At 40.1% G+C, this 144,179-nt stretch overlaps 3 protein-coding genes, 1 non-coding gene and 1 pseudogene across 14 annotated transcripts; 1 reads left to right on the top strand and 4 right to left on the bottom strand.

The window, feature by feature from the left end:
• Window positions 1-2,398: 2,398 nt before the first annotated feature.
• On the bottom strand, window positions 2,399-25,573 carry CYP4V2 (cytochrome P450 family 4 subfamily V member 2). 7 transcript variants are annotated; one of them, XR_012381131.1, is made up of 13 exons: window positions 24,552-24,765; window positions 19,957-20,069; window positions 18,442-18,527; window positions 17,250-17,440; window positions 16,780-16,849; window positions 15,150-15,276; window positions 13,230-13,412; window positions 10,223-10,325; window positions 5,972-6,106; window positions 5,700-5,879; window positions 4,015-4,522; window positions 3,343-3,390; window positions 2,399-3,113 (listed from the first exon to the last, which is right to left on the bottom strand). XR_012381131.1 is itself a non-coding variant. In XM_025886144.2 (12 exons), the coding sequence occupies exons 2-12, from the start codon at window positions 24,658-24,660 to the stop codon at window positions 4,350-4,352; spliced, it is 1,470 nt and encodes a 489-aa protein (XP_025741929.1). In that variant the 5' UTR covers window positions 25,442-25,573; the 3' UTR covers window positions 2,399-4,349. The 7 variants fall into 7 exon arrangements, 3 of the variants coding, with proteins under 3 accessions (XP_025741929.1, XP_073758439.1, XP_025741928.1); XR_012381132.1 differs by having other exon boundaries at window positions 4,315-4,522; XR_003210988.2 differs by having other exon boundaries at window positions 3,343-4,522.
• On the top strand, window positions 6,499-8,017 carry LOC112834442 (protein SET-like; annotated as a pseudogene).
• Window positions 25,574-30,508: 4,935 nt separating the features above from the next.
• FAM149A (family with sequence similarity 149 member A) lies at window positions 30,509-93,350 on the bottom strand. Of its 3 annotated transcripts, none has more exons than XM_025886139.2 (14): window positions 92,238-93,340; window positions 60,787-60,897; window positions 60,183-60,321; window positions 58,095-58,237; window positions 56,218-56,343; window positions 54,981-55,151; window positions 54,207-54,397; window positions 53,041-53,195; window positions 39,687-39,790; window positions 38,977-39,189; window positions 35,774-35,894; window positions 34,484-34,612; window positions 34,319-34,397; window positions 30,509-32,097 (listed from the first exon to the last, which is right to left on the bottom strand). In XM_025886139.2, exons 1-14 carry the CDS (start codon window positions 92,876-92,878, stop codon window positions 32,024-32,026), a joined length of 2,397 nt encoding a protein of 798 aa, XP_025741924.2. In that variant the 5' UTR covers window positions 92,879-93,340; the 3' UTR covers window positions 30,509-32,023. The 3 variants fall into 3 exon arrangements, with proteins under 3 accessions (XP_025741924.2, XP_025741925.2, XP_025741927.2); XM_025886142.2 differs by lacking the exon at window positions 92,238-93,340 and adding an exon at window positions 65,029-65,209 and having other exon boundaries at window positions 30,524-32,097; XM_025886140.2 differs by lacking the exon at window positions 34,484-34,612 and having other exon boundaries at window positions 92,238-93,350.
• Window positions 90,536-90,638, bottom strand: LOC112834867 (U6 spliceosomal RNA). The gene has a single exon (XR_003211047.1). It is a non-coding gene; the product is annotated as a U6 spliceosomal RNA (small nuclear RNA).
• Window positions 93,351-104,343: 10,993 nt separating the features above from the next.
• TLR3 (toll like receptor 3) lies at window positions 104,344-121,793 on the bottom strand. 3 transcript variants are annotated; one of them, XM_073902332.1, is made up of 6 exons: window positions 121,365-121,793; window positions 114,427-114,881; window positions 112,056-112,247; window positions 107,612-109,464; window positions 107,213-107,381; window positions 104,344-105,472 (listed from the first exon to the last, which is right to left on the bottom strand). In XM_073902332.1, exons 2-6 carry the CDS (start codon window positions 114,868-114,870, stop codon window positions 105,458-105,460), a joined length of 2,673 nt encoding a protein of 890 aa, XP_073758433.1. In that variant the 5' UTR covers window positions 114,871-114,881; window positions 121,365-121,793; the 3' UTR covers window positions 104,344-105,457. The 3 variants fall into 3 exon arrangements, with proteins under 3 accessions (XP_073758433.1, XP_073758432.1, XP_073758431.1); XM_073902331.1 differs by lacking the exon at window positions 104,344-105,472 and adding an exon at window positions 105,505-107,006; XM_073902330.1 differs by lacking the exon at window positions 104,344-105,472 and having other exon boundaries at window positions 105,506-107,381.
• Window positions 121,794-144,179: the final 22,386 nt, after the last annotated feature.

Raw genomic sequence — 144,179 nt, 5'->3', positions numbered from 1 at the left:
TCTGTGGGGAGCAGATGGCCTCCTGAGGTTCCATCTAATTGCTCAGTAGGAGACACTGCAGCCCTTGGCTTTCATAAACAACACTGTTTCCGGGGATAAGGAATGAGCTTGGATACAACATCAAGCATTACTGATGGAATAACAGTGAGTGATGAAGGCACAGGAGGCCAAAAAGCCTGAAGCACAATCACATGCCTACGACGCTGTGGCCATATGAAGAACATTCAGTGTGCCCAAGTGGATTAAAAGTCTTAATTTATTCTATTTCCATAAGCATAAAACTTCAAACTGGCGATTGACTTGAGCAAGAAAGGAGGCCAAGAGTACACTATGGTGAACGAGAGGTAAGCCTCCGTCCTGGGAGTGTCCAGGAAGCAGGCCTGTGCTGACACATCCTTTACCATTCAGCTAAAACCCATATTTTTAAACTATGTATAGCGTTCAAAAATAAGTTTAAAACATTCTAGAAATAAGATAATCATGCCTACATACAGTAACGATTTTTCTTTTGAGTTAAAAGCTATCATAAGTTTTTGATATAGAAATAGGAGTTTGAGTACAGCCTTAATTTCCACAAGACCTACGTTGGCGAATACCAGAAAAGACAGGAAAGGACTCATGTGAACTGCAACCAAAAGAAAATTCTGGGGAGGAGGAGGCAGGAAGTGATGGGAAGGAAAAAGGAGGTGCCACAAGGTATCTCATGGGATCAAGACAGCAGGGGGAGGAACAGCTGCAGGCTAGGAGTAAATTTAGAAATTGAATTCAGTGTAAAAGGTCCAAAGAAATACTCCCGTTTGGTGAATGTCTGCAGAAGAAGCAGAGGAGAGAATACACAGTCCATTCGTAGTAATTACAGATGAGAGATTTGTCCCTGGAATTTGGAATACAGCTAGCCAGAATGAAAACTGGGGTGAATCTGGTTTAATTAAAGCAAGAAATAATGATGAACTAGTCTGGGGAATACATCAGGAGGGAGCTAAGAAACCAGACTCTTGTGTTAGGCTAATCCCAGTTGTATTCTAAAATTAAGCACTGGACTTTTCATTTTCCTATCATCTAGAAAAGATGGAAACCCTGTATTTCCTCAAAGGCTATTGCATTTATCCTTTCACATACACACAAACATCAAATCACGGTGTTATATACCTGAAACTAATATAATGTCAGTTAAATCTTAATTTTTAAAAATTCTATCGCATGTAAATGACTAGCAGACATATGTTATTGGCTGATATTATCCAGCCTGGGGAAGTATTGAACAGCACAAAGGAAAGAGGATGGAAATCTAAGATCATGTCCAAAGAATAGAGCAACTTCCTTCATCCCATAGCTGAGCTGACACATACTAAGTTGCTTTGGGTTAGAAATGAGGGACAATCCACCTAAGCAAAATGACAACATCCTGGCCCTTGGGCTCCAGGGTAGAGAACAACTCAACAGTGCACAGGGCAGGCATGCCGGTGAGCTTCAGCATCACCTGGAACACAGGATGTGGACCCTCCAGGATTCTCTCCATTTCTTTCCTCTGCTTCTTCTTTACCCATCACCTTCTTCCCATCTCCTAGTGGCTGCTCCAGAGGCTCAACCATCAGTTGATCTCCAGTCTCACAACTTAAAACCTCCACTGATTCCCAAGGGCAGAATCAGAGTTGGCCCCTGCTTGGGTCAATCAACTTAAGAGAACAAGATTGCCTAAGAACATGGCATCATCAACTAAAACTGCATATTTACAGTGTGCGTGTTGGGGAAGCAAAAAGGTGAGACATGGAAGAAAAAGGGGGGAGGTATTTATCATGGGATTGTTCCAAAGATAAAGAGGGTGCTGTTCCTTAAAAAAGGGGGGGAAGTTTCCAGACAGACTAAAAAATTTGTCATGTGCCTACCAGCATCTCATTACATGCTGGAAAGAAAAACATTTTTGTCTTCCAGATATATTTCAGGGTAAAAATGGACTTTTTTTTTTTTTTTTTGCACAGCACCTCTTTCACTGTGAGACAGGTCACTTGGTCCAAAAACTGACATTCTTTCGTTGTCTGTGACAATGAATAGAACATCAATCAGTTCACTGGGAAGGTTTCTAGACTATAAATGCCTGAGATCCAATGATGCTGATAGTTTTGCTGGTTCCCAGGCCTCTGTGAATTCCCAGGTGAGCAAAATGTGCTGGTATTTCTATGTCTCCTCTGGTTAATTATTCAGAGTCAGGAAAACTCAAAATCAGTCTATGACAAGGGTACAAGGAACATTTTGTTAGAAAATCTGAGTAGCACTGTTGACATCAGCTCAAACGTGCTATTTCCTTTATTACTCATTATGAATTGGTCACCCACTAATTTGCCTTTAAACCTATCTATATTTCAAACTGACATCGATTCTTAGAATAAAATGTAGCATCTATGATTAAAATGTGATTTATTTTTCTTGCGATACCTCTGTCAAGCAGTAGTAAGACAGGTAACAGGGTCACAGATACTAGATCATCCTCTTATTAAAAAAAACTAAAAGCCAGCATCTGCATTTTGATACCACAGACCATAACATAATTTCTCAATTCCACCTCTCACACGGTTAAGAGAATTTCCAATTAAAACACAAATAACAAATTATTCTGGGGCCACATGAAGACCTTAGGCCAAAAGGTAACATTAAAAAATGTTTTACTTTAATTTTACATCTAATTTAGGGTCACTAAAAAAAGAAAAGGGGGAAGAAAAGGAAAGGAAGGAAAAAATCACACAAGTTTTATATCTAAATGCATAAAATTGAGAAATAATGCTACTTTCCAAGAATAAAACTTTGGTTATCTATAGTCATCTGGGAATAAGATTTTCTGCCTATATCCACTTTTTAGATAACAAAGGTAAGCATATGATGGGACTCTTTTTCAATTGTATCATATACTTCCTTGACTTCTTCTCATCAACTTAGCAACTGGGTTGTCTGCACCAGGGTTTCTTGGGATTGTAACGTGGGTAGAGCTTCTGACCCTGCCCTAAATGACTCAGCCTGAAGTGCTTGCAAATGGCTTTGGTTCTGTAATCTCTTCCTCTGATATCCATTGAAGAATAGAAATTCCATCTTCTTAATTCGTTGCTTCTATCTGCTATTGCCTTGGGAGTATTGAAAAAACAATGTTATTAAGTTTATTAAAAGTTGGTTTTTAAAGTCACTGAGTGAGGGAGTAGAGATACTACCTATGGAATTAAAATTCAGAGAATGTATGTCAGTTAACAGCTCGATAGGTATGTTCTGGAGGATTGAATTTACTCGCCTAACCCTAAACTAAGTGAGATATTACTGGTTACTAAATATAGTAACCTAAATACTAAATATAGTTACCTAAATATAGGTGAACGGCTTCTCTTTTCCTTTAACGATGGAAAAATTCTAGAAGAAATATCCAAAATTAGAGGCAGAAAATCTGTGTTGTAATGACACATCTAGTTACACACCTGAGTTCCAATAAAGTAAAAGCAGACATAGTGAAGCCTATCGCACTGGGAGTGGAGAGAGATAGAGTACAGGCCTCTATGCCCAGCCCTATCGCCCACTAGTGGCATGACTCTGGGCAGAAACTTACCTTCTCATTGACTTCATTCCCTTCTTCTAATAAAAGGGAGTACAACTAGATACGCAATAAGGACCGTCCAGCTCCAAAAGCCATTACTCAACCCTGACACAATGTAGGGGATTGGTTATTACCAAGAGGAATCTTTCCCAACCTTATATGCTATATAAGGGTAGTTGTGATACTATGAATAATGAAGTCATGGCTATAAGGACTTAGTCAAAAGGGAAATAGGAACAGAACCTATGAGTCAACTTACAAATTATCTACTCTAGGTAATAAAATCCAAAAAGTGCTGTAATAATAATTCTTCTCATAATTGATGCCACTCATATAATTTAAAAACTTAAGCTTCTTCTGTCTAAGTACTTAATTAATCACCCTTTTCAAAGTAAATGCATAGGTGTACATGCATATATATGTTCCCCAGTCAATAAGAATACCTTAAAAAAATTCTGGAACTTTAATTAAATTATATCCTTTGGATGTGCCAATTGAAATTGAGTTGGTCAGTGGATCCCTCTGTTGAAAAACTTGTCCTATGTTTATTTGGGTGCCATCATCAGTTAACTCTACTTTTGGGATCAAAACCAAGGGTAAGATCTATGGTGGTGATGAAAATATAAAACTCTTTGGTGGACTTGACTGCAACGTAAGCAGGGACAAGAAAGAAATAGGTCTAGGGACTAAGAGTATTGAACTCTGATCTAGAAATTATAAATCCAGTTTCCTTCAAGAAAGACCTTTTACATGACAAAGGCACAGTCCAATTATATGGTTAGGATTCATCCGCATTTCTCCTCTTCAACTTGATCCAGATGCCATTAGTTGGACGAAGAATCAACTCTCCTGCTAGACCAAGCTCTTCTCTTTTCTGGTTGGATTCTACCCAAAAATGCCTCAGGATGCAGGAAAGAATGGCCTTTTCTTCCATTATGGCAAACCTTTGACCTTCAAATTAATGTAAATAGCATTACTTTAATTATACATATATCTCAAATCTGAGAAATCATAGGTCCTGTTAGAGGAAGCAAGAGATTTTATATTTTCACAGTAGGGACAATCAGAATCACTTGGGATGTTTGTTAAAAATGAAGATTCTTCAGTTCCCTTCTCTGCTCCTACCCAGTGCATCCAAATAGTTGGGGTGGGGTAGGTATCTGTGTTTGAGCAATAACCCAGAAGAATTCTGGTCATTGAAGCATGAGAATCACTACTTTAGATGGTTTTCTTATTGGGCCTTTAATTTACTACAGTAAATATGCTTCAGATTCATCCATTTAAATCTGACCTCATTTTACTAACACCTGCGTTTACATGGATGATAAAATGCTAGAGATCCTAAAGCCAAAGCGTTTATAATGCATGGTGATGTGCATTCATTTTGTTTTAAGTACTTCAGCTGTCCATATGGTAAGTCTTCTATGTTTTCAGCTTGCAAGATGCAATTCTTAAAAGCAACAAACACAGATATTAGGTTGAATACAGCTAATCACTACAAATAAGTTTTCTACTATATAAAATATATTCTACTTTGATCCAAAATCAGCATGTAACTGATTGTGCTTTATGTTATGGGCTGAACTGTGTCCCCCCATATTCATATGTTGAAGCCCTAACCCTCGTACCTCGGAATGTGACTGTTTTTGCAGATAGGATTTTTATAGAGGTTAATTAACTTAAAATGAGGTTATATGGATGGACCCTAATCCAATCTGACTGGTGGGTTTTTTTTTTTTTTTAAGAAGAAATGAGGACACGAAACACATAGGAAAGACCCCGTGGAGATACGGGGAGATGACCATCTATAAACCGAGCTTTAGAAAGGCCTCAGAAGAAACCCACCCTGCTGACCTCTCGATTTCAGACTTCCAGCTTACAGAATATGAGAAAATGATTATCTGTTGTTTAAGCCACACCAGCTGGTAGTATTTTGTAATGGCAGTCCTAGAAAATTAATCCTTATGACAGTCTTTTTTGGAATAGTAATGTGTAGTGAGGGGGAGGAGAAAGGAAACCAGTTTTTTAAGACTGTTGCCTATGAGACACTACATCTCAAAGAAATTATTCTGAAAAACCCACTACCATGTGGGCTGGAAAGGTGAAACCAATTCTGATGGATACAAACCTATACAGTTTCTGGGTCCAGCAGAGAAGGGCACATATGCGTATGGATGGCGTCCTTGCAAATTCTCAGGAAGGAACCGCTCAGGCTGGAACTCCTCAGGATTTGGGAAGTATCTTGGATCTCTATGCAGTGCATAGGGAATGATGATGGCTTGAGAGCCTTGCACAATTTTGTAACCCCCTGTCAAGAGGTAGGCAATATGTCATAAGAATGGAATAAGATGGACATTAAAAAATCCATTCTCCCTACTCTCCTGATTACAGAGTTCTTACCAACTTCACAATCTTCAGTAAGATTACGGGCAAATAAAGGAACAGAAGGAAAAAGGCGAAGGCTCTCCTTAATGACACATTCCAAGTATCTGAGTTTCTTCAGGTCCTCTAAGGCAGCAGGATGATCAGACTTCCCTGGTTAAAGGAAATACATGAGATGACAATGAAAGAACTCTATGGGCTTGGGGAATGGGACATCAAAGAGGAATTAATCAAAGCACCAAATGTTAAATACCTACAGCCAAAGTAGGATTTCTAATATTATACATGATAAAATGAGATGTGTTAAGTGAAAGAAACCAGACACAAAAGGTCATGCATAGTATGCTTCCATTCATAGGAAGTTCTCAGAACAGGTAAATCCATAGAGACAGAGAGTAAATTAGTGGTTGCTGGGGGCTGGAGGAAGAGGGAATGGGGTATGGCTGATTAACAGTACGGGGTTACCTTTCGGGGTGCTGAAAATGTTTTGGAATTAGATGGAGTAATGGTTGCACAACACTGTGAATGTACTAAATCATACACTTTAAAATGGTTAATTTGAGTTCTCAGAGCTTCCAGATGTGCATCTTCTCTTGGGTCAGATTCTTGGACTCTCCCCCCAACATGGCCCCTAAACGCTTTTCGTTCCTGTGTCAGACAAAGACACTAAGATTGCCTCCTGCCTCCAGGCCAGAGGAGACATCAACCTCTCCCTCTCTGGACGTGCCACAGGAAGGAAAAGAACAGCAAGGAGCAACTGAACATACCAATGAAGTACAAAATGAAATAGATGGACCTGAGGAAAAAGCCAGTGAAGAATTTTGAAGGGATAACAGAAATATAACAAACCACCCCAACCATGTTTTCAAAGGAGGTTGGAACTGATCACCTAAATCCCAAATTCTGGGGTCACAGCATCTGTCAGCCACCCACAAATCTGCCATTACTTGGGGAGGAAGACGAAGAGGCACTGCATTATCTGACCAGAGTCAAAGTGACCGAATTTGAAGTATTAAATGAGGTTATAGAATAGATATTCATTTTGATAAAAAAAAAAAAACCTTCCTTCAAAAATAAAGTTCTCTCCAAAGAATTTCATCTGGATGAGAATGTGATCCATCTTCAAAGCCTACTGAGATCAAATGGAAATCGAAAGGATTTGATGAGATGCTCAAGTCAAATGCAAAATAAAGCCAGCAGGAAGAGGGAGCATGAGGAACCAGAGAGCTTCTTTCTCTGGTTTACTGACCCTTCTTATGCAGGTACAGATGAGTTAGGAGAGGACATCCAAGACGGTATTTGGCCAAATCCACGACAGTAGCACTTAGCTCCTGACATGGATGATGAAGAAGGGGATGGAGGAGGAGGAGAATATACTAATGGAGAGAATGAGAATGAAGGAGAAGATGAGGAAGTAGGGGAGGGAGGAAAAGATGGTGGAGGAGATGACAAATGGAAGACTGATGGATTCCAATCTTCTTGTTTTAATTTTCTCCCGTCCCCTTGTGCTCAGTCATGCTGTTCTTGAAACCTCTCTTCTCTCCTTTACACCGTGGTTCTCAACTTATTTGGGGGCGGGGGGGAGGGTAATACCTTGAGCACAATACATTGGGAAGAGAAACTCTACCCTTTTCTATTCCAAATTCATTTTTGTCCCTTTCTGTCTCAACCAAAACTTCATATAAACAACACTCTTGTGCTCTGTGGGGGACCAAAAAAACAAAAACAAAACAAAACAAAACAAAAACAAAAAATAATGCTTCTGCTCCCTTAGCTCTGCTAGAAGCTGGTGAGTGCTGGGTCCCCGTGTGGTAGTGCACAGAATTCTAACTCTTCTCCTTTCCCTCAATATTGGGCTCAGAGATTACACTGTGTCTTTACGTGAATATGGACAGTTAGCATTTACCAATATGTATCTGTCTACTTTCTTGTACTTTTATTTATTTATTTTTAAATGGGTTTCTAGGAGATCAGGGAAGGGTGGTTTAGAGATGCTTGGGCAGGTGAAGTGGGCATCTTGACAACATGGTTTCTCCTTTGGCATGTTTAATTATGATATTTAATGGGCATCCTTGCAGTTTAGGATGACACTTTAGAAATAAAATTCTCTCCTCGTGACTTGAGCCTTACCACTCGATGGGAGACACAGCGAGCCTGTAAGACCTTATCTGGAATTGACATTCTCTATTGTAATTATTTTCCTGTTTATTTAAAAAAATTTTTTTTGTTTCAGGGGAAAAGGATGATCAGTTACAAGTTGCTTTGTTACAATACAACAAAACATACACAAATAAATGGTTAATTTTATGTGTAACAAGAGGAATTAATACTTGCAACTCAATGTCCAAAGATTAGTTGCTCATGAAATTTTAGAGCTAACACTGGGGATAGAAGAAAAAGTGAGGCACCATACCATCATTGAAAACACAAGAAGGAGCAGAATAAAGCATCTAGAATAATGGTGTTTTAATCAGGTGAGATCAAAAAGTATTTGTGAGACCAGCAATGAGCTACACATTGTAGAGGATACAAAATGTGAACGTATCCCAAAATAATGTGTGAGCTTTCCAAAGACCAAATTAACTCACCACAGGCAATATGAGAGAAATTAAAATCAATACAGAAAAAAAATAAAATGACTATAGAAACAGAGCCAGTAAGTTTAGATTGTCTCCATTCCACAAAATAAAGTCTTCCCTCTTGATATGAAATTCCAGTCCTCACACCACATGAACACTTGTCCAACCTCAACACATAAACTACTTGTCCAACCTCAGCTTTCAATACGTTCCACTATATGTTCTAAATTCTAGCTGCCCCTCACTATTTACTACTGTCCTCCAAATGTTTCCATTTCTGTGTCACTGTCCGTCTGTTCTCCTCATTCTAGAATGCCTGCCCTCTCCTTTTATCTTCATTTTTCCTTTCCTAGTTCTTTTCTCTATGCAACTGCATCAGATACGCTTTGTTGGTTGGCTGACCCAATCTTTCATTTTCTCCTCCCAGCTTTGGGAGCCACGTGATGTGTGATTAAACAAAGGATAAAAGTGATGGCACAATGTGCGGCCCCTTGTGGTCAGCTGGCAATGGCCCCTACATATCTCAAGTACTAATCCCCAGGACCTGTAAATGTTCCCTTATATGGGAAAAGGGTGTCTTTGCAGATTTGATTCAGTTAATGATCTAAAAATGGGGAGATTATCCTGGTTTATACAGGTGGGCTCTGAATGTCATCACAAATGTCTTTATAAGAGAGAGGAAGAGAGCTCTTTCTCTCTCTCACACACACACAGAGAGAGAGAGAGAGAGAGAGAGAGAGAGAAGAGAAGGTGCTGTGAATAGAGGCAGAGATTTGAGAGATGGACCATAAACCAAGGAATGCTGGCAGGCACCAGAAGTGAGAAGGAACAGATTCCTCTGAGTCTTCCAGAAGGAGAACAACCTGTCAGCACATCGATTTAGGCTCAGCAATAATGATTTTGGATTTCTGGTGTTCAGAACTGTGAAAGAATACATATCTGTTGTTTTAAGCCACCCAGCTTATAGAATTTGTTATAGAAGCCCCAGGAAACGAATACATCCTTCATTCCCCCTTCCCCTTTCCTCTTGTCTTGAAGACAAACATGAGACCTAGAACAACAATCAAGAAGACGAAAGCCACAATGGTGAAGAACAGAGAGAAAAATGAGCAAGACTGGGCCTCTGATGACATCCCTATTGGCTTCAGCCTAGGACTCCTTACCTATAGTCCTATACCTTGTATAACTAGCTCTACAAGCAGATTGTTGGTTGTATAATAGAAATTTATGTCCACTAGCAGACCCCACCTCTCCTCCCATTTGTGGCCAGATGCAATCCAGTATGGAACAGCTTTCCTGGACGCCCTCTAACTAATATCACCTGTTCCTCACTGCTCCCAAAGAGCACCTTCTCCATATCACTCAAGTGCATAGCCAGGACTCCATGCTTCATGCACAATGGCTGGCTCATCTACTAAGCAGTGAGGTCCTTGGAGATACAGCATTTATTTGTGCAACCCCAGCATCTAGCCCAATGCAGTCACATGCCAGGCAGGTAGCAAATGCCTGTAAGTGAGCAGAACAGGCCTTGCAAAGACTCCAGTACTGGAAGGGGTCCCACATGGGAGCTTTCCTGCTTATGACAGTGTCTCTACAACAGGTCCTACTGCACATCCTCGATGAGCATGAATGGCATTGGTTTCAGTGGACTTGGGACCCATGGAGCAGCTAATGATGGGGCCAAACATACCAAACACTTCTTCCAGTTCACTGTCCACCTGTTTCTGGGCTTCTGGGTAAGAACCCAATAGATATAAGGACCAGCTTATTGCTGCTGCTGTCGTATCATGGCCCTACAAATGTGAGAAGAAACATGGCTTAAGAAGCAGAGTTGTATTGAAAAGGTCAGGAATGATGACTCTGTTTTGAACTGTCTCTGGATTTGACAGCTGCAGTGTGACTCCAGAACATCACAAATTAATTGCACACAGTATCTCACCTTGGTAAGAAGCAAACATATAAAATAATCCCTTCAAGGTGGAGGTTCATGCTTAGAGAGACATTTCACCGCTACATGGAGCTTTCTACTGGGTGAGAAGTGGCTCGGCTGTGCCAATAAAGGGGCATTCCAAGGACAGCGTGCACCAGGCAGTTTTAAAGGGGGAAAAGTCCAGGGGCATCTGGGTGGCTCAGTTGTTAAGCATCTGCCTTCGGCTCAGGTTGTGATCCTGGGGTCCTGGGATCAGGCCCCGCATCGGGCTCCCTCCTCAGCTGGGAGTCTGCTTCTCCCTCTGCCTGCTGCTCCCCCTGCCCGTGCTCGTGCTCTCTTTCAAATAAATAAATAAAATCTTAAAAAAAAAAATAAAGAGGGAAAAGTCTGATTTTTGTGAGCCAGCTTGCCAGATCTGTACTTCTCCACTTTCCCCTCCTTTGCAAGGTAGGCTTTACCTGTCGATGCTGGACACCAGGGAGTTCTGAGCATTCTCCACAGCAAGAAGTTGATAAACATCTTCATTCTAATATGTGCTGAGTTCTAGGAAAAACACTAAGTACTTTGGCAGAAACTAACACAATTGTTCTTCACAAAAACGTCACGAAATACTTGATACTGTTATTCACATTTTTGAGATAAAATACTGAGGCTGAATGTCCTATTTCATTTAGTCTGCTACCCAGAGAAAGCTGGATGAAGCAAAACAAAGCACGGAATTTACAGGAGAGCACCGTGGGGCTAGGGCAGGGGCAAAAACCTGCGTATCTAGTGGCTGGCAGCCAGGCAATGAAAGGCAGGGCACATCCACCTTAGGGAGGAGGTCTCACTATTACAGTCGGGGGCATGCCTCCTATTCAATGCAAAAAAGAAAAAAACTCAGGATTTCAAAGAATGTTAAAACTGGAAGAAAGAGATCATTCATTGGTCTGGTTGTTTTCATGAGTGTGAGAGGTCACTGGTGGGAGATGGATGTGTGCGTGCCATATATATGTATGTATGTGTAGGTACAGGTGCATGGATGACAGTGTATGTGTGTGTGTCAGTGTGTGTGGATGCACGTGTGTGTGTGTGTGTGTGTGTGTGTGTGTGTGTGTATACAGGGTGGAGATGTGAGAGGGTCTCTCCCCTTCAACATTGAATAACAGCCAATATCTGCTACATACTTCCTATGTGTCAGGCACAATTCTCAGGACACTTTACTTTTTTTTTTTTTTTTTAATTTGACAGAGAGAGAGCCAGAGAGCACAAGTGAGGGAAACACTAGAGGGAGTGGGAGAAGCAGACTCCCCACTGAGCAGGGAGCCCGATGCGGGACTCGATCCCAGGACCCTGGGATCATGACCCGACTGAGCCACCCAGGTGCCCCTCTTGGGACAACTTAAAAATTATTAATCTAATCTGTGAGGCCCGTCATCTGACAATGAGGACGCTGAAGCCCAGAAAGGCTGGATAAGGTGCCCAAGGTCACACCTCCAGGACAGGGTATGGCTGGGACTTGGCCCCAGAGACCACATGCTGAACCCCTCTCCATTTTTTAGCTAAGTAGATGTCCAATTTCTGCATAACATTTCTTTTCAATAAAGTGCTCTGCTTAAAAAAGAAGTTTGAAATCACTGCTCTAGGTCATCTCTCTATTTTACTCAGGAAAGCTGTGACAGAGATCAGGGATGACTGGAAGCATCTCATATGGCCAGTATGAACCAGGAGGAGAACCCAAGTCAATGGACATTCAACACCGCCTGCTTCCCTCTCCAGCACGCAGACTGTCCTCCCTCAGGAAGATCGGACAGAGGAGCACTAGCATCACACCCAGACGGCTCTAGGCAGAGCAGTTAACACACCACTGAGCATATGCTGAACCGTCGAAAACCACTGATGCCTTTTGCTTTCCTCCACTTCCAAAATATTACCATGTGGTGCTTAAAAAAAAACATTTCTTCACTTGGCAATCCATACATTGACAGACTCACTCCTTGTAATATTTAATATAGTTAGTTAGAATTATCTCTGTAAAAACTGCATCTTTTATTATTGCTATTATTATTTGAAGACCAGAAATCTTTTCAGATTTACAAACTGGTTAAATTCTCTATGGGAGGGCTCTTGCTTTCTTCTTTAGTTAGGGCAGCTCATAGTAGTAGCTAAGTACTCATTGGTAGAGGCAGAAAGAAAACAGTCTTCTTTAAAAGAAGCTAGTGAAAAAAAGAGACTCATGGGTTTTAGAGATTAAAAGGAAGCGTGAAGCGATATAGAGACTGACAGTAATTTCTGGCTGCTCTTCTGCTTGGAAAAGCCTGACAGACCTTAGGGTTTCTTGAGGGGAAAAAAAAAAAATGTGTCTACACTGTAGCCACCATGAATCAAAGATTTTCTGAACAAGGAAATTGATCTGATACTTTATTAGGTTCTTAAATTTTATAATCTTTAATGCTTATCTAATAACTCTTCCTTAGTTATATTAAGCTACTTTAAAATTTCATTAAGGGGCGCCTGGGTGGCACAGTCAGTTAAGCGTCCGACTCTTGGTTTTGGCTCAGGTCATGATCTCAGGGCTGTGGGATCGAAAACCATACGGGGCTCCGTGCTCAGTGGGGAGTCTGCTTGGGATTCTCTCTCTCCCTCTGCCCCTCCCCTCCTCTCTAAAATAAATAAATCTTTAAAATAAATAAATAAAATTTCATTAAACTTAAAAAATAATATTAAAGATTCTAAAAAATAACTGAAATTTAGTGATATCTGAAAATAACATGATGACATAGAATACCTCAAACATGAAGGTGTCAACTTCTTCTCGAACATCTTCATAACTTAGCTTGTTCCCTTCATCATCAGTCACATTTAAAAGCAAGTCAAGAAAAGCCCTTCGTTCAGTTTTGGAGGAGGAAGAGTCCTTGTCAGCACTTCTGGGTTCTTCTCTCTTCATTTCACTGGCCCGTTCAGTGATGACCTATGATTTAAACGATGACATGCTTTTGTCTGCAATTTATTATAACCTAAAAATACACTTTCCTATGAAAAGATACTAGCTTCTTTAGCTTATTTTTTTGTAAAACTTTCCTATCCTTGCTATTGCAACAATAACTTAGGCTCTTGTAAAAGTATAGTCAAGCCTCCTGTTCAATTTTAGGGCATTATTTGATAAGACTTCTAAAAATGAATTTAATGTCAGGCAACTTCAGAATTTTCAAGTGCTATTTTTACAGTCTTTCCATGGGGTATAGCATAATCATCTCTAGAGAGCTGAATGAGCCAACAAGATAAAAGTATAGGTGCTGGAGAGAATGCAATCCTTATATAGTAGACTACACATCGCTCTAATTACATGTCATATTGGAAAAAAGAAATAGCAATTTGCCAGTCAGTTCACCTGTTTGCTTGCTGTTCCTTCTGCTGAGACTACTCCTTCCTCCTCAGGGCTGGCTCCTTCCTTTCTTTCAAGTCTCTGCTTATTGTCACACTATCGGAAAGAGCTTCCCTGATCCCTGTGATGCTAGTCTCTAGCACTATCTTCCCAAGCCTGCTTTATTTTTTCCCATTTTCCTTCTATCTGGCATGATGTTATACTTCCTATTTGGTGCCCTTCTCTTCTAATTCAAATGTATGACCCACATGGTAGCAAATTTGTCTTTGTTCATTGATATATTTCCAACCCCTAGAGCACTGCCTGGCATTTTGAGAACGCTCGTTATTTGCTGAATGAACGAAAGCATTAAAGCCCATCAACTCAACTTTTTTTTCTCCTATTAGGCAATTGACCAAACCTGCTACTAAATGGTTTGAATGAATGGACCCTAAGTTCTTTGAGTGCAAGATCTCCTGATGGAACCCCTGGTGCCTCGCATTCAGTATGCAATTTTCAACATTTATTAAATGAATAATACTGTTCATCCAGTTTGAAATTCATTAATTATTGATATTGATATTAATGCATGAAAACTGAGAAAGAACTCAATTATACCCATAAAATACAAACTGTTGGCAAGTCTCCTAAGCCAGGTGATCGCTCTAGATTCATCTTTAACACAGACTGACGTCCTATATCCAAAACAACATCACTATCTCTTTGCTATCTTTGAACTGGACATAAAATAGCAATATCCAGTTAATTTTAATTTTTTCCAAGTTGAAATACTAGCATAAAGGCCCTTTGCCTTTGAAAACTACTGTCTTTCCATACATTTTCCACAAGACCTTCATAATTCTCGTCTTGTTATTCTCTTAACACAGCACCCTGTTTGTTAATAAATATTCACAGTTCATATTGCATTTCATCATTTTTTAATAGATAACCTCCTTTGCTAAGTGAACCTTTTTAGAGTAGGGAACATAGACGTCCTACTCATTACTATATTTCTAACACTTGATAGTGCATTTGCCGCTTAACAAGTGCTTAATTAATATTTACTAAGTACATAGTTGAAATGTAATCATCTTGCCTACTTTTTTCCATCATTCAATTCAAATTTTATGAGGCACAGGCTCCATGGTCCTACACCGGGTATATTCATTCACAAAACATAAAAGTCAGGGATTTTAAAAAGTTCTGGAAATGGAGACTGGTGAGGGCTGCATAGCATTGTGAATGTATTTAATGCCACCAAGTTGGACATTTAAAATGGCTATAATGGCAAATTTTTATATTAGGTATATTTTACCACAATAAAAAAATAAACTGAGGACTTACATTATTGGTAAAATTATGTAGGATCTCTAGGCTCCTTTTGTATTCCCGTCCTTCTTTAAACATAAGAAATAAAAAATCAAGCCAGAGCCAGGGCCTCTTCATTCTCTGATGTATCATATCACTTATTCTATACAGAGGATAAAAATACATTAGCTGATACATGGGGGAAAATGTATTTCTTTAGCACCTGTTTGGTGCCTGCTCTCAACAAGGGTAATATCTGGAAATGAGGATGATTTGTCTTAGAAGCTACTAAGAGACCCGTGTTTTATACTCAACAATGAATGCATGGGCTTTTACATATCCAATGAAGCTTAAAATTGTAATGGTTTCCTTAGCAGAAGGAAGAATTCGTTATAGAACATCTTTACTAGATGGCCATCTGATGTGTGCTTCTGTTTCTTCAGAAAGAGTTCTTGACCTCCCAAGGCTGCTGTGGCTCTCGAATCACACGCTGGGATGAAATCTGCCTCCTTTTAATATCCACTCATTAGCTTGATCACTCCTCTGGAGTGACAGAATACAAGTGGTTGCCCTCTTCCAAAAAGAAGTGCTTGCCAGATACTCATTGGTCGCACAGCTGTCCCGAGTACCTCCCTTGTCATTTCCAGTGATAAAAAAGTAAGACCTCAACCGATCCCCCTCCTTTGAGACTGGCTTAGACACCAGTTCTTCAGAGATACGTATCCTGACCACCATCCATAGAACATGTCCCTCAAGCAGAGGGGCAGAGGGAGAGAGAGAATCCCAAGCAGGCTCCATGCTCAGCACAGAGCCCCACGAGGGGCTTGATCTCACAACCCTGAGATCATGACCTGAGCCTCAATGAAGAGTTGGAGACTTAATGGCCTGAGCCATCTAGGTGCCACCCCGTTTTTCTTCTCATGTCAACTTGCTCTTTTCTTTCTAAGCAATTATTAGAATTTATGTTTGCATTTATTTGTTTCCATGTGTGTCTCCCTGCTATTCTTGCTGTTTGTGTGCTGCTATAAAACTAGTCAGCACCTAGGGCCATGAATGGCAGGTGACAGATGCTCAGTAAATACTTACAAAAATAAAATGAAATGAGCAGTGAACTTAAAGATAGGAAACATTAATTCAAATCCTGGCCCTGACTCTTAATAGTTGAATACTTGCCAGCCATTTTTAAAGTAAAATTGATTATTTCAATTAAAAAATAATACATACTTGGAGCAGAAACTATGGGAAAGGAGAATGAACAACAACAACAACAAAACAGTGTAAGAAAGAGAAGCACACACACAAAACAATAATAACCATAGCTAAGATTTTGGTATAATATCTTCTAGTTTTTTCTTTCTATAAATAATTTTTTTATACCTAGTGGTAATCATACTAAAAAACTCGTTTTATCTTTATCACTTAGCATCATAATATAATCTTTCAATATATTATAGTAGAATCATTTTAAATGATGGCATAATCTGGGTGTGTCATGATTTACAAAACCATTCCGCTACTGGCCCGATACATACTTAAATGACTAGGTCCATTTTAGTATAAAGTTTCATTTTGAAACAATGAAAAAGACACCCACAAATTATTAGTTATAATTTTTTAAGCCCTAATCAGTAACCATTTTAAAGATAATTAAAAGGACTTCATTTACCTATAAACTGCACGGACATATTTGGAATCATCATTTCTTTGAGCACCAATATTCTTCCCCATAGCTGTTTCTGCAAAACACAGGCAAGAAGCAACCATTCAGTTCGAGCACATATCCTCTGTTTATTTTCCAATGGCAAACACTTAAAAAAAAAAAGATATAAGTCCTGTTTCTGTCCTCAGAGATTTTAAAATTGTTCTCTCCCCCTTTTGCTTCTTCTCCTGTATATTCTACTCCCTGTTCCTGCTCCTTCTTCCCTCTGCCTTCCTAGGCATGTTGGCTCTGTGACTGTTTTGCTCAAAGCCCTCCCAGGGGCTGCTGCTTCCTAGGGGGCTGAGCAATAAGACCACCCTGAAAAACCCAGTATCCCTTCCAGATCCCCTCAGTCACCTTCCCACTGGAATATTATTTTCTGTTTGGGCCATCCTATCTCTACACCGTAACTTTAGGAACAAATCAGTGAGACTTACCACAAATTATATCTAAGGTACAAAGAGTGATGTAAAAAAAGCAGTTAAATGCTTCTTGGTTAACATGTTTTTCAAGCTTGTTAACCAATATATTTGCTTGTTCATTCATGACATCTAAGAAATCTTCCAGAATTGTAAAATGGAAAGTGGGTGTTAACATTTTTCTCCTAGATCGCCATTTGTTTCCAGTACTAGAAACACAATACATGGTTACAAACAAGAGAAGCAACATCAGAAACAAAGTATAAATTTAGCCAAGTCAACAAAACTCTACTCATAAAGAGCTTAATCTATAGATTCTCAAATGCGTTGGTCAGAATGACGAAGATTCATAGATAGCTACAGAATGTAGATAGTTTAGATATTATTCTTTTTTTTTTAAAGATTTTGTTTATTTATTTGACAGAGAGAGATACACAGCGAGAGAGGGAACACAAGCAGGGGGAGTGGGAGAGGGAGAAGCAGGCTTCCTGCTGAGCAGGGAGCCCGATGTGGGGCTCGATCCCAGGACCCTGGGATCATGACCTGAATCGAAGGCAGATGCTTAACAACTGAGCCACCCAGGCGCCACTAGATATTATTCTATGTTACTAAAATTTAAAGGGGCACTCATAAAAATTGAAAAATTTAAGAATATTTCTAAATTTCCAAGCTCCGAGTTTCTAAAATTTATTTTTTCTCCCCTCTACTAAAACCTCAGTCCTCAGATGATCCCTATGGTCTATGATTCTACTTTGATCTCTACTATCTTCATATTCTCCACAGACCCCACGAGGGTCCTGCCTTTTTCTTGGCAGGCCCTCTCTCAGAGGATGGGGTCCTATTTCCGGACTGAGATTTTGTGCTCCATATACTTTGCTGGAGATGACTGCCTTTTTCACTCGATTTTCAAGATCTGCCTGCCCCAAGTTCTTCTTTGCTTTACTCCATTCATATACCAGGACCTGACTCTTCTTGAAACATTGGTCATCATCATTATTGAGTCCCGTGGCTGGAGATTACCATACACCCTGGACTCCTGTCTGTCAGAGTCCATTGTTCTCCAGACCTTTCCTTCCAGCTTTCTCCCCTACTTCCTGGTAGCACAGTCTTGCAGACAGGAGAACTACTTTGTGGCCATTCCTGACATAACATGTTACCTACTGAAGTAACTGTTTCTATGAGACAGCTTTACAAATCTACACTGACATACCTTGTAAGAAGTCCTAGGCCAAGCCATGGTTCCAGGAACTTGTACATATAGGATTTGTCAATTTGCCTTGAACTAGTTAAAATTACCTTGGAAAGAGAAAAAAAAATTGAGAGATATATAGACATCAAAACAATTTCAACTCTAAGTTGAATTCTACCTGGCTAGACCACTACTTTTTAAAGGAACATCTTTTAACTATTATTTCTCTGTGATTCATTTTTATTTCTGTGCCTTAAAGAAAGTCAGGTAGAGTTTTGAACATATAACTGTCATTCAGTCTTGGGACTAGATGGAGTTGAGAAAAAGGAAAATGTCCAAGATGATGCCCTGGATCCTACCGTGAACTAGGAGCCAAGTGGAGTCATTTATTGAGGGTGGGAGGGCAGGAGAGAGAAGATAAATGAATCCAAGGATGACCATGTCCAGGGAGATGGAAATCATAAGTTCATTTTGGGGCATATTGACTTGGAGACATTCAAGTTGCTATGGTCTGAAACAGGAATGATGCTCAGGATAAAGACTTGACCTAGAAGTACACATTTGAGTATCTCCAGCATGTGAGTAACACTGAAAGCCATGAATGTGATCAGATCACCTAGAATCCAAGTGGAGGAGAGGGGATGAGTATTTAGGTCTGAGCACAAAATGCTCCCCAGGCTCCTAACTCCAGTCCTGCGCTCTGGACAGATCTCTCACACACACACACCAGACCTGCTCATACCAAGTCAGCAGTGGCTGAAATCCTGCACCTGTCTCCTCACTATCTATTCTGAACCAGGCTGCTACAGTGTGGTACAGAGAAAGTCAACATCTTCACTGCAATAACTAAGAAATATCCCAGCATTATTGCCTAGGAAGTTATGTTTAATTTTGTTCCAAGAAGCTCTGTTTATCCAATTCTTACTCCCTGACCCAAATCCTTTTCTCATCAAACCACAAGATAATCTCCCTGGTGTCATAATGTTAAGTAAAAGGTATACAATCTTTTTGAGCAGTTATCTCAACAGCATGGATCAATGATATCTACCCTATCGATATCAGGGGAGCATTCTTTTTTAAGAAAATTAACTTGGAATAATAAATTTGTAACAGATCTGAAACTCTGATCACCTTGAGAAAAACACTCATACTTTATTAGTCTTACATTTTTGGACTCCTGAAACAGTGCCTGGCAGATAACATGTGTGCTCACCTTACGGAATAATCTATTTATGGTTCTACAAAACTATATCCTTATGCAGATTTTCCAAAAAAAAAAAAAGGAGAACAAATATCTTGGATCTGATAACAAATGTATACAGAGGCTGCTTTGTCCAGAGGCTGCTACCCGCCCCAGGATTTAGACAATATCTGGAAAGCATTAAATGGCACCCACATAGCCAAAAATATGTAATGAAATGCTGAATATACTGAATTCAATTAAATATAAGAACACTGTTGCTATATTTATTCTGATGAGATTCTCACACCATCAGACATGCAGTGGAATAGTGGTCATATTGACCGCACACTCACCTCTACACTTTCTGCATTATAAATGGCCACTATTGGTATGGGCCCAAGCCAGAGTTTCACTAGTGGTTGATGTCGGTATTCTTCGCTGTAACAAATGATCTGCTGAAAAAATTCTGGGAGAAAATATTTAATTTTCAATGAGTTTCTTGTGTCTTTTGAGTTGTTGTTTTGTTTTGTTTTTTATTTACTTCGGGCAAGTCACTTCATATTTCCCACATCTCTCACATCTTCAAGGTAAACTACACAGTCCCTATTTAATGACATGACTGAATGGGGAGGGTAATTTAATTATGAGTAAGATAACATCCAAGCGACATGCACCTCCAAAGGACCCAAACCCTACTCTCAAGGATCTTCTAACCATGGAAGATGGTCACTTTTGTAACACCAGAGAAAATGAAATGGTTGCTAAAAGACAAGTTCTGCTCTGAGGAGTTATTGATTCTCTTTGAGAGGGCTGAAAAAATTTCATGAAGGAGATGGCATTTGAGCATTAAAAAATGAGTTGTATTTTTATAGGCAGAAAAGGGGAAACAGGGGCTTACAGAATGTAAGCCAAGCAGCAGAAACAGCAGAGCAGAAGCACGGAGGTCTGGAAATTCCCCAAAGGTGCAGCCAAAGCATAAGATGGGGTGATACCATTGGAACAGGAGATTGGAGTGTTGGAGGGTTTGATTTTCTTTTACACACTGTAAGGAGTAATTGGAAGTTTCTGATGAGGACTAGAATGACTGGAGTCACATTTTAGGACAATAACACTAATGTGGTGAGATCACCTGGCTATACTGAAGCCACTGGGGGTGGGGAAAAGGCTGGGATTCAATGCTGCTAGGGTTAGGGGCATTGGCTGTGCAATATGGCAGGCCCTTGCTTTAGGTGTGGGGAAATGATGACAATCCCAACTGCAGCATCAAAGTAGTGTGGAAAACTGGGGAGTCAACACTTTTCATGTTGCAATCCATGAGGCCCCCCTCTGGGGAATGCAGTATGGCATTATGAGAGATCAAGCCATGACAAAACTCTCTGTGAGGAAATGCCATATTGATGAATGTCATCTGGGTAGAAACAAAGGACAGTAGCCAGTGACTAAAGAATTAATATACAGGGTCCAGACCTCAAAGAAAAGACATGGCAAAGGTTAGACATGCTTTCAGAACACAAGTCGAACAAGATGAAGTTAAGGGAGGATTTGAGTCCCAGCTGGGGAATTGATTACATGTCAGGAAATGGGGCAGAAACTGCTGGGGAAATCTAGGTAGGAAGGGGTGGGGAGGGGCAGGCTAGTTGGTAGGCATATGGGAATTCAGGGCTTCTTCTGGACAAAGGGAATGCCTGATTAACAACAGCAAGGCTAATTCCAACCCCACTGTGAGGCTACTAATACGGTACTTAAGATTTTTGACAGAGCTATTTTGACATAGATATTTGGGCACCAAGGACAAATGGACGTGGCATAAAAAATGAACCATTCAACTTTTCAGCTCTTTTTCAATGCCAATATGTGTACATGCTTAGCCCATCTCTGCTCCTCATTCATCAGTAAGCTTCACCCATCAGGGCAGGGTGCACAAAATGCAGTAGGAGAGGAGCTAAGGCTCACGGATGTCCATGACATATAATGCTAAATAAACACTAATGATTTTTTTTAAAAGTGCATATTTCGGCACATCAAAACCGGTAATAATCATCCTAAAATAGCTAACATCCATTATGTCATGTTCATTTACTGCAGCAAGTTATTATATGTCAGAGCTAGTGTTAAGGTTCTTGGGACATTGTCTTTTATGCCTCACCATAGTTAGAGGAAAGGCACTACTATTATTGTCCCATTTGAGGAAACTGTGCACAGCTAAGTAACTTGCCCAATATCACAGAGCTAGTAAATGACAGAATCTGGCTTTGTACTTAAGGCAGTTAAGATCCTACAATGTGCCATCTTAACCATTACACCCTATTGCTTCAAAATGTCTCCTGGTCCAAACAGTTGTCAAAGTTTCTATGAAAAAAGCTGGGTCAAATCAACAGTGTCAAAATACCACGCTTTGTGATAATCACCAGCTGCCTTGGTCTGATCTGACAGAGGAGACAGGAAAGTGTGAGCCCATGGTTTGACGGTATCGGGTCCAATATTAGAGAACAGTTGGAAAAGGCATGTGTTGACAATGGAGTAAAAAGCAAGAGATTGGTTTGAAAGGCTAATGAAAGGTCAACTGCAGAACTCCAGGTGAGATTATTGAAGCCAGAATTTGGACAGTGGCCACAAATCAAAAGCATAGCCTCCTGCCCAAGAGACAAGGTCACTGAGAACAGGGACTATATCTTAGAATAATCCTACATCAACCACTTTGTTTAGCTCAATGTTGGGTACAAGGCGGGGCTCCATGTTTGATTGAAAATTAAGGAACTTACTCTAACCAAGTTCTAGACAGTGATCTAGAAACACCATGCATTAAATTTACTCCTTAAAATAACTCTGTCATACAGTTACGTTTACAAGTAAAGGGTTTAAAAAAAGCCCCTCTAACTTAGCTTTCATATTTGCCTTATATATTTTGGTGCTCGTCTGTTAGGTGTATATATATTTATAAATGTTACATCTTCTTGTTGGATTGACCCCTTTATCATTATGGAATGCCCTCTTGGTTTTTTATTAATCTTTGTCTGAAAGTCTATTTTGCTTGGTAGAAGTACAGCTTCCCAGCTTTCTCTTGGTTTCCATTTGCATGAAACATCTTTTTTCTATCGCTTCATGTTTGGTCTGTGTGTGTCCTTGGGTCTAAAGTGAGTCTCTTATATGCAGCATATAGATAGGTCTTGTTTTTCTATGCATTCAGCCACACCATGTCTTTTGATTGGAGAATTCAGTCCATTTACATTTAATTATTGATACTGCCATTTTGTTCAGTGTTTTCTGGCTGTTGTTGTAGTTCTTCTCTGTTCCTTTTTCTTCTCTTGCTCTCTTCCTTTTAGAGAGTTTGAAACAACTTCTCAAATTTAAAGTGAGCAGAGCTTTGCCTGATGCCAAAATCCAGTACTTGCTGGATTAAAAAGTCCCTTTGTAAAAGCCAGTATATTGTCATTCTCTTCACCCAGAAAGTAACTCCAGGGAGAATTATTTTAAATATTCCAATCAACTCACCGTATATTTTGAAACAGGTCTCATTTACTGGAGATTTCAATTCTTAAAAAAATTTCCCAAAAGAATATGATGAGATTTTTTAAAGCATGTTATTTCTTTTTGGGGGTGGGAGATTAATACTTGTACACAATTATTTTTTAATGCTATAAGGCCTCAGGGTAGAAGGAGAGGTTAGCTCTGGTTTTAATATCAACCAAGATAATTTTTACAAACATGGTTTTCATGTATCTAAATGCATTATTGGATCACTTGTAACATTAGTCACACTGGTGTTTAGGTGATGAAAAGTTAACTTGGATTTCTTCTGCTAGAAAACATTTTCAATATTTTGATAAACACTCCCCCATGAGGCCTTGTCTATTTCTGTGAATTTGAAATGACAGCCTTTTGGGGGTGGGTGGGGGGGTCAGAGCTGAAAAAGAATGCCTCAAGCTTTGGAGCTAATGTTCAACTTGTAAAACTGTTATTTATAATTAATCTGATGTGAAACTAAAGGTTGTGGCCCTAGGCTTATTTTAGAATACTTCATTTTGGGCAAATTTTTTCAGCTCTGGGTATCCCAACGTATACACCCATTAAAATGAAGTGAAGTGCTAAGATCTAATGCACTGTCCCCAATGGGAAACTGTAAATACCAGGTACTTTTGAGAGCTTTCTAACTTAAAGTGTTGTGTTTTGTGTGTGTGTGTGTGTGTGTGTGTTTGCTTTCTCATCAACAAAGCATAAATCAATCTCTTCAAAAAGATATCGGTAGAAAACAATTCACTATTTAATAACTAAGGCCTTTAAAACATGCCGTGTAAGTTTGCCAGAAGGCCCTGCCCTCATAGTTAACTGTTATTATGTAACCTCCTTAAAAGGACTAAAATAAGAAGGTCGAAAAAGAAAGTTGTGGTCGAGTCTTGTGACGTGGGGAGGGAGAGAAGTCTCACATCAATCCCTAGCCTGATTTTCCAGAGGGCGGTGGGTGGATGGAGAATGATGGTACTGTTTTAAGCTACTTGCCCAGTTCCAGGGAAGTTTCTGCCCTTCAGGCTTTAACAGCCAAGAGACAAGACCGGCAGTGTTTCGAGACAGAAGTAGCTAGGAAGTGAGAAAGAAGAGAAAAGGCAGAACAAGAGTTTAGAAATACTGCGTTCTAGCCTATGCATAAAGAAGAAGTTCACGTGAAACAGGGTGCCCTAACAATTTGATCAGGTGTCACAGGGCAAACTGGATAGAACTGGGAATCCACTCTCCAGCGGGTGACAGGTTCTTCTTTCTCCTAACAAGCAGGACCGCAAGCAGAGGTGCTCTCGGCTGCCGAGAAGGCGGGCGCGCGGGGAGAAGGTGCAGAGCCAGCTGAGGCCCCGAGGAGGTCCCGCACCCTGGGGCTTCCTGCCAGGCGCGGCCCCGCCGGCAGGGAGCCCCACGACCGCCCGGGGGGCAGCTGGCGGGCCTGGGCGCGGCCCCTTACCTCTCCCGTCCGGCTTCATCCACAGCGAGTGTCCCACGAACGGGTAGGCGCCGGGTAACGTGGGGAGGGGCCTCATCTGCTGCCATTTCCGCGCGTAGCTAGCCAGCATCTGCAGGAGGTTCAGGATTAGGGTGGCGCCCCCCACCGAGATGGCGCTCAGCGCGCCCCACATCAGCAGCTTCGGCCCCCAGTGTACCAGCCACAGCGCCAGCATCGCGCCAGCGGTCTGCTCCGCACAGGGATCGAGACTGCCCGGAGAGCAGTGGCGGGGTGCCGGTCCGGCCCCTGGAGGTCAAGGACGCTGGTCCTGGGAGGAGTTCCGGGACTCCGCAGGGATGCCAGCGCGCCCCAAGGGGTAAGAGGTGGCGCCCGGCCCGCTCACTCCCTCCTCCTCCTCCCACCGCGGACAGGCCCAGGCCTGGCCTCCCTGAAACGGGGACCCGGAGACCCAGGCTTCCCGCTGCAGGGGCCGCCCTGGGCCTCGGGACTAGGCGGGAGCCTCGCAGGCTCCAGGAAAAGCACCGCTGGGGTCGTTACTGTGCTCGGCAAAAACCTACGTAATGCACACGGGCCTCTTTATTTGGTCAAGCAGAAACCAAAAGACCCGGGAAAACAGCTTCGGGGTTCCATGGAGTGTTGCTGAATGTAAATGGAGGCACTCAAGTGAAGTGGGAAGAGAATGAGAGTGAAATTTGAGGCAGCCGCGCGCGGCCCAGGTGGGCTGAGCTTTGGGTTTTAGGTCCATCATGATGCTGGTCACAGGAGAACTCCAGCTAGAAGACACCAACATGTGTAAAAATTGAAATAAAGAGGTATCTGGTTTGCAATTCAACCTTAGGAGCTTTTTTGTTGTTGTTGTTCCCCCCTTCCCCGCCGGCAGGGTCTCTAACCTCATGCTTCCTTGCACAACCCTGCAGCGTTCCACTCTGTTAGGACTGGCTGCCTGTCCCCGGGATTGCACCCAGCTTCTGCATCATTCAGAGCACGATCTACTCTGATCTACAGGAGTTTTAGGGACAAAACAACCGTAGAAGCACCAGTTTTCAGTTTGCCTCAGGTGCCTGATTGAGAAGGGAAAGCTGGGTTGCTGTGATCCAAATATTTTCCAAAATATTCTTGGGACCCTGAAAAGCCAGCACCTAAAAGAACAAGTCAGGGAAAAGGTCACCGCCTTTGAAAGAAGTGGAAATCAGAGAAGCTGGGAAAGGAGGTTTTGTTAAGGAGACAGTAATTATGACGTAATCCCAAAAGAGAATGAAGACCAATCACTGAGCCTGCAGAAGGAAAGGGACAGTGACAAGGATGCTGGAATTCTGCCCAAGGGTTGTGTTCCCTAACTCCCAATTTCCCTCTTTTTCTCAGACCGGGCTACCTCAATCGTGCCTTAACCTTAAAAATAAAACTGTCAGTTATTTTACCCGCAAACATGGGAAGTATACTTGGTTGTAGCAGAGAACTGCAATTTGAGGCATACGAAAGACAGCAAAACCATCGACAAGCCCAGAGAACGAAGAAGAAAAAAAAGCCCTCTTTTATAGAGGAAGGAGGGAATTGGCAGTGTGTTAGAAACAAAAAGTCCATTGGCTAATGTGGGAGTTCCAAGGGTAGTGGCTTCTCATTGGCTGAACTGTGACAGTCTTTCATTGGCTGTGCTGTTGCTAGGGGAGGAGAAAAACTTTTCTCCCTCCCTCCTGGGATAGTAAAGTAGTATCACTTGCGAGTACCTCTCTTTGTGTTGGGTCTGCAATTGAGGATGAATGGTAGGGTGCGAGAGCCCGGCTGGCCTCCCGCTCCATTTCCGATGAGGTTTCCCCCCCCTTTTTTTCATATAGAGTCTTTTTTAAATTTTTTTTATTCTGTTATGTTAATCACCATACATTACATCATTAGTGTTTGATGTAGTGTTCCATGATTCCTTGTTTGCGTATAACACCCAGTGTTCCGTGCAGTACGTGCCCTCTTTAATACCCATCACCAGGCTAACCCATCCTCCAACCCCGTCCCCTCTAGAACCCTCCGTTTGTTTAAGGGCTTGGGCTGGGAGTGCCCCTCTCCTGGTAGCAGGTCCCTAAACTATAGCAAAAGTGTCAAGGAAGCTGGCAAGTTTAGACATGCTCTGGATTCCTACTTTGCTTAATTAGATTGGTTTTACCTGCAGCTATTGTATAGGTTTCACACAGGCATTTACAGGGCCTCTTTGAAGTAGAGAGAAACACTGCCTAGGGCTTTTCTCCAACTGATTTTTTTTTTTTTAAGTCATCTGTTAAGTACCAGTGTGGAAAGAGGCCCATGAAATACTAAGTGGAAAACTAATAAACAACTTGCAGAACTGAATATATAATGCATGACATCTTTATATAACTGCAATATATATTGCAGAACTGAATATATAATGCCGTGTCATCTTTGGGAGAAAAAGTTTCTTTCTCTACAGCTAAACTAATGTCTAGAAAGAAAAATGCTGATCAATTCTATGGAGTGGGAATGGAGAAGGACTTACACTATAAGTTGTCTTTTGTCTTCTTGTCTTTTAGTCACGTCTATATTCTTGTCTTCTACTCACTTCTATATTGTTTAATCACGTTAAGACCTTAAGAAAATGTATTTATTTAATCTATTTAAGTATATCGCATTATTTTTATTTTCTTCCTCTTCTAAAGGATTGAGTCCACATCTCCCTTTAGATCCATTCCCCTGCTCACCTTTACAGAAAAATCCCTCAAAAGACTGGCCATGCCTGTTGGCTTCAATTCCTCTCCTCATAGTCTCCCCTGAACCCTCTGCAACCAGGCCTTGTCCATTTCACTAACACAGATCTTGTCAACGTCACCAGTATCTTCCCTGTGGCTAAGTCTTCAAGTAATTTCTTGGCCCTTATCAACAGCATTCAACATATTTGAGTCCTTGTCACCTCCTTGGAAAATTTTTTTCCCCCACGTGACTTTGAGCATTCCACGTTCTTTAATGTTTGTTCTCCCGCACCAGTCATTCCTTCTCAGTCGGCTTTGCTAGTTTCTCTTCACATCCTGTTGCTCTAGATGTTAAGAGGCCCAGGGCCCAGAACTCTTGTTTTCCCTGCATGTCTACACTCAGGCTCTTGGTTATTTCATCCACTTTGGCACTCAAATACCATCTAGATGTTGACAGTTGCCAAATATATCCCTCCAGTCTGTACTTCTTCTCTAAACCCCAGGTACAGTTAACCAAATGTCTCAACATCCCCACTTAGGCATCTAATAGGCATCTCTCTCTTTTTAAAAAAAAAAAAATTATTTATTTGAGAGAGAGAGAGAGAGAGAGAGAGAGAGCCTGAGCAGAGGGTGGGGCGTAGAGGGAGAAGGAGAAGCAGACTCCCCACTGAGCAGGGAGCCCGATGTGGGACTCGATCCTAGGACCCTGGGATCATGACCTGAGCCAAAGGCAGATGTTTAAATGACTGGCAGATGCTTAACCAACTGAGCCACCCAGGCGCCCCTCTTATAGGCATCTCAAACATGACATTCACAGCATGCTCCCTAGTGTTAAGCCAAAGCCTGGGAATCAGTCTTGATTCCTTTTCATCACAGTCCATATACGATGCAAAAGCAAATCCTATTGACTCAAATTTCAAAAGATATCCAAAGTCCCTTGACTCCTCACCAGCTGTACCACTATCATCTGATCCTGAACACCCTCTGGAGTCAGATTATATCACTCCTCCTGAAAACTCTCCAGGGGCTTCCTAGTTCAGATAATTTACCACTTCCAAGGTCAAAAAGGATTTTAACCCTTCGGCTCCAATTACTTCACCCATCTCATCTCCTATTATATTACCCGCTTGCTAATTCCATGCCATGTCCCACTGGCCTCTTTTCTGTTCCTCAAACCTCCAGGTATGCTCCTGTTTTAGGACTGTGTGTTTTTTCCTGTCTAGAATGCTTTTTCATATATACATGTTTCTTTTCTTATCTTCAAGTCTTTGCTCAAATATTACCTCTGCAATAAAGCCTTTCCTGACTATTTTATCTAAAGTTGCAGCTCTTTCCACTGTTACCTCACCCCTTTTTATGTTTCTTCACAGCACTATTGCTACCTGACCTTGCATTATGTTGGTATCGATTTGTTTATAATCGTTCTCCTCTGCTAGAATCAAAGTTCTATTAGGGCAAACACTTTGGACTTTGTCTTGTCCAGTCCCAGTGCTTAGAAAGAATCTGACACAAAGAAGGTGCTTGATGAATATTTGATGAAATAATAAATCCATGATTATCACACAGGAATGTCATTTCCTAGGGGGGGAAAAAAGCTTATATTGGGGTATTCATAAATGAGATAAACCCTCCCAAACATGTATGGTTATGTATTTTTAATTTACTGGGAAAAGTATGCTATGCAGTTAGAAATAAATGAGTGAATAACCCGTGTATTAGAAACTGGAGAGGTACACAAATATAAAAATTGGGAATGGAAAGAAGTTTTATAAGTGTAATGAAGTCTTGAAAATTCTTTCAATACTTTTATTAAAAATTAGAGAGCTAAAATTCCTGAATAAGATCTGTGGTCATAATGAAGCAGGGACAATAAAAATATAATACCCACATGTTTTATGACATTTTATAAAAATGTACCTCATAATTGGCATGGAAATTCCATTCTAGTTCCAGTATGGATACTTCCGTTGATATTAAATTTATAAAATTTAGCCATTTTCTGTGGTATTTTACATGTTTTATATTTTTATTTTTTTCTTAAGATTTTATTTATTTGTCAGAGAGAGAGAGAGAGAGAGAGCACAAGCAGGGGGAGCTGCAGGCAGAGGGAGAGGCAGACTCCCCACCGAGCAGGGAGCCCGATTTGGGACTCGATCCCAGGACCCTGGGATCATGACCTGAGCGGAAGGCAGACACTTAACTGACCGAGCCACCCAGGTGTCCCTGTTTTTATATTATTTTAAAATTCCTTCATTTCTTCCTGGTTTTGGATGAATTAAAAGACATTTCAGTAAATGTAGTCATTAACCTTCATTTAAAAACTGATCTCAGGAGTTACTCAACTTGTCTTTTTTAATTTTTAACAGAGAAATCCTAAGACTCATTTATCAAGGTAGATTATTATGAAAACACTGCCCCAATTTTTCCCTAATCAGTTCAAAAAGCACCATCCTTGACATAAGCATTATTTACTAACCTCTAAATCTCAGTTACCCTATAAATAAAATATTATCTTTAATACAGGTGTAAAAATATATGCTATAAACAAGTGTTTTTAAAGTCAGTGGCAGAGCCAAGTCTCCGTTATCTCTAAAATCATACTTTATCCTCTTCTTGAAAAGATTTAGAAGATGCAAATCAGGATCGCTGCACCGGGTTCTATCTTTGAAAGCATTTTTTATCAATACATATATAAATAATAGATGATCATTTACAAAACTCAGAAGCCACATAAAGTAAAGCTCCCATAAAATATATTTAGTGGTTCTGCATGAGAAAATAATTTATCTTGGATACTCTACCTTAATGTTAGTTTAGAATGAATACCATTTTCCTTCTAAGAAGTCTGCGCTGATTGGGGAAGGAGTTGCATGGTTCCTGGAAATGGGCAGAAATTAGCCTGAGTGGGTCTGTTAAGAGCAGGGTGGATAGAAAAGGTACAGTTGGCCATAATTAGGGACCAGAGAAACCAAACTAGAGGCCCTCAGGAACCGGGACTCCAGACTGCTCCCATGCCGAGTAATGCCTCATATTTGGGGGCTGCTAAGTTAAGACCAATATTTTCGGGGCACCTGGGTGGCTCAGTCATTAAGCGTCTGCCTTCGGCTCGGGTCATGATCCCAGGGTCCTGGGATCGAGCCCCGCATCGGGCTCCCTGCTCGGCGGGAAGCCTGCTTCTCCCTCTCCCACTCCCCCTGCTTGTGTTCCCTCTCTCGCTGTGTCTCTCTCTGTCAAATGAATAAATAAAATCTTAAAAAAAAAAAAAACCCGATATTTTCTCTTGAAAGTTTCTATAAGCTAATGTTGAGGGAGAGGTTAGAAAATTCTCAAAATGCTCCAGTCTGCTTTGTATGGGTAACTGAGCATTAAAAATATTACCTAGAGTTACAGAGCTTTGGCCATCCATCTACCCCCTAACATGCTCCATTACTATAAGAAATGAGTCAGGAATGTAAGGGAGAAATGATCAGTCAGAGGCATGATGACGCTAGCTAGCATCATGTTTGTTCTGTCACTCCGTGGTCAAGGACAACGCTAATTCCAGTCCCAACACACTTTTCAATTGCAGACATCTATAAATAGGCCAAGATCCTCTTTCCTTACGACGAGAAATATGTCTGAAAATAATTTATTATACATTTATATGATGATAGATGGATAAACTTTCATTTTGGATTAATAAAAAATTGATAAAATATAAGTATTGATAGAAAAAAGGAAATTATGGTGATTTGAGATCTGAGAATCTAAAAGTGAGCCTAAGGATACAAGTCTCTATAGAGGAAAAACATGGGGTGGGGGAGCAAAGAAAATGGCCCTAGAGCCCGGCCTCCAATCGTCCACTTCTCCTTGGCATTCCCTATTCCATTTTCCATATGACTAGCAGATAGGGACACATGCTCTGAAGGAAAAGAAAGCAGGGCAGAGGGACAGAGACGAGAGAACTGCTACTTTAGGCGGAGGGATCGGGAAGGCTTTATGGCAGAGGTGACACCTGAGCAAAGGTCACACTGGGATCAAATAAGGAAGAGGTCTGCTGAAGCCTTCCCTCCAGTGGATGAACACCTTCGCCTGCAAACAACGAAGAGGAAACCATATGCAATATATTTTAATTATGGTTTAAAAATCAATACGTTTGGGCTACTTTTGAATAAACTGTCTGAGTTTGAGCAAGAAAACCAGTAAAACCTAATTGGCTCGGGAGACAGCCACTGACCTTCCTCAAAGAAGCTCGTGACTAAAGTACTTTTTAAAAAAAAAGGTGTAAGAAAGTCAGTGCAACGATTAGGATCATCTGAACCTTAGTTAAAGTGGCATATTGTACCAAAGATGGCTTTGCTATTTTCTAGAGAAGGTTGTGATATCTATTAGTGACCAGGATTTTGATGGATCAATGACAGAATGAGACACAAAACACATTTCAAAATGGCATATTCCTAGATAATATCCTCTCACGTTGTAAAGTAGTGTGTGTAAACATACACTAATTACATGTGTGTCTGTGTATAATTGATAAAATGATGGATGATAAACACGGATCAGATTCTTCTGAGCAAAGCCTAAAGAATCTCTGTTGGAATGCTTCCAACGGAGAAGGTTGGTGAACTTGACTTGTATGCTCTTTGCAATGCAAGTGTTCAAAATTAAATTGTTTATTTGTTTGCATTTCTCTCACACAGGCTTACATCTCACTGTCAGACAAACAGATACATAATATAATACTTGGTTCTTCCATTTTTCAAGTGACAAATGGTGTGCTGAGGCTTTGAAGTCCAAGCTCCATCAAGATGCCACTTGGAATCTGTTTCTTGTAGCCAGAGTCATCCTCTGAAAAGACTTAGGCGGATATTGTGAACCTGAAACACCAAACCAAAAAGTAACTCTCATTAAAATGTTAATAATTCCAGCTCTCAAAAGGATTCCATGCCGATGATATTTTTAAAAAAGAAAAAAACTATTTTCATGTCACTTTTACGTAAACCAGGAAATAGACAAAACCTGTTGTTTGGGGTCCTGAGAAGAAAGAAGGGGGCTCCCCTCCACCAAAGCCTCGGTGCTGGCCCTGTGTACTCTGAGAGCCGGTGGGTTTGCTAGAACCTTCTACCCAGAGGTGGATCCCTGAGGCCCAGGAAGTTGCGTGGTTAGCTCTGGGGGTCCTACTACTTCATGGGGACTGAGGCAATGTCAGCTGCCTGAAGAGGTCCTTCCCACTGTTGGGCATACCCCACAGCTTCTCCTTTTCTCTTTTTTTTTCTGCCACAGAACAAATGTGGATAAGTTAATAGCTCCTGTTGTTTCTGACCTGGAAGCAAAGGTTAAGAAAGAGATTACACACCTGCTTCTGAGAGGAAAAGAAAATAAATGCTTGGAAATACAAGAATATCTCTCTCATGTACCCTCAGTTACTCTTACAGAAATGAAAAAGGCTTCTGACCGTCAATAACAATAGTCACAAAATTATCGATAAGAGAATATACTGACTTGGTATTGGGGGAAAATTAAGTGTGCAGATTTAAAACAAATTCAGAGCCCAGTTCCCTCTCCGAACCTCTAATCCTGTGGGCCCAACAAACTATTAGATAGCTCCAGTCAACATGCTACGGGCAACATCTCCAAAAATGAATTCATCAGAATTCCATGAGCTCTCTCCTTCAGCACCACGGTCTCCTGGCCACCCATGGAATCTCTCTCTCTCTCTCTCTCTCTCTCTCACATACCACGTGATGCCCATCCTGCAGGGCATGGCTCCTGGCTCCTCTGGGAAGCCTCTCTGTCCGTTTACCCATCTGCATATCCAGCTGGCGGTCCTGCTCACCTCCCTCGTGGTCCTTTCCCTCTTCCCTACTACACTGAGTGTTCCTTGAGGCACAGACCAAAACATCCTCGGTGTTTGAATGCTGGCCCTCAGCACAGAACTTGGCACAGAACGAGCACTTGGCACATTGTTATTTATTAATAAACACGCTTTGATGCCTACTTTCCTCCAACCATCTACAAGTCAGACCGATACTTATAACATGGCATGGCTGCCTTTTAGAGAACAAATTACCATCACTGACAGTGAGAGTGAATGATGCTAGGGAATATACAAAGAAAAGCAACAGAAAGTCACAGTAGCTTCGTGCTATTCACATAGGAGAAAAATTGTAAAGGGCTTAAGAATCTTCGACACCACTACGCTACAGAACTATAGGAGGGCTGGTGTAAACAGTGATAAAATTGCTCTGTTGTCCCAGGGCTTCCCTTTTACCAGATTTATTTTTTAAACTATAGCATTTGCCTTAAAATAGCAAATCATCCTTTACATTTCAGATTATCTAGATACAAATTATTCCTAATTTTTAAACAAGAATAGACGCCTGGAATCTAGCTAAGTCCTTTGCATACGTTTTTCCAACAATGGTTTTATCCAGCCAGCCTATTACAAAAGAGGAACCTGAGGCCCAGAGAGGCTGAGGCTCTCCTAAGACAGCCCAGCAAGTAGGATGGAAAACAGGCATTTGATTCCAGAATATCACAACTCATGACGACCCTATGTTGCCTCCTTAAACAAAAATGCTGGCAACAGTTTTGAAAACTGAAACATCAGTGGCCTGAATTCGGACTAGAAACTTTACTCTAAAAATAGCTGAAAATAAGTATTTAGCTGTACAACTCTCCATTATAAAATGGAATATTTGTATTAATTTTATGAAGCATTTTTATTATTAGGTCTTCAAAGAGAACTAAGATTAGGGTTTCATGGAAAACATGAAAACTCTATTGCAGAGAGAGACACTGACATTTCTCGTAAGACTCATGAGACAGAATTTTCCTTTTGCTGAGAGTGAGGGCTCTGATTTAATGAAGAGCGTTTGGGCACATTTCCCCCTTTATGCCGAATAGCAGAGAGGTGCTTATCTCTGCGGTTTTGCTCTTTGTAGGGACTTCTGTGTCTGGACATAGCAGAGAAACACTTGGTATTTCCTCCTACATGGTCAAAATAGTCCCGTTAAGGTAGATAATCCTCAATTTCTCTTTCCAAAACCTGAAACCTCACCTATGATATCATTTTATTTATATGTGGAGAAAACCGACCTGTGAAGAAACTCTGACTTGTCCATGTGTGGCCAGCAAATTCCATCAGGGTCAACGAACCTTTCCGGGGAGTATCTAACTGTTGGAAGAAAAATAAAATGAGGGATGAGTTTTATTGTTTCAGACATTTTTAAAAATCATATTTAGGGTTAACAGGCAACCCACCCGAAATGCATGGGTCGTGCTGGGTCTTGAAAAGTGTTCTATAGTCAGAGATCTCTCTCGAAGAGGCGATCGCTTTGAACTGTCAGGAATTGCACTTAGCACACGGTTTTGTGGCTGCCTCCCTCTGTACTGAATAAAGGATAATATGTTCTGGTTTAAGGTAAATGCAATCCTTAAAAAAGGCAAAAGAAGATCTCTATGTGCTCATTCACTTGTTAATTCAAAACTTTTATTTATATACTGTGAAGTATAAGGTCCATCACACATGAATATCAATATACATTTTAATTATGTAATTTTCTTATGTAACCTGATTCAATGGTACGGACCTCAGAAATAAACATGGATTCAAAAACTTAACCACCTAAAATTCTTACTGTTAAATTATAATAGCCATGTAATTTTGCATTTGTGAAGCATCAGACTTTTTTTTTTTTTTTGATGTTTGCCTTCTTTTATGACCTTACTCTAAGCCACAACATGCTAAGGTTACACAGCAACCCTTTGCAACTCCTGCCTCTCTAGGAATGGGTTCTATTGCAGTAGTGGAGGAGGCAAAGGAATCCAAGAGAAAACGTTTCCGTTGGGTTTTCTCTTTAGTCCTTCACGCTCCCACAACTGGGGTCCTTCTATGTTTTGCAAAACAGAGACAAGTTACCTGTATGGGAGTGAAGTGAGGAGTCATCGTACATCTGGGGGGAAATGTGGTTATGCAGACTAGGGACCCCAGACCTGCCCAGACCGTTTGCCATCATGGGGCTGCGTTGAGCATGGGTGCAGGTGTGAGAATGAGGCCTGATAAAATTGCCACAGGTGTTTTCCTGAGATCTTACTTTATTCAGGCATAATCTACCATCTATAAATTCATTTCACCCTTATAACAATTCTTTGAGGAAGGAATCACTTTGGCCCTTTTACGGGTGAGAAAATTAAGGCGCAGGGAGAATATGTCTACGAGTCATACAGAGTTTACCTGGCAGGGTTCAAACACAGATCTCCCTGTCTCCTGACCTGACTTTCATGCTCTTTGCTCCCCTCTACCATCCTATCAGATGTTCCTTGACACCTGGACTTTGTGACTTAGTTCAAATGACGTTTGTATTTCACAAAACAGTGAATTAACCCTCCCACCTCCTGTCCCTTGTCGCAAGCCAGTTACTTTCAGGAAGCAGATTATGAAACATTTGATGGCACTGAGTTCACTGTGAAGGGCCAACATTATATTCTGCTTGTCTGTTTCCCAAGAGACAATCTAAATGGTGCACTTAAACAGAATGAAATCCGTCTTACAGAAACAGGTCGAGATCCAGGAACTGCCATATTCTGCTCACCGGTCTCTGAGCCTATTGGGGGTAACCTGCTCCGGGAGGCTTGAACCAGGGGGGAGGACACACACTCCATGCCAGTTTGCCTGTAAACAAAGCAACATTTGGCTGAGCAGCCAGCCGCAGACAGCAGGGGCCAGACCCCACCCGAAGCTCCCCAACTGAACTGCTAATCACAACTGCCTTCCAAAAAGAAACGCTCACGTAAAATGAGCAGAGTGTCAGCAAGACAAACGCGGAGAGGGACTGACCACCAGCTCCAGTCACCTCCTCCTTGGTCAGCAGTGATGTTCACCTGTATTTACTGAGTGCTCGGCTGCGCCAGGCCCTTGAAGGTGCCTGAAAACATGATCATCCAGATGGAAATCAATAAGGAATCCAAGGTTTTGAATGATACACAAGAATGGAGATGGATAGTCTAGGATAAGATGCTAATTCATTTAGTCACTAATAATAAAGTTATGAAAGTTAAAATATGACCCTTTTGACCTGTGATGTTTTAAAATACATATACTATCCATAGTTTCGAGGCTGCAAGAAAAGATCCTTGTGTCCTGCCGGTGGGATTACAAATTGTGAGAACCATTCTGGGAAGAGCTTTGCAAAAATATTTCAAGAGTCTTAAAAATATCCATAACCTTTGACCTGGTAGCTTTACTTCTGGGACTGTACCACCAGGACACAATTTGAAGTCTTCCTTATTAAGATTTACATAAAATGATACTGTACACCTGAAACTAATACTCTACTGTATGTTAACTGGAATTTAATAAAAACTTAAAAAAATGATTTATATAAAAATGATGTTCAGGGACGCCTGGGTGTCTCATCAGTCAGTTAAGCCTCTGCCTTCGGCACAGGTCATTTTCCTGGGGTCCTGGGATCGACTCCCTCATCGGGCTCCTTACTCAGCGGGGAGCCTGCTTCTCCCTCTGCCACCCACTCCCCCGGCTCCTGCTCTCTCTCTCTCTCTCTGACAAATAAATAAATAAAATCTTTTAAAAAATGATGTTCACTATACATTATAATAGGGGAAAATATAGAAGGAATGCAAAGTTTCCATAATGGGAACTACTTAATAGATTATCACACACCCACATGTTATTCTCTAGTCATTTCAGAAATATTTCAGAAATATTTAACAACATGGAAAATATGAATAAAATTAAGTGAAAAAAATCATATGAGAAAGTGCTACAATAGGAGGATAATGTAGTATTAGAAAAAAGATAAGGGACAGAAGAGAAAAGAAGAAACATAACCACAGACAAAACTGGTAGTCATCTCGCCAAGTTATCATTTCTCTGTTTCTATGTGTTGGGCATACAGGGGATCTTTGATACCTACTCATATTTTTGGTATTGTTCTAATGTTCCACAGAGAACTTGTTGTACTTTGATGGTTAAAAAAAAAAAAGGTTATTTCTAATAAAAGTGAAAGACAGAGCACGAACAAAATCACGGCAGTCAGAGCACACACAGCTGGTCTGTTTGTGGGTCGGAGAGATGACAAGGCTGCCCCCAGTCAAGACGGGTGGGGAGCAGGAATGGGAAGATACAGGAAGGCAGAGTCAAAGATGGTGACATTGCCCCCGAGGGGCAAACATGAATTGGTGGTGGGACCAAAAAAAAAAAAAAAACCTTGTTCTTTTTATGCATAAAACACAGATATAAAGAACAGTACATAGACTGTACAGTATATTTGTGGCATTAAAATTCCACGGGTGGGGGAGGAATTAGGAAAAAGAGCCTAAAAGGGCTCCTTAGTATGGCAGTAATAACAAAAACGTTGAAAAACACAGGTCTACAGATAGGAAGGGGCCAGAGCGTGAAGGGAATGGACAGCTGGAGGCATCTGACTGACTTCAGTAGAAAACAGAAAAGGTTTAGGATGAAAGCCTGACGGTGGAGCCCAGGTGGGCTGGGAGGAGGAAGAGACGGCCAGCGAGGTGCTAGTGACACTGGCAGGGGGGAGGTGGCCCTGGTGGTCCCCAGTGGGAAGAGAGGAGGGGGAGAGCTCCTGAAAGAACTGCCAGAGCAAGTAGCCCCAGATCACTGGAATACCCCAAATAACGCTGGAAATACCAGTTTCAGACTGTGAAAGAAACAGTGACCCATCAAAAAACCACTCGTGGCTTGGCACTGTGGAATGCATCCTGAAAAACCTAGGGGCTGGTTAAGCCCTGGCAGCTGCTCTTGCCCCCAACCCCTGCAGGGCGGGGGGAGCCTAAGGCAACCCCTTAAACACTGGCTCCCTCGAGGCAGGAGGCAGGTGGCCCCAGGGGCCCTGCGGGCATGGTCTCCAAAGTGCAACGGCACTGTGCAGAGTCCCAGCTCTGCCTCTCTCTCCCTCGTGGGATCATCTCGGGAAAGTTATGCAACTTCTCTCAGTCTCTGTCTCTTCACCCCGGATCTGGGATACTACGAGGACCAACTCAAAAGATTTGTGGCAGGGAATAAATAATAAATGTGACTCCTTTAGCTGGTGCTGGTGACAGAATGCACCCAATAAACACTGGCCCTTATGAGTGAGAAAGCTGGATTGCTCCTTCGTAACTCTGCAGTGAAGGAGGGGACGGATTCCTTTCTAACAAGGCAATGATTTGAAGTTGATCCCTAAGGTCAAAAGCTTTTCTGAAACTCCCCACGTGGAGCGAAACATAGCCTTAGAGATAAATAAAAACCAATAGTTATGCTACTTCTGAAACCAATATCACACTGTGTTAACTAACTAGAATTTAAATAAAAATTTGAAACAAACAAAAAACTAATAGTTATATATGTCCTTTTTATTTGTATAGCATCTTATGCACATTAATTTTTTTGAACCTCATAATGAGAAAGAATTAATTACGTAATTTGAAAGCATTGGCTAACTGTTAGTTTTACAGATGAGGCCACCGAATTCCCATCCAAGATCACCTCACCATTACAGATGCATTTTATGGCACGGCTATGGGTACATTACCTGACTCTATATTCAAGTATACAGTCAACTCGACTACTGCAACACAACTCATGTGAAATACTCAAATTCATGAACTACTTGGAAAGTGGCCACATACAATCTGATAGAGGATGCTTCGTGCATACGAATCCATAAGCCCTAACTGGCAAGCGTCTCCATCTTCTGTGACAGCTGGTCTACTAGGAGAGAGACAGAACTTACAGTTTTGTTCCCCTAAGAACTTCATCATTGTACACAGTGGGGGTTTTCATCCTCTGTGAGTCTGAAGTAAGAGAAGGCAGCCTCGTGTACGCAGGTGTTTTCTTTTCAGAAGTGTGGAGTATGTGAGCATCGGAGGAGGTTCGTCCCAGGCGGTGCCGTGCCAAAGAAAGGGCACTGGGCCCTGCACCCAGTGATCTGTCCTCTTGCTCATTCCTGGGGGATGGGTGGAAGTCAAGCTGATTACTCAGATGTCAGCATCAGGACAACAGGACACATATGCATGTATCCATTACTAGGTATCGTCTAGGACAATGCCTGGCTCAAGAAGATGCTCCTAAATACTGGTTGAATGAACGGACAGGCTATCATTTCCAATTCAATTTCTATCTCAATGAAGAATCTTCCACAGGGGGAAAAATCTAAGGTTCTCACTGATTGTAATCCTACAGTATAGCCCACAAGATTAAGAATTCACAGCTCTCTTCCCCTTATTTATCTGCCCTAACCTAACGGTGATCATTTTGTGGTTGATGTTAGAATAGTGTGTCTTCATTCTCATGCGTGGCTGTCTCCTTTCCCGAATGGGCTCAGGCACACCTAGTGAATATGGGGTTAAACAGGATGCTCCTTATCCCACATCCTCTGTAGTCTTCAGTGCTCAGAGGTACCCAGCATACAGAAGAGGCGGGGTGATTATTTCTTATACTTACTGTGTTCTATCTGAGAAATAGGTAGGTCTCTGCTGCAGTGGCTTTGCTTGAATTGTCATCACACCACTCAAATCACTATAAAAATTGTTGGAGAAGCGATGAATCTGAGAAAAGGAAAAACAATACAAATTAAAAAGCACCCAGTGCTATTATGATTACTGGTGTCTCTCGGGAATCAGCAGGAAAAAAAAATGGCACACTCCAACCAGCTAATTTGAGGAAAAAATGTAACACAGATGATATTTTACAAAGATGTGGGCAGAGAAATTAACAAGGACTGGCTTTATTCCCCCAGGCAATATAACAACATAACAGCGGGGTCACATTACCACATGCAGGCCTGGAGTGGCAAATAATGAGGGAGAGGTTTTTGGAATCTGCACAGGATAGCTGCTGGGGAAATGCCACCAATAACTGTGATGTGGCAGAGAGGCCAGAAGTAAACAACGTCCTGCCATTGTCCGCCCCCCCTCCCCGCTCTGAGCTCCTAGAGCTGCAAGACAAGGGAGCCCTCCATACTGCTAGTGTGCACCAGCCTCCAGAGCACACCAGGGGGAGGAAGGTAGAGAGAGAATCTGGAGAAGCAAAGAAAGGGTACCCCAGCTCCTAACTGAGCTGTTGCCTCAGATCTCTTCTCCTACCCTATCCTTCACAGCTGGCCCCAGCTACCTGCCCTGGAGCAGCACAATAGCCTGGGAAAAAACCCAAACACCAGATCTCGAAGGCTTACATTTGAATCCCAGTTCCCACCACTCCCTCTTAGGTGGGCTTGGAAAGATTACTTTGTTCTTGGAGTCTTAATTCCCTAATCATTAAGTTGAGGATAATGACACATACTTCATATGAGAAATAAATTAGATAACAATGGTGGAAGCATGAAGTGAGGGTAAATAATCATGAATTCCCTATCTGGTCCCATGATATGGCCAGGTAGGATGGAAAACAACATTTAGATTCAGGGAAACAGGATTTCGGAAACTAGAGTCATATTCTAGTTGGAGAATAGATGTAGAAGCCACAGTCACATTTTCCCCATGTTGAATATTAAAAAAGAAATGTTAGAGGAATAAATTAAGACCTGTTGTAATTACCGCTAGGATACTTCATTTCAAAACAAGTTCTGAGGGCGGAGCAAGATGGCGGAGGAGTGGAGACCTGGATTTCGGCTGGTCTCAGGAATTCAGCTGAATAGGGATCAAACCATTCTGAACACCTACGAACTCAACAGGAGACCGAAGAGGAGAGTAGCAACAACTCTCTGAACAGAGAAGCGACCACTTACTGGAAGGTAGGATGAGCAGAGAAGTGAATCCGAGGCGATATTCGGGAGGATAGACGGCGGGGGGGGGCCTCCGTTGGCCGCTTCTGGCAAGTGCTAGAGCCGCGGAGCACAAAATCGGAACTTTTAGAAGTTGGCTCCGCGGAGGGACGTCGCTCCAGTGGCTAAGCGAGGGGTGGAACCCTCGCGGGACAGTGTGGTCTCAGGACCCTCGGGGTCACAGAAAGACCGGGGGTGCCTGAGTGCGGCAGAGCTCCCAGGGATCGGAGCGGGGAAGCCGGCTGCAGAGACGGAGCCGAGGCGCAGGCTCTCAGCTCGGGGTTGCCATAAAACTGTGATCGGTGACACAGTCAGGCCACTGCTCCTCCAGCAGGGACCCAACAAGCGGCAGAGCCGGGGAGACTCCCCTCCCTCCCCCGGGAGGAGCGGCGTAGGAGCGCACCGCAGGGATCTGCTGGGTTTGGAGACTCCACACGGGGTCGGGTGCCAGAGATAGAAACGCTCGGTCACGGGCCGGGTGAGCACGGAGTGCGGCCAGAGACCAGGGAGACGGGACTGAATGCTTTTCTCTGGGGGCGCACTGAGGAGCGGGGCCCCGAGTTCTCGGCTCCTCCGGGTGGAGATTGGGAGGCCACCATTTTCACCCTGGTCCTCCAAAGCTGTACCGAGAGCTTGCAGGGAACAAAAGCTCTGAGAGCAAACGGGAGCAGCTTCCTTAACCCGGACCGACAAGGGCGGGGCAATTCCGCCTCCGGCAAAGACATTTGGGAACCACGGCAACAGGCCCCTGCCCCAGAAGATCTGCACGAACAGCCAGCCAAGACCAAGTTTACTGATCAAGGAAAACAGGAGAACTCCAGCGCTGGGGGAATACTGCACATAGAATCCATGGCTTTTTGACCATGATTCTTTAGTCTTTCAAAGTTAATTTTTTGTAATTTTTTTCTTTTTTTTAATTTTTTCTTTTTCCCTTTTTCAACCACCATCTTATCAATCCCTTTTTTAAAAAACATTTTTATTTTTCATTTTTAGAGTCATATTCTATCCCTTCATAGCAGTTACCCTTATTTTTGGCATATATATATGTATATATATATAAGTTGTTCTCTCTTTAAAATTTTCACATACAGTTTCTTCTAACAGATCAAAATATACCGTAAATCTCTAGTGTATGGCTTTGTTCTAGTCTCCTGCCTGATCATATTCTCTCCATTTTTTTAAACCCTTTTCATTCTTTTTTCAAACAACTTATCAATTCCTTTTACAAAATTTTTTATAATTTTCATCTTTACAGTCATCTTCCATCCCTTCATCGTATCAACCCTTATTTTGTACATATATGAGTCTTTCTTTCTTTACAATTTTGGGAGGCACTTTCTCCTAACAGACCAAAATACACCCAAAATCTAGTGTGTGGCACTGATCTATGCACTAGCCTGATCATATTTGATCATATTCGGTTTTTGTTTGTTTTCTTCTGTTTTTGTTTGTTTTTATCTTTTTCTTTTTTTTTTTCTTTTTCTTTTTTCCTTCTTTCCCTTTCTTTTCCCCTGGTTTCAGGTCTTTTCTGATTTGTTTAGAGTATATTCTCTGGGGATGTTGTTACCCTGTTAGCATTTTCTTCTCTCATTCATCTATTCTCCTCTGGACAAAATGACAAGATGGTAAAAATCACCTCAACAAAAAGAACAAGAGGTAGTTCCAACTGCCAGGGACCTACTCAATACGGACATTAGTACGATGTCAGAACTAGAGTTCAGAATCATGATTTTAAAGATACTAGCTGGGCTTGAAAAAGCATGGAAGTTATTAGAGAAACCCTTTCTGAAGAAATAAAAGAACTAAAATCTAACCAAGTCAAAATCAAAAAGGCTATTAATGAGGTGCAATCAAAAATGGGGGCACTAACTGCTAGGATAAATGAGGCAGAAGAGAGAAACAGTGATATAGAAGACCAAATGATGGAAAATAAAGAAGGTGAGAAAAAGAGAGATAAACTACTAGATCACGAGGGCAGAATTCGAGAGATAAGCGATACGATAGGATGAAACATTAGCATAATTGGGATCCCAGAAGAAGAAAGAGAGAGAGGGGCAGAAGGTATATTGGACAAATTACAGCAGAGAACTTCCCTAATTTGTGGGGAAAAGAAGGCATCAAAATCCAGGAAGCACAGAGAACCCCTCTCAAAATCAATGAAAATAGGTCAACACCCCGACATCTAATAGTAAAACTTATGAGTCTCAGAGACAAAGAGAAAATCCTGAAAGCAGCTCGGGAGAAGAGCTCTGTTACCTACAATGGTAGAAACATTAGATTGGCAACAGACCTATCCACAGAGACCTGGCAGGCCAGAAAGGACTGGCATGATATATTCAGAGCACTAAACGAAAAAAATATGCAGCCAAGAATACTATATCCAGCTAGACTGTCATTAAAAATAGAAGGAGAAATAAAAAGCTTCCAGGACAAACAAAAACTAAAGGAATTTGCAAACACAAAACCAGCCCTACAAGAAATATTGAAAGGGGTCCTCTAAGCAAAGAGAGAGCCTAAAAGCAACATAGACCAGAAAGGAACAGACAATATACAGTCACAGTCAACTTACAGGCAATACAATGGCACTAAATTCATATCTTTCAATAGTTACCCTGAATGTAAATGGGTTAAATGCCCCAATCAAAGATACAGGCTATCAGATTGGATAAAAAAACAAGACCCATCGATATGCTATCTTCAGGAGACTCATTTTAGACCCAAAGACACCCCCAGATTGAAAGTGAAGGGGTGGAAAACCATTTACCATGCTATGGACACCAAAAGAAAGCTGGGGTGGCAATCCTTATATCAGACAAATTAGATTTTAAACCAAAGACCGTAATAAGAGATGAGGAAGGACACTATATCCAACTTAAAGGGTCTATCCAACAAGAAGATCTAACAATTGTAAATATCTATGCCCCTAACATGGGAGCAGCCAATTATATAAGGCAATTAATAACAAAAGCAAAGAAATACATTGACAACAATACAATAATAGTGGGGGACTTTAACACTCTCCTCACTGGAATGGACAGATCATCTAAGCAAAAGATCAACAAGGAAATAAAGACTTTAAATGACACACTGGACCAAATGGACTTCACAGACATATTCAGAACATTCCATCCCAAAGCAACTGAATACCCATTCTTCTCTAGTGCCCAGGAACATTCTCCAGAATAGATCACATCCTAGGTCACAAATCAGGTCTCAACTGGTACCAAAAGATTGGGATTATTCCCTGCATATTTTCAGACCACAGTGCTTTGAAATTAGAACTCAGTCACAAGGGGAAAGTCGGAAAGAACTCAAATACATGGAGGCTAAAGAGCATCCTACTAAAGAATGAATGGGTCAACCAGGAAATTAAAGAAGAATTTAAAAAATTCATGGAAACCAATGTAAATGAAAACTCAACTGTTCAAAAGCTCTGGGATGCAGCAAAGGCAGTCCTAAGAGGAAAATATATAGCAATACATGCCTTTCTCAAGAAACAAGAAAGGTCTCAAATACACAACCTAACCCTACACCTAAAGGAGCTGGAGAAAAAACAGCAAATAAAGCCTAAACCCAGCAGGAGAAGAGAAATACTAAAGATCAGAGCAGAAATCAATGAAATAGAAACCGAAAGAACAGTAGAAGAGATCCACGAAACTAGGAGCTGGTTCTTTGAAAGAATTAACAAGATTGATAAACCCCTGGCCAGACTTATCAAAGAGAAAAGAGAAAAGACCCAAATCAACAAAATCATGATTGAAAGAGGAGACACCACAACCAACACCAAAGAAATACAATTATAAGAACATGTTATGAGCAACTATGTGCCAGCAAATTAGATAACCTGGAAGAAATGGATGCATTCCTACAGATGTATCAACTACCAAAACTGAACCAGGGAGAAGTAGAAAACCTCAGCAGACCTATAACCACTAAGGAAATTGAAGTAGTCATCAAAAACCTCCCAACAAACAAGAACCCAGGGCCAGATGGCTTCCCAGGAGAATTCTACCAAACATTCAAAGAAGAATTAATACCTATTCTCCTGAAAGTGTTCCAAAAAATAGAAATGGAAGGAAAACTTCCAAACTCGTTTTATGAGGCCAGCATTACCTTGATCCAAAAACCAGACAAAAACCCCAACAAAAAGGAGAATTACGGACCAATATCCTTGATGAACATGGATGCAAAAGTTCTCACCAAAATACTAGCCAATAGGATCCAACAGTACTTTAAAAGGATTATTCACCACGACCAAGTGGGATTTATCTCTGGGCTGCAAGGTTGGTTCAACATCCGCAAATCAGTCAATGTGATACAATACATTAACAAAAGAAAGAACAAGAATCATATGATCATCTCAACAGATGCAGAAAAAGCCCTTGACAAAGTACAGCATCCTTTCTTGATTAAAACTCTTCAGACTATAGGGATAGAGGGTACATACCTCAATATCATAAAAGCCATCCATGAAAAACCTACAGGGAATATCACTGTCAATGGGGAAAAGCTGAGAGCTTTCCCCCTAAGGTCAGGAATGCGGCAGGGATGTCTACTATCACCACTGCTCTTCAACATAGTATTAGAAGTCCTAGCCACAGCAATCAGACAACAAAAAAAAATAAAAGGCATCCAAATCGGCAAAGAAGAAGTCAAACTCTCACTGCAGATGATATGATACTGTATGTGGAAAACCCAAAAGACTCCACCCCAAAACTGCTAGAACTCATACAGGAATTCAGTAAAGTGGCAGGATAGAATATCAATGCACAGAAATCAGTGGCATTTCTATACACCAACAACAAGACAGAAGAAAGAGAACCTAAGGAGTCGATCCCATTTACAATAGCACTCAAAACCATAAGATACCTAGGAATAAATCTAACCAAAGAGGCAAAGGATCTGTACTCAGAAAACTATAAAATACTCATGAAAGAAATTGAGGAAGACACAAAGAATTGGAAAAATGTTCCATGCTCATGGATTGGAAGAACAAATATTGTGAAGATGTCTATGCTACCCTGAGCAATCTACACATTCAATGCAATCCCCATCAAAATACCATCCACTCTTTTCAAAGAAATGGGACAAATAATCCTAAAATTTGTATGGAACCATAAGAGACCCCGAATAGCCAGAGGAACGTTGAAAAAGAAAAGCAAAGCTGGTGGCATCACAATTCCGGACTTCCAGCTCTATTACAAAGCTGTCATCATCAAGACAGTATGGTACTGGCACAAAAACAGACATATAGATCAGTGGAACAGAATAGAGAGCCCAGAAATGGACCCTCAACTCTGTGGTCAACTAATCTTTGACAAAGCAGGAAGGAGTGTCCAATGGAAAAAAGACAGTCTCTTCAACAAATGGTGTTGGGAAAATTGGACAGCCACATGCAGAAGAATGAAACTGGACCATTTCCTTACACCACACACAAAAACAGACTCCAAATGGTTGAAAGACCTAAACGTGAGACAGGAGTCCATCAAAATCCTGAAGGAGAACACAGGCAGCAACCTCTTCGACCTCAGCCGCAGCAACTTCTTCCTAGAAACATCACCAAAGGCAAGGGAAGGAAGGGCAAAAATGAACTATTGGGATTTCATCAAGATAAAAAGCTTTTGCACAGCAAAAGAAACAGTCCACAAAACCAAAAGACAACTGACAGAATGGGAGAAAATATTTGCAAATGACATATCAGATAAAGGGCTAGTATCCAAAATCTATAAAGAACTTATCAAACTCAACACCCAAAGAACAAATAATCCAATCAAGAGATGGGCAGAAGACACGAACAGACATTTTTCCAAAGAAGACATCCAAATGGCCCACAGGCACATGAAAAAGTGCTCAACATTGCTCAGCATCAGGGAAATCCAAATCAAAACCTCAATGAGATATCACCTCACACCAGTCAGAATGGCTAAAATAAACAAGTCCGGAAACGAGAGATGTTGGCGGGGATGTGGAGAAAGGGGAACCCTCCTACACTGTTGGTGGGAACGCAAGCTGGTGCAACCACTCTGGAAAACAGTATGGAGGTTCCTCAAACAGTTGAAAATAGAGCTACCACACGATCCAGCAATTGCACTACTGGGTATTTACCCCAAAGATACAAATGTAGGGATCCGAAGGGGTACATGCACCCTGATGTTTATAGCAGCAATGTCCACAACAGTCAAACTGTGGAAAGAGCCAAGATGTCCGTCAACAGATGAATGGATACAGAAGAAGCTGTATATATATACAATGGAATATTATGCAGCCATCAAAAGGAATGAAATCTTGCCATTTGCAATGATGTGGATGGAACTGGAGGGTATTACGCTGAGCGAAATAAGTCAATCAGAGAAAGACATGTATCATGTGACCTCACTGATATGAGGAATTCTTAATCTCAGGAAACATACTGAGGGTTGCTGGAGTTGGGGTGTGGTGGGAGGGATGGGGTGGCTGGGTGATAGACATTGGGGAGGGTATGTGCTATGGTTAGCGCTGTGAATTGTGCAAGACTTGAATCACAGATCTCTACCTCTGAAACAAATAATGCAATATATGTTAAGAAACAAAAAAGAGAAGAATATAGCAGGAGGGGAAGAATGAAGGGGGGGAAACTGGAGGGGGAGATGAACCATGAGAGACAATGGACTCTGAAAAACAAACTGAGGGTTCTAGAGGGGAGGGGGGTGGGGGGATGGGTTAGCCTGGTGATGGGTATTAAAGAGGGCACGTTCTGCATGAAGCACTGGGTGTTATGCACAAACAATGAATCATGGAACACTACCTCAAAAACTAAAGATGTAATGTATGGTGATTAACATAACAATAAAAAAAATTTAAAGGAAAAAAAAGTTCTAATAATACTTCGTTTTTACTTTCAACTTTGTAGTCCATTCATTTTCTTTTAATATTGATCCAAATGAAAACAACAAATTAGCTGTAAAAAACATTCTCAAAACCCATTAAAAGGTATAAAAAGAAAATACTTGTAAAAAACCCTTTAGACAAAAATTTCCATATTTCTCAAGTTTACTTATATTGTCTAATACTTAAGGATTCTTTTCCATGTTGTCATCAGCTGCCCATTTTTATGGGATTCATACTGCATATTTGAAAATGCAAAGTGGGAAACACTGTTGGACCTGCCTGAGCAGTTTAAAATGATAAACAAATACAATTAATGGTAGCAGTTCTGAAAGTTTATTTTGAACAGCAAAAGCAAAGAAAGCTTACTGTAAAGCCCTTACACTACAGAGTAAAACAATCCTATTAGACACTTCTATTTTAAACTTCTGTCCCCTGGACCATACACACTATTCTGTGTTCTTCCAATCTTGCGAAGATTGTCTGTTTAGTTGCTCCTATGCTAGGTGCATATTTTTGCCTCTGCCTCGAGGCAGCCTTACTAAATGTTACCTATCATTTAGGATTTAGTTCATGTATCACTCTACTTTATGGAAGTGTGCTACTTTCCCCCTGAACTCCATGGCATTTATGAGCTAAAGGACATCAAATTACTATATAGGATAGGATATGGTGGGATATAACATACAATTCATATCTGGTTGTAACGAAAGCTAACGCTTACTGGGTGCCTTCTCTACACTACACGTTGTACTATATGTCTCATTTTGTTTCCTTCTCACAGCTTCCTGACTCACAGATCCCACAGATAACGAGACGAAGGCTTTGAGGGACTGATTCAAGATCACAGAGCTAATAAATTGTGACGTTGGACCCTATACTTGTAGTCCTACAGCTCAAACTCTCATCTGCTCTACGATCTACTGACTGCCTCATGTTGCAGGTGTGCACCTGTGTGCACATGTGTAGTAGTGTTTGGCATGGCTTGACTCCTTCTAGCTAAACTGCATCTACCTCAAGACTAGGAATCCTGACTTATCCTTTTTCTCTGTTAACTCCACAAAAGACGAGCTATGAGAAACATAAAGTCTAAGCTCCTTAGCATTACTGAAGGTCTCCCATGAAGAAGCTCAGCCTTGGCGATAGAAAAGATGGTGGAGGAGTAGGGGACCCTATTCCAACTGGTCCCCCAAATTGAGCTGGATATCTACCAAACCATCTGAACACCCACAAAATCAGCCTGAGATGTAAGAAGATATATTTGGATCTCTACAAACAGAATATATCCCATGATCTCAAGGTATAAATTGGTGAGCCATGATTCTGCACGCAGATGTCAGAAAATAAACAGAAGGGGAGGGATTATTGGGATCCCTGAAGCTGGTGCCGGGAAGGTGATACAACATCGGCGCGCAAAAGCCTCCCACTCTGGGGACAGGGCACAGACTCGCAGACAGGTAGGGGCCAGGAAAGGACTTTAGTGCAGCCCCCAGACAGGATCCAGGAGCTGCAGGTGCGTGGGCCCACGCGAACCACGGATGGCTCACGGTTTTAGAAGCATGAAGGGCAGAGACGGCCTGACCCTGGGTTCCAGTGATGGGAGAGCTGCTGAGGGGCACACAACCAGAGAGGTTGCGGGTTTTAGCAGTGCAGACAGAAAGGGAGACAGTGTGGCCTGGAGAGCTCAGTGAAGAGCAGACTGAGATCTCTCTGTTCTGAGACAGAGGTTTGGATGTGTCACTTCTGCTCTGACTCTTGGAAGAGACGTGAAAAGCCACCAGAGAACAAAAGCCCGAAAAAAATGGTGTTCACTGAGCCCATACCCCGTCCTCTTCCACCCCTCCCCCCACAGGGGGCAGGGCAACTCTGCCCAAGCCTGGTTGCCTGAGTCACAGTGCAGCAGGCCCCTCCCCCAGAAGACAGGCTGGAAGAACAGGAGGATGACAACCCTAAGGTCCCTATAAAACAGGTGCATCTTGCTTGGGTCATGGTTAATACTTGGGATTCTGTACATTCCCCCAACCACCCCTCAACGGAATGACTAAGAGGAGGAACCCCCAACAAAGAAAAGACTCAGAGTCTCTGGCCTCTGCGACAGACCTAATGGGTATGGATATAAGCAAGATGTCAGAAATAGACTTCAGAGTAACAATTATCAAGGTGATATCTAGGCTTGAGAAAAATATTAATGACAATATAGAATCTCTAAGGGCAGAAATGAGATCTAATCAGGCCGAACTTAAAAATTCTATGAACGAAATGCATTCTAAACTGGATACTCTGACTGCCAGTGTAACTGAGGCAGAAGAACAAATTAGTGTGATAGAGGATAAGATGATAGAAAAGATAGAAATCAAAGCGGTATGGGAAAAACAAATTAAAACCCAAGGAATCAAACTGAGAGAGATTAGTGACAGAATGAAATGTTCCAATATCAGAAATTATTGGGATCCCTAAGGGGGTGGAGAGAGAGAGAGAGGTCTAGAAGATATATTTGAGCAAATCGTAGCTGAGAACTTCCTTAACCTGGGAAATGATGGAAACATTCATGTCCTGGAGGCAGAGAGGACCCCTCCCAAGATCAAGGAGAACAGACCGACACCCTGACATATAATTGTACAATTCGCAAATCTTAGATCCAAGGAAACAATCTTGAAAGCAGTGAGGGGGAAGAGATTTCTTACATACAGAGGGAGGAACATCAGAATAACATCAGACTTGTCCACAGAGATCTGACAAGCCAGAAAGGGCTGGCAAGACATATTCAGGGTACTAAATGAGAAGGACATGCAGCCAAGGATACTTTATCTGGCAAGGCTATCATTCAGAATGGGTGGAGAGACACGGAGCTTCCAAGACCAGCAGAAACTGAAAGAATATGTGATCATCAGGCTGGCCCTGCAAGAAATATTAAGGGGGGGGTTCTATAAAATAAGAAAGACCCCCAAGAATAATATAAAACAGAAATTTACAGAGACAAATCTATAGAAACAAGGACTTCACAGGCAACATGATGGCAATAAAATCATATCTTTCAATAATCACTCTCAACATGAACGGCCTAAATGCTCCCATGAAACGGCACAAATTAGGTTTGCAGATTGGATAAAAAGACAGGACCCATCCATATGCTGTCTACAAGAGACTCATTTTGAACCTAAATATACATCTAGACTGAAAGTGAGGGTATGGAGAACAATTTTTCACGCCAATAGACCTAAAAAGAAAGATGGGGTAGCAATTCTCATATTAGACAAATTAGATTTTAAGCTAAAGACTGTAGTAAGAGATACAGAAGGACACTGTATCATTCTTAAAGTGTCTATCCGACAAGAAGATCTAACGATTGTAAATATCTCTGCCCCCAACATGGGAGCCAACTACATAAGCCAACTGTTAACCAAAATAAGGAAACATATTGATAATAATACTTTAATAGTAGGAGACCTCAACACTCCACTCTCAGCAATAGACAAATCCACTAAGCAGAAGATCAACAAAGAAACAAGAGCTTTGAATGACACACTGGACCAGATGGACTTCATAGATATATACAGAACACTCCACCCTAAAACAACAGAATACTCATTCTTCTTGAACGCACGTGGAACTTTCTCCAGAATAGACCCCATACTGGGTCACAAATCAGGTCTCAACTGATACCAAAAGATTGAGATTATTCCCTGGATATTCTCAGACCACAATGCTTTGAAATTGGAACTCAATCACAAGAAAAAAATTGGAAGGAATTCAAACACTTGGAAGCTAAACACCATCCTGCTTAAGAATGTTTGGGTTGACCAAGAAGAACTTAAACAATTCATGGAAACCAATGAGAACGAAAACACATCGGTCCAAAACCTATGGGATACTGCAAAGGTGGTCCTAAGGAAGAAATACATAGCCGTCCAAGCCTCACTCAAAAAAATAGAAAAATCCCAAATACACACGCTAACTTTACACCTTAAAGAAATGGAGAAAGAACAACAAATAAAGCCTAAGCCAAGCAGGAGAAGAGAAATAATAAAGATTAGAGCAGAGATCAATGAATTAGAAACCAGAAATACAGTAGAGCAGATCAACGAAACTAGAAGCTGGTTCTTGGAAAGAATTAATAAAATCAATAAACCACTGGCCACTTACCCAAAAGAAAAGAGAAAGGACCCAAATTAACAAGCTCAGACTTCCCAGCCTCACCCTCCACCAAATCTTTGATTAAGAAAGCAATTCGAGAAAAATGTATTGAGTGCTTAGCATGCACCAGGTTCTGTGTTAGGAACTCTCATGTATTTATATGATTCTAACCTCAAAACAATTATCTTGGACATCATTCTCTAGATAAAGGATATTCAAGGTTAGAAAAGTTAAACAACATGTCCAACATAACCCCCTCATCCATTCCTGACTCTCAATGCCCTGGTCTTGGTACAATGCCCCTGCTGGTCCCAGTATCCTCGCCTCTAACCCCAGTCCGCCCAATCACTGTTTTCCAAACACACCCCCCTTCATTCCTCCACGCCTCTCCTTGGCCTGAAATGACCCATGCAGACTTCCTACCCATGCAAGTCCTACTCATTTCTTCATGTTTCTGCTCAATTTTCACCTCCAACCTAAAAGATCAAGACTCAAGCCCCAGTCAGGTTGAATCATTCTCTCCTTTATTCTCCTAAGGCCTTGTTTTGCACATGACTCACACAATGTATTGCATGTGACATGTATTATGCTTTTCCTTTTACTAGATTGGGGACCATGCTTTGCTCATCTATATGTTTCCTCAAAACACCTAATACAGTGCACTTAAGGCAAACTCAATAAATGTTGAATAGACCCAAATATTCTCATTGACTTTTGTTTTTTATCATTTAGGTGGGAAGACAGGAGAGTATCTGTAACCTTCAAATTGGCTGGAAATGTTGGGGAAAAGCATTTTTTCTCCTTAAAAATATGGAAACAGCTCTACAGCTCCAAGCACGTGGAAAGTCTCAAATCTGAGTGTCCCTACTCTATTATAGAATGTGGTGATGCTACTATACTCCATGAAAAGATTATTTTTAAATTTTGGTCTAATTGACAAACAGAACCAAATATTCGATAATAAAATAGCACACTGACACACCAGGACAGAGATAAAAATACTGAAGGAAAGAAAGATACTGGCAGAAAAGCATCTACCTGAGGTGGATTAAGATGAGGAGCCAGGGAGATGCTTCGGGCTTCAGAGCTTCTGGATGGGGGAACACTTGGTGCATCAGTGTTAATACGGGAAATGAGTATCAGTGGAGATTTATTCCCAGCTACTTTCAATTTTTCTTTCTGTTTCTTTCCTTCTGTGTCAACAACAAAAAAATTAATATTATTAGGAAACATGTTATCAAATATATATATATATATATATACATAAAATTCACTGTTCAAAGAGAATCTTTGTTTTTGAGTTATCATGAGTCTGCTATGGCCACTGAACCCTGCATAGAGCAGAGACCCCCACAGAGCCATTGGCTGATGTGATGCTTTCCACACACACATGCCTATTATTTCAGTGGTAGGTAGAGAACTAGGGATTATACGCTGGGGCAAGAAAAATTCTTGGTATTTTATAATAACCCAATTAACCCCTTTGGTTGGAAAAAGAATATATTTAAATTAACATGAGCAGTACCCTATTGTACAAACTGATTTCATAACATTAGCCATTAACATCTACCACGGACATATCTAGGATTTGTTTCTTCTCAATTTCAAGTAGTTAAGAGAACATTTGATAAGGTTAAATGAAGTGATTATTAAATTATCTATGTTTCTATTTTGCTTTACAAATAAAGTCATAAACAATTAAAAACCGATCTCCCATTATTAGAGAAGTTATCCTATTATTAGAGATTTTTAGAGTGACTAAGCTTCTTTCTTGTGCATTTCTATGTTATTGTTCCAAAGTGCATATACATTTTTTTTAAAGATTTTATGTATTTATTTGACAGAGAGAGACACAGCAGGGAGAGAGGGAACACCAGCAGGGGGAGTGGGAGAGGGAGAAGCAGGCTCCCCGCTGAGCAGGGAGCCCGATGTGGGGCTCGATCCCAGGACCCTGGGACCATGACCTGCACCGAAGGCACATGCTTAACGATTGAGCCACCCAGGCGCCCCATTTTTATAACTCAAAATAGTAATAATGTCCTTTTTGAAGGGATTCAAGATCATTTATGAATAAGCGGAGAAAACCTACTTCTCTTCTCACTCGATCATATCCTAGGTGTGGCCAAGCTGGGTGGAGACACAAAGCTGAGCAACAGAGGTCTTTTTTTTTCTTTCCATTAGGGCCAAATGCTACAAATAAGTACCTGTGAGTGTAACTTCCCAATTTTTTCTGATCAGCTCTTCCAATATCTCTATGACACTTGTCCAGACGTGATCAAACACTTCTGCAGCCACCGCATCTTTGATACAGTCATGAGGAGAAAGGGGAGGAAGTCCGTGTTTCCGCCACATCCTGTGGCGGTGAGCTGATTTTTGTTCAAGACATTCATCATCACTAAGAACAAAACCCATTGTAATTACTAAAAGTATCAATGGTTAAAGTTAAAATAGTACTATCCAACTACTTATCTCTCTCTCTAATATGTATGCATATGTACATTATACGTGTATAAACATAACATTCTTTTTTAGCAGCACATTGTTACCTTTTAATGTACCCATTTTCAATCACAGGCAACTTCTTATTATTCAATATTTGTAGCTTTTTTCAAAGAACCAATTTAAGTCTCTGTATTTAGTGCAGAGACTGGGCCTTCCCTTTGTCTTTCTAGAAGGGCAGCCTGGAGTCCTCAGGAAATGAAGGCCACTAGGAGCCTCGTCCACTTTCACCAGCATGCTGAACACAATTCTTGTTTTCTAGCTGTGCCATGTTGTCAAAAAAAGGAGGGGGGAGGGAAGCACTGATCTGGCATGGACATATCCTCCTAATGTAATGGGAGTACATTACTCTCAAAAGAATGGAAAATCTTTTGGACAAGTAAAAAGTACAACAGACACTAAATGAGCAAATAATCAAAATAAATGCCAAGTAAATTAATATTATTACACTAAGTCAGTGTTAAATAAATTCTACTTACTCTTCTTTTCTGTCAAAAGCAAAATATTCTTCAATCTTTCCATCCACGTCATAAACCTCTTCTTCCTGGGCTGAGCCTGCTGTTAGGCCAGCAACCCCTGGGCCCTCGGGGCCTGGCAAGGGAGGAACTGAGCACACCTCGGGGAGTATTTGAGAGCCAGAGACACATAATCTACAGGGAGAAGCAGATCCTCCATGAGAGTTTGTAGAACATTAAGACTATAATGCTTGCATGATTCTGGCGAGTCTTTAAATTATCCATAAAGTACAGAATCCCAAACAAAAAATCATTGCTTAATATATTTGATAAAATCATATCCTTAAAAGCAACATTTTAACACAGGCATCATTAAAATTTTTTTAAATATTTTATTTATTTTGAGAGAGAGAGAGAATGAGAGAGAGCACATGGGGGGGCTCAGAGGGAGAAGCAGACTCCCCGCCGAGCAGGGAGCCCGATGCGAGACTTGATCCAGGGACTCCAGGATCATGACCTGAGCCAAAGGCAGTCGCCTAACCAACTGAGCCCCCTAGGCGCCCTCATTAAAAATTTTTAAGGGCCTCTTAAAAGCTTAAATTACTTGATGAGTTTGCATCCCCTTTGCTGTAATAAAATGATGTCATGGCACAGTCCCAAATATGTGTGACTGGCATACAGGGATTTATCAAAAGAAAATGGGATAGAACTTTGGGATGCCTGGGTGGCTCAATTGGTTAAGCGTCTGCCTTCGGCTCAGGTCATGATCCCGGGGTCCTGGGATCGAGCCCCGCATCGGGCTCCCTGCTCAGCGGGGAGGCTGCTTCTCCCTCTCCCGCTCCCCCTGCTTGTGTTCCCTTTCTCGCTGTGTCTCTCTCTGACAAATAAATAAAATCTTAAAAAAAAAAAGAAAATGGGATAGAACTTTATGTCTTCTGCTATTGAGTTGGAGCTTAGGATGCATCAAAAGGGGTCAGTTTTTTTATTTTTCATCTAGCCCACATTTCAGAGTCTTTGAAACAACAGTTCAAAAGTTAACTTCCTTGTTATCTGTATTACAGTACACACTCATCATCATCATCATCATCATCAATCTAGAATCAGAAGCATCTTGGGAAAAAAAAATGCTCTGTACCTGCCATTCACTGAAATTTAAGCTTCCAAACCAGTGGAGCCAAGGCTCATGACTAAGATAGACACAAAAAGAGTATAACTAAAATGAAATTAATAATACTCTCAAAAGTTACTTATAGGAACCTACTCTCTGCTGTTGCGGTTGTGTCCACTGGCATCTAAGAAGGGTTTGTGGACTATAGTACTAGGCTCGCTGCCCTGGAAATGTTGGAACCCTTCATCAGTTGGCATGATGAGCTGTCTTCCTAATACTCTGCAAGGTAAAAAAAGAAAAAAAAAGGAACTTACTAATATTTTTGATTGGAAAAAGGAAAAATTCTTTGCAACGCTGAAAGTCAGATAACACAATATTTTGAAGGCACGTGTATGAAGTGATAAGGAATATACTGGTATGTGAGAAGCACAATGGTGTCAAAGAATAAGTGTAGGCTTTGAGGGAGCGGGACAGACTGTTCTCGCTACTGACGAAAAGATCTGAGGCAATGTTCTCAGGCTCTCGAAGCCACTGATTTCATCTGTTTCTTGTTTGTACGCGAGATACAACAATAGTTACCTGGAGGACTGGTAAATGGTTTAGAGATAATATGTATCAGATTCAGACAGCTAGCATACCGCTGGGCACACAGGAGCTCTCTATAAATGTTCACTAATATTTACATAATGAATAAAACTATACAAATATATATACCCAGCTTATATTCCTTGCAGTCTTTTCTTTTTTTAAACTTATTTTTTTAATTTTAGATTTTATTTATTTATTTGAGAGAGAGAGCAAGAGAGAGAGAAATAGAGCAAGCATGAGCAGGGGGTGCAGCAGAGGGAGAGGGAGAAGCAGACTCCCCGCCGAGCAGGGAGCCCGATGCGGGGCTCGATCCCAGGACCCCGGGTTCATGACCTGAGCCGAAGGCGGACACTTAACCGTTGAGCCACTGAGGAGCCCCTCCTTGCAGTCTTTTCTTTTTCCACCCTCCCCTCCTTCATTTTTATCTTAACTATAATAAGACAAGAGGGACAGGAGCGGATCTGAGCTCCTGGCTTTTCCGTAAGTGCCCCATGCCTAAAAAGTAAGCATCCGCAATTAATATTGGGTGGACCTATTATACGCGTCAAGACAGAGGGCTTATGGAGGACTGAATAGAAAGATTTAAAGACTACGTAGCCAAGATTTTTTTTAAGTTACCTAGTTGAGGTAACCAGAAAATCCATCTACATTTGTATGAGGGCTCTAATCTATTCTCCCAGATACAATATAGAGGAACTTCTGATAAGGGAGATGGATTTTTCTCCTAAGTGGGTTTGGCTGAATCACTGAAAGAAGAAAAGCTTTCCTTCAGACCCAATCTATATTTTCCATCTTTGAAATGAAAAAATAAGTGATTCTGGGGCTCCTGGATCAGTTAAAGGTCCAACTCTTGATTTCAGCTCAGGTCTTAGATCTCAAGGTCATGAGTTCAAGACCCTCATTGGGCTCCTCACTGGGCATGGAGTCTACTAAAAAAAGATAAATTAAAAAAAAACACTAAATAAATAATTACATACATACATACATAAAATCCCTGAGGGATTAAAAAAAAATAAGTGATCCTTCCTACATAAGGAATCTTGGTTAGTTAGGAAGATTCATCTATCCAATCATTCATCAAATAATTTCTCTGTTTCTCCCCCAACCCCAACCCTGAGTACTGTCCTCAGCTCTGAAGACGGTGAATGTGAAGGTAAAGGATCACTTCTACCACTCTTGCATTTGTTACGTATGTAATGCCCTTCTGAAAATGAGCTAGATTTGCTTCTCACAAGTTAAGATGCACTTGGGTATCTGGAATGTCCCAATATTCCTCAGACACCATTTCAAAAGCTGTGCTTTCTTACTAAAGACACATGTTCTGGATACATATTTTGACTGGGCAACTGCTTTCAGTCAAAATATACTAATTGTATTAAACAGGCCAGGAGTGGGCCGTTCCAGAATGTATTTCAGAGAGTTACTATGAACAACTTCCCTACCTCAGATGGAGGGATCTTCTTGCCCACTCACTGCATTCAGCCACTAGATTCTGAGTATGAGGGCTTACTTTCCCTTCAAATAACATTTCCTCCACCTCCCAGAATAACTGCTGGACTTTCTCTGCGTTCGCCTTGTCAAACTCCTAAAACAGAAATGCACATTTAGTTATAAGACTAAAAGTTGTAGAAAGACGGCCTTCATGATCATTAACACTTACAAATTTAAAGTGCCCTTTATATAGGAAGAAATATGACATGAAACAAGAATGTGGACTTTGCAGTCAGACATACCAGTGGCCCAATTTTTACTCTTCTGAGAAATTACATCCCACTGGGAGACTCAGCTTCTGTAACTGTTAAATAGAGATCATTTCTACCACATGCGTATGAGACTTATTTGAGATTTTACGGAGATATAAATATAGGTAAAGGTACACATATTGACAGACATTGATATACTCACATGTACGCATACCTATATATCTATATGTATATATAGATATATACATAGATGTACACAGACATAAGTCCCTCATATGGGTGAGCGTGACACACTTAAGCACAGCTGCAAAATACCAGCTAGTTTTTCCTCTGATGATATCACTGAAAAGGAAAATGACTTTTATACAAAGGGCCATTTACCTTCTTTTAATGAAGAGCCCTAGCTTTTAGGGGAGTGTGAACCTAAAATCTAATCCATGACTCAGAGCAATAAAGTGCACATTCGTTTTGATATACCTGATCCAAGATGGTCAAACCAGATTGATTTTCAAAGAATGATAGTCGATATTTTTTTTGTTTTGCATCTTCTCTTAAATTGATAATAAACCAGATTCCCAGACAGCAGGGGAACTGAATGATCTCTTTTAAAATGCAAATCAGGTAAAAACTAAGAATTTTTGCCTCCGGGGAGGCAGCCAGGTGGCCGAGGCGAGTAAAAGAGTTTACTTTCAATTTCCTCTCTTTTTGGCTTTTGTTGCTTTTTGCAAATATGACCTATCAAAAAAGTAAGTTTAAGTTTTTAAATGAAAAGCAATTGTAGGGCCTGAAGTCATTTCAGTTCTATAAATGAAAGTCACAAGACTCTCCACAGAATTACATAAAAATGTGTACTGAAAGAATCTCAGGTTTGGGACGGTATGAAGCGATGGTCCTCAACCTTCTTCCCACCTGCAGACTCTGGAGTGAGGGTGGGGACCGTTTATCACAGGTGAGCCAGGCCCGCCCTGTTGGAAAAGGCCTGAGTGGTTTGGAGCTGACTCCTTCTAGGGTCCCTCCCACTGCTGTGAGAAGCCCAGCTACTACACAAGCCCCCATCTGAGGAAGTGGACTCATGGGTGCCTTCCAAATGGCGAACTGCTTTCAAGACGGCAAAGGAAACCAGCACACACACCAAAAAAGAGTAGGAGTCAGAGCATCCATGGTAATGTAGGGGACTTTCTTGCACAGCCACGCGGGCTTCACAAAAGGCTGGGTCCCTGTTCTCAGGGGCACTTGAGGGAATAAAGAGACAGGAGCCTGCGGCTGGCAGAGTGCCCAACAAAAGCCTGAGCTGGAGACTCAGGTCCACACAGCTAAGAATCCCACTCCCACAGAGAACAAAAATAGGGTTCAAGTTAACAGCTTCTGCTAGGGTGAGAGGTGAAAGTAAAAGATCTGATTTAGAATATTGGGGGGAAATTCCCCTAATCACGGTGATTTTGTACAATTTTTACTTCTCCACGTTTTTTCTGGTATTTAAGTTGCTCATTGTCAAAGTCTGTCCTGAATTTCCAGTCTCGGATAGGACACAAGTGATCATATACAACATACGGAGGAGGAGGGGCTGGGAAGTGGGGAAAAAACCAAAAGTATCAACAGCTATGGCTCTGGGTTATGAGATTATGAGTGATTTTTATTTTTCCTTATCTTTTCTATATTTTTAAATTTTTCCAGGATGTGACATGTAAACACGCTCATAGGGATGTATGTGTATGTGTCCAGTAGGTAATGCTTTCAAAAGTGGTAAAAAGATGATTTAAAAGTAAGAAAACAATTCTTCATTATAAATGGTAATCATGGAATTATACAGAAGATGCTGAGACATACGTCATCTCTCCAAGAGTAAATGGAGCTCCTCTCAGTTGATAAGCCAGTGGTAGAACTCTGCGTCCCAGACCGAGACCAAGAGTTGTGGGTGCCTGCAGGCGTGGTGCTGCCACTGGATGTAAATGATGACCCGAGTTCACTGCAGAGACAAACGTAAGCCCATAAAGACCATTTCCTGGGAAGAGATTAAACTGGAAGTGGTTTTACTTCTTGGAGCCTATTTTAAAAACTGTTTTGTTTTTTTTTTTTAAGATTTTATTTATTTGACAGAGAGAGACAGCGAGAGCAGGAACACAAGCAGGGGGAGTGGGAGAGGGAGAAGCAGGCTTCCCGCAGAGCAGGGAGCCCGATGTGGGACTCGATCCCAGGACCCTAGGATCATGACCTGAGCTGAAGGCAGATGCTTAACGACTGAGCCACCCAGGCGGCCTTAAAACTGATTTTAAAACATTTATGCAGTGTAACATTTCATTACACTAAAAATGAAACTGCTTTTTTTTTTTTTTTTACTCTTAGAAATGCAATCACTGATTTTGCTTCCTATATTCATTATGGGCATGTTTTGATTTTGCAATCAGAAGCATTGCAGTGCGTTCATTCTTACCAGGTATATTTATCAATGGCTTTCTGCACATTGCTTGTAAAATGTGTAGGTAAAGGATCTTTGCTTTTCACAGCCAAACTTTGCTTCCCAGATCCTTCTGACAGTCCTCTTCTGAAAAATAAAGTAAAATATGAAAAGTATCTCTAATGTAATAATTTTATTCGTGAAAACTTTTAAAATGTCCTCCGCATAAAGTTGCTCCTCTCCTCTCGCCATGCCCCCCGAAACACACATGTGCGCATGCACACATGCACACACACACACACACACCCCACATATCCTCAAGAAACTGAGGCATGGGACCTTACCATTCTTATTTTTCTTAGAACAAGTTTGCCATGAACCTACATGCCTCTTTATGTAAAACAGAAAAAAAACAACAGCAACTTTTCTGTGACTTGGCCAGACTCATAAAAGTTGCCCCAAACTCTGGGCAGACACAGCCTCACTCTGAGGCAAATGCAACATAAGCTGGATTTCAGGTCCCACTTGTCCTTTGACCAGTGTCCAGTGCCCTTGTGATTAATTCTGAAATATATTAAATTCTCTTTAATCACTAAACACATGAATGAATCAAAAAAAATGACTGAAACACACAAACAATAACTCATTTTAATTTGGCACCGTTGTTTGGTTTGTAGCCTGATGTGTAGAGTTTTAAAATATTAAAATTAATGGAAAACTAACACAGAAGAAACCTCTAAACTTTAAATAAGGTACTAAGCCTGATTGGTGTATGAAAGTTAGTGTTAATCATTAAAATGCCCTTTCAATGAACCTCTTAAAACATTTACTTCCGTCTTAGTCAAAGTAGCTTCCTAACGTTTAATAGTAAACACCTTGTATTCTTTTACAGAAATAATATTTTCCCATACAAATTACTCATATTTTATATTAACTGAAGATGTGACAGTGATTTGGAAAAAGAAGTCAACTTTCAATATTTCTAACAAGGATACCACAGTAACATTCATTAAAAAAAGTTTGCTGTCATCAATTAAAATGGTGCCTAATTTACAACATTTGTATTTCTGACTGTAAACGGAGTTTTTTAAAAAGATTTTATGTATTTATTTGAGAGAGAGAATGAGAAAGCATGAGAGGGGAGAGGGTCAGAGGGAGAAGCAGACTCCCCGCCGAGCAGGGAGCCCGATGCGGGACTCGATCCCGGGACTCCAGGATCATGACCTGAGCCGAAGGCAGTTGCTTAAGCAACTGAGCCACCCAGGCGCCCTGAATGTAAATGGAGTTTTAAAAAATATTAATACAGGGAATAAATTCTGCCCTTAGTTATGTACCTATAGTACTCTACAACAAATGGAATTTGAAAAACAAGTTCATTACTACAGAGGTTAGCAAGAGCCTCTGCCTTCCATACGTATGTCTTGTATGAGAGAAGAACAGAATTGTAAAAATTTTTTCCCTCCTTATTGCTCGTATGTCTAAAGTACAATCAAGCAGTTCTGAGAATAAACGTGCTAAGAGAAAAGAATACAGGACAAGCTTTTATGCTAATAAACTGCTTTACCTTTTGCCTTGTTCAGTTGCTTCAAAACCATCAATTATTTATCATTTCCATGTGACTCAATAACTCTTTAAATAAACATAAAAATACTTATGATGAAAAAAGAGACATTCAACTAAAAATTACATCAAAAAGAGCTGCTTTGAGCTTTAAGAAATAAATGCTAGCGTGTGAGTTAATCTGCTTCTTGCTGAGAGATAATTTTAAACCTCAGGGTGGTGAATTAAAATAAAATATGTTCCTTCATAATAATCTGCATAAGAGGGGCACCTGGGTGGCTCAGTCGGTTAAACCTTTGGCTCAGGTCATGATCCCGGGGTCCTGGGATCGAATTCAGCATCGAGCTCTCTGCTCAGAGGGGAGCCCTCTTCTCCCTCTCCCTCTGCCTACTCCTCTGCCTACTTGTGTGCGCGCGCACTCTCTCTCTCTGTCAAATAAATAAACAAAATCTTTAAAAAAATAATCTGTATAAGAATAACAAAGGTAGATTAGAATCCTGCTCTGCCCCTGATAGGCTGTGCACTCTAAGCAAGTTGCTTCTCCTCTCCTGGAACCAATACACACATCTATAAAACAGTGACAATACCGTAAACATTTTCCTACAGTTGTTGTGAGACCTAACTTAAAGTATGTAAAGTGTTTTCATAATCAGTGCTGGGTCAATCAGGCTGCTCTTGTTGACTGCTATCATCATTATCACGAGCCACTCAATAAAAACACTGAGCTGTTTCTTTGTACCTCCTGCAGCATTTCGTACTATATAGATCTCTTTCCGGCCCTCAGCTTTTTATTGGGATGATTTTGACACTTTATTTATTTTTTTTATCAGCAGCACCTAAAAGAATGCCTGTCACATAGAGATGCTCCACGTTCACTGAAAGAATTAATAGGTAAAGATTAAATTAGTGAGCCAAACAAAGAACATGTTTTTACTCTGTAAATTCATGCTTACTACAAAAGATTACATTGTGACCAGACACAAACATACTCTTCTAGTTCAAGACATGTCTGGAGATTTGTTTATCCTTTATAAAGACAGAAAACTCACAGCTCTTGGAATAACTCACATCTATCTCCAAAAGTGACTTTTACAACTGAATGGTTGGATGAAATCGGTTCTTGCTTTCGGCTCCTCCTCTGCCTTTTGTGAGACTGGAAAACAAAATTCACTAAGCAGACACATGCCTGTTTGTTTTGTTTCCAATGAACAATCATCTCTTTCTCCAGAAAATTCATCTTTTTTGGGGGGTGGGTAGGAGAGGAGGGAGTCTTTCCAACCTAAGAAAATGATTTACAGAATGAAAGAACTACTTCCTCTCTTCATACAACACCATAGCCTTTCCCAGATGGCATTACTACTCACTTCAAAGTGGAGCTGATGACAGATCTTCAAGATGCAGGGGTGGGAGGGGGGGTCCAGGGGGAGGAATTACTGTAAAATGGATGCCCTCAACCACCATCTACTTCCATACTATTTCTCTAACTTTTTTCTCCCCTGCTCTTCCTGTCTCATCTACTTCAAAAGTCTATTTCTGTGGAACTTCTTGAACTTGAGAGTTCATTTGACCACAGAGTTCAGAGGAATTCTGAAGAGGAACTTGAGCCTATTAATGCAATGACTACCCAAGGTCACCAAGAAGATAGGGATGGAGCTGCTCTCTGGACCCAGGCCACCTGCATGTCTCTCCAGGGACCCCAAATTACTGACATTGTTAACCAAAAACAGAAGCTATACAATTTGCCTTTTGTTTTTTCTTTTTATGTTTTGCTTTGAATCTTTGATTTCTCTCCCCTAACCATTGTACTGTGACTTCATGCATAACACTGAACATTTTTAATTCCCTGTGAACTATCAATTCCTACATAAATGATGCAGTCTAAAAAAGTGTACAGGGTTTACAGGATGTGTCCTAGAAATATCTTAAAACTTGAAAGTGGTGGAATGTCTATTAAGCTTTTTTTACATTATACATAGACATTTAAGTTTTACACTAGTTCTTGTCTATACTGCTTAAATTTTAGAGATGTTAAAAAACTGCTAATGGGTACATTTAAGGCTGTTCATTTGGAAACAGGACCTGGGTTTTAGGGCAGACTGAAGTGCACCCACTGAACTATATGGCCCTAATTTGTCAGTGCGTCAAAGTGAAGGCTGAGTCCCAATCTCTAGGAGTCACTCATTTCCAGTGTCAAGGTAATGACTCTAGGATCTATTTTTACTTTTTAAAACTTGCCTCTTGATAGCCCACAAACCTCTGCTACTTTGCCTTGTAGACAGTATTAAACAGTGATCGAAGCTTCCAAAATTTTTTATTTCTGCTTAAAAGGATTGCCTGAAATGAAGACTTGTATGCTGCATGGGCTGAAATGCAGAATGGTTTTCTGGGTGGACTGGCTCTCACGAAGCCCCTCCTCCCATAAAAAACACTCAGCGCCGCCCTGACTTAATACAAGCACATCCTAGAAGCAACTGCTGCTCTCGGCACTGATGGAGAATCTGTCATCTCAGACGCGACGGATGCTTCTCAGTGCAAGTGAGCAACTTCGCTTGGGGAAGCGGGATGATGTCAGCACGAGAGATTTCATGAATGGATGCGGGGAAACAGACCAGATGAATTCCAGCTTTTCAGCCAGGGGGGGAAAAAATCACACACATGGCACAAAAATATGACACGACAGAAAGTTCATCCTACCTCCCTTGCCAGATCAAGACTTACCCAATCACAATCAGCCCCAGGCCTGGGCTCGCGTCCCCGGGTCTGGGCCCCGCGCCCCGAGGCCTAGGCGCCTCCGGGCGCTGACACCCCGCGCGGGCCCCCTGCAGGCGGCGGGCGGCCGTGCGCCCCCGCGCCCCCGGGGCCTCGGCTCCCCGCCCGCCCAGCCCTGCGCCCCCAGCCCGCTAGCCCTGCACCGGCAGCCGAGTCGCGCCCGGGAAGCTCGAGCCTTGAGCGGCGCGGCCAGGGACGCTCCGGGCCGGGTCTGCGCGGCCCATAGGCGCGGCTGCTCGCGGGTCGCCCCTACTGCCTTCCCCTACAGGTCCCACGGCCCCGCACCGGCCAGATTCCGGCGCGGCGGGGCGACGCCTCCCGTTCCCTCCGCGCACGCCCTTCCCTCCTCCTCCCCGGCCGCAGCGCCCTTCGCGGAGGTCGGCCTGGGCCAGGCGGCGGGTCTCCAACGCTCCCCGCCCCACCCGCCGCCTCCCTGCCCCGCGTCCGCCTCCCGCGTTCCCAGGAACCTAACCTTGAAAAAGTCCTGCTGCCAGAGGCCGGATTTCATAATCCAGTGACCTGAGCTTTGGCCGCCAGCCACTCGGCCTGGTGGCACCCACCCTGCCGCCCTCCCTGCGCCGCCAGTGCGCACCTTCTGGCCTCTCGCTCCTCCCGAGGGCCTGCCTGGGCGGGAGGGTCTGTCCGACAGGTGTCTGCTATCCGTAATTCTTTTTTTTTTAAAGATTTTATTTATTTATTTGACAGAGAGATAGAGAACACAAGTAGGCAGAGTGGCAGGCAGAGGGAGAGGGAGAAGCAGGCTCGCCGCTGAGCAGGGAGCCAGACGTGGGGCTCGATCCCAAAACCCCAGGATCGTGACCTGAGCCCAAGGCCGCCGCTTAACCGACGGAGCCACCCAGGCGCCTCTATCCTTAATTCTTTTAAGTAAACCTTTAACTAACAGGAGAAAAACCGAGAACTACATAAAGATTTCACCCGTCCACCTCCTCCCATCAAAGGATTCCTAGTTGGGCAGGGGTGCGGTGGGGAGAGTAGGCGGAAGGGAAGTTAAAAAAAATTGAAGTCTCAGACCTAGTAAATCCAAGATGCTAATCTGATTAACAGATTCTCTAGGTATAATTATGCGCCAAAGATTTGTCTCTCTCCATCTTCAAATAGATGCTTTATCTCATCCAAGCCAGTAACTTTTCTACAAAGCAGCGAGCGTACCTGTGTCTACGTTTATTAATATGTGCTTGTCTCAATCTTGGAGTCATACAATTCATTATGCCAGGACCAGTCACTGGACCCTATGTTGTGAGACAGCAAAATGACCAAGCCACCATATTCATAAACTGAAAGAAATAGGAATGATTTAGCTTAAGATACATAAGCAAGGTGTCAAAGTGTGGGCACTACATATGGCATGCCTCTCCCCACCAACAGATTTTTCATAATTACAATTAATGAAATGGATGCTGGTACTTTGCAGCCTGGGCTGTGTATCCATTCTCCTTTGACCTGAGGCCTTCTGAGTCTGAACAGGTACAAAGAAGCTCACCGATTCCTCCTGCTCAGTTTCCTGAATTTACAGAGGTACAGCATGCCTCTTCCATTTATTAGTGAAAAATCTGATTTATTTTTAATCTGACTTTTAAGGAACAACCCTAAGAGGACAATAAGAAACCACTACCAACAACGAAACAATCCATTTCTGGAAATACTGGAATCCTCACCACATTTACCACCACAAATAATCAGTTTTGAAGTGGTAGATGGTTATAAATCCTAAAATTAATAAGATTTTAAATCGTGATCCACTGCATCAAAAACTAATGATGTAATGTACGGTGGTTAACATAACATAATAAAAAAAATCGTGATCCATACATATGTGAATATATGTGGGGAGCGAGTGTGCATGTGTGTGTCTGTCAGGAAAACTGATGGTGTCTGAAGTAAACACATACCCACTAATACTATTGATATGTTAAGGGAGACTTGACAGAGAAACAAAGGAAAGAAGAATATTATGATCCAAATACATGCCGGCTGCTTTATATATATGTTGTTTTGTTTAATTTTTTTTAACACCCATGCTAGATAGATACTATCATCCAATTTTACTGATGAAAATACTGAAGGCAGAGACCTTAAGTAAAAATCTTCCAGGTCACTCAACTAGGATGTGACGTGTGTGTGTGTGTGTGTGTGTGTGTGTGTGTTGTGTGTGTGTGTGTGTGTCCCAGGTATCTACTATTGCACAATAAACTACCCCAAATTTAGTAGATTAAAACAAGTCATTTTGTTATGCTCACAAGCCACAGCAGTCAGGAATTCTGGCAAGCCTTAGCTGGGTGATTTGTCTGTTCCACGTGGCATGTGGCTCCGTGGCATTGCTCAACTGGCCTCTGGGCTGGGCTGGAGATTTCAAGAAGGCTTCACCCACATCGTTTCTAGCACTTTGGGGTGGAGGCATGGCTGGAAGGCTGGGCACAGCTGGGCCCTTCTCTCAGGTAGTCTCGGGACCCCCGTGGGTAATCTCTCCAGCAGGGCAGTCAGAGTTCCCACATGGCAACTCAGGGCTCTAAGAAACCAAGGGAGGTGCTGTTCACTCTATTAAAGGCGGGCTCCGAACGGGCGTAGCGTCACTTACATTGTACTCCATTATCAAAGCACTCACAGGTTCAAAGTGTTGGAAAATAGAACCCATCTCTCAGTGGGAAGCGTGTCAAAGCACATTTTTACTCTACCATACCTACTTTCTCTCCAGACATTATTTACACTCCCTCCCCCACAGGCACAATACACTCAAGCCACTCAAAATTCCCTAAAATTTGATCATTTCAATCATGTCCAAGCGAGGATAAGGAGGCTCCTCCTTGGGGGCGTTTCCTCTGGATCTGAAGACCTGTGCACTAAAGAGACAAGCCAGAGGCCTCCCGCATGCACACAGACAATGGAGAGACAGAGACTGAGGAACCAGAGCCAGCACTGGTGTCCCAAAGGAAGGGCAGTGGGAGACACAGCGGTCACTGGTCCACGGCTGTTGGAATCCAAGCAGGCTCCTGTTTCCAGTTTCTTCCTTAGGACCCACTTCTGCTCCCTGGCTTCCTCCGAGCTCTTCGCTATCCTCATGAGGAAGAAATGGCCCAGGTTTGCAACCAAGTAGGCCCTCAGCCTGCTTCCTCACAGAGTCGCTTCTAGTCCAAGCTGGTCACCCCTCCTCTAATACAATTCCCTCACATAACTTGTGTGCTTTCCTTTGAATTTCTTCAGAGCTCACTCCATTAGCCGTAAGCCACTCTGACTTTTCTTTCGGGGACAGGTCATTGGGGCACCTTGGAGGCTGCCATGGGACAAGGCTCTTAAACCCCTAAATCTCCCTGAGGTTTTTAGTTGACCAAACCTTTGGTTTCACCTTTACCGCTGCCCCAGATCTCATCTGGGAGGTCATTTCTTAATTGTGCTCAGAGAGCCTGTGAGGTTGAAACAGCTTACTTTCTAAACCCAACATGTGCTGGCGCTTATATTTCCTATGAAATCTGCTCAAAAATTGGACAGCTCCTTATTTAGTGCCTATCTCTCCTCTCTCAAATTTCAAAACCCAAAGCAACATTGATTTAGAGACAAAAGGCATAGGATCTTCCCACTGGATTGGTCTAGAGCACTATGTGTGTCCCAGTAGAAATACAATGTGAGCCACACACATATTTTTAAATTTTCTTGTATCCACATTCATCAACTTAAAATAAACAGCTGAAATTAGTTTTAATAATATTTTTATTTAGTCCAATAGATCTAAAATATTATCATTTCAACATGTAATCAATATAAAATTATTGGGATATTTTAAATACTTTTGGGGGGGGATACTGTCTTTGAAATCCAATGTGTATTTTATACTTACAGCAACACCTCAATTAGGACTAGCCACATTTCAAGTGCTCATTCACTACATGTGGCGAGTGGCTTCTCTACTGGACAGTAGCCCAAGAGAATAAAATCCCTTGACTTTTATTTTTAATTTGGCTTAAACATTTTAAGACTCCATCATTCTTAGCCAAGCCTGAAATTGTGAAATATTTATATAGCCAAGATATATATACACATATGTATATGTGTATATATACATACACATACATATATATGAGAATACATATGTCTTCTCTTCTAAATACACACATATTCTATGTAGTTGTCATAAACATCATCAATACACAGTTAGAGGCTTAACTGCATTATCAGAACTGAAAGCTACTGATCCTGTCAGTTTATCCTTAAAGACACATTGAAATTTGTATAGGCAGAAAAAAATTCATTTAAAAAAAAGAATTAAAAATATTCTACATTTGAATATGGTTTATAAAAGAAAAACATTTTTCTCAATGTTATTTGTACTTAGTGCATACAATTTTCATCCTTTATCGATTACTTAAACCATAGTTGAGAACTGAAAGTAAATAGCTATTGCCACATTCTTGTTTGAGTGTTTTACATTCTAATGGGGGCTGGGGGCTTGGGATCAATAATCACAGTAATTAAATAGGAGGCCTCAATCCCTAAAATAAGGATACCAGAATCTGCCTCAGCCTATTTTGGAGAATTCATTAGGATGAAATGAAATTGTACATGTGATCACCCTCTGAAAATCTATTAGTAATTTAAAGATATATCAATAGTTACAAGTAACATTTAAATTGTCTAAAAATTGACCTGATTTGAGGGAGTCCTGAGCTGGTAATAATTCTCTAAGCATAAGTTGTCAAAAACAAGTCTAATATTATCCTCTTTCTTGTAGAGTTGTATGAATTAGGATGATTTTTGGAAAGTGCATGTAGATGCATAAAACATTGAGACTTAAATTATTCCCCCTTTTAGCTCTCCAGACATTGAGTTACTTCCAGTGAGAGTTTAAAAAGAAAACTGAATGGAGAGTTCACTTGTGTTCATTTTATTCTTATGCAGTTGCAATATACAAATGTTGCATATAGACTTTTATATTTATCCAGTACAGGCAGCCCTGCCTTTGCACAGGTATCATGTAAATGGAAACTGTGCATATCAAAACGGTGTCCTTGCTTTGCAAATATACACATATAGACACACATGTTATTTTCTTTCTCCACCACAGAGCTGTCCCCAGTATCAATGAGCACACCCAGCACCTAGATCTTGGTTTCTAGTACCATTCTCCAATAGGAGGAACTAGGGTTCCTTGGAGAAAGATGATTCCAGGGCTGGGGCAGGGAAAATATAAAAACGTACCTGGAGCATTCATAGTGCCAGAAAATAAGGAAGTACTCAAAACCCTACAAAACAGTGGGGGCACGTCAGAGGGACTCGGGAACCAACCCGAAAGAGCTCTGAACGGCTAAAGCTAAAACAATTTGAGTAACAAAATATATAATGTGGTATTGAATTACAGTCCAAAGAGCAAAATAAATATCTATGAGCGCATACTGATATAAATGAATGAATGAACCAAATAAATAAGTGGAGGGAAAGAAGTGAATCTCCTACAGAAGAATTATAAATGAATCATGTAATTGCTCCTTCTTTCAGGAGATGGAGCTTAACACCTCCTACCCTCAACCTTGACTATGGGCTTGATTCCAAAGAGTAGAGTACAAAAAGGGGGCAAGAGAGCTTTACAGCAGAAACACCTGACAAGCACTCCCTCAGCCAGGGGATCAAGCTCAGCATCATTAGTGATGAGTTATGATGATAGCATGTCCTTGAGAAGGTAGTAAGATAATGTTGCTTCATCTCTGTGGTCTTCCTCCCAGAAACCCATAATCGCAGCCTAATCATGATAAAAATGTAAGACAAATTCTAATTGAGAAACATTCTACAAAATGCTCTTCAAATTCTCAAGGTCATCAAAACAAGGAAAGTCTGAGAAACTGTCTCAAACCAGAGGATACTAAGGAGACAGATGATTAAATGTAATATGGTATCCTGGATAGGATCTTGGAACAGAAGAAGGACATTGGGGAAAAACTGGTTGTAATGGCTATCTTTAAACCAGTGGACTTTGAAAGCAGATTATGCTCCATAATGTGGGTGGGCCTCGTCTAATCAGTTGAAGCCCTTTCTTAAGCAAGAAGGAATTCTGCAAACAGACTGCCTTTGGACTCAAACTGTAATTCTTCCCTGGGTCTCCAACCTGCCAACCTATCCTGCAGATTTTAGACTTAGTAAGCCTCCACCATCATGTGAGCCAATTCCTTAAAATAAATCTCTCTCTCTCAAAATACATCTTTTTATGTAAATCTATAAATATAGATGCAGGCGTAGACATAAAGATGCATCCTATTCTGTTTCTCTGGAGAATCTTAGCTAAATACACTGGTGAAATTGGAATGAAATATGAATTTTAGTTAATAATAATACATCAATGTTGGTTCATTATTTGTAATAAATGTACCATTATAGTGTAAGATATTGATAACAGGGAGCAACTTTTCTGTACATTTAAAACTGTTCTGAAATAAAGTCTAGTTTAAAAATGTTTGTGGTAAACTCTTCTACACATTAAATATATTTTACAAGTTAGTAACTACTTTCCAACAAGACCAGTAAAACAATATTATGTTTTATTATTTTAATGTGAAGAGTATAATAATCTTATAATGTGTTAGGTAAACTGTGAAGTCCATAGCTTATAGAAAATTATAGAAAAATGTAGAATTTATAAATATATATATATTTTTTTTTTTTGAGAGAGAGAAAGAGAGAGTGGAGGGTGGGGAAGGGCAGAGGAAGAGGGAGAGAGAGAATCTTAGGCAGGCTCCATGCTGGGCAATGTGGAGCTCATTCTCACAACCCTGAGATCATGACCTGAGCTGAAATCAAGAGTTGGACACTTAACAAACTGAGCCACCCAGGCACCCCTAGAATATATATATTATTTCACATAAAAATGAAATAAATTTACCTAGGTAGTAAAACTCATAAGGACATTATTTTTAAAGAATTATAATAAACTATAATAAGTATTATCTGATATTAAGTAACAGCAGAAATTTGCTTTATATAAATTTTTTTCTAAGAACAGCCTATATAAAGCAAAATATAACTACATTATTTGACTCCTTTGGGATTGAAATGTTTGCATGCAGTCCTACCAGAGCGCCACTAGATGTAAATCTTTCCCATCTGTTAACACTGAAGAACATGCCCAGGTGGATTTTAATACCATGTATGTCTTTTTGCAAGATTTAGGATTTAGTGAATTTTCTTTCCAGTGCAGATATGGAATCCTGTTTGCATTAAAAATCACTATTGCAGTGAACAATATATAGTATGCACAGCTGACAGAAAGTATCAAGATACTAACATTGTCCGTGGATGGAGTGCTAACACTTTGGTACACAAATAGGCTCCGGGACCTACATACCTTACTTCTAAACCTAACAACACCCTGGTGGGTGGTTACTTTTAGGTACAGAAAAGAAAACTGAGGGTGAGCAATGTTAGTAAATTATCGAGGACAAACAGTTTTATCCAGATCTGTCTAGTCTGAGTTCAAAAGTTTGCCATTTCTAAGATTCATCTCTGATCTAATTTGCAGATTTCTGCTGAAGCTCCTTCTCTCATAAAGATGGCCTATGGACATCTCTTATGGATATACCAAATATGTTCTATAATAATATTCGATAACCTTTTTTTTTAGATTTTATTTATTTATTTGACAGAAAGAGACACAGCGAGAGAGGGAACACAAGCAGGGGGAGTGGGAGAGGGAGAAGCAGGCTTCCCACGGAGCAGGGAGCCTGATGCGGGGCTCGATCCCAGGACCCTGGGATCATGACCTGAGCCGAAGGTAGACGCTTATCCGCTGAGCCACCCAGGCGCCCCTCGATAACATTTCTTGAAGACTAACCACATCTTCATCCCTGCTTTAAAGCACTTGTTACAGGTGTTACAAGTTAGTGCATTTAAGTTTCACAATTAATTCTTTGAAGAGGAAATACCTTTGTACCATTCTGCAGACTGGTAAACTGAAGCACAAAGAAGTCAATGACATGACAAAGCCAACATTCTAACTTAAGTTATTGAAGATAAAGCTTATTCAACGCCATACTTCAGTCTTTTATGCATGGCATACACTTCACAAGCCCTCTACAAAAGATCTGGAGAAGCTCAAGCACACTATAGTTAATAAAGTACATAGAAAAGTTTTTAAATTTAGAGGAATGTTGTATCTGAAAAGAGTAATAGAGGGAAAAATTATTAGACTTTTAATATGAAGACTATAAAAAGCTTAGAAAGTCCTAAGTAATCTATGAGGTTAACAGGTTATATATAATTATAGAAAGATAGAGAATTTGTATTTTATTCAAAACAAAGCACCTAAATTGGTTATTTAGAAGTCCAATAATTTCTAAATTAGTGCTGCAATCCATTAAGGACAATAATTTTTAGGTAAGATCATATGAAATTGCCAATAGTGTACTGTTTGAACCAAAAAACCAGAAATTTATGTATCAAAATAATACGCTGGATAAATGGATTAAATAACATCCTGTAATCAGTATTTTTTCTTACTTTTAAGCATTAACTTTACCATACTATTATAGTAGAAAGTGATAGAGGAAACAATCTGAAAAATTTTTTATAAATATTTTTATAAAGAATTCATCAGATTTTAAGTGAAAAAAACTACCTACATATATTCTATGAAGAGTTTAATTTCCCCCACTGCAGCATCAATATAGTCAAATTTTTCAAAAAAGTGTGTTTTAATGTTTAATTTCACTCATCCTTTTTTTTTTAAAGATTTTATTTATTTATTTGAGAAAGAGAGAGTGAGAGAGAGCATGAGAGGGGGGAGGGTCAGAGGGAGAAGCAGACTCCCTGCTGAGCAGGGACCCCCCCCCGAAGTGGGACTCGATCCCGGGGCTCCAGGATCATGACCTGAGCCAAAGGCAGTCGCTTAACCAACTGAACCACCCAGGCACCCCAATTTCACTCATTCTTTTAATTAGTAGAGCAGAAAATGAAGACTTGGTAATAATTGCTAGATCACTATTAAAAGTTTCAGTTCCATTTGATGTCATTAAAATATCAAAATACAGTTGATCCTTATTATTCATGGATTTCGTATGTATAAATTCACCTATTTGCTAAAATTTATTTGTAATTCCAAAATTAATATTCAGAGTGCTTTCATGCTATTCACAGACATGCGTAGAGCAACGAAAAACCTGAGTTGCCTGAATTGCATGTTCTCAGCTGAGGTGGAACGGGACAGCACTTTACCTTCTTATTTTTGCTCTGATACTATCAAGTATTATTTCTGTAGTCTGTTTAATGCCATGTTTGGGTTTGGGGATTTTTTTTGCATTTTTGTATTTTTAGTTTGTGATTTTGCTGTCAACATTTGTGGGATACTGCAAAAACAGTGTTTAAAAGGAAATATAGCATTGAATGCATATATTAGAAAAGAAGACTTAAAATCAATCTTCTAAGTTCCCACCATAGGAAACTAGAAAAGGAAAAGCAAATGGAATCCAAAGTAAGCAGAAGAAAAGAGATAACAAGAATTAGAGCAGAAATAAAAAACTGAAAACAGGAAATTTAATGGAGAAAAATCAATGAAATCAAAAGATGGTTCTTTGAATAGCTTAATAAAAATCAATAAGCCTTTAGCCAGAAAAAAAGAGAGAAAGAGAGAGACAGAGAGAGGACACAAATTACTCAAATCACAAATGAAGGAGGGAATATCACTACAAAAACCATGGACATTAAAAGTTTAATAAAGGAATACTCTGAACAACTCAGTGCTCACAAATTCAATAACCAAGATGGAACAGACCAATTCCTTAAAAGACACAATCTGCCAAAACTCATACAAAAACAAATGGACAATCTGAATAGGCCACTTAAATCTATTAAAGAAATTAAATCAGTATTTAAAAACTTTCCAAAGCAGAAAGCACCAGGCCCAAGTAGGTTCACTGGTGAATTCTACCAAACATTGAAGGAAGAAATTTACCAATTCTCTAAATCTCTTTCAGAGGATAAAAGCAGAGGAAATACTTCCTAACTCATTCTATGTGGACAGCATCACAATAATATCAAAACCAGACAGACATTACAAGAAAACTACAGATCAATATCTCCCATGAAGATAAATGCAAAAATCCTCAACAAATTATTAGTATATTGAATCCAACAATGTATAAAAAGAATTATACACCATCACCAAGTAGGATTTATCACAGGTATGCAAGGCTGGTTTAACATACAAAAATCAGTTAATGTAATCAATCATATCAACAGGCTAAAGAAAAATCACATGATTATATCAATAGATGCATAAAATGCATTTGATAAAATCCAATGTCCATTCATGAAAAACACTCTCAGTCAAGTGGATAGAGGGGAATTTTTTCAACTTGATAAAGAGCATCTACAAAAAGCCTACAGCTAACATCTTACTCAATGATAAGAAACTAGAAGCTTTCCCACTAAGGTCAGGAATAGGTCAGGATGTCCTCTTCCCCCACTCACTTTCCAACATTATGCTGGGAGTCCTACCAAATTCAATAAGACACAAAAATGAAAGAAAAGGTACATTGACTTGAAAGAAAGAAAACTATCTTTGTTCACAGATTATCTAATTGTCTTTGTAGAAAATCCAAAAGAATTGGAAAAAAAAAAAAACAAACCTCCTGGAACTAATAACTGATTATAGCAAAGTTGCAGGATCCAAGATTAATATAAAAAAGTGAATTGCTTTCCTATATATCAGCAATGAACAAGAGAAAATTAAAATCAAAAATACACTATTTACATTTGCACACCCCCAAAATGAATTATTTAGATATATAACTAACAAAATATGTACAAAATCTATATAAGGAAAACTACAGAATTCTGATGAAAGAAATCAAGGGAGAACTAAATCAATAGAGAAATAATACACGATCATGATAGGAGGACTCAATATTGTCAAGGTATTAGTTCTTCCCAAATCAATCTCAGATTTAATGCAATCGCAATCAAAATCCCAGCAAGTAATTTTGTGGATATCAACAAACTGATATTTAGAACTGATTTTAAAGTTTATATGGAGACACAGAAGCCCCAGAAAAACCAACACAATACTGAAGGAGAAGAACTAAGTTAAGGAACTGATGTCACCTGACTTCAAGACTTACTATAAAGCTACCCTAATCAAGGTTGGTATTGGTAAAAGAGTACACAATAGATCATTGGAACAGAGTAGAGAGCCCAGAGATATATGAATGCAAATATATTCAGCTAATCATGGACAAAAAAGTGAAGACAATACAATGGAGCAAAGACAATCTCTTCAACAAATGGTGCTAAAATAACTGGACATCCACAAGCGAAAAAGTCAATCTAGACACAGACCTTAAACCTTCTCCAAAAATTAACTTGAAATGGATCATAAACCTACATGTAAAACAAACAAACAAACAAAAACTATAAAACTCCTAGAAGATAACACAGAAGAAAACATTGATGACTTAAGGTTTGGCAATGACTTTTTAGATACAACACCAAAGGCATGCCCCATGAAAGCAAGAATTGACAACCGGGCCTTCATTAAAATAAAAAATTTCTATTATGTGAAGGACATTGTCAAGAGAATGAAAAGACAAACCTGGGAAACAAGACTGGGAGAAAATATTTGCAAAAGACACATTTGATAAAGAACTATTATCCAAAATATAGGAAGAACTCTTAAAGACCAACAATAAGAAAACGAACAAACTGGTTTAAAAAAAATGGACCAAAGACCTTAACAGACACCCCACCAAAGAAGATGTACAGATGGCAAACAAGCAAATGAAAAGATACTCCACATCATAAGTCACCAGGGAACTGCAAATTAAAAGAACAATGAGACACTACTACACACCAGTTACAATAGCCAAAATGCAGAACAACACCAAATGCTGGTAAGGAGTAGAGCAACAGGAACTCTTTTATAGCTGGTGGGAATGGAAAATGGTACATCCATTTTGGAAGACAGTTCGGCACTTTCTTACAAAACTAAACCTACTCTTTTTTTTTTTAAGATTTTATTTATTTATTTGAGAGAGAGGGAGAGTGCGAGCGGGAAGGGGCAGAAGGAGAGGGAGAAAGAATCTGAAGCAGACTCCGTGCTGAGCACAGGTCCAGAAGCGGGGCTGCATCCCACAACCGGGAGATCGTGACCTGAGCTGAAACCAGAAGTCCGATGCTCAACCCACTGAGCCACCCAGGTGCCCCCTAAACATACTCTCACAATGCAACCCAGCAATCACACTTATTGGTATTTACCCAAAGGAGTGAAAAATTATGTCTACACAAAACCTGCACACAGATGTTTACAGCAGCTTTATTCATAATCGCCAAAACTTGGAGGCAACCAAGCCACCTACCTTCAGTAGGTGAATGGCTAAATAAACTGAGGTACTTCCAGACAATGAAATATTCAGCTCTAAAAAGAAATGAGCTATCAAGCTGTGAAAGGGCAGAGAGGAAACTTAAATACATATTACTAAGTGAAAGAAGCAATCTGAAAAGGCTACATACTGTATAATTCCAAATATACGACATTCTGAAAATGGCAAAATATGGAGAGAGTAAAAGGATCAGTGTTCATCAAGGGTTAGGGAGAGGGAGGGATGAACAGAGCACAGAGAATTCTTAGGGCAGTGGAAATACTCTGTGTGGTACTACAGTGGTAGATATATGTCATACATTTGTCCAAACTCATACAATATAAAACGTCAAGGCTGAACCCTAAAGTAAACTATGGATTTGGAGTGATAATGATGTGTCAATGTAGGTTTATCATTCATAACAAATATCTAACTCTGGTGGGAGATGTTGATAATAGGGAAGGTTCTGCATGTGTCAGGCAGGGGGTATATGCAAAATATCTTTACTGTCATTCAGTTTTGTTGTGAACTTCAAACGGCTCAAAAAACATTCTTTAAGAAAATGCCGGTCTAAAAAGTTGCAAAAGTGAAAAATAAAAACCATAATTTCTCACATTTGAATCTCTGAGGTTGGGATGTGTATCACCAATAGCACCTTATAGTGGCCAGCAAAGCAGCAATCAGAAAGTCCTTGTCATAAACCATAAGAAAGATTAGCCTCCCATGTCACACTCATTAGGATGACTATTATCCAAAAGAATAAAACATAACACATGTTGGTGAGGATGTGGAGGAATTGGAACCCTTGTATTATTGGTGGGAATGTAAGATGGTACAGCTACTATGGAAAACAATCTGGTGGTTCCTTACAAAATGAAACCTAGAATTACCATAGGATGCAACAAATACCCCAAGGGTTGAAAGCAGGGACTCCGGCAGATACCTGTGCACCATTATTCATAATAGCATTATTTGCACTGGCCAAAAGATGGAAACAACCCAAATATTCATCAACAAGCATATATGAACAGATAAACAGAATGTGGTCTATGCTTACGATTAAATATTCAGCCTTAAAAAAAGGGTGAAATTTTGATACATGCTACAACATGGATGGACCTTAAAGACTTGCTCAGTGAAATAAGCCCAACGCAAAAAGACAAATAGTATATGACTCCGCTTACATGAGATTTCTACAGTAATCAGTTTCATAGAGACAGCAAGTGGCGGGTGGTTGCCAGGGGCTGGGGGAACAGAGGAATGGAGAGCTATTGTTTCGTAGCTACAGAGTTTCTATTTGGGATGATGAGAAAGTTGTGAAGATGAATGGTTGCCTACTATTGTGAATGCACTAAATGTCATTGAATTACACACTTAAAAATGGTGAAAATGAGGGGCACCTGGGTGGCTCAGTTGGTTAGGCGTTCTACTCTAGATTTTGGCTCAGGTCATGATCTCAGGGTTGTGAGATCAAGCCCCACATTAGGCTCCCTGCTGGGTGTGGAGCCTGCTTAAGATTCTCTCTCTCCCTGTCCCTCTGCTCACCCTGCCCCCAGCTCAAACTTGCTCTCTCTCTCTTAAAAAAAGTGGTTAAAATGGTACATTTTATGTCATATATATTTTACCACATTAAAAAAAAGATCACCTTCCAATTTGCATAATGGGTATTAGTGACTTGGAAGGAAATCTGGAGACAACACAGAAGCACTTACATAAACTTTAACAACCAATGCCCTAGGGAGAACATGGGAGTGGTGTTGAATCAGACATCTTTATTCACGTTCCCTAAGCAGGGTCAAGTGTAGGCTGGCTCTTTGTTACTAACTGCAAAGCTGGCTTAAGAGCACCCAGCACCAGGGGCGCCTGGGTGGCTCAGTAGGTTAAGCGTCTGCCTTCGCCTCAGGTCATGATCTCAGGGTCATGGGATGGAGTCCCTGCATCAGGGAGACTGCTTCTCCCTCTGCCTCTGCCTCTCCCTCCTCCCCCCATCATGCTCTCTCTCTCTCTCTCTCTCTCTCTCTCACTCACTCTGCTGTCTCTCTCCCTCTCAAATAAATAAATAAATAAATAAAATCTTTAAAAAAAGAAAAAGAGCCCAGCACCAAAAGCTTTTTATACTTTACTGGATTCATATTTAAAAAACTGTTTCATCTATGTTTTATGGGCATAGAAAATATTGTGTGGAAAAACCAAGGCCTTGACAATGCTGAGGGGAAAACAAATTCAGAAGAGTGGTCTTATGATCAATAATGTCATAAATTCAATGAGGTTCAGTAATTCTTGATTTTGAAATAAGGTTTTTATCAACACAGATGGCTTAATTTGCTGAAATGGATACTATGTCTGTAAAGTTTGCCCTTTGTTAAAAAGCAGCACAAACTGGAAAAGGATACTGTACCTGGGTAATCTGTCAAATAATTAATATTACCAGGTCTCTGCTGTGGAAATACTCAGTTTATCTGTTTCTAAGTCTTTTTATCTTTAAAGATTTATTTATTTACTTGAGAGAGAGTGGGGGGGGAGGGCAAAGGGAGAGAGAGAGAGAGAGAGAACCTCCAGCAGACTCTCTGCTGAGTGCGGAGCCCAACGTGGGGCTCGATCTCAGGACCCCGAGACCACAGCCTGAGCCAAAACCAAGAGCCGGACACTGACTGAGCCAACCAATGCTTCTTGGTTTAAAGCTTACTTGGTCTGATATTATAAAAGCTACACCAGCTTTCTTTTCATTAGAATTTACATGTACAAACACGCCATCCATACATTTATATTCAGTATTTCTGTATTCTTATATGTAAACTGTTTCTTTGGTAAACAATACAAAGTTGTTGCTTATAGCTAAATTGAGAGAGGATTAAATTTGCTTCTTATGGCAGACTGGGCTGGGGGGCTCTAGCCATCCCAAATCATGCTAATCCAATCAGTAATTAAGAAGATTTAAGTCTGGGTTTCAGTCTCTTTGGTGCTGGTCTCTTTCCAGTTCACCCTAACTCCTGAGTGTTTTTGGTTGTTGTTTATTGTCCAGTCTTCCTAGTTGCACTCAGGTGGTGGTTGGTCTGACACAGTCTAGTCTGCTATTGCTGGAAGTAGAATTAAGGGAATTTTTGTAGCAAAATATTGTACAATGCGTCATATAAATCACCATTCATGTCCCAGGAAAGTCTTCAGCAAAATATACATTTTCCCCTAATGCTTTAATGAGGAAGAATTCATAAATGTTTTATGTGAAAACACGGTTGCATCCTGCTTCATGGTCAGCTTGAAGCAAAAATAGAGGTTGCTAAACCTAAAGTGTCAGTATTAAACAAATGAGCAGCTGAAGTGCATTAAATAATAAAAATAAACATTCTAATCCTAAACTGAATTTAATATTGACCTTGAATTCACAAAAATCATGAGCTTTGAAACATAACAGACATATTTCCAGTAAGCACAGCTCAACCATTGGCTATAATAAACTCACTATGAGAAGGAAAATGTATTGTGTGCTAAGGTGTTTCACGAAGAGTTTCTTTGTTTTTGTTTTGTTTTGCTTTTGATAACATTTAGCCGAGTCACTCTTCAAGACAGAAAACTATTCTTTTTTTTTTAAGATTTTATTTATTTATTTGACAGACAGAGACACAGCGAGAGAGGGAACACAAGCAGGGGGAGTGGGAGAGGGAGAAGCAGGCTTCCCGCGGAGCAGGGAGCCCGATGCGGGGCTCGATCCCAGGACCTGGGACCATGACCCGAGCTGAAGGCAGACACCCGACGACTGAGCCACCCAGGCGCCCCAAGACAGAAAACTATTCTGAGTCCTCCTGCAGGGCATAATTTCTTCTTATCCATGTACCATCTAAAATCATGGTCCTTAACTTCAATCTTCATTGTGAGCTATGAACCACAAATTTGAGACTAATTTTATCAACAATGGGCATTACAAAATAGAGTGCTTTCAGGACCACATTTTCATATTCTTATTTATGTGGAGAGTAAAGGATTACATGAACAACTGTGCATGAAAACGTGTCTTACACGTAAAAATGGCATCCTCTAATGCTGAGGAAACCAAGGTTGAGAGCCCCTCCTTGACAGGGACCCCCTATCTACTGTCCAGCTCTGTGACTTCTGAAAGGCAGAGCTCCCAACACCTCTTTTAAGTGTTCGTATGAGAGAACCATTTTCAGTAATTTCATAAGCTATTGCTAAAAACATCCTTTTGTTCCAATCTACCTGTCATATCAGGATGGCTTTGGAAGTAAACATACTTCTTATACTTATTAGCAACGGTGTGCCGGTAAACCAGTTCTCTGAAAAAACCTAAGTCCTGATGTGAGCCGTTTGCAGATTTGCAGGGTGTGAATACTCCCTTCTTGGCCAGTTTCCAGCCACCCCTGGGGTGCCACCCAGTGTGGAACAGGAAAGAGATGCACACAATTGGCTCCAATCAACTCCAGCACACTACTCCTTCATGGGGACGGAGGGAATCTCAGAGAATCACACAAACTGCTACTTTTGCCTCTGAAACAACTTCCGTCACCACAATATGTGTAACTGACTCACAGGACAACTTTATCACTGCAGAAGTCCATTCTACTCTTCAGCCAGCCTCCTCAGTGGTTCCGAAGTGGAAAATTACCTCAAAATCACCACAGAACCCTTAAAATAAATACCTCATTATTTGATTTTTCAGATACTCAAAATTATATCAAGTTAGAAACCAACAAGCAAGGTCCATAATGTTAAATGTTCTGTGAAAGAAACAAAAATTCATTAGATAAACATGAATTTAAGTGGCTGGCAAGAATTACAGTGGTCAATATTTAATTATCAGGCTTCTTCTAAACTCTTAAGTGAAACATCTAAGAAAATGCTAAAGTGAAGGTATACCCTTTCCCCTAGCAAGGGCCATATCTAATTGCTGTTTCTCCATTTTTACTAGTAAGACAATGCTTGCTAATTATCTGCCTTACTAGTATGAATAAAACATTTGATTTGCTATTACATATATAAAATAATTTATAAGACTATTATATACAATAAAAGGGAAGAGAGTTGATAAAACTAATGTTTTATTTTAAAAATGTCATGGCTTTGAGATAAAAGTCATTTTTTTTAGCTGCACTACAAAATGGACAAAACTAAGCCTTAAATTTGGTCCCCTTATCAGTATTACTAGAAGTATTATTCTAAGAAAGATACTCTTAGGTTGCTTATTAACATAATTTTTATTTTTTCAGATTTATTTTCAGAAAGGGTAAAATTTCTTAGAGTCAGTTTGTTCCAGGGAAAATACTACCAATTACCATAGAAATAGATGTTTATCCTCCTTACCATCTTAAACAATTCATTAAAAAACACTTACACATATATGTACACGATATAGACTGACTGCCTGGATTTGAATGTTATATTTTCCACCCATTAGCCATGTGCAAGTAAATAATTTCTGTTCCTTTCTGAGCCTCAACTTCTTCATCTGTAAAATGGAAATAAAATTCTTACCTTGTATGTTTGTTTTGGGGATTCATGATAATGTCTATAAAACATGCATGCAGCCTTTGGTACCTAGTAGACATGGAAATACCAGCTGTTGTTTCCAATGCTAAAAATCTTGGCTTTGCAGAATAATACGTATTTGAGGAATGCTCACATTAGTCAACATGTTTATAAAAATGTTAAAACTAGTGAGTAAAACAAAAGTCTGACTGAGGTAGACATTTTCTTGAGAATATATCTCCTGCTTCTTTAAAATATATTTTATGTATAAAATTAAAGTTCCTTAGGATTTATCTTTATGCATTAATTTAGCAATGAAATTACTGGATTTTAAGGGGAAGGGGCTCACCTTCTTCCATGGAGACACTTAATTCAACTAGATTATAAAGAATCTTGGATATACATGAATGACTTCTAAGACTTCACTGATGAATGGTAGAAATTTGAATTAAATGTTTCATTTGAAAAGAAGTCCCCATTTTAACCATCTAGGCATCTAGTGACACAATCTGAAATTTAATTACTAGCATTAAAAACCTAATGTAATTTGTGAGCTTCCAAGTTGGGGTTTGTCTTCATCTTTATTATTGGCATTACAATAAATTTAAGATGACAATGATCCCAAGAAGAATATACATGTATATGTGCATATGAAAAGAACATTTTATTTAGTTCTTTTTTTACTTAGTTTATTTAGCCTTAATAATCTGTTTATTAAAACAAAAGCAGGGAAAGGCTTCGCTTGACTGTTTTTCTTGTCTTTGCCAAATACCATTCACTTCCAAGTTCAGAACTGGATATTTACTCATTTCAAAAGCTTTCTTTAATTTCTGTGCTTTATGAAACATAGTATCTTTGTTGACTATTTTTACCTCTCAAGATTAAAAGGTCATTTTTGAATTTTTTCAATACATATTTAATGAATAGTATTTATTCATTTATTTAGTAAATGGCACAAAGTATTTTATGAATCATGTCCTATTTAATATGCATATGTAAAATACCTAGTATTCCTAGAACCAAAGAATATTCAGATAGTTTTTTGTAATAAAGCAAAATGTTTGCCTACAGATTGTAAAATTATATCCAAGAAGTGTGTGGTTTGGCTGTTGCTGAATTAAACAAATATCCACACTGCTCTGGTGAGGGGAAAAGTGTTCTCACATGAAGTATTTTTAAATGTATTTTGTATTATGTATTAAAATCGGTTGAAACCGATATTTTTTTCCCTAGTGTTTTCATGTTCCTTTGTCCCCCTCCCACACTGTATAATCCAAAGTTTTTTTGCTTATTGCTTCGGAAAACAGAATGCAGCAGAGTTTTTTCCCCCTCAATTTTTATGTGTGTGTATGTTTTTAGTAAAGCCTGAACTTACAAGATTGGTATGGACTTTTAGCCTAGTAAAAGATTGAGGGAAAAACACAAATATCAGGGAGGTTCTTCCCAACCCTTGGAAGAGAAACAGATTCCTAAGAATGGGACGATTCTGTGCGTCAGATCTTCTGTCTCTGAGAAGGGAATCTTAGGGAGATTAGGAAATGAGGAGGTGGGATTTGAGTGGCTACTACAAAGCAAAATAGTCGATCAAGGACACTGTACCCTAGAGAAGGCCCAAAGCCAGGAGGTAGATTGAAATCTAGCCAGTCCTCTGCTTGCTTTGTACCATAGCGCAGTAATGGGCCTAGTGGAGGAAGGCATGTCTTTTCTCATTCCCATGAACTGGTGGGTCCCTGAATCAGGCATTCAGCACCAGGGATTCCTAGAGGTTTTCTCAAGGATCTAGGGTAAGGGATCAGAGGGGACCTGTGCCCTAATCCTTCAGGAGACCTGGGGTAAGGATCCCAGAGGAAAGAAAGGCTATGTGGTGTGGATTGGCATTCTCCTGGAAGTCCTATCATGGAGAACACTGGTATGAGAGCAACAGGCTGACCCCAAGGGCTTTTGCAGAAATAAGGGAGGGAGCCCTAACTTGAAGGGTCTTGGTGGATATGTGCATGAGACCTGGGTTATACAGAAGGATAAGATAAGATTATGGACCTTTCAGTGGATCCAGCTAGGATAGAGGTTATCAACAAACAAGTGGGCTCCTTCCCTGCCACTGAATATCCCAGTCCCATGTAAGCAACACCCACCTCCACCCCGCCACCAGGAAAGTGGCTCAAACCCAAGATAAAGATGGGAGAAATCTCAGACAACTGAGTTTTAGTTTCTACCACTTTGGCAGAATGTGAGGCTCAAATGTAAATTTAAAATATGGTAAAATAGTCTCAGGGGGCATAAGATCAGTGCCCTCACTGTGACATGCTTCCTTTCTATGGGATTCAGAAGAGATTAATACATTGTGAACATCTCTTAATCACAAGCAAAGGACTGTTCCCAAAGAGGATAAGATGGGCAACAATAGAAGAAAGCATATAATGTTTGCAAATTTCCTGTCAAAAGTTCCTTTTGTTTGGAAAGTGTCTGTGTTTGCAAGTTATGCTTTATGAGACAAATTGCCATCAAGTGTTGTGAATGAATTTTGAGAGTCATGGTGGATAGAGACTTTGGCTTATGACTTCAAAAAACAAAAAAAGCAATAGTATGAGAAACCCTGTCCTATTGAGCAGTGGACTCTTGGCTACAGGTTGTATCCCCAGGGCCCCAGCTCCCAAAGGTATTGTGAATAGAGCATATTTGCAAGTCTGGATTATTTGAGCAACTGAAAGAATCTCATCTTTAACCAGAGGGTACTCTGAATGTACTTAGCCCTGTATTTTAGGGAGAGTAAAAAGACAGTATAATCACCTGGCTGGCTTTTTCTCTCTTGGTGTCCTGAAATATTTTGTTCCTTGTGGTCAAGTATGCCTTGGTGCTTCTCAAACTATTGTGTGTCAGACCATTTAAAAAAATTTTCCAATTCATTGTGGATAAATAATTGTCAAAGTATAATAAAAATTGGTTAGCTAGAAAATGAAATGGAAAAAAAAGATGCACAAAATACAAATACAAATATTTTGTTATCAGCCAATAGGCATAAAGTTACTCTGTCAATTACTATAGAAGTGTCTAAATGCTTATTCCCACTTCCTGTACTTATCATGGGCTAGGAACAGGAAATGACGGGACACATGTCAAGAAACGCTGGTCTAGCACAGAGAAGAAACACCTCTCATTTTAGAAGATCTTAAAACACCCATCAACAACAACAAAAAAGATTACTGTATCTTGCAGAGGATGTAATGCGCTATTATATAATTTGTAATTGCTGTACATATTCACCACTAACTGTACATGGGAAGCTGCCATATTTATATTTCCAGTCCTTAATCTTTCTCCTAAATTCCACTCATGAATGTCCGGCTCTCTGCCTGACACCTTCTTCAGTTGTTTTCCTAAGATTCCAACTCAGTATGCATCCCAAAGTGAATTCCTCATCTACGCAACAAACCCACTTCTTCTGTGTTCCCGCTTTATTAATGGCATTCTCCCGGCAGCCATGTAAAATGATCTTCATCTCTCCTTCTTGCTTCCTCCAGCTGCACCAATGCATTTCCATTCTTGTGATACTTATCATCCCAGTATCTTCATTTTTATCATCTGCATCCCAGGCCCTCATACCTCTCAAGGGGTCTATTGCCAGAGCCTTCTACTATTTCTGGGTTTACACTCTCCTGTGCATTAGCTTCATCCTTCTAAAGCTCAGTCCTGTTCATGCCACTTCTCTGTCTAAAAACATTTAGTGGCCTCTCTAGTGTTTACTAAACAGGGTCTGGAATCCAAGCCTCTCCCCGGTTTTCTCCTAATGCCTTTTCACAAACACTGTGCTCCTAAAAAAATTGAACTCCTTATGTGACATATAGTTTTGTGCCTCCATGATTTGATCACACAGTTTTAGTCTCCTGAAATGTCCTTCCAAATCCCAAGACTCTATGTGCCCCAATTTGACACATTCTTTAGGACTCAAATTCCTGAGCCCCTCCCTTCCCATTATCTATGGACACCTTCTCCCCTAACCATGTGCGCATGGCAATTTGTCTGAAACCTCTCCTGAATCATTCATCTTATTTTTCTTACTCTTTGATGATAAGATTCATTTCCAATTGTTGCTCCGAATATTCAGAAGGTCGAGCTCTGTATGGGTCTTAAATGGAACAGGTATTTTATAAATACACGTTGACAGCTATGTTTTGAAAATCATATATTAATCTTTACTGAAGATCATAGCAATAAACTGTAGTTTATACAAAGAATGCTGATGACGGGTGATAAATAAAAAGATACTGAAAATGATAATTAGGAGTCAATAGTAATAGCTACTTATTGAGTGCTTATGTCCCAGCCACGAATGGGAGATGTTTGCGTACATTATCACTTTAATGCTTACAATATGTCTTTGACTTGGTATTATTATTAATTAATATTAATAATTAATTATTATTATAATTAAGTTAATAAGGAGAGATGAAGATCATTATTATTATTAACACCCATTTTAGGGATGAAAAGGCAAGGCTTAAAGACAAGGTGAATACTTAATTAGTATTCTATTCTCAGTATTCTCAGAAAAATTATAAAGTGGGATTTAGTCAAAGTCAATCTGACTTCAAACCTATGCTCTACAGACTATCCTAATTTAAATTACCTAGTACTATTTCAGAACTATCAAGATTTTATATCCCATATTATAGGATTGTTGTTATGTACCTGGCACATATCAAGTGCTATATATATTAGCTACTACATTAGAAAAAAAATCAAAAGGTGTTCTTTAAATACACAGCAGAACATATAATTATTAGCTCAAGTATAATTTTTGAGATTTTTAAATATAACAAAGTAAAGAAGATAATTTAAAACATAAAAAAAGATTCCATAAGACAGTAAAAATAAAGTTGTTTTCTTGAGTTGAAGCAAATGCTTGGACAATTAAGCAAATATGTAGACAACCAACTCAAATTATTAGTATTTTTAATAAAGGTAATGGTCATAAGAGTGTAATAGAAGTAATAGTCATATGACCATTGTCTACCGAGCTCACTATTCATACCTGTGAAAATGCCAAGTCCCGGCAGAAAACGTTACTAACTTTGGGGAAACTCTAAGACAATGAAATGGAAAGACCCAAGACAGCAATTATCCCTAAGGAAGAACATTTAAATTGCCTCTAGATTTTTATGCGATTACCCATGAAAGTTAATAAAATTGTTTTTTATTTTACATTTAGTGTTATATTTCTTGCTTTGTATTTATTGTTTTATTTATTGCATATGTTGTCTTTGGTGGCACAGGACAAAGAGTTTACAGTCCAAATAGGATATAATATGTGAACATGAATCACAAGGCTAGCAGGTAGGAATGGCCAAGAGCTGTAGAAAGGGTGGGCTGGAAACAATTTGTGATGTTACTGATTATTCTGCAGTGTCTGTAAATCTAAAAATTAAAAGTCTGATCCCAGAGTGGCAAATACATTTCTTCGAGGTATTATACCACAATCAGTGGTCGTACTAATGAAGGTACCCTTTATCTTCTGTCAGTGTGATGAAAGATTAGAGGACTCTAATTTGTTCTCCCAAATAATGGAACTAAAAGACACCTTTTAGTACAGTCAGATACTAACTGTAAATGAATTCTTTTTTTCGGTCACTCTTTCCTTCACCTGGAATGTATCCTTTCAGGAAACAGGCTCTCAAATGTCATGTCTGTGCCAAGAAACAGATGGTGATCATGGCTAACATTTTTAAAGCACTTCTCCATGTGTTAGGCACTTAAGATATTATGGCAATTAATTTTCAGAACATCCCTATGAGGCAAGTATTATTATCAACTGCATTCTATCAAGTAGGGAAACCTACATTTTGGAACACTGAATAACCTGCCCAGAATTACACAGCTAGCAAATGGTTGGAGATTGGAATTCCACTCTTCTGGTTCCTGGGCACACGGGCGTCACTCCAACCCTGGGCTGCTTCAGGGATGGATGAACTGAGAGAGAAGCCTCTGCATTCATGTTATCGCCAGCCAAGTTAACAAGCCCTGCAGGCAGTTACTGCAATAATTTCCACACTAACATGACTCTGACCATGGAACTCAATTACTCAAAAAAAAAAAAGCATGAATTATATGCCAGCAGCTATAACTTATAAAAAGAGAGAAATCCTTTCTGACCATGTGAAGTTCACAATCTACCAACATTCATATACATCTATATAGTTATTATCCATCTATATAGCTACCTCCCTTACCTACTGTTAGCAATTCTTATATTTCCAGAACAAACAGAATAAGACCTTTCAAAAGGTGGTAATTACGTAGTTCAGAAGTGCAAAAAGGCAGAGCAGGGTGTGGGTGAGACTGGAAAACCGTGTGGATGAGGTGCACAGTGTAAAGGAAAGGCAGAAAGGCATGGGGAAGTGAGGGTGAAGACAAAAAGTGTGGGATCACATAGCGGGAGTGCAAGAAGGTGAGGTGAAGAAGGGAACTCCGTATCCTCTGCCTCTGGTTCAGATGTGGCAGCCAGTGCACCTCGTGGAATGCAAAGGGCCACCCTTTCTTCGGTGGGCCATTCATCATCAAATCCGTGGTTCAGAGATCAAAATTTGTGCTGCTATACAGCAGTGTAGGAAAAAGGAAAAAAAAAGAGAGAGAGAGAGAGAGAGAGAGAAGAAGGACCCAGGACTGAAAGAAAGTTTGTTTACCTCCCCACTCCAATTAATTTCACTATTTTTAGTTTTAATAGAACAGTACAGAATCAGCATGTAAAATGCATGGGTTTTCTTCAAAGAAATATAAACTGTGAATGAGGATTTTGTTTTGTAACTGAATGTAATGGTCTTACCATTAGATTCATGTTTCCCAAGGGTTTATTTCCAGTTGTTTCCATGTCTCCATTCTCTCTCTACCTACCGCTTTTTCTTCCTACTCCTTCATTAACCACCTCCATCTCCTCATGTCCCTGGGGTTTAGAAAACTAAATATTCTATTTTAATATTAATCAAGCAGGCTAATAATTCGTAGCAGCTATCTGCAAACTGGTAGGTGAGGTTGTAGTTGTATAATGTAAATCCATCATTGAATGATGTCTGTGTATTCAATGTTATAAATAGCCAACCTAGAAATTCCAGGAGGGAAAAAAATATACTTCAAGGAGCAAAAGGTCTGGAGTATTGAAGGAAAAAGCAACTTAATACTTTCTTCCTTTCTCCTTGTCCCTTTGTAAACTTTATAAATGAAAAAGGACTGAGGCATGAAAGGAAGAGAATATGAGGATTGTGTATCTACAAAAGAAAAATGGTGCACTCAGAGAGCTGTCTAATGTCCCAGGAGAGTATGAACACACACAATCAGAAAGATTCTTGAATGCACATATCTGTGCATATGATTTCTCATAGAATTATCTAAAATTCAATGCCTGTACTTTCAGTAAAATTGGATACATTTACTAATGCAGAAGAGTCACTGTATATAATGCCAAATACAGTGTCATTCAAAAAGTACCTATTAAAAATGTTCAGACAATAGAAACATGGACTAAGATGCTTGAGAATTGAAACCAGCACCCAGTTCTTTCACTGGCCGCGCTGAATGTCTGAGTGCTTTTTTTTTTTTTTTAGTGACAGGACAGACTTTATTGAGGCCCTCAGCCCTAGTTCAAAAATATGGAACGCTTCACGAATTTTCATGTCATCCTTGTGCAGGGGCCATGCTAATCTTCTCTGTATCGTTCCAATTTTAGTATATGTGCTGCCAAAGCGAGCCTTTTTGTATAAAGCACTAAGCCTGGAGTTTAAAGTCAGTGTGTTAAACTGTTTGCTCATAAAACATTAACTGCGTAAGTGTTAAGGACCAGTAGCCAATAACAAAGGCCTAATTCCTTAGGACAGGTATTCTAGCCACTTATCCAAATGCAATTGATTTTCCTTTGAAAAAAATCAATTGATTAATGCATTTCCTACTATGCTGTTTTAAATGAAAATAAACAACTTAACTTTATTTAATTGTTTATTTTTGCACTGAGATGAATGTCACGCAGTATTGTGAAAATGCAGTTGTTTAAATTGTGATAGGGTTAGAATCCATTTTAATGCAAAAGTTCTCCAGTCCATGGGGGAGGTAGGGAGAGACCTGGTGGGGAAGAGCCTCTGTGCTAGTAGGACTGACTATTCTTCCTTCTCTAGGTTATAATGTAGAAATTTCCATCTGTGAATGGGCCCCTCTGGCCTGCCTTTGACCATTTCACTATTCTTTTGTAGGATTCAGAAGGCTGAACATTTTTGTACCCACTTAAGAATCACTGTATAGGGAGCCTGGGTGGCTCAGTTGGTTAAGCGACTGCCTTTGGCTCAGGTCATGATCCTGGGGTCCCGAATCGAGTGCTCCCTGCTCAGCGGGGAGTCTGCTTCTCCCTCTGACCCTCCCCCCTCTCATGTGCTCTCTCTCTCTCTCATTCTCGCTCTCTCAAATGAATAAATAAAATCTTAAAAAAAAGAATCACTGTATATTCTGCTCGTTAAAAAATATTCACCTTAATTCTAAACTGCACGTTTTAAGAGGAATGTTTTCATCACTGCTCTTGATGGTGGAAGGATTGTGTGTGTGTGTGTGCACGCGCGTGTGCGTGTGTGTGCGTGCATGTGTGTGTGTGCGTGTGTGCTGAGGACAGTGTTGCCCAATCTCCAGTGAAATGTTCCCATGAAGTCAGTCGGCGTTTCTGTAGTACTGCAGCGCACTATGGCAATAACTAGGAAGCTCTAGGGTATATGATCAGAAGTGTCCTGAGCATTACAAATCCCCTGTGTATCAGATGATGTTGTACATATGTAAATTAATTAGATGTCACACAAAGAAAACCCATCCCATTTGGGATAAGAGTTGTGGCTGATCTTTGAAAAGTAGGGAAGCACCGAGTCTCACCCTGTCTTAAAATCGTAGCTGCCAAAGTGTGTATTCCGTTAGGCTGCACATCTATCTGTCTTATTCTGCCCAAGAGAAAGGGACTCCTTTCAAGTCCCCAAGGAAACCAGGGTATCAAACGATCTAAATGAACGCTTCAGGCAGAAGAGAAACAAAATACTGTCCTTTCCTTCAAGCCCTGCTTGGTCCTCCTCCCTCTCCGCTAATAAACAGCAGAGGATTATCTTTGACAAAGTTGAGCAAAAGCACGTCGCAGCGTGTGTTTGAAAAGAAGAGGAAGCCAAGCAATAAGGTGCAAGGGGGGGGGCGGGTGCCCAGGGGAGTTAGTGGAAGTTACTTGCAAATAGCACGATTTTCTAACCCGCGCCAGGCAAGGTGGGTGTGGCAGGGAGAGGGGCAGGCGTCCTAACCAAGACAGACAAGGACCCCGCTGCTACTCACGCGTCTCCGCCGGCCTCCGAGTCGCTGTCCGAGTCGCCGTCCGAGGCCCGCTCCTCGCCGATGTGCGGCAGGGTGAAGAAGAGAGTCTTGGGGCCAGGCCCAGGGGGCATCCAAGCGCCGGGCTCTCGCTCTCCGGGGCCAGACCGGCGGGTGTTCCGTGGGCTCGCGGCTAGACTGCTGCTGCCCGCGGCGCCCCAGACCGACGACCGCGCAGCGCAGACCCCGCCAGCGCCCGCGGACCGCCGCGCCGAGGCCACCAGGTGGGCGGGGGAGCCCGCGGCGCTGCAGCCCCCGCTGGAGGGGCTCGGGGGCAGGGGCTGAAGTCTGGCTGCTCTCGGACTACCGGGCAGCGAGAGGGGGCTCCCTACTGCTTCCGCCGCGCGGCTCGCCACCGAGACCCTGGGGTAAGAGGCGGTGAGCGCAGGATGGAGCGAGGCGGGCGGTCCCCCTGAGGCGGAGGGGGAGTCGGGCGCCCGCGCGGGCAAAGGGGTCAGGGTCGGGGCGGTGCGGAGCGAGGCGCCCGCGCTGGACCCCTCCCGCCGTGCGTTGGCGGCGCCTCCCGAGGCGCTGGAGGCGGCGGCCGGCGAGGTCTTGAAGATTTTGGCAAAGAGAGACCCCAGGTCTAACACAGCGACCTTCATGTCCCAGTCTTGGAGATGCTGTTCCCGCTGCTGCCTGAACCTCCAGACCACAGGAAGCCGGGCTGCTGGGCTCCATCCAGCGCCGCCCTCAGGGATCCGGCCCCGGCTGCCCCGGGCTGGGGCGGGCGTCCTGGGGTCCCCGCCCGCCGCGGAGCCTGGGGGGCCTCGGGCGCGCTCTCCCGGCGGCGGAGGAACCTGTCGCGGCGCTCAGCCCCGCGCAGCTTTAGACTGACCTGCCCCGACAGCCTGGTCGGCCCGCGGCGTGCTGCGACTGCCAGCGGCGGCCGCCCTCTGTGGGCAGCAGCCCCTTCTCTGCCTAGTGCTTCGAGACCCGCGAGGGCAAAGGTCTGGGAGCCCACGGAGGCGACGTGCCGCAGCCGCCCAGCGCCACCGCGGGCTGGAGGGTGACTTGGGCCTCAGCCCGCCGGAAATGCCCCAACGGGCCCCCGGGGCCGCGCAGGCCGTTGCTAAGCTAAACAAAAACCCTGCTCAGCTCATTGCTAATTGGGCCCCAGACTGCAGCTTGGGGCTGTGTCCACAACGCAGACACTCGCTCCCCTCCTTGATTCGTGCCTTAAAGGAACACTGCAATTTCGCCATCAGCCTGAGAAAGATAACCCTGGCTCCAAACGATCCTGTCTAAAGATTTGGCAAGACCAAATGGGCCAGGGTCAGGAAGATGGCCAGCCCTCTGATATGAGCGAAGGTTAGTACAAACGTGTATTCAGGCGGGTGGACTTGAAACAAGCAGTGCCCACTCCTGCCGCCTCAGGGCCAAGTTCAACGTGTGTCACTAAAGATGACATAGGGGAATAACAGCAAGGTGCCTCACCCAAGAACTTGGAAAGAAGATTGGGCTCTGATAGTAAAATCCATATTCAATGCATGCGTTCAAAATACCTATCGGAGTGAACCAAGAGATTTTATAACTAAAATGTTTGAGAACTCAAACTATAATCAGACTGGATACAAACTCAAAGGCAGAAATGAAAGGTAAGAGTTCTTTATTAAGTGGAATAAATTGCATTTTGCTAAATCTGAAGAAATATGTGTGAAAGATAAAGTTATGAGTGTGAATATATCTGCAGTAGCGTGGGGTCAATTTTGAGCAAGATTTAAAAATAAGATATTGACAGGGTTTATCCACTAATGTTTAGTAGAGAGTTTCTGTTTTGATCTCAGGAGGTTTATTTTCTGATTTGAGGTGAGGAAAGGAAATGAATAAGGCTGGTAATGAATAAATTAACTGATATTCATGACTATATACGTTAGTCTTTTGGAAGTTATCAAACTGGATTCTGAGCCATGGGACATTTCTATACTAATGCCAAGCTTTTCATTGGCTTGAAGACAGCCAACCTATCATGAGCCCTTTTCTGCAACCAACTACTATGATCAAACATGCACTGGGCACTTTTCTACTTCAAGATTGTGTTAAGCATCAAGATACAAAAAAGGAGAAGTTCTCTCCCCACAATGTGGAATAATCAGCTTTATATCACAAGCTAAGTGTCAGGTGAGTGCCCCAGAAAACAAGGCAGGCGCTGCAGTCAGCATGAGCTTGAGGAAAGAAGAACACATGTGTGCTTAAGAGAAGTAAGAGACAAGGTAGAGAAGGGTCAGATTATAAAAGGCCTCGGATGCTGGGAAGGGAAAGAGCATGCAGTTGCCCCATATAAAGCACCAGCACACTGGTGAGGAATCAAAATGAGGGTAAGAGTGGGGAAAAGTAACAGACACATCTAGAAACTAGAGGCCAAGGTCTCAGGGTCAAATCAAGCAAGCGGCACCAACTCTGTCATCATGCAAGGAAACCGGAAGCAGCGTGGTTTTGGACCATCACCATTTCTCATATTCTCATTGTTTCTCTTTTGTAGCAACTCATCAGGTGGCCTCAGAGGTGTGTGAAGTGCATTAGAACATTGAACTGTTTCTGTTTTCATACAGCACTCATTCAAGATTGTAAATCTGTTTCCTAAAGATTTCTGTTTATTTCATAAGGATCCTGATTCTAGTTCATCGAACAATTAAATCCTCAAGGCAAGTAGAGATCATTTCTAGAGCATGCACTTTCAGTGTTTAAGCTGCTAATTGTCTGATTGAGTCTGAACATATGTACTATAACTTGAAGGGACAGGCAGCAAAGGGGAGCCACTGCTGAGTGAAGCCTGGTTCAAGTCACCCAGTTCCTGGGGAGCAGTACTTGTTGGCTACCACATCTCAGACAGATTTTTCAGACTCGAAAAATCTGATCAGCTCAAGACCTTCAAAGCTGACCGGCCTCTTAGGATGGAGCTCCACTAATCTGACTCAAAAAATACTGGTGTATAAGCCCATATTCAAATGTGTTAACTAATAATTACACAACTGCAGAGCTGTTTTCTGCTCTTTTCCTTTGAAGGAATTCCCGTTAAGACCAAATTAAGTTGGAAGATTGTTAGGTGAGCCGAGAATGAAATCAAGGGGAGTAAGTCATATATATACATATATATGTTTTATACCAAAGGGACAAGTAACCATAGAGCCAACACCCTCTCCCTCTTAGAAGGGCAACCTTATTTTAGATATTTCTATGCTTCCATCACTAACCACTTCCTTTCTATGCACATGCTTTTCTTTAAGTATGTACTGTTAATAAGACTACAGAAAAGCTCACGTTCTTCCAGAACCCGGCTTGAAAGTATTCTACCTCTAAGATGTGTCTACATGTATTCTATCTGTCTTGGTTGAATCATGTCCCCCAAAAAGATATGCTGAAGTCCTAACCCTCAGTTTGTGTGAAAGTGGCCTATTTCTAATGAAAAGAAAGCTGGTGTAGCTTTTATAATATCTGACCAAGTAAATTTTAAACCAAGAAGCATTGGTTGGCTCAGTCAGTGTCCGGCTCTTGGTTTCGGCTCAGGCTGTGGTCTCGGGGTCCTGAGATCGAGCCCCACGTTGGGCTCCGCACTCAGCAGAGAGTCTGCTGGAGGTTCTCTCTCTCTCTCTCTCTCTCTCCCTTTGCCCTCCCCCCCCACTCTCTCTCAAGTAAATAAATAAATCTTTAAAAATAAAAAGACTTAGAAACAGATAAACTGAGTATTTCCACAGCAGAGACCTGGTAATATTAATTATTTGACAAATTACCCAGGTACAGTATCCTTTTCCAGTTTGTGCTGCTTTTGAACAAAGGGCAAACTTTACAGATGTAGTATCCATTTCAGCAAATTAAGCCATCTGTGTTGATAAAAACCTTATTTCAAAATCAAGAATTACTGAACTCCATTGAATTTATGACGTTATTGATCGTAAGACACTCTTCTGAATTTGTTTTCCCCTCAGCATTGTCAAGGCCTGTTTTTTTCACACAATATTTTCTATGCCATTAAAACATAGATGAAACAGTTTTTTAAATATGAATCCAGTAAAGTATAAAAAGCTATTGGTGCTGGGCTCCTTTTCTTTTTTTTTTTTTTAGATTTTATTTATTTATTTATTTGAGAGGGAGAGAGCAGAGTGAGTGAGAGAGAGAGAGAGAGAGAGAGAGAGAGCATGATGGGGGGAGGGGGAGAGACAGAGGGAGAGGGATGGGTCCTAATTCAATATGGCTGCCATGCGAGGATGAAGAGAGAAATTTGAAGACAAACACAGAGGGAGAACATCAGGTATTGACAGAGGCAAAGATTGGAATGATGCATCTGCAAGCCAAGGACTGTCAGGGATTGACAGCCATCACCAGAAGCTAGGAAGAGGCAAGGGAGATTCTTCCCTATAGGTCTCAGAGAGAGCATGGCCTACCAGCACCTGATACCAACTTGTAGTTTCCAGAACAATGACAAAATAAATTTCTGTTGTTTCAAGCCACCCAGTTTGTGGCACTTTGTTATTGGCAGCCCTAGGAAACTAATACACTATCTGGGTATTAATTAATTATTGGGGTACTTCGTGATCATATTATCTGGCTGGTATGTTTATGAACATCTTTAGTGGGGTATTTGTTCTATAAAGCTGGATACAAATTAAAATCATAATTGTCTCAAATCTATACAGAGAATGGCAGGAGTCATATAAAGGACAGGGGAAGAAGTATCATTGTCAGTGAAAGCAGTGGATAAAACATTCTGGCCACCCAGCCTCCTGAGGAAGGCACAATGAATGAATGATTGATCCTTTTGTTTGAAGGTCCTTTCAAAATGGCCTATAATTGGAAACATGGTAAACAATTCCTAGCAAGATGCTAGGTCTTTTACAGCCATTGTTCATCCATCAACAGTCTTTCAGACAGATGTTAGATGTTACCAGGCTTCTCTGTTAATTACCATTCTCATAACATGAGCCCCAGGTGATGTACCACAAAGATCTAGCTCAGGTGTAGTCATGAAAGCAAGTGCAGTAAACCATTGCTTCTAATTGTGGCAGTGTTGATTTTTCAGAAGACTATGTCAAAGCAGTGTTTTCTGTGATAAAACTCTTCTGATTATATTGGCTAATTAACAATTAGATGCATTGGTTTTCTGATGTGTATAATAATGCTTGGCTGCATCACCGAAAAAATATTAGGAAGTTATGACCAGGTTGCTATGAAGAAATGTCATGTTTTGGAAACCTGAAACTTAAAACAAATAACCTGAGTGATTAATCTGTTTAAGAATTTAAACTGCCTTACTTAGCATGACACCAAGGCCAAAACCTGCAAGGAAAAAGACTATCAGATTTGATTATAAAAATATTTAAAGCTTCTTGGGGCGCCTGGGTGGGTCAGTCAGTTGAGCTTCAGACTCGTGGTATTGGCTCAGGGTGGTGAGATGGAGCCTCTCCTCTGACTCAGGCTCCATGCACTCAATGGGGAGTGCTTCTCTCTCTCTCCCTTTGCCCCTCCCTGCTCCTCAAATGAATAAATAAATCTTTTAAAAAAATTTAAAGCTTCTTAATGGTAAAAGACATTTGTTGATGCAACAAATATTTACAAACAACCACAATAGAGACACTACAGTATGCTAGACTCTGGAGCGAGACTTGCTAGGTTCATGTCGTCTCTGCCATGGATCAACACCCATGCCTCTTACTGTCGCTTAGTTTCCTCAACTATAATCCAGGGATGCAAATAATTCCTATCTGAAATAATGGTACTTTCTGAGAGTTATATTAATTAATACATGCTTGGCAACTGAAACAGAGCCTCGCACAGGGTAAGCTCTCAGTAGATGCTAGTTTTTATTATATACCATTTTATTATATGATATTAATGTTTATCATATAATTTCAGGTTACAGTGAATAACCGCGAGGGAAGATCTGAAGGGAAATTATAGCTACACTTACTTCCAGATGTATTTACCTTTGTACTATTTGAATATTTTCAGTAAGTTCATATCATTTGTTTTCTATGAAAAACACAATAAAAGAAAAGTAAACTAGATCAAAACCTCAAAAGCCTCAGGAAAATTGTCTTTGTATTTGATTAAGGGTTCTGGATTCTACCAAAGGAAAAATATTAAAACAAGAACAACTTTAAACTGATCAAAAAGCAGCTTTAGATCACAGAGATTATGAATAGATCATGATTAAATCTACTGGGCATCGGAACAGATACACAGAGAGGAGAGAGCAGACTGATGAGGCTTTTAAGGTGCTCTCATCAGTCGTGGCTCAAGCACTCACAGAGCAAGAAGCCCGCAATAAACTGGTTCTGAGAATGGTGCCCTAAATTGCCAACATCATCACAGATGCCAAATCTTTTTTTTCTTTTTTGTTCACACATTGTCACAGTGTTTTATGTATGGTGTGTTTCCTGGTGGTCCCAAGATGGCACCCTCAGCACCAACCATCTTTCCCTCAAAGCAAAAAGAAGGTACAGCCCACTCCTTCATTCTCCCTCTCATTAAGGAACAAAATACTTTCCAGAAGCTTCTCAAGCTGACCAATTGAGTCTCATTGGCTAGAACTAGATTAAAAGTCCATTCCTCAACTAATCATCAGCAAAGGAGAAATAAGGGTTATCCTGCTTTATAATCGTAGCACATTCCGTAGTACTCACTAAGGGGTCAAACCCAAGAAGGGGGTCTTTGATCTGTAGCTGGTCTGTCAGAAGCACTGGGGACACCCTGGACTTGTGACTGGTTTCTGAAGTAGAGGGGTGGGGAAAACAGTTTTGCAGGACTGAGCCCTTAAACTATGGGATCTGACCCTACCTCCCAGGAGACAGTGTTGGAACTGAGTTGAATTGTAGGACACCCAGCTGGTGTTGGAGAACTGCTTAGTAGTGCAGGAACACTACCACCACCACCACACATCAAAATTGGTTCTAGAAACTTTAGGGGAACTCCTGTAACTCAACAGCAAAACAAAACAAAACAGAACAACGCCCCCCCCCCAACACACACACACGCAAAAACCTAATAACTTGATTTAAGAATGGGTTAAGGAAAAGAAATGGGCTAAGGACTTGAATAGATATACATATATTTTTAAATCTGCAAAGTATATGCGAGATATTTCACTCAGCCACATCTTAGAGAGATAGGAGATTCCCTTGTGTTTTGGTGTTGTTTGATAACATCCGCAAGTGTAATCTTCTCCAAGTACAGCCAAGCTGAGAAGTGATACCTGGGCTTGGAAAAAAGCTTTTGCCCCATGAAGGCCCAATGACCCTTTCCCCTACATTTCTGCCCAGAAGAATGCATTCTGGTGTTTACAAGTTCAAGAGTAATACTGCCCAAGCAGCTTAGCCACTCTGCAGTAGAGAATGGTCCTAAAAGGATAGATCAAGGGTACAATAACATTTTCCTCTGAGGGATTTTTTAAATTAATATGATTTGTGTTTTTCTCCTAAGCATGCCTCCATACCAGGTGTAGAACAGAGAGGAGGGAAAAGAATAGCAAAAGCAGATAAGAGAAACAAGAGAGATAGAAGGAACAGGGAGGTTGTACTATGTGATAGGCAAACCTGTCCTTAAAGTTTGAAGTGGACCCAATGGCACCCCTTGGAATTTGTTCAAAGATAGGATGTTCAAAACATACCGTGCCAAGATTAACAGAAACTCCAGCTTCCCACCCCTAGACCATCCCTTAAGCACCTCCCTTGTGTTCAGAAATCGCCAAATGTTTCCTAATAAGTGTGGGAGTGAGAGTAGGGGGTAGTTCTGCCTGTTCCACTCTCCTCTGGGGTAGGTTTGGTATTGGGAGCACACACACTTCAAGGTCAGAAAATGCCAGATGAGCCACTAGAGAGAGGTTACATCAGGAGCTGCAGAATCACTTAAGTGGCCAATCTGGGAAGTTGGAACTGTTATCAGGGAAGTCTAGAGGGACCCCCTGTTTCTTACCACTGCTTAGGTAACAGGGTTTCTCTGAGGAAGGACGATCTCACTTGACCCAGTGTTTATCCCAGTCAGGATTGCTTTACACCAAAACAACCAGAGCAGAAGAATAGGCCTTCAAGTCCCCTTGCACTGAAAGGTTATCTTCTGTAAACGAGTAGAGCAGAGAAAAGGCTCTGACCCAAGAGCCTCCTCCAAAGTCACATGGCTGACACCAAGCCCTTTCTACCCAGGATTTGCGCAGATTCTTGCACTGGCCACAGTGGGTCTTAAAGTTACATAAGGTTAACTTAAGGTTAAGTCTACATCCCTCTGTAGACTCTTTGCAGGCACTCACACTGTTTAAGAGATTGAGCTCTTCTATCCAAGAGTGCTTGGCACAGGATAAAACCCAACTAACTCATCCCAAGGAGGAGGTGTGTTTAGGAAGGCTCTAAGTTTCAAGGTTAGGTCAGATTAGGCCAAGGGTTAGGTCTCCTTATCGGAGAAGCCGATGCCTGAACTAACCCTTGAAACTTCATGCTTTTGCCAAGAAAAGGATGTAGGACAGCCGTGAAAGCAGAACCACATTTACATACAGATGGAAACGTGAGAGAGACAGGCATGTGGGCAAAACCGCAAGCAGTTCCAGGTGGCTCAAGTTCGGGGTGTATTCATTCACTTGGTTCTTTAATCATTCACTAGCAAATATTTTGTGACTATTTACTGTGTGTTGGAAGTGAAGCAAGAGAAGAAAGAGCAACATCTCTCTCTCTCTCTCTCTCTCTCTCTCTCACACACACACACACACACACACACACACACACACACACAACTTCAAATGTGAACTAAGGTTTTCAGTGGGGGCTAGAACTCCTTGGACCATTGCAAACGGAGTTCCAGCATATTCTTGGAATAGTTACTGCAGAGTTGGGGGAGGTTAGAGGAAATTCTGGAGCATTCCGAATCCCCGATTCTCTATTGTTCGTGGTCTCCCCCAGAAATATAATAAAATTTCTGGATGGTAAACATATATTTTCACAAAATGGAATGTGTTTGTTTCCTTTCTGTGTCCACTGCTACAAACTTTAGTCTACCATTTATGGTTAGATTTGCAAAAGTGTGGTATGCAGAACATGCAGGAAGCAGGATGTTAACAAGTCAAATGATAAGAAGGGTTCTATGATCAAATTGGCTTAGGGAATGCCTTGATCATAGAAAGTTAAATACCTACCTTTAAAGCAGGACATCTTAGCTCTGTAATACCCTGATGATCATTGTGTATTTCAGAAAGGAGGACATAGCATACAGTGCTTCCCACATTTACTTCGCAGGGGCCCTTTTATGGGATGTTATCTTGGAAGACCCGTGAGGAACACCAATCAGCACCTTAGATGTATACAGCTATAGTGGAGACAAGTTTGAAAGATTGGGTGGAGACAGAGTGATGGAAAGTTTTGAATTCATTTTATTAGATGCCAGGAAGTCACATGAAGAATCTGTGCTGGGAGTGGCTGACCACAGCCATGCCTCGCCTGTGGGTTAGGCTCCAAGGGAAGATTCTGCATCACTGATGAAGTGACAAAAGCATCCCATGACACAAAGAGCCAGCCACCCAGAATTATGCTGCCAAGGCCCAGAGGCCAGATCATACCCATACCGGTCAAATGTATCTGTCCCTTCGTTCCTCTGTGTTCTGAACGCCTGAGATTCTAGAGGTGTTCAGTTAGCCAGTGGGAGAGCAGGTGGAATGAGGAGAGAGACAAGACGCCAACACCATCACCCCCTTCAATGGGGTCTGCCAGCAGATGGAAGCAGACCCCAGCTGGGGAAGTAGAGAAGCCTAATTGGGCAAGAGTTTGTTATTACTGCTGGACCAGAGGTTTGTGATGATGAAGTTGGACAACCCTTTGTACTCTCTAAGAGTGTCTGAAAAGCTCCATGACAAGCCTGAGGTTTCATCCAAATGGCAGAATTTTCTTAAAAAGAGCTTTGAGAGGAGAAAGAATAACACAGTTTCCTTTTTGCACTTTCACCGAGTCCAGCGTATTCAGTAGGCCAGTTCTACAGGTCTCAAATGGCGGTCATGAACCGCTGGGGCTGTCCAGCTCCCCTCTTTGGGGAACAGCATTCTATCTACCTGGTTCTGGTGGGTGCTGCCAACCACAGGACCCCATTGCCATGGCATGGCATGGACATATAGCCCAAACTGGGCTAATCAGAGGACTTTCCTGAGGTTTTAGAAACCGGGATTGTGGACGTGAACTGGGAGCCTAAGAGATCCCGTGCACACACCGCCCCCTCTTCTAGCAGTACAAACCAAGGGCATTAACTAATGTAGAGAAAGGAGTAGGGATGAGGTGTGGTGGTGTTTGAGTTCCTGTTCTAGTTCTCCTCGACAGCTAGTTATATCCCTGCCCTTTTCCCATTTGGTTATAGACCACATACATTCTCCCTTTCTGCCTAAACAACGTTGAGTTTCTGGCACTTGCAACCAAGTGCTCACTAAGATGAAACGGTATTTCTTCCAGGAGCCAAAAAGATACCTGCATTGAAAGCTGCTGAGAAAAGCAAAGAGTAGTCCCTGACATCCAGAAGCCAGCCCAGCACTCACAGCTGGGCCATGTTATCCTCTTGCAGGACAGAAACATCCCCACAGAATATCAACCTCAGACAAGGCAACGCTGACACTATAAAATGAGACAAAGCATGACCACTTCCTAATTTTGTATAAGCACAGACAAAAATAAGGTCATGGTGCTACCTTCAAAATGCCATAAACACTCCTCTCTCGGCTAAGCAGCTACTTCTTTACCAAGTACAACTTTATCTGGGTTCTAGTCTCTTCTCTCTACAGACAAGCTTTATTGAGATAAAGGTGCCCCCTCTCTAACAGCATCACAAAATTTCCCCCTCTCTAACAGCATGAAATCTAGAAGGAAACTCTGCTTCTGCATTTCCTCCCCCCAAATCACCCAAGGAAAGCCCAAACCTTTCACATACCTTCTTACTGAGAGCCCCCCTAGATCTCCATGCTGTGTATCCTCCTTCAGTTCAGTGAGTAATAAACCCAACTTGTTCTTTGACTGGAAGACACTGACGATGTTAGAGCATCCTTATTTTTTTTTTAAATGTTGGCTTCCTATAAAGCCATTTGTTTTCCAGAATGTCTAGAAGAGACTATATTTTTTAAAAAATAAAATTGTTGGAAGCTTGCAGAAGTGCTTAAAGAAACCAACTGAGCTATTCTATTTCAATTTTTAAATCCCTTGGAAGGTGTCGTGGATGCTGTTGGGAACCGCTCAGATCTCACCTTAGGACCCAGGCACCTATTCTTCCAGTTGCCCAGAGAGGTCACTCCTCATGCTTCCCAACTGAGCTCCTCCTTTGGAATTGCGTTTGGCAAAGCTTTTTGCTCAAGGGCATGCTTCCTCCCTGGGACTGCCTACATCCAATATGGATTGGCTGAGATGAGGGTAGAGTGGTCCAGTCCCCTTTTTGGCATGAGACCTGTGGGGTCTGCTAGGGTCTGCTAGGGCCTCTGCTGCAACCTGCAATTGCATCACAGATCATCATTCTCCCTCTTCCCAATCCAGTTGATTTCACTCCCTCATAAATCAGAGCACACCCCCAAACCTGCTGCATGTACCTCTGCATCCCAGGGTCTATTTCCTGGGGAACTGACTTAAGATAAAGGGGAGCTAAGAATTCAAAACTGGCTACCCAGCAATTCTCACATAGAACCAGAAAAGTTCCATCAGTGAAAAGTCCCACGACTCCTGCCCAATGTATGCAAGATGGCTCATGAAGTGGGTGGGGGGAAAGTCACATGACAGAACCAGTTCCTCCCTTGCACAGGAAGATGCAGCAAGGCTAAGGAGTTGCAAGAGCTAAAAATGGCTGATATATCAACTAGTGTAATTAGCAACTAATGACCAATTAATTGGACTCTTTGGGTTACTTTAATATAGATTTCCACATTTATAGGAAAAAATAAGTGGGTTAAGTCTCCTTCTGTGATGTGGGAGTATGCCTGGCTATTTGTACTGTCAAGTTAGAAGTTACGTCCTCTATTCACCTGGTTGTCACAGAAATCTAAGTCATAGATCACAGGAAGGAATTTTATTATAATTTCTGGTTTTGCCAATTGAAACCCATAAAGTTACAATTTCAAAACACCTGACTCCTTAAATCTAAATTCCTCTGCCACGCTCTCTACAGCATGGTTCCATCCTCTGCAGCAACCCTGTGGCCATCCAACACCAAGTTTATGCCTCCTCCCTTCCATCTTACTGTTCCTTCTGCCACCTGCCTCCGCACTCAACAAAATCCTACCCACCTTTGAAAGGCCTGATCCTCTCCCATGGAGCCTTTTGTTCAGGTCCATCTTTGATAGTCCCTTCCTACCCTAACTCTTCTTGCCCCATTTTCTACAATTTAGCTCCTCTCCTATTGTGCCCCATCATGCTTAGCACACGGTGAGGCACACTGCTCCATGAATACTATTTTTCTAACAGTTTTATTAATATATAATTCATATACCATAAAATTCACCTGTTTTAAGAATATGATTCAATGATTCTTAGTAAAAAACTTACAGAGTTGTACAATCGTTACCACATTCCGATTTTAGAATATTTTCATCACCCCAAAATCTCTTGCACCACTTATAGTTACTCCCCATTCTCATCCCTAGGTCCAGACAGCCACTAGTCTGCTTTCTGCCTCTAAAGATTGCAAGAAATATTTTTTAACCTCTTCATATTGAGCATCTTTCCTTTTTCCAATGGCCACCATCAGTTACTATTGAGTTCCCTTTACAAACAACCTAAGGTAGACATTTGAATAATTAGACATCGTTAAATAAATGGCATTGAAAACCCCCCTCCTTGCTAACAAACTGATAGCATTTACTTCTTATTACAACCACAAAGATGCCATTTTTAGGTAAAATCTAAATTCCTAGGTTGATTTTAAACTCAATGTTGATTCAGCTGGAATTTGTTTTGAAAGTGAAAAACAGGATGGAGAAGATGGAGTAAACAGATAACATGATGCCACCTTGACAGCATCCAAGCAAGTCACTTCACTCTTGGAAATTAAACAGGTCAGACAAACATCCTTTCCTGCACTTCCCTTGTTTCAAACCCCAGGGATGAGGACTCCTCCTGAGAACAATTATAATGGACAGCTTGCTGAAGTTCAGGATGTTTCTTCCTGTGCAGGTCAAACACATGTCAAGACTCTCAACTTTTATTAGTTTGGCTTATATTCAGTTAAATGGGTCATCTCTTGTGCATCTTCTATCCATTCAGCAACTTTAAAAAATGACATTTGAGCTCAATTTAAGTTGTAGCCATTTGATCAACTATCTTATAAGCGAATAAATAAGAGAATGAAAGCCTTTTCACAAACTGATGAAACATTAATTCATAAGAAAAATTCACTTAGAAATATTTTAATGAAATTGAGACCAGTGATACACAGATAACATACAAAGCACATCAAGGAAAACAGTAATTGTGAATTTTATTTTGGCATCATAAAAGTTTAATTTTATTTATTTAGTCATTCATTCATTTATTTATAGCTTATGATGCCAAAATAAAGCAAGATTATTTTACAGGCAGAAAACACATTTTAACAAAAAAAGCTATAGAACAAGTGTCTCGTGTGCAAGGATGATGTATAATGGGAAAGTGAAAATGAGTCCTCCACACATTCACATTGTTGATAGACTCTTTCAGAACCAGCAATACAGTGGATAAACAGTGGATATTACTTCAGGATCCTGTGAGCTTACCCCTGAGAATACTGAACTATTTAAGTCAAAGTTCCAAAATGCAATACCTCAAATGCTCCCTAAATTTAGCAAACAGGTGCTTCTAATATAGAAATTAACTCAGCTTATCATTTCAACCCTCTCTTATATTTGAATACAAGAACTATAAAGGTGTTTTAAAAGGTTATTCTTGTCTATTTCCGATTAGATTCTTTTCATTGTAAGACAAAAATAAAATTTAAAATAATAGTCTTTCTAGAAAAGGACTAACATGTACATAGCATATAATTTTATGACATAATATATTTCATGTGAAGGTACTATGCCATGGTCATCATTAATTATATGGGATTATTTAAGATTTTGTTTATCACCATAATTTCCAAAATCAGGAGTCAAAGAATCCCAGTGGGACCAAATGATTTGACCAGGGCCATCCCCTGACTCTGTGACCAAGAGAAAAGAATATTTTATCTCCACAAAGCCAATCTACTAATTAACCTTCAGGAAGCAAGCCTTTCTGTAATCTTGTGTTTTTGTTTTTTTTTTGTAATATTTTTAAGTAAGAGGATTGTTTCTTCTAACACCTATAGCAGAAACCCAAATGTCAGGAAAATATAAGTAAGTATTTATTAAAATGTTTATTTTACTAAGTGATCAAAATGAACCGTAAATGTTTTCTGACCATGAATCTGTATATTAAAATGGGATTTAACACTTAACAAAATCAACACTGAGACAGGCACCACTAAAATAAAAGCTTTCCAAATGAAAAAAAAAATACTATACCTAAGCTTTTAAAAATTGGGGTATGTATTTTACTCTTTCACAGTTGAAAGAGCATTGTATCCACTAAAACAATTATCTCTTATTCTACTGAGTGCATCTAAAAAAACTCCAAATATAATTATCAGAAACCTTCCCATAATTCTAACTTTTCTTTGAATGAGGAATATTTTAAAACTTTCTTAAGTTGTCATAGACCTCAGTAACCAATTGTATATTCATTCGTAGAAGATATTCTTATATGTTTATTTTGGGTCCAATTAACTCAGCTGGTAATAAAAGGCCTGCGATAGAGAGATAGAATCATGGGACAATACTCTCTGAATATGAATAAACAGATTTACATTATTTTCAAATAAAGCCTAAATTGACTACGAAACTTTTTAAGTTGGGAAAGTTACTCCTCTGTTACCTTAGTCTTGAAATAAATTTAATGTATTGAATTTCTGGATCCAAGCGCTACTTGCAATTTATGATGAAAGGCATTTACCCGTTCTTTCTGAACTGGCCAGCTCAAGATGCAGTGAGACTTAAACATCCCTCTTCGCAAACAGAGTGCATGGTTCAGTTTATAATCTGGGATCTCCTCAAGAAAGATCAATATAATGGAATCCAGATTTTGTTCAATAGCTTGTTGAACTGCTTGGTGCACCTTGAATCTAGGGGAAAAAAGTATTGAAATACGTTATATACCAGTATACAGTTTTTAACAGCCAAAAGCTCTCACATCCTCCTTAAGTTTGTTTTTATCTGTCCCTAATAATCAGGTTATTTTTTTAAGAAATTTATTTTTAAAATTCTTTGAGTTGTGAGTCATAATGTAAGTAATATTTAAAAGCTCAATCAAAAAAAATAAGTACACACTTAAAATTTCACAATGTTCACCTACCTTTTGCATAATGGATCTTTTAGTAGATTCTGTGTTACAACAAAAATAGTTTTTCTGCTCCTTTTGATGCTATTAACAATTGATTCGAGTTCAAGGACACCTGCCTCAAAGTCCCTTTCTTCGAGACAAAATTTGAGAGTTTGATCTTTTTCTTCCATTGAAAAGAAGTGTTCCCAGACCCAATCCTTATCTTTATAGGCATGAATTATATAAGCTGCATATTCAAACTGTTCTGGCTGTCTGTCTATTTCTTTGAAACCAAGAATTCGATGCACTAAAACATTCCAATAAAAAGATATCCTCCAGCCTTCAAAATGGATAAGCAGTACGATAACGATAAAAATCAATGAGACACTGGTATTTATTATGAAAAAGAGTTTAAAGGGGGCACTGTCTTTGCAGGGTGATATATCAAAAAGCATCACAGGGAAACCATGATATTGAGGTGGAGTATTGCAGAGGTAATGGCTTGATAGCTCAGAGATGTTGGTGTGGGTCCGGTTAATCCAATTAACAAACCAGGCAATACTTTCACAGGTACAATCAAAGGGATTAAAGCTCATATCTAAATTACTCAGGTTCCTGAAGGCTGGCCCAAAAACATTCTTCTCAACTGATGTTATGAGATTCTTCTGAAGGTTCAATGACTTTAGAGATGCCTGACCATCAAAGACAGATGGTGGAAATATGTTTAAATTATTCAATCCTAAATAAAGGCTTTTTAATTCAAATAAGTCCTTGAATACCTCTGCTGGGATCTCATCAAAGCCATTAGACTCTAAATTAAGAATGTGGAGGTGAGAAAGACCCTTTAGAAAATGAACAGGACCACCGGGGTTTGCACGTTTCCATAGCCTTGCTAAGTTGTTATGCTGCAAATCCAGAATTTCTAGTTTCTCAAGACCCTCCAACAGCTCAGCATTTATGTTGGCTATATTGTTGTTGCTTAGATCCAGAATAGTCAAGTTTCGAAGAGGATGAAAAGGTGAAGGGGAGCCGTCCACATTTCTAAGGGCCACTCTTCGGAGCATCAGTCGTCGGAGGCTTGGAACCAAGGCAAAAGAGCTGCTAGTCAGTTGTAGGCATTTGTTGTAGGAAAGGTAGATTTCAACAATATTTTCTAAACCTCTCCATTCGTGGCCCGTGAGTTCTTGTCCGATTTCATTAAGGCCAAGGTCGAGTACCTGTAGGCGGCCCAGCCAAGAAAAAGCACCACTCTCAATTTTTGAGATTTTGTTTTTGGTTAGATTGAGTGTGACTAAAGGAGACTGAGCAAGGGACAAAAATGTTTCATTGGTTAAAGTCCGCAAACTTGCGAAGGAGTTGGAGAGACTTAAGTGTTTCAGCTTTATCAATCCCGTGAACATATTGCTTTTTATGCCTGGAAAGTTGTTGTCTTCCATGTTAAGATACTCCAAACATTTTAGCCACTGAAAGGAAAAATCATCAATCTTGGGATGCAAAGCAAGGGAAATGCTTTGTTTAGAAAAAGAGCGTCGCAAATCCAGGTATCTCACGTTGAGAAGCCCATAAAAGGAGTGAGAAAACAAATGCTCTATGTTATTATACTCCAGGAAGAAATATTCTAGATGTGGAAGCCAAGCAAAGGAATTATTCTCAATCACATTTAAGTTGTTGTGGGAAAGATCGAGCATGGTGAGATTTGTGTGCTTCAATCCAACGAAAGTCAGATTGCTCGTTCTGTACAGCTGGGTGTTGCTCAGGGATAGATTCTGAATGCTTGTGTTTGACAGTTCCAAACAGAGCTTCTCTGTGAGGCTGGGGGTCAGTTGAGCATTGTTCAGAGAGAGACCGAATAATTTTCCAATTGCATGAAAACACCCTGGAGAGAACTAAAGTTAGGGGGGGAAAGGAGGTTAATAACCAAAACACAGTGGCATCTGCATGACTCTTGAAAAGCTTAAACAATTCTTTACTCAGTCCCATTCCCCTTCACCATCTTCTCTGCATTTCTTCCCCACACCTCCGCTGCACCACTCCTTACTCTGTGCCTGCAACAGCCCCCTCCTGTTCTAACCCCTCACCCTTCCGGGCCTCTGACTACCTTCCACCCAGCATTTAAGGGTCTTCTCGTCAAGGGGCTTTCCCTGACCTCCCAGTCTAGGTTAGGTCCCTGGTGCTTTTACTTGCTCTGAGTATAATTGTAATTAATAAGGTATTTGTAAAGTCACCACTGGGGCAGATCCTGTTTGTCTTGATGACCGCAGTTCTCAATGAACACATGAAATGAATGGGTGGATTCTATTATGAAACAATGACTCCCACTTGCCCTTCTGTGACTCTGAGCTCCAGCCTTGCTCTTTGTCTTTCCACTACAGTTTTTTCTCCCGACTTTATTTCATGCTAGTGCTTTCAGATCCCTTCTGCTCTGACCCCACTCCCTCACCAGAAGCCTTGGGTGGGGTTCAGCACCAGAACGAGAGAACAGAAGGCAGGAGGAGTGAAGGAATCCAGAGGGGAGCAGCCAGTCCTGGGCAGTGGTTCAACACCAGGAGAGCAAAGAGGCTCCGACTCCTACTGTGTGTCATTTAGTGAGATGTGAGGGCTAATGGAAGAAAGTGTACTTTACTGTAAGCAAAGGGAATTGGACTATGAAGCAGAAGATTGTTAAATTAATTAGGATGAACTTACACGACAGCACTATTTTACAGTAATCAAAATTGAGTTTTTGAATAATTCTTAATGACATGGAGAATGTTCATGATATGATATTATTTTTTTATGTCAGTCACCATACAGTACATCATTAGTTTTTGATGTAGTGGTCCATGATTGTTTGCGTTTAACACCCAGTGCTCCAGTCAGTATGTGCCCTCAAACGTCCCCTCTAGACCCTTCAGTTTGTTTCTCAGAGTCCATCGTCTCTCATGGTTCATCTCCCCCTCCGATTTACCTCCTTCCATTTTTCCCTTCCTTCTCCTAATGTCCTCCATGCTGTTCCTTACATTCTACAAATAAGGGCTACGGTATGATAAATGACTTTCTCTGCTTGACTTATTTCACTTAGCATCATCTCCTCCAGTCCCATCCATGCTGATGCACAAGTTGGGCATTCAGCCTTCCTGATGGCTGAGTCATATTCCTTATGATATTACTTTTAAAAGGCTGGACACGCTGTCGCCAGAGGGAGGCAACATGGAACAGCTATCGAGAGCATGGGCTCTGATCTAACACTGCTACAAACCCAGTTCTGTCACCAGATAACCACTTGTGAGACCTTGGGCAAGTTCCTCAATCCTTCCTTATCTCAATTTACCCTTGCGTAAAATGATGGTAAGAATAAGTTAATTACAGGACTATGTAAAAAATTTTTTTAAAAATATATGTATATAGAACTTATCACAGTGTCTGACACACAGTTTATTTTGAATTTGTACTCTGAATTTCATCTGCTGTTTTTTCTTATTATCACTTGGAGGAAAGCTGGAGATAAAAATACCCAAATGCTAATAGTGGCCGTCTCTGGAATGTGGGCTTTTGGATGATTTTTATCACCCCCCCACTACTTACGTATTTTATAAGACTTCTACATGAAATGTTCTAAATTTTAAAAACATGCTGTTCAAAACTTAGCCTGAGTATTGAGTAAAATGTTCATTTGTTGTTTGTTTATATTTTATTATCTCAGGACCAATACACAGTCTATTTTTATTCTGAAAATGAATACAGCTTTTAAAAATCTGACTTAGTTTATGATTTCCAATATTCTTATTCTCAGCCTGTAAAGGAATAAAATACAGACATACCTGTATATGAAAGTAGTTAATGAATTGACTATCATGGATCCAAAGAGAAGGTTAGTTAGGTAGATCCCATTATAAGAGGATTTTTATAATAATTTAATGCTAGTTATCATTTATGGAGCACTTACATGCCAGACACTGCTAAATTCTTTACCATACAGCCTATGACATAGTTATTATTTTACCAATTTTACAGCTGGGGAACTGGAGCATGAAGAATTTGAATAATTTGCCTGATTACACAATCATTAGGAGAGAAAGCCCAGATGCAGAGCTAGCTAACCCAACTCTAAAGCTCGTCCTCTTAACTACCATGCTATTTTAATTCTTTCAGAGATTTTATGGGATAAATAGTATTGTTTCCACTTTTCAAGTGAGGAAAGTAAGACGCAGAGAGGTTAAGTAGGTTCCCCAAGGTCCAAGTACTAGCCTGTAATTGGAACAGGGATTTTAACCCACTTCCGTTAGACAGCGGAGCCCCAGCTCCTTACTGCTACCAGACTCTTTTTGTGAGGATGACATCAATGGCCCCAAGCAGGAAGTATGAAGGATTTCTGGAAGACGTGGCAAACATTATCACCCCTTTCTCTAGGAACCTTTAGATTCTTATCCATGTGACACAGTTAGGGACTGCCCACACTTGAAGGTAGAACACAAAATAATTTTACCTTACTTCTTACCTCTTTAATTGGATTTGATGACAACTCTAATTTTTTTAAAGAAGAATTACCAAGGAAATCAAGTTCTTCAGGTCTCAGTACATTAATTTTATTATTTGATAACAGAAGCTCTTGGAGATTTTCCAGTTGGAGCTGACTTCCTAATTTAGTAGATGATAAACCATTATGAGATAGATCTAATTTGATTAAATTCTGAGAAAGCAAAAAGATATACGTTAGTCTTGCCTCCAAAAACAGTTCCTTTAAATGTACCTGAATCTTAGAAATAACTCAGAAATAACAGCAAAAAGTTACCTCTCTACTATCCTAGAAAACTGACAGTAGGAGTAATAAAAAAATCTTTGTGTGATTGAAAATACCATTATTGCAAGGGTTTTGTTTCTTACTTCGATTCATTTAAAAAATAATCATTTTATTTCTCTTACCAAAATAAAAGGACTTAAGCTCATTTATTCATGATATAAGGAGTATTCATAATAAGCATTTATTTAGGGGTACCTGGGTGGCTCAGTTGCTTAAACATCTGCCTTCAGCTCAGGTCATGATCTCAAGGTCCTGGGATTGAGCCCCGCTTCTGGCTCCCTGCTCAGCGGGGGGTCTTCTCAGTCTGCCCCTTCCAACCCCCACTTGTGCACTCAAGCTCTCTCTCTCTCTCTCACAAGAATAAATAAAATCTTAAAAAATAAGCATTTATTTATAATAAGCATTTCTTTATGATGTGAAGAATATTCATGTGGCTTAACAAACAAAGAGTGTCATGCATCAGCCTTGAAACTAAACAACAGAAAAAAAGAAGAAAAAATTTTCTTCTTAAAGAAGTATGAGTAGAACTTTGCTGTCCATGAGATCTTAAAAAGATTTTTTATATTGAGAAAGACTGACACTTATGTAAATTTTGCATCATGACTAGTGCAGAATATTCATTTTTGTTTGTTTCATGGGACATTTTACCACCCTAGTGCTACTTTTTAGCACACAGACTTCCACTCGGGTAAAAGGTAATGAAAAGCTGATATATATTAGGGCAGAATCTTATGTAATGTGTTTAAAGAGAGTAAGACTTTTATTTATGTTTTAAAAATAAAAGAAGATTTTGCCAAGGATTACTCTAACCAGATTTTGAGGCCTTTGTGTCCAAAGACATTTCGTCCACTTCAGAATCTAAGGAGGCACAAGAAAGAATTTTCAAATCACCAGCAAGCAAATCATTTTATAAATGTTTCTACGCATATTTAAGTTTGTACACTATTCTTGGCACATGAGGTCAAAGAATGCCAATTTTTTCTACATCCATAAAATGAAGAAAACAAAGAGTTTTAAAAATGGCTTTGGTTTAAGAAAAGTACTTAATAATTGCCTCAGATTGAGAGACAATAACATACGTTTTCACACATGCAAAATTCAAGCAAAGTACTGAAAAAAAAGATGGTGGCCATTGGAAAAGCAATCTTGTAAAGAGATTTCTTAAATCAAGAGTATGCAATTTTTTTAAAAAAGATTTTATTTATTTATTTGACAGAAAGAGACAGTGAGAGAGGGAACACAGCAGGAGGAGTGTGAGAGGGAGAAGCCAGATCCCCGGGGAGCAGGGAGCCCGATGCGGGGCTCGATCCCAGGACCCTGGGATCCTGACCTGAGCCGAAGGCAGACACTTAATGACTGAGCCACCCAGGCGCCCCAAGAGTAGGTAATTTTTAATTGAACAATTTGCTTTATCATCCATCAATTTGTTAACTTCATTTAAGTCAGAATTTGGATATGGCCTTTTTTGTTATTACTTCAGGTACTAAATCAGCAGCACTGAGAGCTTTATTTGCTGTGTTCCTCGCGGTATATTCTGATTCTTCTCTGGTTATGACAGATCAGATTCTTCTTTGATCTCTACCTGTTGTATCTAAGTTGAATTTTTATTTATTTATTTATTTGTTTGTTTGTTTGTTTATTTATTTATTTGACAGAGAGAGACACAGCGAGAGAGGGAACACAAGCAGGGGGAGTGGGAGAGGGAGAAGCAGGCTTCCCACGGAGCGGGGAACCCGATGCGGGGCTCGATCCCAGGATCCTGGGATCATGACCTGAGCCTAAGGCAGACGCTTAACGACTGAGCCACCCAGTCTCCCCTCTAAGTTGAATTTTTAGTGGGAGGGAGAAAGAGAGGCAAAGTTCTTTAAAAATTAAGACTGAAATTGGTTTTAAGATGCTATTTTGCCTTTTGAAAACATTTTCAAACATAAACGGGGTAAGATTGGTTTTCTTATTCTTCACCTTGATATTTAGATACAAAGTCTAAAGATTCATAAGTGACTTGAAAACTTAACATGAGATAACATATTTTTAATTTTTTATATGGAGATGAACATTTTCATCTTACCTTCAGGTTTTGAAAGGGATTATTTTGAATTTTCTTGATTGGATTGGACATTAGATGGAGTTCAGTCAAATTCATGCAGAAGACAAAAGTTTGATCTGAAAGGTGAGATAGCTCATTGTGTTGGAGATTCAGAATTTCCAACAGGGGGAGTTTTTGGCACAATTCTGGCTCCAGTTTTGAGATGGAGTTAAATCCTCCATCCAAGATAGTAAGTTGGCTATATCTTGTAAAATTGGCAGATGGTAATCTTCGGAGCTGATTATGGGTGAGATTCAACACTGTTATGTTTGCCGGAAGGTCATCAGGCACTTGAGTCAACTTCAGATGACTGCAGTCAGCTACTTCTTGTCTAACAACACATTTATTGGCAGAAGATGTACACAGTATCCACAAGGGCAACAGTCCCAAAAAGTAGTAGATATGAAAAGGTAAACTCTGGTTCATGATTCTCGCCTCTAAAAGAAACGTAAACAAGTAAGAGACATTAGTAACATAGGTTTTCATAGGCATTGGTATTTTCCTTGTAAAACAGATAACTAAATGTGAACTACGTATGATCTTTGGACTCACAACTTCTATGATATACAAGTATGTATTATACAAGCAATACATCAAATGGGAATAAATCAAATAGCACCGAAAAGTAAAAAATGGAGCATACAAACTCCCTCTTCATTCTTCACCTCCATCCCAGTTTCAATGCAATGCCTTTTTGAGAGAAGCACAATATGTGATTTCATTTCTGTAACACCAAGATTAATTACCTTCTTCATCATTCTCTTGGGTAGATGACAAGTGTGGAGGGATATGTCTGACACCTGCTATTTGGTTATCATCTTGGAGTCCATTCCACCATATTCCTAGGTTAATGTCACTATCATGGATTTCAGTACCTTCTTTCTTGAAATATTTTTGACTAAAGTGTCTCCTTGAGTAGCTCTTCCCCCTCTTTCCCCAAAATACCTATAGGAGGTTTTATCTTTTAAGTTCTTGAATATTTGTTTTTGTTCTTTTGTCATATGATTTTGATGTATAGGCTATTTGAGGTTCAAAATACTTTTTCTGCAAAGTCATGAAGGCATTATTCCATTGTCTTTTAGTATCCGTTGTTGCTAAGAAGAAACCATGCCCATCTGGTTTTCTTTCCTTTATGTAAAAGATAACTTTATTTTACTCTCTGTTTTCTCTTAAGTGTCTTTTTCTTTATCCTTGGTAATGTAAAATTTCACAAGGATATTTCATGCTAAATCTTCCCTCTAAAATGTAGATATACACCCTAAGCCATTGTCAGTCTGAGGACTCATGTCTTCCTTAAATTTTTAGCTTTCTTTTTCTATTACTATTTGGATCATTTCCCCTCTTTCTTTTCCTGTGTTCTCTCCTTTAAAACCACTTTTAGGTAAACATTGGCCCTTCATGTGATCTTATCTGTATTTAAAGTTCCCTTTTAGGGGCATCTGGGTGGCTCAGTCAGTTATGCATCCAACTCTTGGTTTCAGCTCGGGTCATGATCTCAGGGTCCAGGATCCAGCCCTGAGTCAGTCTCCCTGCTGAGCAGGGAGTCTGCCTAAGGATTCTCTCTCTGCCCCTCCCCCACCCCTTGCTCTTGCACTCTTGCTCTCTATTTCTCTCTAAAATAAATAATTAAAAAAAATAAAATTTCCTTTCATATTCCACCTTTTTATCTTTTTATTCTATATTTCTAGATAAAAGCTCAGCTTTTTGTATCAGGATTTGTATTATATATGTACTTTTTAAATTTAAATTTTGAATTTAAATCATATATATATTTTTTAAAGATTTTATTTATTTGACAGAGAGAGACACAGCGAGAGAGGGAACACAAGCAGGGGGAGTGGCAGAGGGAGAAGCAGGCTTCCCGCGGAGGAGGGAACCCTATGTGGGGCTCAATTCCAGGACTCTGGGATCATGACCTGAGCCGAAGGCAGACGCTTAACGACTGAGCCACCCAGGCGCCCCAGTAATTATATTTTAAATATATACAGAACAGTACACAAATCATGAATGTACAGCTTGTTGAATTTTCATCAAGAGCATGTCAGTGCATTCACCACTCATAGCAGGAAATAGAGCACAATGAGCCCCCCGAGACCTCCCTCATGCTCCTGCCCAGCCACCACTCCTCCTTCCCCAGACAAGCACTTCATTATGTCATACACAGAAAGTTTAAGTTTACTTGCTTTTGATGTACATGTTAATGGAATTCTGCGCTATGTATCATTGTATGCCTTTTTAAAATTCCATATTAGGTTTGTGAGACTGATCCACATCTTGTCCTATAGCAGCATTTGCTCATTTCCATTCATACAGAATATGGCTCTACCACAGTTATTTTGTTCTAGCATTTTTAATGAAAAGTCCTAAACAACAGCACAACTCACAGAATTTTACAGTGAACACTCTTCCACTATCATATATCTACTCATCTATCCATCCTCTATCCACCAGTTCACCAAAGTGTACTGCAACATCAGTACCTTTCCCTCTAAAAGAGTGTGCATTGCTACTTTCGGTTCAGTATTTGTTGAGTTTTTCTTTTGATATAAAATTTGCATACAACGAAATGCACAAATCTTTAGTGTACATTCTCTGACTTTTGACATGTGTATGCACCTATGTAAACTTAACCCTAAAGAGTTCCCCCATCCCCTTCCAGTTCATTCTAATCCCTGTCTCCCAGAGACCATCATAGCTCTGACTTTTTTCTACTATAGTGTTGCGTGATTTATAACTTCCTAACAATGGGCTCATATTCACTCTCTTAAATAAGAGATATTTCACTCAAATATTTTTGAAGTTCATCCATGTTGCTTGTTTTGGGATGTTCTTTTTTTTTAACTAAATAGTATTTTTTTTAACTAAATGGTATGCCATTGTATAAATATATTTTATCCATGCTGATATTATTAGACGCATGGATTGTGTGAAGTTTTTCACAATTATGAATTAAGTTACTATGAACATCTTTGTATGTTTTTATGGAAACATATACTTGATTTCTTTGGGATAATTACCCATGATTGAAATTGTTGGGCATTTGGTAAGGTAGAGTATAATTACTTTTATAAGAAACTGCCAGATCTTTTAGTAAAGTTTATACCATTTTACACTCCCACCAACATCTTTACCAACATTTGGCACTATTATTTTTCACTCATTCTGATGAGTGTGTAGTAATATCTCATTATGGTTTTTAATTTTCATTTCTTGGCTGACTAATGATATTTAATAATTTTTATATGCTTATTGTCCATTTGTATATTTTCCCTTGTATATTTGAAGATTTAACTCATTTTTAAAATTAGGTTGTTTCTTATTTATTATTGCATTTAGGAATTTTTTTATATACACAAGTATCAGTCCATTGTCAGATTTATATTTGTGTTCTCTCCCATTTTGTGGGTTACCTACTCATTTTCTTAATGAATGATGATATCTTCATAATTATGATCAAGTCTAATTTATCATTTTTTTATTATTACTGCTTTCTGTGTCCCGTCTAAGAAACTTTGCCTACTCCCAAATTATGCTTTTTTAAAAAAAAAGATTATGGTTTTAGGTGTTAGGTTAAGGCCTGTGATCTCTCTTTAATAAAATGTTGTGTATGATGCGAAGGAAGAGTCAAGTTTCATGTTTTTCAGTTGCACACCCAGTTTGTCAGACTTTTTTTTCCCTTTCTCCACTGGATTGCTTCAGTATCCTTCTTAAAAACCAAGTAAGTGTGGGTGGATTTAAGTGTGGGTCTATATCTGGGCTCACCACTCTCTTACATGGAAACATTTGTCAGTTCTTACGCCAACACCACATTGTTTTGATTACTGTGGCTTCATAGTAAACCTTGAATTAAGAAGTGTAAATCCTTCTCTCTTTTTTTTTTAATGATTTTATTTATTTGACAGAGAGATACAGCGAGAGAGAGAATACAAGCAGGGGGAGTGGGAGAGGGAGAAGCAGGCTTCCTGCCAAACAAAGAGCCCAATGCGGGGCTCGATCCCAGCACCTGGGATCATGACCTGAGCCGAAGGTGGACGCTTAACGACTGAGCCGCCCAGGCGCCCCAGAAGCGTAAATCCTTCTATTTGTTATTCTTTTCCTAGATTGTTTTTTCCGTGCCATGGTTGATGGGAATTATCTGAAATAATTTTACTTATTATTTAATTAACTATTCCACCTGACTAGAGTATAAAGTTATAGGAGTAGAGGACATGATTGTCTTTACTCTGTATTGCTTTGCCTGTGTCTAGAACAATGACTGGACCATAGCGAATATTGAATAAATACATGTTGAATGAATAGCTTTCCATGGGCAGTTAATCAGCTCAAGAAAACGTTTCACCTCCATAAATGGACACAACTTTATTTTGGTGGGATATGTACCTAATGCGATAGTCTCTGGTACGATCATTTACCTAGTTTCACTTTCAGATATTTTAAAAAATCAAATACATCTTCAATGTATGCAGATGGATCAATAAAAATGATATTTAAATAAGTTAGGTTTTCCATAAGCTCTAAAAGTCATGTCATAAGAAGAGTTCCAGATAAGTTTTAGAGAATAACATCACTTTAGAGGATTAATTGCAGGAAAATAGAACTAGTATGAGTATTTATAATTGTTCTAATTGGCTCTTAAAATATAGTGGTTTTACTTTTATTCTAATCTAGTTCTCAGAAACAGAAGAAAAGTCAGTTTCTATTAATTACTTTATGGCCTTTATAATACTGGCACTAAGTATTGTAAAGCTATACACGATTTTTATATTTATAGGCTATGACAAATATCACAGCCCAGGCCAGCTGTGAGGCCCCTCACCAAATTGTTCAGATACATGAAAAATTTGGAGCTGGAAACAATACATTCTGGAAATCAGGAACTAACTCCCCAAACCTCACCTCTCTGAGATTCTCCCACACCTCTCTTCCCTGCACCACAAATGCTTCTCCTTGTGTTTACCAACTCACACTTACGGTCCCTGCAATATATTCTCTTCCTTGTCTGGGTGACATTTATCTCTTCTGGAAGGGCTATAGATAAAGATCAGAATTACTGAAAAGGACTAATCTATTTACAAAGAATATCCCTGAAGGACTGAAAGACATTCCCAGATCTGAAAATACATTCATCACATGGAAAAGACTCACCAAATGGGAGGCAGGAGGAGCGAAAAAGGAAAATCCACAGAGAGAATCTTATGAAACTTCGGAATTGTGGCCATTCACAAGAAAAAAGATCCTAAAACCTTCAAAGGAGAACATATGATCAATTATTTCCAAAAGAAAAAGATCCTGAATGGTAGAAAACTTTTCATCAGCAACACCAGCCACTAGAAAACAGTAGTGATGAGCTTCCAAAATGATCAGGGGAAACTTTGAACCTAAAATTTCATTTCCAGTGGAACAATTCACGATAAGGGGGGAAAGCATTTTGAAATATGCAAAGGTTTGGTAAGTTTATAACTATGCAAACTGTATGCAAAAGTTATTCTGGAATTTGATTCAGTGAAACAAATGAAAATACAGTTAGAGGATGAAACAGAAGGGAAAAAATTGCTATTGTATGAGACATAATAGAAGCAAAGAAAACTAAAAAGATGGAAAATAGGACTCAGTGGGCCTTGCAATTTTAGAAAGGCCTTTCAGGGTACATCGAATTACATGTGTCCAAGTGAAAGAGAATTTTTTTTTTTAAGATTTTATTTATTTTGACAGAGAGAGACACAGTGAGAGAGGGAACACAAGCAGGGGGAGTGGGAGAGGGAGAAACAGACTCCCCACTGAGCAGGGAGCCCCATGCGGGGCTCGATTCCAGGACCCTGGGACCATGACCTGAGCCGAAGGCAGACGCTTAAACAACTGAGCCACCCAGGCGCCCCCAAGTGAGACATAATATTGCGTCATGATGAAGACATGGAGTCTGGAGCCAGGCTACTTAGAGCTAACCACTATTTAGTCGGCTTCTCCAGTTTGGTTTGTGCACTTCACAATACTTTTTTTTTTTTCCCCTGAATGTATACAGGTAACACCTAACTGTAGACACACACAAACACACAATCCTATTGCAAAATTGGGAGGTAACCTCCTGAGCTACTACTGCCCGAGGCTGACTTCTCAGATTTCATCTGAAGCACCTGCACCTGCCAGTGCTGCTTTCTGATCAACCTATACATCTAAACTCCTTTCTACTTGTCACCTTCCTCCGCTTTCCTTTATGAGGTCAAAGAAGCCACTTTTGTACTCCCAGGAACACCTGAAGCGTTTTCTCCTTTTCAAGCGCATTATCCTAAAATGCCAGCTTCTGTCTCCTCTCCAGCCAACAAAACTGAGGAAAGGAGAGAAGCTCTTTCAAGCTCACAGGGCTCTGTAACTTTAAGACAAAGATATGATTTTATTTATTTATTTATTTGAGAGAGAAAGCACACAAGAGCAGGGGGTTGGGGAGGGGAGGCAGAGGGACAGAGGGAAAAGCAGACTTCCCGCTGAGCAGGGAGCCCCAGGCGGGGCTTGATCCCAGAACCCCGGGATCATGACCTGAGCTGAAGGCAGATGCTTAACCAACTGAGCCACCCAGGCGCCCCAAAGATATGATTAAAAAAAAAAAGGCTATTGCAAAATGATCTCCATAAATTTCCTAATGTGCTTTTCCAGGTCCAGAAATCCACAAAGAAAAATAAAATTAATTACTGTCTAAAGGATTTTATTATGTTAATTATAAATTCTTGCTATTACATGTACACTGAGTTATGATACACTTCTCCCCACACCTCTATCATCTCTCTTTTCTTCCATTCTCCTTGTTGATTCTGACTAGATTTCAAGCACCAGACCAAAGAAAGACCAAAGAATACTAAAACCAACGTGCGGTCCCAGCTCTAGCAAACATGAGAGATCTTATCCCAGTAAGAATTTTAAAGATATACCTTCATTTACTCTGATAACAGCCGACCGTTCCTTTTTTCATTAGTCCAAATTCAGTCGTTTTCACCAGGAAGGCATGGCAGATTTGCTGCAATCTTGAAAGTGAAACTAAAAAAAGAAAAGAAAAAAAAAAAAAAGGAAAAAAAAAAGCAAGCTTCTTATAGTTCTTGGATTCTAAGAAGTGCAAAGGGAAAAAAGCACAATATCAGGAAGAGAAATATTAAATTGCTTCTTAAAAATGTCTTGCTTTTCTGCCTTGTGTACAATCCCTTGGGTTTCATTAAAAGGGTCACAGATTTAGCAACAGAGAAGCTGAAAAAGTGGGACCTCCCTTGGCGTGGGCAGGGCTAGTACTCTAGAGGTTAGCAGATACCTGAGAGTGAATTCCTCTATTTTTTTCCCAAAGACTGATGCAAAACTGTCAGAACCTAGTAGAGTATGGTCAAAGTGAGAAAAAACCTCAATCCCTAATCAAAGCTAAATACTTTCACTTCCCTTATCTTCTTAGCAACCCAGGATGATAAGTAATGCAGAAATTAACCTTTTGATGCAAGAAGGCACCTAGTTTGTAATAGAGAAACTGCTGGCCCCTGCAAAGCCAAAAGCCAGTCCTAACTCATGCTACTCCAGTTTCCATAGTTAGAGCCTGTTAGCGAGCAAACAGATGTGCCCAGAGAAGTCCAGATTCACCAGTTAGTTCTCAATAAACTTCACTGACTAGTTAAAGGAATGTGCTTGTCAGGAAAAGAACACATTTCTCATTATTGATGTAATAGGATCTAATGTTACTAACTATATTGTTATATAGTAAAAATAACACTTTGAAGGAACGGTAGAGATCACCTAATTTGACTCCCTTGTTTGAGAAATGAGGAAACAGCATGGTGAGGGATTTGCCTAAGGATATACCACAAGTTACCATAATGGTTCCTTATTCAGACAAGTATAGTAATAAAACAGCCTGGATCAGTTAAAACATGTCCCTAGATTGACTCGATTGAAGAATGGAGGGCAAGAAAATAGGTCTGTACCGTGATGCAAAATGTCCTCCCCTTGGGCCTCAGCCTTGGTTGGAACCACCTTGTGGTCACTGGGCTCATGGTCATGCTTTTCTGATTTTTCATTTATCCTATCTATAATATAACACCATAAGCAAACAATTGTCCTGAGTAAAAGATCGTCCCTCACATCTACCCATTGCAATATGTAGTAAAACATCAATAGTACTCAAAAGGTTTCTTCTCTGTGAGCTCCTTGAAGCAGAACAAGGTATGTTCTTTGTATTATAACTCTCCAGCCACTTTTCCATGGTAGGCTGGTACTTTGGCCTCCAGTGAACCAGGCTCTTTGCATTATTTTTTCCCACATCGACTCTGGGCTTGGTCATGTGACTAGAGTTGGCCAATAGGATATTATTAAGCATGAAGTGAGCCAAGACTTGATAAGCATTTGCACATTGGCACTCACCGTCTTCCTTTCAAAACTCTTTTGGTGTGTGGTGAGAAGCCCAACCTAGGCTTCTGCAAAGGCAACATGGAGGAGAATTGAGAGTCTGGTCAACAACTCCACTGAGCACCTAGGAGACAATCAGCCTCAACTTGCTGTCCACATGAGTAAGCCATATTTGGAGTGGATCTTCCAATCCCAACTGAGTCACATGGAGCAGAGATGAGTTGTCCCCAGGTCCTGCCAAAATTATGGAAGAGTAAGCAAATAAATGACTGTTGTTATTTTAACCCCCTCCCCTCAAATTTTGAGTGGTATGTTATGTATCATTAGATAAATGAAAAACATTCCCTCGACAATCTGACACACCCATCTCTCATGCTTTATGACTCCTCTCACATATTAGATTTTCCATAATGTTGATTGAACTAATGAATGCCTTTTTCCAAATACTTTTTATTGATCATCTCATAATGCAACAGTTTACATCCAGACATTAATAGTCCTCAATTCTTGCTAGTTTCTGAATACATTGCAGGTCAGTTTCTCTCCACTGCACATTCCTTAAGTATGCATTAACTTATTTAGCTATTATGGTGGTGGGTGCTACGGTGACAAAGCTCATTTTTCCCTTTTTAAGGGAAATTTCCCTTTTTAAGGGCAATGTCTGGCAGTTATAAGCCAAAAGTAATTGGTAATTTACTATTTATAAATTTATGGAACTATAGACCTTCTGTCCTTCTCTGCCTGCTCCTAATAATAAGTCTTAATAAATTAGACATTGTTTTTATTTTTATTTATTTTTTTTAAGATTTTTTATTTATTTATTTGACAGAGAGAGACACAGCAAGAGAGGGAACACAAGCAGGGGGAGTGGGAGAGGGAGAAGCAGGCTCCCTGCCGAGTAGGGAGCCTGATGCAGGGCTCGATTCCGGGACCCCGGGATCATGACCTGAGTCAAAGGCAGACGCTTAATGACTGAACCACCCAGGCGCCCCTAGACATTGTTTTTGAAGGACAATTACAGCCTTTTTAATGTGAGGCAAAGAATCTTTTGATGATTGAAGACAATGTATAATCACGAGGAAGTCTATTCACGTCATCATAAGATTTGTAAGGGAAGGCTTAATTATGGTTTTCATTGTCATCAACACCTATAAAACTAGACTACTGAAGGCTATATGGGACAGTGTTTACAATTTTCCATATAAATTAATTTAGACATGAAGATTGCATCATTGCTATTTCTGACAACATACATAGAGAGTTGAAATTGTGGGGAAAACAGACTATGTGAAAAGACAGGTTACTTTAGAGAAAATAATTATACTATTGCCAGATTCTATGAGGTCCAAATAGAGAACTAATTATTGAGGAATATTTAAACTTGGGTCAACACTGAATATCCAATCGCCAGGGAGCTGTTGGGTATTGAAGAGTCAATATCATGCACAGGTTTAATTTAGCATAGTTCTTGAGAATTTCTGCAATAGATTGGACTAATCAGTCTTCCTTGTGTTAACAGGAAGTCAAAGTAAGGTTGTACCTCTTCACCAATAAAACTTCTCATGGGTTTGTAATGTGATTAATGCACTATGGACCTAGATAAAGAGTAAAGAGTGCCTCAGAGCACTAGATAGGCAGGCATTTGAAATTGTGCTCACTGGTCTTCCTTCATAGCTGCCTTTAGCAAAGGACATGATCCTACTCTGTACCATCTGAAATTCTAGCAGGCATTTCTTTCTCTCTTTTTTTGGTTTCTGAACTCTTTCTTTAATGTAAAGGTACAGTTCCTCTTACCAGTGCCATTTCCATTTCTGTTCATTGACTTCAGCTATTTTAAATAAGCTCACCCAGACAAATCAGCAAGAACTTTAACAAGAGAGGAAATGACACTATGTCCTTCCCACTACTCTAACATGTACTGAACAAAATTAAACTTGAACTTCCCTTCTGAAAAAGGAAACCAATATATGACACAGAGCTTCTGGTTTAACCTAAACTTACTTACTTATTTATTTAGAAATTTTTCAAGGTAGTTGAAAAGTGGTGATATCTTTCGGTCTCTTATAAAAATCTGTGAAGTTGTGTTAGTATGAATGAGTTCTCACTCTCCTTTATCAACAGTCCCATGATATGGTTAAGGGCTCTTCAAACCCTATGCCTTGAACTTAATACTCATGTACTAAGATAAAAAATAAAATTCTAGGCCCAACTTCATTTTCATTCTACATGTTAAACATCTTAATTAAATTTGATAAGCTTCTGTCTCCTGGGCATCCAAAGAATGGAGTTGTAAATGGCAGACAAAACCAACCACAGTCATAAATGGCAGACAAAAACCAATCACACAAGGAAGTTCAAAGTATCAAAAGCAACTAATAACTTACCATAGTCATATTGAACTGATTATTGGTGAGAACTAATGCTCATGTAATTGATCTCCATTCTATAATGCAAAATTTGAATCAACAGGGGAAATTAAAAAGAAAGCCCAGAGCTGGAAAGTCTGGGCAACTGTTTTTGACCACATTTCTTGATTTCCACCTAAGAGGGAGCTTAATCTGTTTCATGAGATGGTTTATAACAAGAATATGGGAACTGGCCCTTAAAAAGTAAGAAGTAAAAGTGGAAGAAAGGTGGGGCAAGGAAAAGTTTCCTACGATAAAGATATGGAGCTAAAATACATAAACCTAACAGAGTTTAGAAAGCTCCAATGCAGAGTTTACAGCTTATATAAAATACTAGTCTTATTCTTTACTTTATCTAGAAATAAGCCAATATAAGAGTTGAATATAGGGTGGGGGGATGGGTTAGCCTGGTGATGGGTATTCAAGAGGGCACATTCTGCGTGGAGCACTGGGTGTTATGCACAAACAATGAATCATGGAACACTACACCAAAAACTGATGATGTAATGTATGGTGATTAACATAACAATAAAAAATTATTAAAAAAACAAAACAAACAAACAAACAAAAAGAGTTGAATATACACTTTAACATCATCAAAAGAAATGGTAACTTTTCTTTTTCTTTAAATTGCCTGTATGTAATTTATGTAAAAAAGGACATAATGTTATTTCCTCTCTTGTACGTTCAAAGTGCTACTTGGTTTTCATATTTTTATAATTGATTTACTGTAAGAGTTTTTTGGGATATTACAGAAATTAGCTTTCATCTCAGTGTATTGAAATTTTTTTTGCCTGATACGTTGTTTAATTTTTCAAAGTGATTGTCTTAACTACACAAAAGTTCCTCAAGGGTGTGATATAAGCAAAATGCCAAACTAGAAAGTTTCAATCCCTTAGTCCATGAAAACACCAAAAAACAAGAAACTGGCTGAATTAACCTTACGGTAGCTGTGAAAAACCGCCAAAGAGCTACAGTAACCAAGTGCATTCCCAGGTAAGAAAAATTTACCTTAAAATTGATAGGAAAATTCATGGAAATTTTACTCACCATTTCCCCACTCCCTCCTGGCTCAGCAGTCTTCATCTAGAAGATGCAGCAGCCAAATTCCCAGTTGCAGATTAAACTTACTGGCTATGTTCTACCCTTTCTGGGGGCTTCATAAAGGACTAGTTGTCTCATATAACTTGAATCTCAGTCTAGGGGAAAAGCAGTAGTCACTGTTTGTGCACCTGAGGCAAAAGATGACAGGTGGGGACATACAATAGACCATCTAGTCCCTGGGGAAAAGCTGGAATGAACTCTTTGGGATATTAAGACATTCAAAAAAGGCCATGTATATGGAGGAATTGAGAGAGCCACACACAAGCCCAGGCAAGAGGCATTCTCAGAAAAGACCTGAGTGGACCTTAAGCTTTTATCTCAGGCTTATCCCTGACCCAATTAGTGAAGCACTGCCCAATTGGTGAAGCACTGCCCCAGTACAGAGCTGGTTTGTAAGGACTGGAAGAGGTTGCTATTTTTTCAAATGCCCAGTTTTCTAATAAAAATCATAAGGCATACAAAGAAACAAGAAAACACAGCCCATTCAAAGGAATAATATAAATCTCCAGACATTCTCCTTGAGAAAGCACAGACATTGGATTTACTAGACAAAGACTTTAAACCAGCTTTCTTAAATATGTTCAAAGAGCTAAAGGAAAGGATGGAGAGGAAGATGGTGGTGCAGTAGGAGGACCCTAGGCTCATCTCATCCCACAAGCATAACTAGATAACTATCACATCATCCTAAATACACCAGAAATCTACCTGAAGACTGACAGAACAAACTCCACAACTAAAGGGAGAGAAGAACCACACTGAAGAACGTAGGAAGTGCAGGCATATGATTTAGGGGAGAAATGGATCAGGGGTGCTGCAGAGGGAAGGGAGCCATGGTCACAGAGAAGGGCGAGAGAGAGAGAGAGAGAGGAACACACAGGGGAGTGCACAAGGAGAACATTTCCCCAAAGCTATTGTCTTATAAAATTAGAAGGGATGAATTTCATGAGTTCTTGCAAGCAGCAGAACTTAAAGCCTGGAGTTTTAAAGGTCAGCTGGCTTGGCTGGGATGGAGCCCTGATGGCACTGCACTGCTCCTGGAAAGAAGGCAAGCAAACAACCCAGGGCCAGATGGCTTGGGAACAGTGAACTGAGAAACACCTAAGGCACACAGCAGAGAGATTATTCACTATTCTAGGAATAGTGAATGCTGCTTCCCTGAGAGGCAGCATTCAGAGACTCCTCCCCAGGAACAAAGGAACTGACTGGTGCCAATTCTTCCCCCACCCCTCAGCATAAACACAGAACCACGTGACAGAAGCAGCTTGGTGCCAACACTGGCTGCCTAACATGGTTACACCAAGCCCCAACTCCCTGTGCTCTGGTGGAACTGCCCTTCTCAGTCAAGCTTGTCTCATTCCCAATGTGGCAGTCCCCTCCCCCAGAAGACTAGCACAAACCCCTACCCACACCACCTCTCCCAGCCAGAGAGTTCTGCAGGGCCTCAGTTCTTGTGGAGTTAGTGTCAGGTCTCAATTCACAAGCAGACCAGAGTACACCTAGTTAAAACTTTCCACATTTAGGCCAAGTAGCAAACACTGCCCGCTGTGGCAAAAAGAGCCTCTGCAGACAATTGCTCTGAAGGATAGAGCAGCCAGAACACAACAGCAGAGTTCACACACACACTGGAGACACTCCCTGAAGCGCTAGGCCTTGGGCACTATACGACTGTTCTTCATAAGGCCATTACTTTCAGGAGCAGGAGACATAACTAGTTTTTCTAACACAGAGAATAAGGCAGAATTGGACAAAATGCCAAAATGGAGAAATTAATCCCAAATGAAAGAACAAAATAAGGCCACAGCCAGAGATCTAAGTGAGACAGATAGAAATAACATGACTGATGGAGAAGTTAAAGCAACAATCGTGGGCGACTGGGTGGCTCAGTTGGTTAAGCATCTGCCTTCAGCCCAGGTCATGATCCCGGCATCCTGGGGATCAAGTCCTGCACTGGGCTCCCTGCTCAGTGGGGAGTCTGCTTCTCCCTCTCCCTCTGCTGCTCTCCCTCTCTGTCAGATAAATAAATAAAATCTTAAAAAAAAAATAAAGCAACAATCGTAAAGATAGACACCAGCTTTGAGAAAAGAATAGAAGACATCTTTTACCACAGAGATGAAAGAGTTAAAAGAGAATCAGTCATAAATGAAGAATGCAATAGATGAGATTGGAAACAGGCCAATACAATGAACAGCAGGCTGGAAGAAGCAGAGGAATGAATTCGTGATATAGAGGACAAAATAATGGAAAATAATGAAGGTGAACAAAAGAGAGAAAGAATAAGGAACACAAAAATAGACTTAGGGAACTCAGTGACTCCATCAAATGTAGTAATAATTGTATTATAGGAGTCTCAGAAGAGAAAGAGAGGAAAGGGGGCAGAAAATTTATTTCACAAAATAATAGCAGGAAACTTCCCTACTCTTGGGAAAGAAACACACATCCAGAGAGCTCCCATCAAAATCAACAAAAGCAGGCTGACAATAAGACATATTGTAATTAAACTTGCAAAATATAATAATAAAGAAAAACATCTTAAAATAATGACACAAAAGAAGACAGTAACATACAAGGGAAAAACCCAAAAGGCTAGGTGGAGATTTCCTAATAGAAACATGGCAAGCCAGAAGGAAGTAGCATGATATATTCAAAGTGCTGACTGGGAAAAACGTGCAGCCAAGAACAGTCTATCCAGCAAGGCTCTTATTCAGAATAGAAGGAAAGGTAAAGAGTTTCCCAGAGAAATAAAAACTAAAGGAGTTCATGACCACTAAACCAGCCATGTAAGAAATATTAAATATTAAAGGGAACTTGTTGAATGCTAAGGAGAGACCAAAAGTGACAAAAACAAAGAATCAGAGAAAAGCTCCAGAAACAACTACAAAACAAGTAATACAATGGCAATAAATAATCTATCAGTAATTACTTTGAATGTAAATGGATCAAGTGTTCCAATCAAAAGACACAGGGTGTCAGAATGGATAAAAAAAAAAAAGACCTATCTATATGCTGCCTACAAGTGACTCATTTTAGACCTAAAGACACCTGCAGATGGAAAGTGAGGGGGCAAAAAAGCATTTATCATACAAATGGATGCCCAAAGAAAGCTGGAGTAGCAATATTTATATCAGATGAACTAGACTTTAAAACAAAGATTGTAAAAAAAGACAAAGAAAGATATGATATAATCATAAAGAGGACAATCCAATAAGAACATATAACAATTGTAAATATTTATGCATCCAACTTGGGAGCACCTAAATTTATAAAACAATTAATAACAAACATAAAGGAACTAATCAATAATAATAGAATAATAGTAGGTGACTTTAACACCCTACCTACATCAATGGACAGATCATCCAAATGGGAAATCAACAAGAAAACAATGGCTTTGAATGACACACTGAACTAGATGAACTTAACAGATATATTCAGAATGTTCCATCCTAAAACAGGAGAATACACATTCTTTTCAAGTGCACGTGGAACATTCTCCAGAATAGATCACATATTAGGTCACAAAACAGACCTCAACAATCACAAAAAGATTGAAGTCATACCATGCATCTTTTCTGACTACAATACTTTGAAACTAGAAGTCAGCCACAACAAAAATATTGGAAAGAACACAAATACATGGAGACTAAACAACATGATACTAAACAATGAATGGTTCAACAAGGAAATCAAAGAAGAAATGTAAAAACACATGGAAACAAAAGAAAATGAAAACAAATCAGACCAAAACCTTTGGGATGAAACAAAAGTGGTCCTTAGAGGGAAGTATATAGCAATACAGGCTTACCTCAAGAAGCAAGAAAAATCTCAAATAAACAACCTAACCATATACCTAAAGGAGCTAGAAAAAGAGCAACAAATGAAGCCCAAAGCCAGCAGAAGGAATGAAATAATAAAGAAAAGAGCAGAAATAAATGATATAGAAGCTAAAAACAAACAAACAAATAATAGATCAGATCAATGAAATCAGGAGCTGCTTCTTTGGAAAACAAACAAACAAACAAAAAACTTAACAAAATGATAAACCTCTAGCCAGACTCATCAAAAAGAAAAGAGAAAGGACCCAAATAAATAAAATCACAAATGAGAAAGGAGAAGCACAACCAACACCACATAAATGCAAACATTTATAAGAGATTATGAAAAACTATATACCAACAAATTGGACGACCTAGAAGAAATGGATAAATTCCTAGAAACATATAAACTACCAAAACTGAACCAGGAAGAAATAGAAAACTTGAACAGACCAATAACCAGCAAAGAAATTGAATAAGTAATCAAAAAACTCCCCAAAAAATAAAAGTCCAGGACCTGATGGCTTCACAGGTGAATTCTACCAAACATTTAAAGAAGTTAAATTAGAGTTAATATTTATTCTTCTCAAACTGTTCCAAAAAATAGGAAAGGAAGGAAAACTTCCAAATTCATTCTATGAGGTGAGCATTACTCTGATATCAAAACCAGATAAAACCTCCATTAAAAAAAGAGAACTACAGGCCAATATCCCTGATGAACATGAATGAAAAAATTCTCAATAAAATACTAGCGAACCAAATCCAACAATATATTAAAAAAATCATTCACCACAATCAAGTGGAATTTCTTCCTAGTTTGCAAGCATGGCTCAATATTTGCAAATCAACCAATGTGATACACCACATTAATAAAAGAAAGGACAAAAACCATACAATAATTTCAATAGAAAAAGAGAAAGTACAACAGCCATTCATGATAAAAACCCTCAACAAAGTAGGTTTAGAGGGAATATACCTCAACATTATAAAGTCCATGTATGAAAATCCCATGGTTAATATTATCCTCAATGGGGAAAAACTGAAAGCATTTCTTCTATGGTCAGGAACAAGATAGAGATGTCCACTCTCACCACTTTTATTCAACATAGTACTGGAAGTCCTAGCCGCAGCAGTTAGACAACAAAAAGAAATAAAATGCATCCAAATGGGCAAGGAAGAAATGAAACTCACTTTTTGCAGATGACATGATACTATATATAGAAAATCTGAACAAATCCACCGAAAACCCTGCTAGAATTGATAAACAAATCCAGCAAAGTTACAGGATACAAAATCAATGTACAGAAATCTGTTACATTTCTAGGAGCACCTGGGTGGCACAGTCAGTTAAGCATCCAACTCTTGGTTTTGGCTCAGGTTGTGATCTTGGGCTTCTGGGATCGAGCCCCACACCAGGCTCTGCACTCAGCATAGAGTCTGCTTGGATGCTCTCTTCCTCTTCCTCTGTCCCTTCCCTTCCTCTTTCTCTCAAATAAATAAATAAAACTTTAAACAATAAAAAAAAAGAAATCTGTTACATTTCTATATATCAACAATGAAGCAACAGAAAGAGAAATCAAGGAATCAATCCCATTTACAATTGCACCAAAAACCCTAAGATACCTAGGAATAAACCTAACCAAAGAGGTCAAAGACATGTACTTTGAAAACTATAAAACTCTGATGAAAGAAATTGAAGAGAAGACAAATAAATGGAAAGACATTCCATGCTCATGGATTGGAAGAACAAATATTGTTAAAATGTCTATACTACCCAAAGCAATCTACACATTTAATGCAATCTCTATCAAAATACAAACAGCATTTTTCACAGGGCTAGAACAAATAACTCTAAAATTTGCATGGAACTACAAAAGACCCCAAATAGCTAAAGAAACCTTGAAAAAGAGAAACAGAGCTGGAGGCATCACATTTCTGCACTTCAAGCTCTATTACAAAGCTGTTATCATCAAGACAGTATGGTACTGGCACAAAAACAGACACATAGATCAATGGAACAGAATGGAGAACCCAGAAACGTACCCTCAACTCTATGGTCAACTAATCTTCGACAAAGCAGGAAAGAATATCCAATGGGAGAAAGACAGTCTCTTCAACAAATGGTGTTGGGAAAACTGGACAGCAACATGCAAAAGAATGAAATTGGACCACTTTCTTACACCATACACAAAAATAAATTCAAAATGGATTAAAGACCTAAATGTGAGACCTGAAACTATAAAAATCCTAGCAAAGGACACAGGCACTAATCTCTTTGATATTAGCCTTAGGAACTTCTTTTTAGATAGGTCTGCAGACGCAATGGAAACAAAAGCAAAAGTAAACTATAAAAAGTAAACTACATAAATTATATAACGCTTCTGCACAGCTCAAGGAAACAATCAACATAATTAAAAGACAAACCTACAGAATGGGCCAAGATATTTGCAAATGACATATCTGATAAAGGGTTAGTATCCAAAATATACAAAGAACTTATAAAACTCAACACTCCAAAAATGAATAATCAAATTAAAAAATGGGCAGAAGACATGAACAGACATTTTTCCAAAGAAGACATACAGATGGCCAACAGACACACGAACCGTGGGTCAACATCACTGATCATCAGGGAAATACAAATCAAAACTATAATGAGATATCACCTCACACCTATTAGAATGGCTAAAATCAACAACACTAGAAACAACAGGTGCTGGTAAGGCTGTGGAGAAAGGGGAATCGTCTTGCACTATTGGTTGGAATGCAAACTGGTATAGCCATTCTGGAAAACAGTACGGAGGTTCCTCAAAAATTTAAAAATAGAACTACCCTATGATCCAGCAATTGCACTACTAGGCATTTATCAAAAGAATACAAAAATACGAATTCAAAGGGATACATGTACACCAATGTTTATAGCAGTATTATCTACAATAGCCAAACTATGAAAACAGCCCAGGTGTCCATTGACTGATGAATGGATAAAGAAGAGGTGGTATATATATGATGAAATATTACTCAGGCATAAAAAAAGAATGAAATCTCGCCATTTCCAAAGGCATAGATGGAGCTAGAGTGTATTATGCTAAATGCAATGTCAGTCAGAGAAAGGCAAATACCATATGATTTCACTCATATGTGGAATTTAAGAAACAAAACAAATGAGCAAAGGGAGAAAAAAGAGAGAGGGAGGCAAAGCAAGAAACAGACTCCTAAGTATAGAGAACAAACTGATGTTTATCAGAAGGGAGGGGGTAGGGGATAGGTGATGGGAATTAAGCAGTGCACTTACTGTGATGAGCAATGGGTGTTGTACTGAAATATTGAATCACTAAATTGTACACCTGAAACTAATATTACACTGTGTGTTAACTAACTGGGATTTAAATTAGAACTTAAATAAATAAATAAATAAGTCTGGATTTACCAGGAGAGAGAGAGGGGGAGACAGAGCTAACAGAAAAGACAAAGAAATAATAGAAATCAGGGAAATAAAAAAATAAACAAATGAGATTATCAACAGAGAGAGAAATTATAAAAAGGAACCAAACAAATTCTGAAACTGAAAAATATAACTTCATGGAAACATTCACTAGCAGGATTCAACAGCAGATATGAGCAGGCAGAAGAATCAATTATTCTTTTAAAAAAATAAGACAATTGAAATTATTGAGTCTAAAAACAAAAAAGAAAAAATAATGAGGAGAAGGGAACAAAGCCTAAGGGATTTCTGGGATACTATAAAATAGAGCAATATACATTATGGGAGATCTAGAAAGAGTAGAAAGAGAGATAAGGGCAGAAATACTTCAATAATGGCCAAAATTTCCTCAAATTTGATGAAATATATGAATCTACAAATCTAAGAAACTTAACGAATACCAAATATGATAAGCCCTAAAAATCCCACATGGAGACACATTATAATCAAACTGTGAAAAGACAAAGAGAAATCATGAAAGCAGCAAGAGAGAAACGACTTGTCACTTATAAATGATCCTCAATAAAATTATCAATGAATTTCTCAGCAACCTAGAGGGCAGAAGGCAGAGAGATTGATATAGTTAAAATGCTGAAAAAATAAACAGTAAAGTGAGAAGTCTATGTTGGCCAAAACTATCCTTCAAAAATGAAGGAGATAGTAAAACATTCCAGATAAACAATAGCTAAGGGAGTTAATTACCCCTAGACTTAGCCTATAAGAAATGCCAAAGGGAATTCTTCAGGTTGAAATAAAATAACACTAGACAGTAATTCAAATATATATATAAAGATATAGATTTCCAAAGTTAAATACATGGTTAATATAAAAACTAATATTATTGTAATTTTGCTTTGTAACTTCACTTTTATTTTCTAGAGAATTTAAAAGACAAAAGCATAAAATAAATATAAATCTATGTTAGTGAGTATATAACATAATGACATATCTGTGTCTGTAACTTAAGGTGGTGGAGAGTATAGTTGTTATATGCAATTAAAGTTAAATTAGTATCAATTCAAATGAAATTATTATAACTTTAAAATTGTACAAGTAATATGGAAATCATAAAGAATATAACTATAAAATATACAGAAAATAAAATGAGAAGGGAATCAAAACTATGTTATTATAAAAATAACTAAACACAAAAGAATGCAGTAATGGAGGAAATGAGGGACAAAACAGCTATAAGGCATACAGAAAACAAATAACAAAATGGCAAAAGTAGGTCCTTTCTCACCAGTAGTTTTTGTTAAATGTGTATACGTTCAATTCCCCACTCAAAAGGCAAAGATTGGCAGAATGGATTAAAAAAGTGTAATTTAATGATTTGCTAGCTACAAGAAATTCACTTTAAATCTAAAGACACAAATAATATGAAAGTGAAAGAATGGACAAAGATATCCTATATAGAATAATAACCAGAAGAGAGCTGAGTTGTCTTTACTAATATCAGACAAAACGACTTTAAATCAAAAACTGTTATGAGACAACTAACATTATATATTGATAAAAGTGTCCACCCACCAAGAACATATGAAGAATTATAAATATATAGCCACCAAACATAAGAGCTTCAAAATATATGAAGCAAACACTGACAGAATTGAAGGGACAAATAGATAGTATACAATAATAGTTGGAGACTTCAATACTCACTTTCAGTAACAGATAAGGCAACCAGACAGAAGATCAATAAGGAAATAGAGAACTTGAACAACACTATGAATCAACTGGCATATAGAGAACACTCCACCCAACAAAAGCAGAGTACATTTTTTTCAAGTGCACATGGAACACTTTCCAGGATAGACCATATGTTAGGTCACAAGATAAATCTTAATAAACTAAAAGAGACTGAAATCATACAAAATATCATTTCTGATCACAACTGAATGAAACTAGAAATCAATAACAAAAGGGAAACTGGGAATTTCACCCATATACAGAAATTAAACAACACACTCAACGCAATCATTTGGTCAGATAAGAAATTACAAGGGAAGTTAGAAAATATCTTGAGACAAATGAAAATGAAAACACAACATATCAAAACATATGGGATGTAGCAAAAACAGTGCTATGCAAATAATAAGCTGTCAACACTTAGAGTAAGGAAGAAGAAAGTTCTCAAATCAAAGTCTAACTTTACACCTTAAGGAACCAGAAAAAGAAGAGAAAAGTAAACCCAAAGCTAGAAAAAGGAAGGAAATAATAAAGATTAGAGTGGAGATAAATGAAATAGAGAATAAGAAAACAATAGAGAAAAATCAATGAAATCAACAGTTGGGTCTTTGAAAAGATCAACAAAATTGGCAAACCTTTAGCTACACTGATTAAGAAAAAAAAAATCACTCAAATTATTAAAATCAGAAATGAAAGTGGGGACATTACCACCACTTTCACAAAAATGAAACAAATTATAAAAGAGTATTACAAATTATTGCACACCAACCAATTGGATAACATGATGAAATGGCAAAATTCCTAGAAATGACACAACTATCAAGACTGAATCATAAAGAAATAGAAATAAATAGACCTATAACTGGTAATAGTGATTGAATCAGTAATCAGAAACCTCCCAACAAAATAAAAAGCCCTGGACCAGATGGCATCACTAGTGAATTCTACCAAATCTTAAAGAATTAACACCAATCCTAATCAAGCTCTTCCAAAAAAATTAAAGAGGAGGGAGCACTTCCAACTCATTTACTGAGGCCAACATTACTCTAATACCAAAGACACTACAAGAGAAGAAATCTACGGGTCAATATCCCTCATGAATACTGATGCAAAAATCTTCAATAAATTATATACCACGACCTAGTAGGATTTATTCTTGGAATTCGGGAATGCCTCAACATACGAAAATTAAACAATGTAATATACCACATACACAGACTGAAGGAGAAAACCATAGGATCATCTCAATTGATGCAGAAAAAAGGATTTAACAAAACTAAACACGTTTTCATGATAAAACACTCAGCTGTTTTGTAAGATTTAAGGATTCTTTTGAGGGGTGCTTGGGGGGCACAGTCAGTTAAGCATCCAACTCTTGGTTGAAACCAACTCTCAGGTCATGATCTCAGGGTTGCAGTATCAAGCCCCACATTGGGCTCTGCACTCAGCACATTCTGATTATAACTCACCCTCTCCCTCTGCCCCTCTTCCTCCATCTTTTTCTTTCTAAAATAAATAAATAAAGCTTAAAAAAAAAAGATTCTTTTGATGACAGGAGACAACACAATGACCCTCAGATGAAAACTAAACTCTGTTACTTAGAGCTCCAAATGAGAGAAGGCTTCCAGATCTTGCCACACAAAGGATTACCTCAACACGGCATACTGGATCTGTAGTTGGCAGCTTATGTGTGGCAAGCTGAGTGTGGTTAGCTAGGTTTTGCAGGTTCCCTATGGACTGACTAATTTGAGTAATTTCGGTGGGCTTTAGCATATAGGGGCTTTCTCTAGTGGTCTGAAACCTGCTCCCAGGGCAATTAGTATGGGTGTATGGTGGCCTAGAGTGTGAGAACCTGATAAGGGGAGTGAGTTGTAATTAGCTCTTCAAGAAGGAGAGCTGACCAACCCCTAGCCACGACCTCAAACCTGGGTCAAGACAGCATTGTTTAAAAACTATATTACAGTTGATCCCTTAATACCTTGACATCAGTTTTGAGCTAGTTTTTTTTGGGGGGTGGGGATGGGGCGGCAGTATTTGAGTGTCCTAAATAATAAAAGAGACTTCCAGAGATTCAGCATAGTTGCCCTAAACAGCACAGAAAACAATTTATCATAAGAGCAGAGAAGAAAAAAAGGAGAAGTATGAGTCTTTGTATGCCCTCCCATAACCAAGTTCCTCATTTATGTGGTATTAACCAGATCTGAAATTGTTGGGCTTCTAACAATATTTTGGTGGAGCTGTAAAGTGTGTAAAAGCATGAATTATATTTTTTAGTGACAATAGTATCTTGGCATATTTCTTGGGTCAAGGTGGCAGGTCAAGCAGTTATGTTGTTGGAGGATATAAATTAACTGTTTAGTAAGATATATGTATGTAAAGGTTATTAGTATTTGTTTATAACCGGTGAGAAGAGGTGGTTGTGGGGGACATGGTCAGAGTACACAGTGGGAGATGGTGATGGAAAACTGGAGTAGGGGAGTAAAAGGAGGCACTGGAAAGTGCGAGGTTCTCTCCCCAGGGGGTTGAGGGCTGGAGTAATAATTGTCATTAATTTTTAGAATGGCACATAGAGTAGCAACCTCTCTACGATTTCCCTTTAGGCATGGGCATGTAGGGGTTTCGGCCAAGAGCAAGGTATATACTAGAATTGTGGACTAAGCAGACAGTGAGCTCAAGAAGTATAGTACAATCTCTAATATCAAAGAAAGAAAAGCAGTAAACGTCCCATGTCCAGTTTGCCAGTGCCTTAGGAGAGGCCGCCTGTGGGCATTACTGGGGCAGTGGTCTGAGAGTCAGGGATGAAGTTGTCTCTGATGAAAAGAGCAATGTCCTCTTCAGCAACAAGTCCTGGGCCAGGGTGATGTTGTCTGTGATGTGGGACTAGGACATCCTTCCCATGGGATATCCACCGGGGTTGATGTGGGTCATGTTTTTGTGGCCATATGGCCCAAATTGTAAGGCTTAGCCCTTGCAGACATTGAGGGCAATGTGGGGCCTGGGAGCTTGTAAATATCTTCTAAGTCAAGGGGCTTTCTGGGTGCAGAGCTAGCAAAAGTGATGCCAGCCTCCATGTTGTAATTGGACCAAAGCTCTGGAACCCAACTAGCACAACTAATGTTCTACTTAAGGGTGGCAAAACCTAAAAGCCCCCAGCAATCCAAGCTTTTGCCCAGGTGGATGATGAGAGGGGTTTTATTGCGAATAGGATGCATGTGGTTAATAGGGTGTCAGATTATTAGTTATCTGAAGTATCTGTGGCTGGAATTGAAACCAGCATTAGTCTGTCAGCAAGTAAATCAGTGACTATAGGCCCTTTGGCTCAGTTGTCATTTCAGTTGGTGGTGGGCAATCAATAAGGTCTTTGAGCTGCAGGGATTGCATTAGCCAAACTGGATGGCATGTGGACATGAGGAGTTATCTAGTTTTATCATTATGGGATATGATGTTGATTCCATTATTATCCCTGAATGTGATTTTTATTTACTAAGTGGAACTTTTGATCTCCCTCCTTGGTAGTCCATACTATTCTGTAAATGGACCTGGAAAACTAATTTTAATTTTTTGGAAAGGATCAGAGAGAGAGAGAGATTCATGATCTCCTCTTATGGCCTGAACATAGGAGAAGATTTTAGGTGGTGGAAGTTTAGGCTCCGATGGGCCCCATATCACAGGGGCAGGTATCTGGCCCATGGGATAATCTGGTCTAATGCATCCCAGAAGAATATTTACCATTGATCTGGCCCCAGCCCATATAGGATGGGAAGGATAGAAAATGGACAAAGGTAGTGGAGACACTATTAAAGGGCCTCATACATGTCTTTGTACGCATGGAGGAGAGACACCTCCCCCTTTACATTAAAGGGGGATGGGAAAGATTATTAAAGTTGGTATGAAGTGTGAGTAAGCCAAGGGGCCTTGAATTAAGACAGATTAAGACCTGCGAAAGTTATAGATCCATTTAATGGTTCATTTGTCATTTTGTAACTGAAATAGGAGTTCTCTGAGGAGCCCTTTAGGCTTCTCAATTAAACCTATTGCCAGGAGGCTAAAAGTTCGCTTCAATGCCTTCTGTAGGAGCCTAGCACTGTTTATTTTGAGAAGTGAAATGTGTGTCTTGGTCAATATCAGCAATGTCTGGAATACCGGAATACCAAAGGGGATAAGGAGTGTCCTGGTAAAGCTTGGTATTGCGACCTTTGCATATGTAAAGACATATGTAACTTTGATTTATATTTTGGTTATTAGGAGGCAAGAGATTTCAAGAATTCTTTACCCTGAAAGACACAATGGTCCAAAGGCAGCGGTCGAAGAGTTTGTAAAAATATGCAGACGGAGCCATTTGCTGATTAGAGTCTCCAGTGCTAGGATGATGGCCTGAAATTTAGTGAATTGTGCTGACCCTTGGACCCCATCCTTTAGCAGGAACATCTTAGTTAAGAGATGGAAAGTAGCAACATTCCACTGAGCTCCATCACATATGATGGTGGCAACTCCATCTGTACAACCTAATCTAAAGGGGCTCCCCAAATAGCCAAGGAGTCTGAGGGAAGGGTGACCTGCTCTAGACCGTGGTATCTGGCAAGGAACTGGGAAAGAGGGAGGCCACCCCCTCCTGCAGGCAGCATATGCCAGAGGGTCCAGGTATTAACTGGAGGTCCATGGGGTCAAGCTGATTTGTAAGTGCCAAAGACTTAATTTTAATTTACGGCTCCTTGTGCAGAGTGCTTATGTCCACAGTGGGATCTTTCCCTGCTTAAATTTAAGCAGGATTCCCAGGATGTGGCCAATAATTATAATTTGAGCTCAATATTATTAAAAGTCCACGAAGCTTTATGAATTGGCGTACTTTAGCAAATGTTTATGTTATCTTAGAACCTATGTTGTAGGAGGACAGCAAGACTCGCAGCACCCTTTTATCTTCTTGTTATATACATTTTTAAAGTAAATTTTGGATTTCCAGTTGGGTCAAATTATGGACCTTTGTTTTAATTTAAATATATATGTTTAGATAATATATAAAAATATGTGATTTTTAAACTTCTTCTCCCTGCATTCCTATATTCTTATTAATGGGGGGGGAGGTGAGGGGCGCTTCTCTCTGCCTAAAGCTCTGGTGTTTATTTTCTATCTCTGTCTGATAAGGGATTGGGGGATCTTCTAAATGGTTACAGGAAAAAATGGGGAAAGGCAGCTGTCTCTCCTTCCCAGGCTTCCCAGTCTACCTCCCAGGGACTAGGTTTGTACTTAGAGGGCTATGGCAGCCTGACCTTGGGACAGGGTACACAGCCCCCTTGACCCAAGTATCAGTCCTTTGGCCTGTTGATACTGGCAGCACTTGCTGAAGCCCAAGCACCCTTGCCCTGGGTTCTGTACTATTTAAGCAATTGGTTAATTCAGGTAGGTGTTGTGGAGAGGCTGCAGGGATGAGAGAATGGTGCTATTGTCCCAGAGGCCCCCTTTGGATTAAACATTGGGCTACTGGTCTCTGAGGATGCAACTCATGATATCCCCGAGAGTCTGGGGAGCACGGTGTTCACTGGCAAGAGCAGCAAGGTAGGCAGCTGCAAGGGAGATAGGTTCATACCTCCACTTGAGCAACACCGACATAAAGACCAGGGCACCAACACTCCCAGGAAATACAGGGACAAACCGGGGTGTGCCCTGAATAATAATAAAGAAACACCAATGCCAAAAAAGTGATGTGTCCCTGGAACAGATCTCTGCCCAAACACAGGCTGTGACCCCAAACACACCAGAAAACCTCACCCTGGAAAGTGTAGCTCCAGTGGCCTATCACTCCTATCGCCCTAAGGTGGGTTCCCACCGGGGCTAATATTTAGCACCCCAGTTTAGCCGGTTGACACTGTTTGTTTTTAATATTGCCACACTAAGGAAATTCGTAAGGAGAGCTATGGCAATCACTGGCTGACATAGTAGCAAGTAGCAAACCTAAAGCTCAACAGGTGGCAATTCTGTCCTAAGCTGCTTTCACAGTCATTTGGAACCAACTTGTAAGACAAGAGCAGTCCCTTCACAAAACTACTCCGGAATCAGCAATCATGGTCATACCATCCTGCTCAGAGCACCAATTGTTTTATAAGACTTAAAGATTCTTTTTTTTTTTTTTAAAGAGAGAGAGAGAGTGTGTGTGTGTGCCCAAGTGGGGTGGGGGAGAGGCAGAGGGAGAGAAAGAGAGAGAGAATCTTAAGCAGGCTCCAGGCCCAGCACAGAGCCCAATACAGGACTTGATCTCATGACCCTGAGATCATGGCCTGAGCTGAAATCAAGAGTCAGGCACTTAGCCACTTAATCGACCAAGCCACCCATGCACCCCTAAAGATCCTTTTGATCATAGGATAGAACACAGTGATACTTGGATGAAAGGCAGCTCCCAATAAGAGAAGGCTTCCAGGCTGACCCACACAGGGGGTTGCAGCTGGGGACAGGGTAACAGCAAGCTGGGCTGCAGTTGTATGGCAAGCTGGATGGGGTTAGCCAGTTTTTTTGGGACTCCCTGTGGATTGACTAATTTAAATAATTTCAGTGGGCTCTGGGGCATAGGGACTCTCCCCAGTTGTCTGGTACCTGGCCCTGGACCAATTAGGCAGATGTATAGTGGCCTAAAGTGTGAAAGCCTAATAATGAAGTTCTGGGATTGTGCTTATAATCAGCTGCTCAAGATGAGGAACTGACTGGCCTCTAGCTAGTTCCTCAAAACTGGGTCAAGACAATATTAAAATAAACACCACTATATTAACAAACTGGGGATAGAGAAAACTTTCTCAACATCATAAAAGCTATTATGAGAACCCCACAGCTAACATCATACTCAATGGTGAAAGACTGAAAGCTTTTACTTTAAGATCAGGAACAAGAGAAGAATGCCCACTTTTGCCCCTTCTATGTAACATAGTATTGGAAGTTCTAGCCAGGACAACTAGGAAAGAAAAATAAATAAAATCCAAATAGGAATGGAAGCAATGAAATAATCTCTGCTCACATATCCCAAAGATCCCAACACACATTTTAAAAACGACTGTTAGAACTAATAAACTGATTCAGCAAAGTTTCAGGATATGAGTCCACACACAAAAATCAGTTGTGTTTCCATACACTAAGAATGAACAATCTGAAAAGAAATTAAGAAAATAATTGTATTTATAATACTACCCCAAACATCTACAGATCCAATGTATCCCTACCAAAATCCCAACTACCTCCTTTGTGGAAAAAGAAAAATTCATCCTAAAGTTCATATGGAATCTCAAGAGATCCCAATAGCCAAATTAATCTTGAAAAAGAACAAAGTTGGAGGATTCACACTTCCAGATCTAAAAACTTATTACAAAGTAATCAAAACAGTGTGTTGCTGGCAAAAAAAAAAAAGATATATAGATCAAAGAAATAGACTAGCCCAGAACTAAACCCATATATAAACCCACATATATGTTCAACTGGTTTTTGGCAAGGTTGCCAAGATCATGAAATGGAGAAAAAAACAGTTTTCTGACCAAAAGTGCTTGGAAAACTAGATATCCACATGCAAAAGAAAAAAGCTGGACCTTTTCTTACACCATATCCAAAAATTAACTCAAAATGGATCAAAGACCTAAATGTAAGAGCTAAACAGTAAAACTCTTAGAAGAAAATATAAAGGATAACCTTCATGACATTGGATTTGGCAGTGACTTCTTGCATAGGACACTAACAGCAAAGGCAACCAAAGGAAAAATAAATAAATTGGAAGTATTCAAAATTAAAACTTTTGTGCATCAGGGAGAACTATCAAAAGAGTAAAAAGGTAACCCACAGAATGGGAGAAAATATTTAAAAATATTTAATAAGGGATTAATATCCAGAATATACAAAGAACCATTCAACCATAAGAATAAAAATTAAGAAATAGACAAAGAACTTGAATAGGTATTTTTCTAAAGAAGATATATAAATGTCCAATAAGCACACAAAAAGATACTCAACATCATTAATTATTAGGGAAATGAAAATCAAACTCACAATACGATACCACTTCACACCCATTAGGGTGATTATTATAAAAAAAATGACAAAACAAAATAATAAGTGTTGGTGAGGATATGCAGATATTGAAATCCTCATGCATACCTGATGAGGAAGTAAAATGGTACAATTGCTCTGGAAAACAATATAATGGTTTCTCAAAAAATTAAACACAGATATCATATGATCCAGCAATTCCACTTCTAGATATATGCCAAAAAAAATTAAAGCAGGGACTTGAACAAATACTTGTAGGCCCATGTTAATGACAGCATTCTTGATGATAGCCAGAAAATGGAAACAACTCATGTGTCCATTGACAGAAGAATAGAGAAACAAAATGGGATATATATATATATATATATGCATGCAATGGAATATTATTAAGCCTTAAAAGGAAATTCTGACACATGGCACAACATGGATGAACCTTGAAAACATTATGCTCAGTGAAATAAGCCAGACCCAAAAGGAAAAATGTATGAGTCCACTTATTCACTAGGATAGGCAAAGCCATGGAGATGGAAAGTAGAAGAGTGGTTACTAAGGGTCTGAGGAGCAGGGGCAAAGGGGGAGTTAACTGGTAGAGTTTCAGTTTGAGATGATAAAACAGTGGTGGTGGGTTGCACAGAAATTTGAATGTAATTAATGCTACTAACTTACATACTTAAAAATGGTTGGAAGAGTAAATTTTATGTTATATATATTTACCACAATTTTTTTAAGTAAGAAAAACTTACCAAATAATGGTGCTTCATTCTGAGGGTGAGAACTATACAGTACTGTTCATAACAGAATTGAGGCGACATTATCAAATGTTTAAAGGTATAGTCCCAAATATCCTTATTATTT

The sequence above is a fragment of the Callorhinus ursinus genome, unplaced genomic scaffold, assembly GCF_003265705.2.
Source record: "Callorhinus ursinus isolate GAN/ISIS: 27379988/994484 unplaced genomic scaffold, GSC_fseal_2.0 scaffold17, whole genome shotgun sequence".
NCBI lineage: Eukaryota > Metazoa > Chordata > Mammalia > Carnivora > Otariidae > Callorhinus > Callorhinus ursinus.
The sequence above is the reverse complement of the archived record's forward strand: the minus strand, read 5'-3'. Positions and strand labels throughout refer to the sequence as shown.

Excerpts from the sequence above, each read along its gene's own strand:
- CYP4V2 (XM_025886143.2), bottom strand. The coding sequence starts at position 24,765 with ATGCTGGCGCTGTGGCTGGTACACTGGGGGCCGAAGCTGCTGATGTGG. Across the intron at positions 17,441-18,441 it reads GGCCTAGGACTTCTTACAAG|TACTGGAAACAAATGGCGAT; the intron begins GTATGTCAGTGT and ends TTGTGTTTCTAG. Across the intron at positions 5,880-5,971 it reads TACTGAAGATTGTGAAGTTG|GGGGTTACAAAATTGTGCAA; the intron begins GTAAGAACTCTG and ends ACCTCTTGACAG.
- FAM149A (XM_025886139.2), bottom strand. The coding sequence starts at position 92,878 with ATGAAGGTCGCTGTGTTAGACCTGGGGTCTCTCTTTGCCAAAATCTTC. Across the intron at positions 60,322-60,786 it reads GCCATTGATAAATATACCTG|TGAACTCGGGTCATCATTTA; the intron begins GTAAGAATGAAC and ends TTGTCTCTGCAG. Across the intron at positions 54,398-54,980 it reads GCTTTTGACAGAAAAGAAGA|TGATGATGAATGTCTTGAAC; the intron begins GTAAGTAGAATT and ends TTTTGTTCTTAG.
- TLR3 (XM_073902330.1), bottom strand. The coding sequence starts at position 114,870 with ATGAACCAGAGTTTACCTTTTCATATCTACTACTTTTTGGGACTGTTG. Across the intron at positions 112,248-114,426 it reads ATCCCTTTCAAAACCTGAAG|AATTTAATCAAATTAGATCT; the intron begins GTAAGATGAAAA and ends TTGCTTTCTCAG. Across the intron at positions 109,465-112,055 it reads CATCAAATCCAATTAAAGAG|TTCTCTCCAGGGTGTTTTCA; the intron begins GTAAGAAGTAAG and ends CCCTAACTTTAG.